This window comes from Canis lupus, chromosome X (assembly GCF_048164855.1).
Source record: "Canis lupus baileyi chromosome X, mCanLup2.hap1, whole genome shotgun sequence".
NCBI lineage: Eukaryota > Metazoa > Chordata > Mammalia > Carnivora > Canidae > Canis > Canis lupus.
The window spans coordinates 83,232,493-83,370,957 of NC_132876.1; the positions used below are offsets into that span (position 1 = coordinate 83,232,493).

Consider the following 138,465-nt stretch of genomic DNA (forward strand, 5'->3'; position numbering starts at 1 on the left):
GATCCGCACCTGGAGGCGGACGCCCGGGGCCTGGAAGGTTTGTGAGGCCCCGACCTCCGGGCGAGGTGGCCAGGGAGGCTTTCTTTCCTCCAAGCCTTTAGCTTCCAGCCCTCCTTGGCAACACCACTACCTTGCGGGCGATCCTAGGTGGAGCCTACCAAGGCGGGCTTCCAGAGCCTAGGACGAGCAGAAATGGAATCCTAGAAATGATGTGTGATGAGTTTGCCATTTAGACCTCCGACTGATTTCAGCGTCAAAGAAGAAAGGCAAGCCCCGCAGCTGCCTGCAGGTTTCCGGCAAATCAGGCAGCAGGTAGCCTCCTCTCCCGAGGTTTTCAGGATCCTTGGCTTTTTTTTTTTTTTTTCAGACCCAAGGGCGGGAGCAGAGACCCCGTGGAGATGGGGGTGGGGTGAGGGATGGCGGGCTTCCCGGCATTTGTGGAGCAACACTGTCACCAAGAGGAAACTGACAAAGCCTCAAGCCGCGTGGGCAAGCCGGATGAGCCAGCAACACCAGAAAGAAAGGAATGCTTTGTTAGAGCAGAAAATTCGCCGGTTCTGAGAAGGATCTCACTGACTGTAGATGGACAATTGGAGCGTCCACGGGGATTAGGATTGCGATGGTTGAAACACCTTAAATACAAACGTGTTTAAAATTCACAAGCTAGGGCAGCCCCGGTGGCGCAGCGGTTTAGCGCCGCCTGCAGCTCAGGGTGTGATCCTGGAGGCTGGGGATCGAGTCCCACATCAGGCTCCCTGCGTGGAGCCTGTTTCTCCCTCTGCCTGTGTCTCTGTCTCTCTGTATCTCTCTGTGTGTGTGTGTTTCTCATGAATAAATAAATAAATAAATCTTAAAAAAAAAAAAAAAAGAAATTCACAAGCTAGGGGCGCCTTTGCTGGCTCCGCCCCAGAGAGCTGCAGTTGTCGTTAAGTTCGAGCCTGACGTTTGGGTGTAGAGATGATTAAAAATAAACTCCAAAGAAAAATAAATAAAGTAAAATTCACAAGTTAGACTTAAAAATAAAAAAAGATTGGGCAGCCCAGGTGGCTCAGCGGTTTAGCACCGCCTTCAGCCCAGGGTGTGATCCTGGAGACCTGGGATCGAGTCCCACGACGGGCTCCTTCTCCCTCTGCCTGTGTTTCTGCCTCTCTCTCTCTCTGCGTGTCTCTCATGAATAAATGAAATCTTTAAAAAATGATTTATTTATTCATGAGAGACATAGAGAGGCAGAGACACAGGCAGAGGGAGAAGCAGGCTCCTCACAAGGACCCTGATGTGGGACTCAATCCCTAAACTGGGATCACACCCTGAGTGGAAGACAGACGCTCAACCACTGAGCCACCCAGGCGTCCCACAAGTTAGACTCTTAATTAACTATGGAGAACAAACAAATAGCTACAAAAGGGGACGTGGGTGGAGGGGTGAGTGAAATAGGTGAAGGAGATTAAAAGAAATATATAGAATTATTAAATCACTATATTGTACACCTGAAACTAATATAACACTGTAGATTAACTATACTGGAATTAAAATTAAAAAGTTAATATGGAATCCACAAGTTTACGAATTAGTAATAGCTCATTAAGTAAAAACAGCTCACTGTTTATCTTGAGAGGATGCTCAGGGAAACAACTCTGGATATTGAAAACTGGTAAATATCAGGCAAGAATCAGCAACTATCCTGTTTTTCTTATATATGCCAGAGTTGGCCAGGGGAAGTTCTCCTTTATAGATATATTTGGGCTAATAAATGAAGAAGGAAGGAGGGAATCAGAACATTCCCTTTTGTCACCCCTTGTGAATAAATGATACAGGCACTGCTCATCAGTGATTGACAATATCACAGAAAAACAATAACCAACAGTTACATGCCTAATTATGGAGGTACACAGCATCCTTATGAAGCCTTCCTTAATATATATACAAAATTAGGGGAATGTGAAAGCTGGGTATTTGATGATATTTATAAATCATTTTTTAAGATTTTATTTATTTGAGAGAGCAAGGGAGTGAGAGAGAGAGAGCACAAGCAGGAGAGGGACAAAGGGAGAAGCAGACTCCATGCTGAGCAGGGAGTCAAAGTGGGGGGGGAATGGATCCCAGAACCCATTAGATCATGACTTGAGCCAAAGTTAGACCCTTAACTAACTAAGCCACCCACGTGCCCCAAATTATTATTAATTTTTTACTTGTTTTTTTAAGTTTCTTTTTTTAACATTTTATTTATTAATTTAACAGAAAAAGAGAGCACAAGCAAGGGGAGCAGCCAGGCAAAGGAGAGGGGGAAGCAGGCTCCCCACTGAGTAGGACCCCGGGATCTTGACCTGAGCTGAAGGCATACACTTAACTGACTGTGCCACCCAGGTGCCCCTATTATTAATTTTTTAGATGAGAAAATGATACTGAGGTTAGATTTTCTAAAGAGTCCTTATCTTTCAAAAACACTGACATTCTAGATGAAATAATATGATGTCTGGAATTTGCTTCAAAATAATCTGAGGGGTGGGGATTCCTGGATGGTTCAGCGGTTTAGCGCCTTTATCTTTATTTTTTTTTCTTTATTTTTTAAATATTTTATTTATTTATTCATGAGAGACACACAGAGAGAGGCAGAGACATGGGCAGAGGGAGAAGCAGGCTCCCTGCAAGGAGCCCAATGTGGGACTCGATCCCAGGACCCCGGGATCACGCCCTGAGCCGTAGGCAGATGCTCAAGCTGAGCCACCCAGGCGTCCCCAAATAAAATCTTTAAAAAAAATAATAAAGATTCCTTATTTAAAAAATGTCTGGAATTTGCTTCAAATAATCTGAGGGGTGCATAGTAGGTGAGATATAGATGACATAAGATTGGCCATGAGTACAGAAGGGTCCAAGTTGTGTGATGAGTATAGAATGTCCATTTTTGCTGTTCTCTAGACTTGTAGAATGTTTCTTTTTCTTCTTTTTTTTTCTTTTTAAAGTTATTTATTTAAGTAATCTCTGCACCCAATCTGGGGCTTGAACTCATGACCTCGAAATCAAGAGTCACCTGTTCCACTGACAGCCAGCCAGGCACCCCTGGAATCATGCCATTTATTTATTTAACTTTTTAAAGATTTTATTTATTTATTCATGAGAGAGAGAGAGGCAGAGACACAGGCAGAGGGAGAAGCAGGCTCTATGCAGGGAGCCTGATGTGGGACTCGATCCTGGGACTCCAGGATCACACCCTGAACTGAAGGCAGACACTCAACTGCTGAGCCAGCCTGGCACCCCTGGAATTATTCCTTTTAGAAGCACAGTGTCCTTCATCAGAGCTAGCTTTGAACACATTCTTAGAGCATACTTTAGTTATATAATCAATATACATACTGCTTGCACCAAATGTGACTTAATGAAGTTTTACATGTCCCAGTTTCATAGGATCCTGAGTCATGTCACCCCTTATGAGTCATTTCCCAAGTCCCTGGCACCTCCTTCCTGTTAAGGAAATAGCAACTCGGCCCACGTCTAGCTCTCTTTTTTCTAGCAGAGACAGACTAGGATTTGTGCAGTACTGCATTTTGTATGTTATGTGGAATTATTAGGGTTCTAATAAACACAGTTGCAGGTTCTCAATTTGCCCTGAAGCATTTGGCAGTTGTTAATTGCACATATAGGAAATTCATGTTTCAACCACTTGTGAAACATGAAGGTTCTTTTTTTTAGAAAAAGATTTTATTTATTTATTCATGACAGACACACAGAGAGAGGCAGAGACCTAAGCAGAGGGAGAACCAGGCTCCTCATGCAGAAGCCTGATGCAGGACTCGATCCCAGGACCCCAGGATCATGACCTGAACCAAAGGCAGACATTCAACCACCAAGCCCCCCAGGTGCCCCAAGACATGAAGCTTCTGTCCTCAAGTCCCAGTGTTAGCTGGGAGTGTAGCATTGAAGGGTTTTAACCTTTAATGACTGCTGCCAAATAAAAGCCACACTCCTTCCCTTAGCCTACAATCCTATCCACTTCTCCTGCCTAATCCATTGTTATGTCTTCCTTGTAGGATACACCCCAACAACAACTACAATCACAATAACCAACACTTAGCAAGTGCCTACTATGTGCCAGGCACTCATTGCTGTAAATACTTTGCCCATGTTAATTCATTAATCCTCACAACAACCCATGAAGTAGGTATTATTATTCTCATCTTACAGATGAAGAAACTGAAGCACCAAGAGGTTGAGTAACTTGCTCAGAGCCACACAGTAAGTGGCAAAATCAAGATTTGAACCCAGGCTATCTGGCTTCAGAAACTCCTTTCAGTTCTTCGAGAAATGACATAGAATTATAGGTCACCATGCTGGGGTCTCTGGGTGGCTCAGTCGGTTGAAAGTGTCCAACACTTGATTTTGGCTCACGTCGTGATTTCAGGGCTGTGAGATTGAGCCCCACATCAGGCTCCATGTGCAGCACATAGTTTGCTTGTCCCTCTCCCTCTGCTCCTCCTTCTCTCTCAAATAAACAAATAGATAAATAAATAAATAAATAAATAAAATTTTAAAAGAAAAGGATTCTAGGTCACCATGCATTTGCTCACACTCCACCTTTCACTAGGAACTGTAGGCAAAAACTTACTCATTTTTTCAAGATTTTATTTATTTGACAGAGAGAGAGAGAGAGCACAAGCAGGGGGAATGGCAGATAGACACAGAGGGAGAAGCAGGCTACCTGCTGAGTAAGGAGCCTGATGCGAGACTCGAATTCAGGGTCCTGGAATCATGACCTGAGCCAAAGGCAGACACTTAATTTACTGAGCCACCCAAATGCCCCCTTAGTCATTTTTTTTTGAAAGATATTACTTAAATGTCCCCTTCTCTCTGTAGCAGTCCTGGTTCTGTCCCTAGGCAGACAAAAACTTCATGACTTTCCTCTCTTTCTTGTTTTTTATAACAAAACAAAACAAATGATTTAAGACATCATAGTTAGCTATGTGGGCCCAAGTCAGGCTCTCAATATAGGTGTAGACCACTGATTACACCTTTGTTTCCTTATAGAATTATATTTACTTTGAAACAAACCCAGATATCATTTCATCTTATCCATAGATATTTCAAGATGTTGCTATAAGTGATAACTCTTTTGGACAAGTTAGCTGTACATTATTGTCCTATCTCAACAATTAAACAATAATAATTCTTCAATATCATCAATTACCTAGTCAGATACTTTCTCTCTGTGTCTTTATTTATCAGTTTTCACAATACTGCAGTGGTTCACTAGCATCTTCCAAAGGTGGCCAATGACAATTAGCACCATTATGATCTCGTGGCCAGTTCATGTATTTAAATTCATTGCAGTTACTTTTCTTCTTGGTGTTCAGATTGACCCATCTTTGGCCAGTGGGAGCCTTTTATTACTTCTATTTTTTAAAAGATTTTAATTATTTATTCATGAGAGACAGACAGACAGAGAGAGAGAGAGAGAGAGAGTGGCAGAGCCACAGGCAGAGGGAGAAGTAGGCTCCCCACAAGGAGCCTGATGCAGGACTCAATCTCGGATCCCGGGATCAGGAACTGAGCCAAAGGCAGATGCTCAACCACTGAGCTATCCAGGCGTCCCATACTTCTATTTTTTAAAAAAGATTTTTATTTATTTATTTGAGAGAGAGAGAGAGAGAGAAAGAGAGAGAGTTAGCTAGGGGAGGGGCAGAGGAAGAGGGAGGGAGAGAATCTCAAACAGACTCTGTGTGGAGCCTAAGGCAAACCCATGACCCTATGATCATGCCCCTGAGATCATGATCTGAGCTGAAATCAAGAGATGGAGGCTTAATGGACTGAGCCACCCAGGCACCCCTAGTGGGGAACCTTTTAAACTTGGTTGATATGACCGCAGAAGTCTTTGATAACTTCCTCACTTTGGAGTATGATAAATCTTTTTTTTTTCCATTTTTTAAAAAAGATTTTATTTATTTATTAATGAGAGACACAGAGAGAGAGGCAGAGACATAGGCAGAGGGAGAAGCAGGGTCCCCGTGGGGAGCCTGATGTGGGACTCCATCCCAGAACCCTGGGATCAGGCTCTGAGCCGAAGGCAGACACTCAACCACTGAGCTGCCCAGCTGCCCCAAGGGAAATGTTTTTAAAGGCAGAAAGGGAACGGAGAAAAATAAATTATTAGCAAAGAATCTACTGTTTTAGGAAAGGTCACCCTCCTTAGGGGAATGGAAGAGGTCTATCAGTAAATTTCCTATCACTGACCAAGAAATTCCCATATTGACTGGTTAAAAGTGTAATTTCTGGAGAGGGGTGGTTGAAACTGCAGTTGATTAGATATGAAGTCTTGGTTTACTGGTGGCGCCTTAACATAAGTGACACCATTTTGGGCCTGTGGTTTTCTTTTCAACAATACATATGGAATGCTTCATGGATTCGTGTGTCTTCATTGCACAGGGGCCATGCTGATTTCTGTATCATTCCAATTTTAGTATGTGTGCTGCCGTAGTGAGCACTCTATTGAATTTTTTAAAAAACAGCTATTTATATATTTTTGGTTAACCCTATTAAAAATATAGAGACAGCTACTTTTTAAAAAGTAAGTTTAAAAAGTAATTCCTGGGGCACCTGAGTGGTTTAGTGGTTTAAGTATCTGCCTTCTGCTCAGGTCTTGATCCCAGGGTCCTGGGATTAAGCCTGCCTGGAGCTCCCTGCTCAGCGGGGAGTCTGCTTCTTCCTCTCCCTCTGCCCCTTCTCCCAGTTTGTGCTTTCTCTCTCTCTCTCTCTCTCTCTGTCAAATAAAGAAAAAAATTAAAAATAAAAATAAAAAGTAACTTTCTAGCAATGGAATTCTTGGATCATAATGTACACAAATTGAAAACTTTGATAAATATTGCCAAACTTCCTCCAAAACACTTGTTCAAGTCTATACTTCTGCCTACTATGCTTGTCACATTTCCTCATACCCTTGTCCATGCTGAATATTATGAAACATATATATTTTTATCAATCTGATACATGAAAACAACATGGTTGGCGTTTCTTCACTTACGAATGAAATTGAGCATATTTTCACATGTTTTTGGTTATTCCTTTTTATTTTTTTTGTGAACTTTCCATTTATGGGATCCCTGGGTGGCGCAGCGGTTTGGCGCCTGCCTTTGGCCCAGGGCGCGATCCTGGAGGCCCGGGATCGAATCCCACATCGGGCTCCCGGTGCATGGAGCCTGCTTCTCCCTCTGCCTGTGTCTCTGCCTCTCTCTCTCTCTCTGTGAGACTATCATAAATAAATAAAAATTTAAAAAAAACTTTCCATTCATATCTTTTGTCCATTTTTATTCACGTTTTGTCTTCTCTTATTGATTTATAAATTAACAAAGGCAGTTCATTCTTTTGGGTGCTGCTGGACCCAAATCCACTGTAGGAAGAAGGGTGTTTCACACACCCAACAGGCAATTCTCCGGAAACCAGCTGAGTGTCCCACAATTTCTCTCTCTCTTTTTTTTTAAGATTCTATTTATTCATGAGAGACACACAGAGAGAGGCAGAGACATAGGCAGAGGGAGAAGCAGGCTCCATGCAGGGAGCCCAATGCGAGACTCCATCCAAGGACCCTTGGGACCACGACCAGAGCCAAAGGCAGACACTCAACCACTGAGCCACCCAGGTGCCCCGTCCCACAATTTCAACTCAATTTTGACACTACCCAGAGATAGCATCAGATTCCACAGGTTCAGGCCTCAGTGCCAGGAGACCACACCCCACCCCCAACTTCAATACCAGTCAGAAGTCCAGAATCACCTGTGCTTCGACCAACTGGCTACAAATTGGACGTTCCCACCACTTCCTCCTTGGGTTCCGTTACTTTGCTAGAGTGGCTCACAGAACTCAGAAACATTTTACTCACTAGATCACTGGTTTATTACAGAAGCATATAATTTGGGAATAGCTAGATGGAGGACATATATAGGGCGAGGTATGAAGCAAAGGCTCACAGCTTCCTAAGCCTTCTCTGAGCATGCCACTCTCCCCAAATTCCTACATATTCACCAACCCAGAAGCTCTCTAAACCCCGTTCTTTTAAGTTTTTATGGAGGTTTCATCACATAGGTAGGATGGATTAAATATCTGATATCTGGTGTTGGGGCAGGAAATCTCCAGCCCCTCCCCACCCCGGAAGCTGTGGGGAGAGGGGAAAGAGGCTGAAATTTCCAACCCTCAAAATACAGGTTTAGTTCCCCTGGCAACCACCCCCCATCCTAAGGTGTTTTCCAAAGTCCCCCCATTAACGTAACAAAAGACATCTTGATCACTTCCTCCCCTTAGGAAATTCCAAGGCTCTGGGGAGCTGTGAGCCAGGGACCATGGACAAAGACCAAATGCATGTGAGAAATGAATGACCAAGGGACGCCTGTGTGGCTCAGCGGTTTAGCGCCCACCTTTGGCCCAGGGCGTGATCCTGGAGTCCCGGGATGGAGTCCCACATCGGGCTCCCTGCAAGGAGCATACTTCCCCACTCTGACTGTGTCTCTGCTTCTGCCTCTCTCTCTGTTTCTCATGAATAAATAAATAAAATATTAAAAAAAAGAAATGAATGACCAAATCCCTTATAAATCACAATATCACACCCTTTGTCATCTTTCCTGTACTGCAAGGGTTTCTCCCAGCTTATCACTTGTCAATTGACTTGGAGTTTGGTATATTTAGTGTTTTAGGAACCTTTCAACAATATCTGATATAGTATATCTTAATCTGCGAATTTTGCTCTGAGATCACATTTAGCTATACCCTGTACATTTTGATATGTAATTTTCTCATTTCAGAGACATTTAAATTTTTATTATTCTAAATTTCTTGCAAATTTTGATTTATTGATACATTGGTGCAAGAGTTAATATATATACATATATATATACATATATATGTATACATACATATGTATATATATATATTTTTAAAGATTTCATTCTTTAAAATCCCAGGACCCTGAGATCATGACCCAAGCCAAAAGCAGACCCTTAACTGACTGAGCCACCCAGCGGCCCCAAGAGAGATATTTTTTAAAGCTTTTCCCAAGCTACTAAAAAAGAATCAAGTCCCATGTTGGGCTCCCTGCATGGAGCCTGCTTCTCCCTCTGCCTGTATCTGTGCCTCTCTCTCTCTCTCTCTCTCTGTGTGTCTCTCATGAATAAATAAATAAAATCTTAAAATAAATAAATAAAAAAGAATCGAAGTCGATTGCATTATGATCAGAGAATGTGGTGTGTATCCATTCCATTTTTTGGAATTTACCGAAATTTTCTTTGTGGCCTAATAAGAGAGTCAATAATTATTAATGTTTCACGGTCACTGACCAAAAGACATAATTATAAGAGAATAAACTTGATATAGCTTTATTAATTATATATATATAGCAATCTCTACCTCCAACGTGGGGCTCAAACTCACAACCCTGAGATCAAGAGTCGCACATTCTTCCAACTGAGCCAGCCAACTGTCCCTGATTATACTATTTTTGCTCTGTCTACTACATTTATCCTAGGTTGATAAATATAAAGTCTTCTGCTGCTGTTGTGGTTCTATCATTTATTTCTTGCATTTCCTGGAAGTTATAAATTTTATACATCTTTCCATCCTGCTATTTATACATACAGATTTGTGACAGAGAATTATTGTGAACTATCCCATTTAGTATTGTAAGTGCTTCTGGAGTCACTCTGCTTTCCAGTGCTAAATTCTGAATTATGTCATTTTTTTGCTTTCTGGCCATTCGATATGTTGTCAGTTAGTATTTATTTGTGCACTCCTTAAAAAAAAAATTATTGGGATACCTGGGTGGCTCAGGGTTTAAGCGTCTGCCTTCAGCCCAGGGCGTGATCCTGGAGACCTGGGATCAAGTCCCATTGAGCCACCCAGGTGCCCCTATGCGCTCCTTTTCTTTGGGCTTCCAAGAATCCAACTACTACAAATCTAAACATGTGGTTAGTGCTGGAGATTTTTTACAAGGATTCATGAGAACATATGGTAAGGTCGGGAACATTCTTACTGTCTCATCACCACCCTTCCATCACCTCCAAACCAATGGCTTAGTGCACTCCAGAACAGCTCAGCATCATTGGGAAATCACCAGCATTCATCTGACCCATGGTTCATGGTTCTTTGTCCCCTGATTATATTTAATACTAGTTGTCTTTTTTTTCAAAACTTACTCTGAGTCAGGAATCAGAAGTGCTTTTAATCCTTGAACGTACTGAACAGTTTTGTAAGAATATTATCATCATAAGTTTTACAGATGATGAAACTGAGACTTGACAAATTAACTTCACCAAGGATAAACATTCATTTAAAGCATTCTTCAGGGGGATCCCCGGGTGGGTGGCTCAGCGGTTTAGCGCCTGCTTTTGGCCCAGGGCGCGATCCCAGAGTCCCGGGATCGAGTCCTGCGTCAGGCTTCCGGTAAGGAGCCTGCTTCTTCCTCCTCCTGTGTCTCTGCCTCTCTCTCTCTCTCTCTCTCTCTCTCTCTCTCTATGTCTATCATGAATAAATAAATAAAAATCTTTAAAAAAATAAAGCATTCTTCAAATATTGGGTGTAGGGGTTACTTAAAAATAAAATATTAGGGATGCCTGGGTGGCTCTGCGGTTGAGCGTCTGCCTTTGGCTCAGGTCCCGAGATGGAGTCCTACATTGGGCTCCCTGGGGGGAACCTACTTCTCCCTCTGTCTGTGTCTCTGCCTCTCTCTGTCTCCCATGAATAAATAAATAAAATCTTTAAAAATAAAATAACATAACATATACACATTTATTTATTTTTTTTTTTTATGATAGTCATACACAGAGAGAGAGAGGCAGAGACACAGGCAGAGGGAGAAGCAGGCTCCATGCATCGGGAGCCCGACGTGGGATTCGATCCCGGGTCTCCAGGATCGCGCCCTGGGCCAAAGGCAGGCGCCAAACTGCTGCGCCACCCAGGGATCCCCACATTTATTTTTTTAACGTAACATATTTTTTAAAATAAAGCTTTCTGGGGCACCTGGGTGGCTCAGTCGGTTAAGCATCTGCCTTTGGCTCAGGTCATAATCTCAGAGTCCCAAGATCAAGCCCCACATGGCATCTGGGTCCCTGTGGAGCCGGGAGTCTGCTTCTCCCTCTGCCTGCCACTCCCCCTGCTTGTGCTCTATCAAACTAAATAAATAAAATCTTAAAGCATATATAAATCTTTCTTCAAATACTTGTTAAATAGCAGCATGGGTCATGTCAAAAGAGCCAGAAGTCCAATCCAGCTTGAACTTCACTGTCTTACTCCAAAGTTCACGTCACCAACTGCTGTCTACCATGCCTTCCTCTCCTGTCACTTCTCCAAGGGAGGTTTTGATCACTGCCACCTCAATACGCACGTCCCTATTGGGGTGAATTGTTAGGTTGTGTCCATGTAGGGCTGCCTTCTGCTCACACATCCAGGCCACATGTGGCCAAGATGGCAGAAAGGTTCCCAACATACAGGGAAAGAGCTGTTATAATGTAGATTACAAGCACCAGGATGCCTAGCTGGCTCAGTTGGTGGAGCATGAGACTCTTGATCTTGGGGTTGTGAGTTTGGGCCCCACATGGGATGTAGAGATTACTTTAAAAGACATCTTTAAAAAAAAAAAAAGACATCTTTATTGGGTGCCTGGATGGCTCAGTCAGTTAAGCATCTGCCTTTGGCTCAGATCTTAATGTCTGGGTCCTGGGATCAAACCCCACATCAGGATTCTTGCTCAGTGAGGTGTCTGCTTCCCTCTCTCTCTGCTCCTCCCCTGCTCATTCTCTCTCTCAAATAAATAAATAACAAATCTTTTAAAAAAATCTTGAGGTTGGGATGCCTGGGTGGCTCAGTGGTTGAGCAACTGCCTTTGGCTCAGGGTGTGATCCTAGGATCCAGGATCAAGTCACACATCGGGCTCCCTGTGGGGATCCAGCTTCTCACTCTGCCTGTGTCTCTGCCTCTGTGTGTGTGTGTCTCTCTCTCATGAATAAATAATAAATTAAAAAAAATCTTAGGGCACTTGGGTGGCTCAGTAGTTGAGTGTCTGCCTTTGGCTCAGGTCATGATCCCAGGGTCCTGGGATCGAGTCCTGCACCAGGCTCCCTGCAGAGAGCCTGCTTCTCCCTCTTCCTGTGTCTCTGCCTCTCTCTGTGTCTCTCATGAATAAATGAATAACATCTTTTTAAAAAAACTTTTATTTTTTGTTAAAAAAAACTTTTTAAAAGATCTCTCCCAGAGATCTCTCTCTTCCATACACACACAGAAGAAAGATCACATGAGAACATAGCAAGAAGATGGTTGTTTATAAGCCAAGAAGAGAGTCTGCCCCAGAAACCAACTTTGATGACACCTTGGTCTTGGACTTCTAGCCTCCAGAACTGTGATGAAATAAATTTCTGTTGGGGCACCTGGGTGGCTCAGTCAGTTAAGTGTTCGCCTTCGTGTCAGGTCGTGATCCCTGGGCCCTGGGATTGAGTCCCTCATGGAGCTCCCTACTCTTTGGGGAATCTGCTTTTCCCTCTCTCTCTGCCCCTCACCTCTGCTCGTTCTCTCTCTCTCTCTCAAATAAATAAAATCTTAAAAAAATATTCTGTTGCTTAAGTTATTTCCAGTCCCTGTATTGCAGTGTGAGCTAACACAGGTGGCATCTGGGAACTCAGATTTCAGGAGGGTTCCCATCATTGTCGAAATGATGAGTGGCTCCCCATGCCTAAACTATACAAACACTGTGGTTTATGCTGAACACCTGCTTTCCTTCTTGGGACCTGGGATTTTTGTACATGCTAGCCGAGGGTGCCTACCTAACTGGCTCCTTTTTTTTTAATTTTTTAAAAATTTATTTATGATAGTTACAGAGAGAGAGAGAGAGAGAGAGAGAGGCAGAGACATAGGCAGAGGGAGAGGGAGAAGCAGGCTCCATGCACCGGGAGCCCGATGTGGGATTCGATCCCGGGTCTCCAGGATCGTGCCCTGGGCCAAAGGCAAGTGCTAAACCGCTGCGCCACCCAGGGATCCCCCTAACTGGCTCCTGATAAAAATCTTGGACTATTAGGCTCAGGTGAGTTTCCCTACAAACAATATATCAGATTTGTTGTCACAATTCATTGCTGGAAGAATTTTTTTTTTTTTTATTTGACACAGAGTGAGTATGAGCAGGGGGAGCAGCAGGGAGGGAGCCTGACATGGGGCTCGGTCCCAGGACCCTGGGATCATGATGTGAGCTGAAGGCAGATGCTTAACCGACTGAGTCCCCCAGGCGCCCCCATTGCTGGAAGAATTAAGCATGTCTCGTGTGACTCCAATGGGAGAGGGATCTTAGAAGCTGTTCCTGGCTCCCTCTAGACCAGGCCCCATGCGCCCTTTCTTTGCTGATTGTGCTTTGTGTCCTTTTGCTGTAGCCATGAGTACAAATACATGGAGTCGCTCAGAGTGAATCATCGGACCTGGGGGTGGTCTTGGGGTCCCTGGACACAAAGCATCTTCTACATAGTACCACACCATCATTCTCAAAACCCCTCCCTTTATTGCTTTGCTGCCTGTATTGCTGTCAGCTCCTCAGGGGCAGTGTCCTTACCCTAGTTTACCATCTTATTTCCAGTGCCTGGCACAGAGAAGGCTCCCAGTAAATGTCTGCTGAGTCTTTTTTTTTCTTCAAAAGACAGAAATGTATTATTTAATGGTTCTGAAAGTTAGAAGTCTGAAATCAAGGTGTTGGAAAGGCGAAGCTCTCTCTGAATGCTCTAAGAGGGGATTCTTTCTTGCCTCTTCCAGCTTCTGGTAACTCCCAGCAATCTTTGGTGCTTCCTAGCAGTGCTGATTTCTGCCTCCATCATCATGTGACACTCTTTCCATGTATGTCTCCATGTCTCTCTCTCTTTTTTTTTAAGATTTTATTTATTCATTCATGAAAGACACAGAGAGAGAGGCAGAGGGAGAAGCAGGCTCCATGCAGGGAGCCCAATGTGAGACTCGATCCCAGGTCTCCAGGATCAGGCCCTGGGCCGAAGGCAGACGCTCAACCACTGTGCCACCCAGGCAGCCCTTAAAAAATAATTTTATTTTTATTTTTGAAAAGATTTTATTTATCTATTCATAAGACACACACAAGAGAGGCAGAGACACAGACAGAGGGAGAAGCAGGCTCCCCGTAGGGAGCCTGATGGGGGACTCGATCCTAGGACCCCAGCATCACAACCTGAGCCAAAGGCAGACACTCAACCACTGAGTCACTCAAGTGCCCCCCTAAAATGAGGATTCTTTTTTTTTTAAATTTTTTTTTATTTATTTGTGATAGTCACAGAGAGAGAGAGAGAGAGAGGCAGAGACACAGAGACACAGGCAGAGGGAGAAGCAGGCTCCATGCACCGGGAGCCCGATGTGGGACTCGATCCTGGGTCTCCAGGATCGCGCCCTGGGCCAAAGGCAGGCGCCAAACCGCTGCGCCACCCAGGGATCCTAAAATGAGGATTCTTAATGGGGAAGTGGCTCTCCTCCAATCCTTGACTCAGGGATCCTAGCTCCTGACATCTCATAGCTCTGCCTTATCCACCAAGCTGCGTGGTAACTCTGCTACATCATTAAGTGTGTCTATGGAAAGCAACCTCGGGCAGCCCCAGTGGCTCAGTGGTTTAGCGCCGCCTTTAGCCCAGGGCATGATCCTGTCTCGAATCGGGCTCCCTGCATGGAGCCTGCTTCTCCCTCTGCCTGTGTCTCTGCCTCTCTCTCTGTGTGTCTATGAATAAATAAATAAAATCTTAAAAAAAAATAAAAGCTCTGGGTTTTGGGATGCCTAGGTGACTCAGTGGTTGAATGTCTGCCTTCAGCTCAGGGCGTAATCCTCGAATTCCGGGATTGAGTCCCACATCAGGCTCCTAGCAGGGAGCCTAAATTTCCCCTCTGCCTATGTTTCTGGCTTCTCTCTGTGTCTCTCATGAATAAATAAAATCTTTAAAAAAAAAAACCTCTGGGTTTTGGTTGATTGAGAGGCCTTTCATGTTGGATTAGTTAAGAGACACCCATGTGAGAATTTATTTTATTTTATTTTCCATGTGAGAATTTAGATCAAATGTGGTCTTGGGGCACCTGTCTGGCTCAGTCAGTAGAGCAAGCAACTCTTGATCTCGGGGTTGTTAAGTTTGAGCCCCATGATGGATGTAAAGATTACTTTATTTTAAAAGATTTTATTCACTCATGAGAGACACACAGAAAGAGGCAGAGACACAGGCAGAGGGAGAAGCAGGCTCCCCGTGGGGAGCCCGATGCCGGACTTGGGAATTTCAGGATCACACCCTGAGCTGGAGGTAGACACTCAACCACTGAGCCACCCAGGTGCCCCATAAAGATTACTTTAAATAAATAAAATCTTAGTCTGCTTCTCCTTCTGTGTCTCTGCCTCTCTCTGTGTGTCTGTCGTGAATAAATAAATAAAAATCTTTAAAAAACAGAAATAAAATCTTTAAAAAAGATGGAGGTCTTGATGGAGTAAAAGCTAAGAGTCTGGATTTGAAGTCAGATCGGAGATGCCTTGATGGTTCTAGAGTTCAAAAAGGCCCAGTCATGAGACGCCTGGATGGCTCAGCAGTTAAGTGTCTGCCTTCAGCTCAGGGCATGATCCTGGAGTCCTGGCATCAAGTCTCACATTGGGCTCCCTGCATGGAACCTGTTTCTCCTCCCTCTGACTATGTCTCTGCCTCTCTGTGTGTCTCTTATGAATAAATAAATAAAAATATTTTTTTAAAAAAAGGCCCAGTCAGAGCAAAAAACCAGCAACAGTGGGTATTAATCAGAGGCCCAGACTCAGTTGGACCAAAGAATATTCAGCAGAATTTCAATTCCAAATAGGATTGGAGGGGTACTGATAGTGGAATAGTTTGCGGCAGCTCAGGTTCAAAATGAGATTAGAAGAGGAATGATAATGGAATAGTTCGCAGGCACACAGGTTCTGAGGTCTGTGTACTACAAGTCTTACCAGTGTCCTAAGTTCAAGGTCAGATCAAAGAAGCAATCATAGAAAAATAGTAAATAGAGGCTACGGTTTGAAGTGAGATCATAGCAGTAGAGAATGGAATAGTTTCTTGGGGTCAAGCCAGAGGAGCACTGAGTGTGGAAAAGTTTGCAGACACTCAGGTTTCAGGCCCAAGGTGCATTGGTAATGAGTTACCTGAAGCTTGGATTCAAGGGCAAAGACTTCTTGATGGTGGAATTATAAATAGAGTCTCAGGCTGGAGTTTAAACTGCTACAGCCCTGATGGTGGAAGAGTTAAAAAGACTCGAGTTCAAAGGAAAACCAGGGGTCTTGATGGTGCAAACATTAACAGAAGCCCAGGTCTGAGGGTACACCAGGAGGATGCCAATGGTGGTAAAGTTAAAAGTAGCCAGGTATGGGTCACACCAGTGAGGCACTGGTGGAGGAAACGTTAAGAGATGCCCAGACTTGAGGTCAGATCAGAGACAGTGACGGTAGAATAGTTAGTTAGCCGAGGCCTGGATGGAAGTTTGGGCCACACAGGGATTCATGGTGCAATAACTAACAGAGGCCCAGACTCAAGGTCAGGACCAAGGGTCCTCAAAGGTTGGTCGGAATTCTTGCTGAAGCAAAGGGGCACTGATCACAAATTAACAGAATCCGGGATCCCTGGGTGGCGCAGCAGTTTGGCGCCTGCCTTTGGCCCAGGGCGCGATCCTGGAGACCCGGAGATCGGGTCCCACATCGGGCTCCCGGTGCATGGAGCCTGCTTCTCCCTCTGCCTGTGTCTCTGCCTCTCTCTCTCTCACTGTGTGCCTATCATGGATAAAAACAAAAAAAAACAAAAAAAAAAACAAAAAACAAAAAAACAAATTAACAGAATCCCAAATTCAAGGTCAGATCAGGAGACAACAGCTGGTGGAACATTATACAGGAACCCTGGTTTGATAGTGAACCGGTGGTACACTGATGAGGTAATAACTAACAAAGGCTCCGCTTCAAGCTCAGACTGGAGAGGCTCTCGGAGCAAACACAGGGGTTCAAAGTTAAACCCCACTAACAGAATAGTTAGTGGAGGCCTGGATTTGAGGCAAGGCTAGTGCGGCACTGATGGCAGAATGGTAAGAGTTCCAGTAGATGTCAAACTGGAGGCACAGTGATGATGGACAAGTTAACAGAGGCCCAAATCTGACCAATAGGATTATCTTTTCATTGTTTGCTCATTACTTATTTCCTCGTAGTTATAAGTCAAGAAAAGGTATCATGAAAATGAATTTAAAGCAGAATGCTGGAGTGCCTGGCTGGCTCAGTCACATGTGACTCTTGATCTGGGAGTCCTGAGTTCAAGCCCGACACTGGGCACAGAGTTACTTCAAAAAAATAAAGCAAAGCAGAATGTCAACTCTGCCACCTCAAAATCTCCTGAGAAGGAAACCCCCAGATGACATGACATCCACAATTAGCCCTCGTGAATCCAGATTCAATAAACAACATGAAGAATGTGAAGAAATGAAGGTGCTAGAGAAAAACGAGGTTCCTCCAAGCGATCTTGCCCATCCGCTGACCTTGGTTGAAACCGAGCACCTTTTCGGTATTGCATTGTGCACAGAAAGAGTTAACCCAGCAGGCCTGAACTTCTCTCCTTGGAAAGGCCTGCTTCAAGGATGGTCCTTGGCTGGCATCTGGACACTTAAGAGTTCATGAGGGTTCTCACCATCCTCTAAATCAGGAGTGTCTCACTGCGCCTCAGCAGTTCACACAAGCACTCTGGTTTATGCTGAACATCTGTTCTCCTTCCTGGACAGTCTGGAAGCTGAGTATGCACCAGGTTGGGGGTGGGGGGCTATGTGACCACCCCCTAGTGAAAACCCTAGGCATTTAACCTCTGATAATGAGCTACTCTGGGCTGTCAGGAGCCATGATGGGGGAATTAAGCATGTCCTGTGACTTCACTGGGAGAGAATCCTTAGAAGCTTGTACCTGGTCTCCCCGGGACTTTGCCCCGGGTACCATATCCCTTTGCCGATTGTGTTCTGTATCTTTTTGCTGGAAAAAATCATAACTACGTATACAACTGTATGTTGAGACCAAGAGTCCTCCCAGCAAATCATGGAGTTTGGGTGGTCTGTGAAACCTCTGAAGCATGAACTGCATCATGAACGTCCAGCTCTCTGGTATTTACATTAAGGTCAGATGGAAGTATAGTTTAGAAATGCTTCTGTCTGTAAGTAACCACACTGTCAAAATAACAGTGGCTTGAACAAACCAGTTATTTTTCCTCCTCCAACAAGACTGCTAGTGTTCGTTTGGTAGCTCAATAATACTGGGCCAGGGTGCAATGCCTGTGGCTCTGTGGACTGACCTCGAGGTCTCAAACTGGTAGCCACAGTTCCCACTAATGCATCTGGATATGGCAGCCTATGCAGCTGGAGGGGAGAGAGGGAGGAGCTGGAGGGGAAGGAGGAGCAAGAGCATCCTTGCCATTTCTGGCAACTTTGACGCTTCCTAGTGACTCAGGTCATCGACAAGGGATTTTGGTTCTCTAGCTCCCTGGCTATATCCCATGCTTTCTCTCCTCACTTGGGGCTCCCCTCAAATTTGAACATCACTTTACAGACTCTGAGCTATTCCAGGCCTTGAATTTGGGCCCTAAGGGGATATGGAAGGAGCTAGGGGTGGTCTGGGGTTTCCCTTGGGATGGAGAATCTATCTTCCTTCCCCACCCCCACCAGCAGGAGCTGCTAGCTCAACCTTGGGGTCCATGGTTGTTGGGGTCCATGGTTGTTTCTGCATGGGCTTCATACTCCACGTCCTCAACATGTCTGCACCCTGTTTGTGGGGAAGAGCCTTGGAGCGTGGGGTTGGGGGGAGCTGGGACCTCAGCCTTCCTGAGGAAGCCAGCAGAGCACTGCAGACTAGCAGCATGAAACCCCTGTGGTAGAAGCCAACATTCCCCTTCAACTCTCCGACTGCCACTACCCTGGCACAAGTCCGCATCACTGCTCACTTTGACTACTGCAGGGCCTCCTGATGGCCCCACCCCCAAGTCTGTTCTCTTCACAGCACCCAGAGGGGTCCTCTTACAACCAAACTGGATTGTGTCTTTCCTCCTTTGCTCAATTAGGCAACTCACAGCTCACTCAGAAAAGTCCAAGTCCTCGCTGTGGCCACGAATCCCTCCAGGATCAGGCCTCTCCAACCTCCCACCACACTCTGGTCCAGCCACACTGGCCTCTTCAACACTTTTGGCACACTCCAGCCTCAGTGCCTTTGCACTGCCTTTCCTCTCTACCTAGAACGTTCTCTCCCATACACCACGACTCCCTCTCACTTCATTCAGGTCTTTGTTTAAATTTCACCATGAGGAATGTCTTCCCTGATTGTAGTACCAAAAAGTGTGCAACTGCCCACTCTTGCACCTCTACCTCCTGTCCTCGCCTTATTTTTCCTCACAACGCTGATCTCTGGCTGACCTAAGATATGTTTTTGTCTGCTGTCTACCTGCATAGAATGCAAGCCCTAGGAAGGCAGGCTCTTCTGTCAGTGCCTAGAACAGTTCTTGGCACACAGTGGGCACTCAATCACATTTGTCCAATGCATGAATGAGTAAAACACCTATAGGGGGCCTACGATGCGGTAAACACTCAACCAATGATTGCTAAGTGAAGCGATCAATGGCTGTATGCATCAATGAGGAAGTGAACCCCATTCCAACTCGGATCCTAGAGCTGCCCTCTCCCTGATCCCACCCCCAGCAGACCTGGGAGCCAGCCACGGGCACAACCACAGGAACTTTATTTACAAACACAAGGCTGGAGCAGGAGGTGGGTGGGAAGATGGACACGGCAGGACCTACTTCTGCTCCCGCCTCCAGACGATGACCATGCCGCTGGCGTCACTGGAAGCCAGCAGGCTCTCATCACAGTTGAAGCTGACATCCAGCACAGGCGCACTGTGGCCCTGCAGCTTGTTGACGGCAGCCTTGGCTGCTCGCTCCACATCGAAGAAATGCACGCACATGTCCTCGCTGCCGGTCACTGCCCGGATGACAGAGACAGAGAGAGAAAGAGAGAGGCCCTTGGGAGGTGTTGCCAGAGGAAGCCAGGGGCCCTGGCTGTGAAGTCCTGGCATGGTTTGGGGAGGTCTTAGGGGGTGGTGGTCCCTAGGCATTTTAAGGCTCACCTTAGCTATTTTAGCCCTGTGTCCCGGGTGTGAGGCCTCTGAACTGTCTGGGGGGTGGGGTTGTGTCTCACATTGTGAGGTTTCTGGACTCTTCGGGGCCTTTGTTCAAAGTGGGAGGCTGTTGGAACGTGGGAGTTCTCGAGGCCCTTAAAGTCTGGGCATCATGGGGTCGTGGTGTCTGGGCTGGATCAGCACCCGCCCTGGGCCCTGCCCCTCTCGAGCCACCCAGACACCCCAACTCTGTGGGACTCACCCACACAGGCCCCTTGGCGGAAGGACATGAGGGGGCAGAAGATGCTGCGCACAGGGTGTGAGCTCTGCTCAATGGGGAAGCTTCTCTTCAGCTGCAGGGTCCCCTCGTTGTCCACCACCCTGAGGGGAGGATGAAAGTGGGTCAGGGCGGCGCCTCAGCTCCAGACGATGATGGACGGGGGGTGGCTCTGTGTCCTGACCCTTGCACCTAGGTTCATTTGAAGGTTCACAGAATCCAGTTTTGAGACAGCTGCATATTCCTATAAAGCATAGGCTGACACGTGAGTTCGTGACAGTCTGGAAACTGCCCACTGGTGGAAATTGGAAGGCTCGGCAGTGGGATTCACTAGTTTCTCTTTCTAGGGCTCTTCAAGAGATCTTGGTGTGAAGACAGGGCACAAGGAGAGGAAAGGGATGACCAAACTGGACTCCTCTGTGCTGTGGAATATGATAAGTCCACTCAAAAGAAAAAACAGAGTGGGGGCCCTGAGTGGCTCAGTTGGTTGGGCATCTGCCTTAGGCTCAGGTCCTGATCCCAGGGTTATGGGATTGAGTCCTGCATCCTGGCTCCCTACTCAGCAGAGTCTGCTTCTCCATCTCCCTCTCCCCCTCCCCCTGCTCGCGCATGCACTTTTTCTCATGCTCTCTTTCTCTCAAATAAATAAATAAAATCTAAATAAAACCCCACAAAAGAACCAATGAACCAATAGCACTGCAGGGGACTTGGGGGCACTTCCGCGGGCATCATCTGGTAAAGAAAGCGAGATGTGAAGGATGTAGAAGGAGCCCACCTCTGTAAAACAATGATCCTCCCTCCAAAAGGGGAGGGGTGGGTATTCACGCTTAGGGTTACAGGGTAGAGAACAAGATACAGGAAGGTAGTACAGAGTAGTTAACAGGTTTTACTGCGGCAGGGGGGCGGCCAAGGTGGTAGGAAGAGGAAGGTGGGGAAGGGGGAGGATGGGGAAATGAGTCCCAAATGTGGGGCTACATCTAAATTTAGAATTACAGATACATGTATGTGTGTACATGATTTTCTTTTTTTTAAAGAGTCAAAAAACAAAATAGTAAAACAGAAATCATCCTGCCAGGCAGTGGTTTTCAGGCCCAGCTAGACAGTGCTTAAGGGAACCTTTCAATAGACCAGTGCGCCCAGTCCTGCCGCAGAGCTTCCAAAATCACTGGCTTACAGTGGGGCCTGGTCATGATTCTGCGAAGCCCTTCAGGTCATTCCGGCATGCAGCCCAGGCTGAGAACTGCACTTGGGTAACATGTCATATGTGAGCAAGGACAGTAAACTCTCCCGCTCCAAAAAAAAAAAAAAAAAAAAAACGAAAACGAAAGGAAGGAAGGAAGGAAGGGGTACAGACCACTGCTCTCAGGGGACCCTAGTATATTTTCTGGCTCAGGTTGCTCATCTGTAAAATGGGCATGGTAAGAGCACCCTCCTCACAGGGCTGTCTCGAGGAGAAAATGGAGTGCTATGTATGAGGCACCTCAACAGGGCCTGGGGCCGGCAACTGCTATGCTAGCACTAGCACTTCTGCTACTCCTCTTCCCACTGCTACTGTCATTATCATATGAAGACTCAACTTCCTCGTTCACTCCAACTAACCCGATGCCTGTTTTCCTCTGCCGAGCAGACAGTGCTCCCATCCCAGTCTGATGGAGGTGGCCTGGACAGGGAAGACCCACCTGTAGAGCAGCAGCTTGTTGAGGCAAGCATTGATGAGCAGCGAGGGGTCCCGGGCCTCGCGGCTGACCCAGGAGCGGGCAGAGATGCTGGTCACAGGGCTACCCTCATGCACCACCAGACGCTTGGCTTTAGTCAGTTTTCCTGCAACAATGGAGGGAGAGGAGGCAAAAGTCAAGGCGGGGGGACACAGCTGTGTGCTGGGATGGTGGCAATGTGAACACCCAGATGCAGGCCTCAGGCCTGCCTACCTGTGGCCATGTCGAAGAGGAAGGAGAAAACACTGCCACGGTCATCGCCTGCCCAGAGCAGCCGGCCAGGGGCGTCAAAGGACAGAGCAAGGACCCGGCCTGTCAGCTTGCTGGAGCCACCCTTCACTTTCTTGCCTGTGGAGATGTTCATGACATGCACGTTCTGCTTGGCATTCCCCACCTGTGGAGGAGACCCGCACATACCATTATCCTGCTCTCAGCCAGTCTCTCCTTGAGTCTGACCATAATGGAGCTGCTGTCGAAGGAACTGGCTGGTTCCTACAGGAGTCTAATCCCAGTAGGCCTGTGGCAGGTAGACTGGGAGGTGACCAGGGCCTGCAATCCTTCAGAGCCAGCCCCTTGCAATCTAACCAGGACAGCCAGCCCACTGCTCCTTAGCCAGCATTCCCACCACCACCACCGCGACAGGCAAACTACAGGGCCATAGTGACCTGCTTCCAGATTGGCCCTTGCTGGAAACCTGACTACACTGGGGCTGGTGCTGCAGCTGAAGGGATCCCAGTGCACAGGCTCACTCAGCCGGTCCCCTCTCTGCCCCTCGAGGCCAGGCCAAATTTTCACTTCCTTCCCCTGCCCTCTCATTCTCAATCCTGGGTTTGGATCATAGTGGAGCTGTGCCACTAGGAGGAAACAAGCCTTCTGACTAGTAAGCCTGCCCCACAGCCAGCAGCCCTGGTGGTTGTAAAGTGGCTGCACTGCTGTTGATAAGACTGAAGGGGTACCAGGGCTGGGACTCTGCCTCCTGACCGGTACCCCCTTGGAGTCTGTCACAGCAAGGTTACCCCACACCAACACCTGTGTCATTTTTCTGCCCAGACCTGTCCCTCTGAGTCTGACCACAGGAGGACTGTGGTGATGGACTAGAGGGGACACCCCCTTGCCACCCACACTGACTCCCGAGGACAGCTCTCCTGGCCCAGCAGCCCCACCCTTGGCGAGCGGGCACCCTGAAGCCTGACCACAGTGAGGTTGTTGTTGACTGGCTGGAAGGTGCAGCAGAGCAATTCGGCACTGTCTGGGTCAGGAATCTCCCGGATGCAGCGGCCATCCTCAGAGGCCCAGATGCGCATGGTAGCATCAAGCGAGGTGGACACGAGGATGTCATTGGAGAGGGACCAGGCGAAGTCGGAGACACCGCGGGTATGGCCCCGCAGGACACGGAGAACGGTGGGCGGGGCAGGCACCAGCTGGCACAGAGAGATGCTGCCGTCGAGTGAGCAGCAGGCCAGGCGGTGCCGGTCATCATTGGCGAAGCGCACCCTTGGGACTGCAATGCCAAGAAGCTATTTGTGGGACTCGGCACACTCCCCAGGTGCTTTCGTTTATAAAAGGTTCTGACACAGGGCTGGGGGCTGGGACCCACTGCACCAAGCACAATGGCTTCAGCAAAGGGCTTTGCTTGGCTGAGAAAGGGAGCTGGAACCCTAGAAGGCCCTCTGCCAAAAGTTTCCACCAAAGGCTTTGAACTCTTCCAAGCAACTCATAACCTCAGAGGCCTTCTGCAAAGTCCTCTTTTAAGTTACTGAGCCCTTTTAAAACAGACAAAGTGCTTGAGATTTTGCAGACCACTTTACTTTGCAGAAGGCTTGTAGGTTTGTGGAAAGGTTTATGGATGGTAACTTCTTCAGAGGTGGGCCAGAGACTCTGTGTTCCAGAGAAAGATATGCTGAGTAGTGGTCACAGTTTAGGCAAATGAGTGGTGATGGGACCCGCTACCTGTTGGCTTACCTGCCTCATCCACGTGCTGGTCGAAAACATGGTACATGCCTGCAAAGGCATAGTTCTCGCTCAGCGATGTGTCCCCAGCCATGGCTCGACTTGCTTCTGCTACTGATGTGGGTACCACGCTGCCAGGTGGCCTGGGCCCCAACAAGAGCAGGGGATAACAGGAGGTAGGTGCTAGCATTCAGTCTGCTATTGCCCAATGGTCCCTCTTCCCCTCACAAACCCCCAGCTTGCAGCTGCCCCCGCTGCATACCTGTCCTCGTAGACAGCACGGTTCATCTGTGCCTGTAGTTGGTAGGAGCCTCGGCTGACAGAACGGCGGTGCCCACGGGCCCCCAGGGCCCGAGGATCATCCTCAAAGTCCTGCAAACAGAGAGCCAGGATGGGCACATCTTGAAACCAGCCTTCAAGAATCTATGAAGTCTGGAGTCTTAGAAATATACCCAGAACCAGATCCCTTCTCACCCTACCCACCGCAGCTGCCACCAAGGCCTGGGCTACTGCGGTTGCCTCTGCACTAGCTCCCCTGCTTGTTCCCTTGCCCCACTTAGTGGATAATCAGTAAATGTTCTGTGAAGAAAGAATGGACACTTTCCCCCAGAAAACCACTCAGCAGAGTCTCTTGCTTCATTCAAGTTTCAGCTCAACTGTCACCTCCTCCAAGAGACCTTTCTTGATCGTCCCCATTAGAAAGAGCATCCCTCTGTCCCCCATCTGAGTCTCACTTTATCCCCCAAGTCAGCTTTACTTTTCCATCTTAGCCATCCTCACTATAAGCCATGTTAACTATTGACTTGTCTGTCTGGTTTCGTATGTCTACTTACCTATTTTGTTTATTGCCTGTTTACATGCGTTTATCTTGCTTGTTGTCCATTTATTGACTTATCATGTGTTATCTCTTTTTACCCTCTGATCATCCTAAGAGCCTGGATCAGTACCTTGCACACAGCAGGTGCCTGACAAGTCTGCTAAGGGAATGCATATGGAGGCAGGTGGTGTGCATGGCAGGCAATGTGGGGAGGAGCTCACCTCCATGCGGTCTAGGGTAGTGCGGCTGCTGCGAACGATGCTGTTGCTATAGGCGCGGGCACTGCCTGGTTCGGAGAGGGGCCCGTATCGCTGGCCCAAAAGCTGCCCACGCAGCCTCAGGTACTGCCGCCGCAGTGCTGGGGGGTGCCCAGCCTTGGCATTCTCCCGTAGTAGCTGGCTGCGCCGACGGATATACTGTGTCCGAAACTGTGGAAACGTTGGCGTGCGGTACGCGTTGTACCTATGATGGCAGGAGGCAGGGCAGGCAGCAGGCACAGGATAGAGGGAATCAATCAGCTCAGGGGACAGGGAAAGAGAATGAGGGGTGTGGCTGTGAGGGGTCAGGATGGCAAGTGATCAGCAGTGATGATGGGGGTCCCTCTGACGCTGTGATGAGGGTGGGTCTACAGTAATAAAGGGCATGGCGGATGAGGTCACTGTGGGGACAATGGAGGCCGTCTGCAGCTTTGCTGGAGTTGGTATAGGGTGACTAAATCAGTGTTGACAACAATAAGTCAGCGTGACATGGTGATGGGGGTTAGTGTGGGGCAATGCTGGAAGTCAGTACGGGATGGTGATGGGGTCAGATTGGGGAAGTGATGATGGTTAAGAGAAGTCTGCGGGATGGGGTGGGGGCAATGGTGGGGAATAGGAAGTCACCAGCCTGAGCTCCATCACCCCTTCCCAAAGGCTCTGGCAGCACAGCCTCTTTACGCATGCCCAAACCTGACTGCATTTTCCAAGCATGCTCTTTCTGACCATCTGGCCAGCCCTTCTCTGCGGGTAAGCCACCACACCCTGCTACAGCGCATGCTCACTTCCAGTATGCTCACGCAGCCGCATAAGGCAAGTTCTCCGCCCAGTCTCACTTAACGCCATTGCGCATGCACCGCAGTAACCCGCTCCCAAGGGCTTCGACCCCATTCCTCACCTCGCGTCTACTGCTAAGACCTGCTGCCACACCGCGGCCATTCCCCGACCTCCTCTTCTGGCGTGTCCGCCCGCGGGAGCCTGCAGGATAAGGGCCTGGAATGTCAGCGTTTCAAGTGAAGGGATTTAGTTCCGCCCCTTCCGCCAGATGATCGTTGCCGTAGACACCGAGTCCCTCGACGCCCGGATGTCGCGAAATACCCAGCAGTTAGCATGGTCATCACCCCAGCCCTGCCCTTCCCGGGCAGCTCCCGGAAGACTGACAACAGCGATTCAGATCTCATCCCACCCCACCCCCCGGTCACCATAGCGACGCCCCTCCTCCCGCCTAGCAATCTTTCTAGGCATTTCCCATCCATCTTCTTTCCCCCCGCCCCCCGCCTTCCCTTCTCCGGTTCAAGAGCAGGGCCCGGGATCAGAGACCACCTCCGGGGCTGCCTCCGGCTCTTGAGGCCCCCGGGGCGGCCCTGAGACCAGTGTCGCCCTTTCCTTCTGCCTGTCTTCCTCTCTCAGGCTCCAGGCAAGATGGCCGCCTGCTGTCAGGAAGAGTTGCCAAGCGCAGAGCGAATGGATAGGAATCCTTCCCAGGGCGTGGGAAAACCACGCAAGCGCTCTAAGGGACAGTAGCTTCCGGCACAGGATGGAGGCTCCACCCCTTAAATTCTACTCACTCCAGTCCCTAATGGCACTTTATGTATACACAAGAATAACGTACAAGGCCCAGAGAGACAGGGGCGACTATGTGAATCACTCACTAAAAATTAGGAATACTTTCTTTTAAAAGCGTGGAATAGGGCAGCCCGGGTGGTTCAGCGGCTTAGCGCCGCCTTCAGCCCAGGGCGTGATCCCGGAGACCCATGATTGAGTCCCACGTTGGGCCTCTCTCTCTCTCTCTTTCATGAATAAATAAATAAAATCTTAAAAAAAAAGATAAAAGCGTGGAATAAGCTGATTTTTTAAAAAGATCTTATTTATTCGTGAGAGACAGACACAGGCAGAGGGAGCAGGCTCCACGCAGGGAGCCTGACTCGGGACTCGACCCCGGGTCTCCAGGACCACACCCTGGGCTGAAGGCGGCGCTAAACCGCTGAGCCACCTGGGCTGCCCAATAGAAAAAATCTTTTTAAAAAACCCAACAAATTCTACTCAAACAGGATCTGGGGCTATTTTACTGTCAGATTGATGGTTAAGGTCCTAGCCAAATGAACAGATTGGAACGGAAAAAACAGTAAGCCAGAACTGTTTGAAGATAACACCATGTCAAACAGCAACTCCAGTGGTAGAAACAGGGGCGATGTCTTTTCTGGACTCCTCTCCCCTTCATGTACCTCCTGCCCAGTAGGTCCCCACCTAGTTTAAAAATACAAAGGCAAGGGATGCCTGCGTGGCTCAGTGGTTGAGTGTCTGCCTTTGGCTCAGGGCGTGATCCCAGGGTTCTGGGATCGAGTCCCTCATCGGGCTCCCCACAGGGAACCTGCTTCTCCCTCTACCTACGTCTCTGCCTCTGTGTGTGTCTCATGAATAAATAAGATCTTTTTTTAAAAAAAGCAAAGGCGGGGGATCCCTGGGTGGCGCAGCGGTTTGGCGCCTGCCTTTGGCCCAGGGCGTGATCCTGGAGACCCGGGATCGAATCCCACATCAGGTTCCCGGTGCATGGAGCCTGCTTCTCCCTCTGCCTGTGTCTCTGCCTCTCTCTCTCTGTGACTATCATAAATAAAAAATTAAAAAAAAAATTAAAAAAAGCAAAGGCAAGCAATGGACACACTGGCTGTGCCCACTTTTCATTACTAAGATAGGCTAACACAAAACCTGAAGTTGTCCTCATCCTCAGGAACAAAAAGCAGCGTAATTTGAGGGAAAGCCTGAGTGGCTTGGGGTGACAAGGGTATGCTGAGAATCAAGACCAAAGAGCAAAATGAGAGATGTGGAGCTGAGGTGTAACCGGAGTTCTTATTCACATATTTGTAGATGCTGAGTTCTTATTCACTTATTTTATCCCTGAAGTTTCTTCCTAAATGAGACAAGTGAGGATTCGGACATGAGGTCATAACTTAAATTTTACCGTTTCCTGTTGGGAAAATATTTGGCTCTGAAGCCAAAGTTCTCCTAATCTCCAAAGTCTTAATGGTAATAATTCTCCATGGTCTGAGTCAGAAACAAGATTCCTGCAGCTGGGAGAAGACTCACAGACCACTTGAGCAGCGCCCAGAAAACTGAAACAGAGAGCCAGCCTTTCAACCAGCATTCGTCAAGCCCCTACTAGGTGCCAGGCACTGGGAAAATAGTAGTTATTGAGACAAACAGCTCCTGCTTTCATGGAGCTGCCATTGTAATGGGAAAGATAAACAGTAAAAAACTGGTACTTACAATCATTAAAACAGAAGTTGGGTTAGTGTTGCTGAGCTGTGAGAAGGCAGGAGGGAGAAACAAATTTAAGGCGGAACCTGAATGAAAAGGAGCCAGCTACACACAGCTCTGGACACTAAATGTGTGACTAAGCCAGTGAAGCTGATCAGTGCCTGAGTCAGAGAAAGGGAGAAATCCCTTTACAGCACTAGAACTGGGGTAGCTCTGCTCTTAAGATCTCAATTCCATTTGCTTGGTGAACAATTAGGGCCAGATTGTGGGCCTGGGAAAGACTGGACCCTGGGTTTGGTACCTCAGACCCTAGCAATTTAGATAAATGGGCACAGTCCTTGATCCTTCCCAATTTTTTCTGCCAATACACTGGACTGTATCTCACTGCTTTTCAAATGTTAAGGCACCAATCCTTTCCTGAGATCAGCCTCGCCTGCTTTCGGTGACAACCTGAATTTACCAAGCTCTCACTACATCCATCTTCTGTGAATGGTCACAAACCACCCTAATGAGGTAGGTGTCACACGTAGCCCTGCTGTGAAGATGAGGAAACTGAGCCCTGGAGGGGTTTACCGCCTATGGTCACAGAAGTAGAAGACCTAAGAACTAGCATTTGGACTCAGAGAAGGAATTGGACTAGACTCATTTTATCATCCTAGACGCCAGAAACCACCAACTCCTGGTATCCAGCCAGCAGTGTTGACAACAGTGCTCCATCTCTCTTCTCTGTACATCGCCAGCATCAAATGTCAAATCAATTCCACTTCTCTTTGGCCTCTAGCACTGGCAGGTCCACCCAGAAATCCAAAATGGCTCCCAGCTACTGTGAGGAGAAGCTCTCTGGCCTCCTCTCCAATTTTGCCCCTTGTTGCTCTTACTCAATCAGGTTAGGTTCCAGCCATGCTGGCTTTCTCACACATCCTTCAAAACTGCACAAACTATTTTTGGGCTCGAATGTTCTCTCCTGTGCGCTCTCAGCAAATACTTCTATTCATTCAATGGTGATATTAATAAGTGCTCTGTGCCAGGTACTGTCCTAAGCACTTTACAGACCTAGAAAACCTTTAATGCTCACAGCAACCCTGTGAAATTGGTACTGTTATGCCATGTTAGAGATGGGGAAATGGGAAAGAGCTGAAGTGACCTGCCCAAAGTCAGTCAATAAGTGCTGGGGCTGGGTTTGCACCAAGGCCACGCGGCTCTGGGAATCCTTGCTCTTAACCACTACATTGTTTAACACTGACTCCCAAATTACCTTGTGTAAGTTCCTCCAGTGTATATTCATAACTTCATTAGTACTTTCATCCCACAACTCGTTTGACCTGTCAGCAAATTCCGTTAGTTCCACCTTCAGAATTTATCCAAAATGCAACCTCTCCTGTTCCTGTCCACTGCTACCACCACCATTGCTGGCTTCAACTCCTGCAGTGGCCTTCTCACAGCTTCTGCCCCCAGGCCTCCCTGTCTGCTCTCATAGCAGCCAGAGGATCCTGTCACAACCCAAGTCAACTCTCAGAACTCCTCTGCTCACAACCCTGTCCAGCCTCCATCTCTCAGAGAAAAGGCCAAAGTCCTCCCTGTGGCCAGTGAGGCCTTCTAGGACCAGGCCCCTGTGACTTCTCCAACCTTGCCTCCTGCCACTGGCACCCTTGCTCACCCTGCTCCTGCCACACTGACCTTCTTGCCATTCCTCACACACACACACCAAACAAGCTCCCACCTCGGGGCCTTTGCACTTGCTTGCTTTTCCTTCTGCCTATAATTCTCTCCCAGATATCAAGGCAAGGCTATACTGACAGATATGGCCAGTAAGGAAACAAGCCCTCATTTGATTGAGAGGTTACGTATAGACAGCAAAAGCAGGACTAGCCACAGATGCTAGCCCATGTCCCACATGCTGGGTAACACCAAAACAAAAAGGACCAGACCACTGCAGCACAGATGGTAGGACACCCTGTAGCCAAGGAACTAATGCCATGCTAGGCAGTTCTATAGCCATAAGTCAGGGGAGGAAAGGGACAGAAAGCCTCATACCTGACCAGATCCATTGGTGATGCAAAACCGCCTCATGATGGCCTCCTTGGTAGACAAGGAATGAGGAATGGCCTCACAAGCCTCTTGTGCTCTGAGGATCACAGGGCGTTCTGCCAATACTTAGGTCAGCCTGTCTACATGGCCTATGTAGAGCCGTGCAAGGCCGTTGGAGTGCTATGGCGGAACCATTCTTCCGCATCAAGTCTTCCTTGCTAGCTCTCCCCCGCTATCTTCGTCTTTGTTAAGAGGCCACCTCCCAAGTAGCCTTCCCTGACTACCTTGAAGTAGCAAATCCCATCTCTCTCCACATCCCCAGCTTTAATTCTCGCCACTCCCTAACACTACATTACACACTGATTTATTACTATACTGTCTTTAAATCCCACCATGATGTGATTCCTGAGGGAAAGAAATGTTGTATCCATTGCTGTATCCCTACAATTATCTGTCACATGTAACAAATGCTAAATTTTGGGCGCTTGGGTGGCTTAGTTCGTTGAGCATCTGACCTTGGCTCAAGTCATGGTCTCAGGGTCCTGGGACAGGAGGCATTTGGCTCCTTGCTCAGTGAAGAGTCTACTTCTCCTTCTCCCTCTGCCCCTTCCTCCTGCCCCCCTCCCCACTTGTGCTGAGTCTTTCTTCTTTAAAAAAACAAATGCCAAAAAAAAAATGCCAACATTTATTGACCACATGTAACTACCACTGATCTAGCTGCTTCCTAGGTCTCAGCTCATATAATGGGCTACCTTTATTATCTCTCTTTTCTAAGCCAAGAGAAAGGTTTTAAGAGGTTGTGGCTATGGAGGTTGGAAGGCAGGACCTCCGGTACTGGGCAAAGGAAGAGCCCTTTTGTCTGGAAAAGCCAGAAGGATCCTGAGATCCGTGACTGGAGAGGGGAAGCAGGATGGGGTTTCAGGGCCAGTATCTGGAAAACAACATCAGACACCAACAAAGAGAGGTTAGTATTTATAGAATGGAATTTTTTGAGGCTTTTGAGTTGAAACACCTGTAACTACGGAGAAGTCTTTAGGGAACAGGCCAGGCCAGCAGAAAAGAGCTGACAGCTACCCAACCTCCCGTGCCAACACTGAGGTCTAACAAGCCACACCCATAACAGCTGAGTTTTTGTTATGGAAAATTTCAAGCTTACAGCAGTGTTGATATAATGAACTTTCACGTATCTATCACAGAGATTCAAAAATTACAGACACAGCGTTTTTTTTGTTTGTTTTTTTTAAGCTGCGGGCTTCACAAGCATTGGAGTGGTTTGGGCCAGCTGTTAAGACACAACGAAGTGGGAAACACCAGGGCACTTGGCACATTTCTTTCATTAAGCCTTTCTTCCCTTATGGAGACAAGTGGGTAGACTGGACTCCAATGAATAAAAACATACCTGTTACTATGGATTACAATCATAAGGGTTAAAACCCAGACCACAAATCATGTGTCCAGATAATTACTAAAAACTAGAAAAAACAAAGGAAAATTCCAAAGAAGAGTTTCACTTAGGCTTAAAATTGAGTCCAAAAATTTGACTCAACGTTGTACTAGGAATGTTTATACAGAATGCCATGGACGGTTTTGGACAATTTATAAGGCTGAACTTCCTTGGTACATTCACTGTTAAGACTGCTCAACAGGCTCCGGGGCAGCGCTCTATAACCGAACATTTTCTGTAGTATGTTATATGCATATTCATACTAAGAGGAAAAAAAAGAGATTATGAAAAGCTTTGGGGTGTTTGGCTCGAAGAGCATAGGACTCCATCTTGGGGTTGAGTTTGAGCCCATTAGGTGTAGATGACTTAAAAACAAGCAAAAAATTATGAAAAGCTCCGTGTCAGGTCTCGTATCAAATTTGAAAAAAAAACCCACTTCTAGTTTCTCAGGTCTTTGTGCACTCTGAATTAGAAAAATGATCATGGCCTCTATCTCAGTCTGAGGAAAGGTGGGGGAGGTGGAAGAATGCAGCTGGAGGACAGATTTCATCCTGAGAAGCAAAGTGGTAGAACACTGGCTACTGATCATTACCCAATATGCCTTCTTCCAATACCTTAAATATTTTTTTAAAGATCTTATTTGTTCATGAGACACAGAGAGGCAGACATAGGCAGAGGCAGATGCAAGTAGGGAGCCTGATGTGGAACTCGACCCCGGTACTCCAGGATCATGCTCTGAGCTGAAGGCAGGTGCGCCTAACTGCTGAGCTACCCAAGTGTCCCAATACCTTAAATATTCACAGCAACTTATTTTGAAAAGCCTTTTGAAAGTTTCATATAACCCCAAATCCAGGAGTGCATGGGACAAGGGTGTGGGTGCACTATCAGTAATTTGCCATGTCCTAAGATGCCCATCTTGAGGGCACTGTTATTTACATCTTACACTTGTTGAACCTGAGGCAGAGGAATTAGGCTGTGAAGCAGCCCACATGAGGTGGGAAGGGCAGGGCCTTGGATTTATTCTTGAAATGGACAGAGGTAAGGGGTCTAAAAAAGGTTTGCATCAAAGTTTTTGGTCTAGGAAAGATACAGGGCTTGAAAATACAAGTATTTGCAGACCAAGGACCTGGTCTATTTTTTTAAAAAATATTTTATTTATTCATGAGATCCCAAGACCGAGACCGAGAGAGAGGCAGAGATACAGGCAGAGGGAGAAGCAGGCTCCATGCAGGGAGCCTGATGTGGGACATGATCTCTGGTCTCCAGAATCACGCTCCGGTCCAGAGGTGGCGCTAAACAGCTGAGCCACCCAGGCTGCCCCAAGGGTCTTCACAGGCCTTGGGACAGAGGTTTTCAAGGAACCTCTGCACAGGAGTTTCTGATCTCCGTGGGTTCTTGAGGAACATGCACACTAATGAAATTCTGGTCAAATGGAAGCAGAAAACTAATAAGCATTTTAAGGGAGTTTTAAAAGTCCTGTATCTGGGGCAGCCTGGGTGGCTCAGTGGTTTAGCACCTGCCTTCAGTCCAGGGTGTGATCCTGGAGACCTGGGATCTAGTCCCACGTCAGGCTCCCTGCAGGGAGCCTGCTTCCCCCTCTGTCTCTCATGAATAAATAAATTTTAAAAATGTCCTAGATCTGGAAATTTTATTGATCAGCAATCACACTGAGAAAACCGAATCCTCTAAGCCCTTTTCCTTAGAGAAAATAAACAGCAAGAGACTGAGCCTTCCTGGGCTGGATAACATGGGGCTTGAACACACAACCCTAAGAATCAAGGATCACATACTCTGCCAACTGAGCCAGCCAGGCGCCCCTACAGGAAACTTTTTAAAGATTTTTTTATTCATTTATTCATGAGAGACAGAGAGAGGCAGAGACACAGGCAGAGGGGGAAGCAGGCTCCATGCAGGGAGCCCGATGTGGGACTCGATCCGGGGATCCCAGGATCACACTCTGAGCCAGTCAGATGCTCAACTGCTGAGCCACCCAGGTGTCCCTACAAGAAACTTTCTACATCAGGAGAGCAGAACAGGTGTAAGAGGCTGTAGTCTTTGTTGATGTCACTTAGGAATCACTTTGTTGCAGGAATTTCACAGTTGATTATGCAATCTTGCCTAAAGCCAGGATGACATTTCACTTCCTGACAGGCAGGCAGCAGATGCCCCCTCACTGTGGCCTACCTGCAAGGCAGGAATGGCGTTCTTCCTGCCAGCTCCCACTGCCTTGGGTCCCCAAAGGCTCAGAATGCTTCCTCATACCAAGTACCCAACATCAACCAGTGGTGGCAGCCACAAGGCCTATTTTCCTGGTTCAGTGAGCCAATCAAGAGGTGTGAGAAGTTCCCTAGCCTCCATCCACTTGCCAAAGTAGATTCATGACTGGTTGGGTAGAAGGGTCTATGGGGCCTTTCCAACTAACTGGAGCCAGGGAGGCAGACCTCCAATACTGGAACTCTTCCAACAGACCTATAATCTCAGTTCAGGGAACTAAAAATACCAGAGTGGGCAGCTTATCAACTTCTCAGTTCTGGAGCCTGGAAGTCCATCAAGGTGCCAGCAGGGCTGAGCTCTAGGGAGATCCCTTTTCCAAACTACCAATTTCTTGTATCCTCATGTGGCTGAGAACAGAGGAAAGCCTTCTTGGGACTTGTGAGGGCACTACCCACTCTTCATCACCTTATCTAATGAAAATCACCCAAGACCATCATATTGGGGAAAGGAGGGTTTCCATAGGACTTTTGAGGGAACACACTGAATTCATTCACTCCATGAATGAGGAAATGAGGCGTTAACGATGTCCTGGAACTGGTGATCAAGTGGTACCGACTTTGCATCAACTAGGTGGAAGCCATGGACACAACTGATTTAGAAATTCCAAAGGAAGGGATAAAAGCCAACAGGACTCCCAATGTAGCCACTCAAACCAGGACTGAAGGGACTGGCAGTAGGACTGAGGAACTAAGATTAGCTCTAAGTGCAAAACCATTGCCACCACCTCACCACCAGACTCATACCACCGAAGACTGAATCCCTATGACAAAGAGCTGTCTCAAGGACTGTACATGCCTATTAAACGTACTTAACCCTCATGAAGAAATGTGACATGCTCATGAGGTTGAGGCCCACAGGTTAAGTGTCCTACCCAAGGTCAAATAGCTGGAAGGCAGCAGACACTGCATTTGTGTCCTGGAATCTGAGTCCAGTCTGAGCCCTTAGAAACTGGTTTTCAAATCAGGATTTTTCCACGTTCCTCAGACAAGGTTGAGTTTAATAGATTTCTTCCACCTCCCAACATTTCAAAGAAAATGGAAATGCTTTTTATAACATGGTTTAACTCCCACCAGGTGCTTACATTCTCAGAACAATCCTGTGAGGACACCCACTGATGCTCAGAGAAGCTAAGGAGACTCAAATCCTAGCAGTCTGATTCTCAAGCTGACAAAAAAAAAAAAAAAAAAAAAGACCAAGAGGCCATCTCAGAAAACCTAATTCCAACAAGAATATTTCCTCTGTAACTCCCACCACCCCCACACTTGTACTCAAACTCAACTTTAAACTGGAGAGTTCTACTCTTTTGCCTACCCACTCCCCTCCAACTAAATTCTTTCCTAAAACCCTCCCTTCCTGATCTTCCATTTTTAGTTTGAAAACTGGGTTCAAGGGATCTCTGGGTGGCTCAGTGGTCTAGCGCCTGCCTTTGGCCCAGGGCGTGACCCTGGGGTCCCGGAATCGAGTTCCACATCAGGCTCCCTGCATGGAACCTACTTCTCCCTCTGCCTGTGTCTTTGCTTTGCTTCTGTCTCTCTCATGAATAAATGAATCAAATCTTTAATAAGAAAAACTGGGTTAACGAGGAAAACAACACGTATCAGTTTTTCATGTTTCAACTTTTTAATCAGCTCCGTGAAGAACATCCTAAAATGCTAAATGAGACAACAGAATATTTTTTCTTCCAGTACTAAAAAATACATTCACAAATATTTTTAATAAACTGCTGTATACTCAGGGTGGTAACCTTGAATAATAATAAAAAAAAAACCCCACCTCTAATCATATCAATGATTTCTTGTATTTGCATTTGGAAATTGCTTCCTAATCTTGATAAACATTGCAGATAGGCTTTTAAATGTCCCTAAATGCACAGTTTTTAAAGCAGTCTAAACACTTTTTTGCCACAATCAGTAATCCTGAGAGCCCAAACTGAAAAACTGGAAAATACCCAGCATCTGCAATGTCCCAGGATTAGTATTTAAATGGGAGAAAATTTTGGAAATCACATGGAGCTTTCTCTAAAAGGTCTCTGTAACAAACTACCTCTGGAGCTCAGTTAAAAAATAGAACTTGATGTACTAGAACAGATGTGTCAGTGCAGCTCCAAAAATCTTTATAAATACAGCCATTTGGAAGGATGATCCTGGATCAGAAGTTTTATTCCTTGTGTATCTGAGAACGGTAAGAAGGGGGAGAATTATAATGTTGGGAAGGCACAGGCACACATGCTCACCTCCCTGGGTTGATAAAGATTGCTGAAGGCTGGATGACAGCAATGCCGCTTCATCTCCTCCATGCCCAGCAAGAGATTACAAGGGAGACAGACTTTTAGATACCGCCCCCCCCACCCCACAGCAGACTAGTCCTGACAGGCACCTGGAGAACGAAGGAGGGGTCATGTGGACCTGGTGAATTAAGTGTAGGCAGGAGGAAAAGTTGAGTCAAACATGACAGGGCTGGTGGACAGAGGTCCACTCAGTGGCAACATATAAACCTCACCTACTTTAGGTGCACATGCCTCATCTCAGTTGTCATAATTGTCTCTGTAATTTCCTCCTGAGTAGCGGTCATAACCACCCTGGCTTCTGAGAAAAAACATACATGGCAGTTAATGAGAATGTATCATATGCATACCTTGGTATTAAAAACCACACATATTTACACATCCTGTTTTACATATACCATCATATGCAATTTAGAATGCAAATCAAACATATACTGTACAGAAATCATATTATGTGACATGTAACTTGCACACAGCATAATAAACATTAACAATATAAACTTACAACTAACGTGACATGATAAACGTGTTAACACCATCTATCATATTACATCATAATTAGTGCATCATGTAGAACTCAAAAACATGTTAAGTACCATACTTACAGTTTCACTATAATTTGTAAAAGCAAACACTAGTAACACCAAAATGAAGTTATGTATGAACCCTCAGGCAGCTGAGCTCTTAAGATGTAGGCAACCCCACCAGAGTACTCCAATCCCTTGGCTACCCACCTGCCACCATAGTCTCTGGACCTTCCATATCCATATCCATATCCATATCCATATCCATATCCTCCAGGTCGACTGTCATATCTGCCACTCCCATAGCCCTGGTCCCCACCACCTACAGCAGATCAAGAAAAAGTCAGGTAGCCATCCAGACGTAGGTCACTTAAGCAGCTCTCCCCCATATTCAAACTTACCTCTAGAGTAGCTGCGACCACGCCCATGGGCCCCAAAGGCACCCCCTCTAGTTCCCCTGGCCGACTTGCCCGCGTGATCCACACGGATCTGGCGACCATCCAGAGACTAGGTGTGGGGAGACATAAGGAGGATGGGTTGGTGGTCAAATAGGGCAGTGGTGAGGAAAAATGGGTAGGGCAGGTGGGCAAAAGTGCCCAGAAACTCTTGGTGGGCACCAGGTTCTGGGTGCCATGTTCCAGAACAAGCTCCTTTAACCAGAATGGCTTTTATCAGGAGCCGTAGAATCCCACAAAATGACCTGAATCCACCGTGTTCCCCCTGCTACTACTTACATCTTGACTGAACTCAGGCTGAGTTCTCCTCCCCACTCCTATAAGCTGCCCCACTATTAGGGGCTAGATAGACACCTCTCTTGGTTTGAGACTTCAGAGTCCATCCCAGAAGACTCACGAGGTCCTCTCCGGGCCAGGCCCGCAGGTCTGCAGACTCTACTACCTAAGCCCAGGGCAGGTCAACCATCCACAGGTGGCTTCTCGGCCTCATGCAGGACCAGTCGTCGCCTCCCAGGCAGCCCGGCTCTGTCTGCCGCTGCCCTCCACCCCCTAGAACAGAAGGCAGTCACGCTCCTGTGAGTGGGCACGGCGGGGTTTGTTGGCCGCGCTGCCCCTAGCAGACACAGAGGGAAAAACAGAAAGAATGGTGGAAGTGGCAGATGGGGGCAGGGCCCCTATGCAGGTAGGAGACCTCACCTCTCCATTCATGGCTCTCATGGCATCTGAGGCATGCTCTGGATCGGTGAAGGTGATGAAACCAAAACCCCGGGATCGCTGAGTCTCCCGGTCCTTGACAACAACCACTGGGGATAAAAGAGAATGCATGTAAGAAGAAACATAAGCAACAAAAGGTGTCAGGTAGAGGATGGACCCCTCCTACCAATCATCAATTGGAAGTTATGGGGTTCTCATAAGACTATGCCTTAGGCCTAAAAAAAGAGAAAGGAGTATGTGTAAGCCTAGGTTCCTAATTTCTCTAGTTATGTTTTTTTTTAAATACAGGTTAAAAAAACTTTTGACAAAGAAAATACAAGGGATTTTCTTGTATTTTACTGGGATCAAGTCCTGAGCCGAAGGCAGAAGCTTATTAGCCAAGTAAGCCAACCAGGTGTCCCTCTCCTTATCTTTCTTGAAACGCAAGGGCCCCGGACTTTCACAAACACTCCGCTCATCATTCATCTGGCCCATGTCTCACCCTCAGAGATAGGACCGAAGCTTCTGAAGTGGTCTTCCAGAGCCTGCTCATCGGTGTTGAAGTTCAGCCCTCCCACGAAAAGCTTCCCTTCTTCAGAAGACATGGCAGTGAACTCGAGTACTACGGAGAGAGTATGAAAAAGGGTGGGAGAAACCATGGAGATGAGAAAGGAAAAAAGATTAAAAAAGGACGAAAAAAGAGAAACCACAGAAAACGAAAAGGCGACTAAAGACAGACCAGAAACAAAAGCCGAAAAGGCTGGATTCGGCGGTGCTCCATCAGGGAGACAGCCACTTGGGGGCGGCCTTCACGCATGCCCGTATCGTCCTCCACCAACCACCACGCCCGTCATTTTGTGGCGCTGCACAGGTCCAGTACACGCTCCCGTTCTCTCCGCGCCCGCAGAACAAGATGGCGGCGGTCACGTGGGGGCGCGGGGTGGGGGAAGGGCGCCCGCACAACTCGGCTGTCGCGCTGTCACTGCCGCCACCGACGTCGCCAGTCCCTCCCAGCATTCCTCGCACTTAGATAGAACGCGCCAGCCTCCCACCAACCGAAAAGTTTCACCTCTGAGCACGGGGCCCGCCCACTTGAGAAAAGCCCAAGCGTACGTGTCAGGAGCCGCTGCTCTCCCCACTCGCGCACCTAGCTCCAGGCTGGCGCAGCGCACATCAGTGAAGCGAGGAGCAGCCGGCCCACAAAACCTGTGCTGCTTACCTGCAAATCAAACAAAAAGCTCAATGCAACAGCAACCGCCGAGAAGCAGAGAGACTGGGAAGATTACAGCGCGGGAAGTCGCTTGATAAAGCTTACGCAGCGTGTACGTCACGGAGCGTCCCTCGCATGTGCCAGCGTTCATGTTCATTGGCTGAAGCCCGCAAGGGCGTGGTAGGAAGGGACGGTACTGCAAACGGACCTATAAGCTCAGCACGCTTCCGGAAATGGAGGCGAGTTTAGTGCGATTAGCGTACCCTGGGGTCTGTATCCGTTCACTGGTCCTACGGTCTTTATTTTTTTTTTTAAGATTTTATTTATTTATTCATGAGAGACACATAGAGAAAGAGGCAGAAACACAGGCAGAGGGAGAAGCAGGCTCCATGCAGGGAGCCCGATGTGGGACTCGATCCCGGGTCTCCAGGATCACGCCCTGGGCTGAAGCTGGTGCTAAACCGCTGAGCCACCTGGGCTGCCCTGTTAATCTTAAATCTGATGGTAATATTGTTAATATTATTCTGAGACTGCTGTCTATAGAGGTTTGAACCAATTGAGGTAATCACGTTGGTATCATTGATAATCAAGACTTCATGGTTGGAAATGGTTTAGAAATACAGATGATATACTATTATTGTGGAATACTTTTATTTATTTATTTTGTTTTTAATTTTTATTTATTTATGATAGTCACACAGAGAGAGAGAGAGGCAGAGACACAGGCAGAGGGAGAAGCAGGCTCCATGCACCGGGAGCCCGACGTGGGATTCGATCCTGGGTCTCCAGGATCGCGCCCTGGGCCAAAGGCAGGCACTAAACCGCAGCGCCACCCAGGGATCCCTGTGGAATACTTTTAAATTCAGTTTTGCTTTATGATTATATAAAATACTTGGTTCCAAAGTCGAGTCTAGAAAACAAGGTGTATTTGAAGCAGTTCAGCTTCTTTCCCTTCGTTTCATTCTTTTCCTTCCTTCTGTAGGTAATCATTCATTAAAATTGAAAGGTATATTCTTCCATTGTTTCCATGATGAGTGTATATAAACATATATTTCTTTCCTTAGAAAAATGGTAGCCTGCTATGTACAGTTTTTTAAAAGATTTTATGTATTTGTTTTTAAGGATTTATTTATTTATTCATGAGAGACACAGGCAGAGGGAGAAGCAGGCTCCATGCAGGGAGCCCAACGTGGGACTCGATCCTGGGTCTCCAGGATCATGCCCTGGGCTGAAGGCAGCGCCAAACCGCTGAGCCATCCGGGCTGCCCGGCCCTATGGTCTTCATCACTTATGCACATGAAACTTCGTTCTCACACCCCTTTCTGTCCCTGACATCACCCTCGCCGTCCTTGACGTCTATCCCCCATTGGTTTTGACGTCTTCTTCACCATCTCAGTTGTCTTCCATGGGTCTCAGACGTAATTACTGTAACCTCCTTCACCTCCCGGTCCTCTCATATCCCTCAAGGGCCCGATGTTTTATTCCCCACTTTCCCTGTTATCCTAACCCTTCGCAATCCATAATGTCAGATTCTGCGTTTTCTCCGTGTCTGATGCTGATCCCTACGTTTTTGTTTTTGTTTTTGTTTTTCCGTGCTCAACACCTAGCCGCCTGTCATGGGATCCTTTTTTCCTGGTGTCATTCCTCTCATTTCTGACTTCAGCCCTCCTCCTTATCTACAGCCTCCTAAAGTGTCTCTTGATTTTCCTGCCAGTAGACTGCCTGAGGTGCTTTCTACAAAAACAGGATGCTCCAATTTTTAGACGGAGTATATCCCGATCCATAGAACAATTTTTGTTGTCACTCAGAGTTCCTGAGCCTTTGATCCACAGAAAGTACTTTCACAGCACACAATGTGGACTTATCCAGAGCAAGGAGTGGCTGAACTCACTGCCCACGATTTGGTCTTGTCCAGCTTTCAGGGTGTCTGTGTTTCCGGTCAAGGAAGACTGGGTTAGTCTGATCTCAAAAACTCTACATTTCTTATCCATAGAATGGACCTGTCTAGCCTTTTTCTGAGGGTCAGCCCTCCAAATAGATACTAGATTTGTTAATTTTCAGAGTACAGAATGATATGCATCCACAAAATGGACTTGTCTGGCTTTTGCCATATCCAGACCTCCTATGCCCAGGATGGACATGAATAGATTTCACATTGTGCATATACATAATGGTCTTAGGTAGCCCTCAAATAATCAGCCCCCATGCAAAAAAGTACCCGTTTGCCTTTCAAGGTGTCTGAGCTCTGATCATATTCTACAGTTCATGACACATCTTCATTGTTCCATGAAAAGCTCCTCATTTTATTCTCTTTTAATCCTGCACCCAACTATTGTTCTCTTCCTCCCACAGTTAACCACTGTTTTTGGATTTAAAGTGTATCTTTTCAATCTTTTTTTCCTGATAAATGTATTTAAGGCTATAGGTTTCTTATATTAGCTGATTTGGCTGTGTCCTACAAATGTTGCATGTAGTGTTTTTATATTTAGTTGTAAATATTTTTTTAGCATTTTATTTTTTAAAGATTTTTATTGGGGCAGCCCAGGTAGCTCAGCGGTTTAGTGCCGCCTTCCGCCCAGGGTGTAATCCCGGAGACAAGTCCCATGTCTGTCTCCCTGCGTGGAGCCTGCTTCTCCCTCTGCCTCTCTCTCTCTCTCTCTGTGTATGTCTCATAAGTGAATAAATAAAATCTTAAAAAAAGATATTTATTTATTTATTTGAGGGAGAAAGCGTGGGGAGGGGAGGGGCAGAGGAAAAGGGAGAGAGAGAATTCCAAGGAGAGTCCCCACTGAGCATGGAGCCTAATGCGGGACTAGATCCTGGACCTTGAGATCATGACCAGAGTTGAAATCTGTTCAGATGCTTAACTGACTGAGCCACCCAGGCGACTCACTCTCTCCCTCTCTCTCTCTGTGTGTGGTGTGTGTATGTATATATATATATATATATATATATATATATATATATATATATATATACCACCCAGCTAAGTGGCTCCCGAATTCCTGACACTCAGAAACAGAGAAAAAAAATATATATATGATTTTATTTATTTATTCATGATAGAGAGGCAGAGACACAGGCAGAGGGAGAAGCAGGCCCCATGCCGGGAGCCCAATGCGGGACTGGATCCTGGCACTCCAGGATCAGGCCCTGGGCCGAAGGCAGGCACTAAACCTCTGAGCCACCCAGGGATCCCCTATATATTTTTAAGTAAGCTCTATGCCCAACGTGGGGCTTGAACTCTTGACTGCAAAATCAAGACTCACATGCTCTACCAAATGAGCCAGCCAGGTGCTCCTAGTTATAAATATTTCTAAAGTTCCTTTATGATTTCTTCTTTCATCTAAGGGTTATTTAGTAATGTTAGTTTCCTTTTTTTTTACAAGATTTTATTTATTTATTCATGGGAGACACAGAGAGAGAGAGGCAGAGACATAGGCAGAGAGAGAAGCAGGCTCCATGCAGGGAGGGAGCCTGATGTGGAACTCGATCCCGGGACTCCAGGATCACGCTCTGAGCTGAAGGCAGACACTTAACTGCTGAGCCACCCAGGTGTCCCTAGTAATATTAGTTTCCAAAAATGGGGTGTTTTTTTAGCTTTTTTGCTGTTGCTAAATTTATTGTATTATGGTCAGAGATAATGCTTAATAGTGATACTTTTGAATTCATCGAGGCTTTGTGCCCTAATGTGGTCTATTTTTGTAATTGTTAAATGTAAGCAAAAAAGGAGCCTTCTTCATTTTATATGTATATATGTGTATAAACACACACACACATATCAAGCTTAAAAATGTATTGTTCAGGGGTGCCTGGGTGGCTGTTGGTTAAGTGTCTGCCTTGGGCTCAAGTCATGATCCCAGGGTCCTGGGATTGAGCCCACGTCAGGCTCAGTGCTCAGCAGGGAGTCTGCTTCTCCCTCTCTCTGCCCCACCCCCTTGTGGCACACTGATAAAATCTTTAAAAAAATGTATTGTTCAGCGCTCCTTTGGTGTATATGTGTTTATGGTAGATATAACTTGTCTTTTGTGATCTTAAATTTTATTAACAACTATTGGGATGGCTATCCCAGCTTTCTTTGGACTTTGATTAGTGTGCTATATATCCTCTCTTCATCCTTCATTTCCAATATTTCTCAATGTGTGTGTGTGTATTGTTGGACCTTTTTTTTAATCCAATGAAGGTCTGTGTTTTAGATATTTTTGTGACTGCTATTATAGTAAAATCTCTGACATCCCATTTCCTGTTCTCTATTTATAGTACTTTTCTATTCCTTTTTTTCTATCATCCTCACACCTACTATTTTCTTTGGGTTCTTTTACATCACTTGTTCTGGTTTTATATTCTACTTTTATCTCTTATTTATTGCAGTTACTTAAAATTCTTCATGCCTGTCCCAATACTTCTTTTTTTAAGATTTTATTTATTCATGAAAGACACAGAGAGAGAGGCAGACACAGGCAGAGGGAGAAGCAGGCTCCATGCAGGGAGCCTGATGTAGGACTCGATCCTGGGACTCCAGGATCACGCCCTGGGTTGAAGGCAGGTGCTAAACCGCTGAGCCACCTGGGGATCCCGTCTCAATACTTCTGCTTTGGATATTTATGTCATGCAGTATGGTAGCCAGCCTTCAATATAGCCCTTAATAATCCCTGCCTGCTGGTATTTACATCCTGTGTAGTTCCCTCCTATGCTGCACTAGGGTTGGTCTGTGTGACCAAGAAAATATAGCAGAAGTGATGATATGTCATTTCTGAGGTTAAGTGATAATAGATACTCCAGTTCTGTCTTGCTCATGGTTTCTCACCTGCTTGTTGGGACCACGTGTTGCAAGGAGCTCTGTGGAGAGGCTCGGATGGTGAAAAACTGAAGCCTCCTCCCAACGGCCTCATGAGTGGGCCGTGTTGGAAGTGGGTCATTCATCTAAGTCATAGCTTCGGTCCTGACAACTTGACTGAAACCTCAGATGAGACCGAGTCAAAACCACCCAGCTAAGTGGCTCCCGGATTCCTGACACTCAGAAACAGAGAAAATCAACGTTTGTTGTTTTAAGCTGCTAAGTTTGGGGGTAATTTATTATACAGCAATAGATTACTAATACTTCCACCTTTTTTTTTTTTTTTTTTTGGTCTGGAGGCAGTTATGGGGCCCCAGTGTCTAGTTGTTTTGGTGGTGAGCTCATGTTCCCCTGATGGGAGCAGCTGTTCTGGCATATACAATGTATTGCGGGAAGGCTGAAGGCCAGATATGACTCTGCTTAATCACCCGGAGTTCAAAGGGTAAAAAGACATGTGGGGAGATGAGCCAGAGGGCGGGCAGCCCCAGGCACAAGAGTAGAGCTATCACGCCCTCTGCTAGCACACCACATGACAATTCCTCTGATAGAGGTTTCATCTTTAAACCATAGAGGAGGCCATCTCCCTAGGTGTCACCACCAGCTCTGGTGTCTGGAGGGGGATGGGTGGAGGAAATGATTGCCTCTGGCTGCTCATTTCCTCCCCTCAACAGGGTTCTTGATGCCCTGATACTATCAGCCCCCTCCCCCAACAACTTCAAGTGGTTTGGATGATGTCTGCATTGAGGGGCAGACAAGAACCTTCCCAAAACAACACAGGGGAGAGGTAAGAGCTAGAATTTAAACCTATCCTGTATTTGCTGCCTTCAGCCATTGCTACTCAAAACATAGGCCTTCCTTTTTGCCATAGGTCTTCATAGCTGTGCCGCAGTTTCTGGAATTCACATTTCCCTCTGTAGTTTCTCCAGGGTTGCTTTTGGGCAAGTCAGTGACTCGTGCTGTTTTCCACTGTGGCAGGAACCAGAAACCCCAAGTATCCTCAGGGACTAATAGAGGTTTCTGCCCTTCAGTGGATCCGAGCTTCCTATTCACAGAAAGGACTGAGGTCCAAAGCTGACATACCCAGAATTGACTTGTTTGGCTCCTCAAATATCTGAGCTTGTTAATCACAGAATGTACCCAGAGGGTGTCAGCCGGTGGCTGATGAGGGGGACATTTTGGGTCCTCAGAGGGCCAGATACCCTCATATCTTGTATGGCCCTTAGACGGGATGTGTGTGTCTTATCTGCACGTGTTAGACCCGTTGTCTTGGGAGTACCCTAGACACAGAATGGCCTTGTCCCGCTCTTATAAAGCGAGCTCTCACTGGAGGAATGGTCAGCTTCCCCTCTGGTACTGGGGCATGATGGGAACGTTTTAAGGGTTATCTCCAGCTTCATATGGCATTCTTGGGGGAGACGGATGAGAGGATGGCTGCCCCAATGCTTCTCATCTCTGTGCCTAGTGCAGCAGCAACTTCTGGCCAGAATTTGGCATAGCCAGGCCATAACCCGAAGGAACCCAGTTACCTAACCCATTATCTGCCATGTCCTTTGTGGAGGACAGCACCTGGCCCACGAAAGAGTCTACCTTCTGAGAAGGTAAGTGGGAAAAGGGCCTTCTTTTGACCATTATCTTCCAAATAAGTAAGTGACTTATTTTAGGGCCTGCGTTTTATCAGTGCTTGGTTTGTGTGTCTACATAAGTGGGCTGGAGAACAGAAACCACTTATGGTGGTTTCTGTTGCTAACATGGTTTAAGACAGGCCAATCATGAGCGGCAAACCCAATTTAGGGCTTAGAGCCCTAGGCAGGGCAGATCCAGTCTCTCAATCTGGTCCCACAACAAGTGACAAGAATTAGAAGCCTCAGACCCCCGCCCAGGACTGCCAGAATTAGTGCATAAGACTCACAGGGGAGGGTCTGGATCCTAGAAATGGTGACATGTGGAATGGGAGAAGTGGCTGGCCCAACATAAGTAGCCTGTACTGTCTAGTCTGTGTAATGAGACTTGTCCTTTTGGACTCAGGAACTCCCTCTCTTATCCCTCATTTGGGGGCCTATCCTGAAAATGTACATTCACCGCTATGATCTAGACTTTTACCGGCAGACAGATGTACCACAAAACAGCCTTAGGCCTTCCTTAAGCAGCCCTCGACCTGGGCTCACTTCCTAGAACCAATTCTTAGCACCTACTCTCCTGCCACTGGGGAAGCAGGGGCCACCCTCCACCAAGTGAAGTGTTTCAGCTCCATCAGGTTAGGAGCTCCTGGGGATGCCATCTATAACAAAAACCAGAGAAAGCACAGAGAAATACACAGACCAAATGACCTTCATGTGTGCAAAGTACAGTTGTTAAAAACAAAACAACATAAATTGAGAAAGGAGGCCATGGCCTCCATGGGGCAGTGCCAAAGCAGAGCCCCATACTCTCAGACCTGGGGAGAAAGGGTCCTGCCCTCCCAACGGGTCTAGGGCTGGCAGGCAGGGAGCTGGGGTCTCATGTATAGGCTCTCATGGCAAAGAACAGAGATCTGGTGGGGCTGATGGTGGGCTGGAAGGAGCCTGATCAAGATGGGGCTGTGGCCTCAGCCCCCTCCTCTGAGTCCCACACCTCTGACTGCAGGTAATCAGCAAAGAGAGCCTTGGCCCGGCGAAGGACGCGCCCCAGGTGGTGTTTTCGCACAAGGCGGTCAAAGTGCATGGCCAGCTCATTGTAATCTAGCCCATTGCGCATGATGTGGTCGCGGTGCTCCAGCAGGATGGCAAGGCAGAGGAAGAGCATAAATGGGTTCCCCCGGCCAAATTCCTGGGGTGGGGGCAGGCCCAGTGGGGGCGGGGGTGGCAGGGACTTCCCAGGTTCTTGTGGGGAGCCCAGCTCTGGCATCAAGGGGGATCCTGCAGCCACATCACCAGCGGGAGAGGCCTCCTGGGTGGATGGTGGAGATGAGGAGGATGGGGAGTCAGGGCGGGAAGAGGAGGAGAATAGTGGGTCTGAGGAGTTCAATAAAGGCTCGGAGAGGGACTTGGAGCTGATGAGGGCAGCTGGTGGGGGCAGCTGAACCAGAGGGTCCCTCTTGGAGCCTGTGTTATCCCTGAGTTGCTGGAGGTCATTCAGACTGGCTTGTCTCAGGAGACGCCCCCCGCCACCAGGCCCCTGGCTGGTCGTGACCAAGTGGTCAACAGCATCTTCAAAAGCACTGCCTCCTCCACCAGCAGGCCTCAGCATGTGCCTCTGTCGTACGGGCCGCCCCCTGTGGCCACTGAAGCCAGCGTCTGCCACTTGGCTGGGGGGTCCGACGAGCTCTACCTCATGTTCTGGAGGATCAGGGGGCAGCGAACTCCAGGTGACCTCAAGCATGCGGAGGGCATCATCAAAGGCAAACTCACGCTTGAGTTCAAGCAGCAGCCAGCGGTAACAGAAGAATAAGTCGTCGGCACCAGCTTCCTGTAAGTACTGGTAAAAGTCAGGATCGGCATGCCGCAGCAGCAACTTGAGATGGGCAAACTTGGTGGCCATGGCGCGGCCGTCAGGATGGAAGTTTGCGGCCAGGCGTTTCATGATGCCACAGAAGCAGACGAAGGCATGGCCTTCATGGTCCATGACAGCGAGGATGGGTGAGGCAAGGTCACTCATGCCCTGACAGTAGGACACCTGTGGGTGGGTAACAGCATAGGTGGTAAGCAAGTCGTGCAGTGCCCGCAGGTGTGGGCCATCCTCAGGCCCCGCATAGTAGGGGTGGGCCCGGTCTGTACGCAGTACATCCTTGAGGACTGTGCTGCGGATGAATTCCAAGTCTTCAGGGCTTGCTCGTTGTGCCCACTCACTCTTGAGCTGTTCATACTCGCGACTCTTGCGTTTCATGTAGTCCATCCGCTCACGGCCTGTCAGCCCATCGGGGTATACGTTCAATAGGTACCGCCATACCACCTGGCCAGGGGCAAAAGAGATAAGGCTGAGGTTCTACAAATGAGCCACCACATCTCAGTGTATATCTGCTACCACCCACCCTGCTGCCTTGGGGCTTTTGTCTTCCTTCAGAAAAGTCTGCCTTCCCACCTTGGCCTCCTAGCCCCTCCTGAAGGAGAGCTTGCTGCCCTGGAACATCTCCAAGCCATCCCATGACAGTGTGGTCCACCGCATGCATCTCATGAGCTATGCATGACTGCAGGAGTGATGGATCCAATGAGTGACCAAGGAGGCTCACCTTTCGTAGAGAGGGCTCAACACCACCATGATAGATCCGCAGGCGCAACTCCTCAGGGCGGGAGAGCTGGCCCTCATGGTTCAGGTATGTGTGAAACTCAGCATCGCTCAGGGGTGGCTTGAAGGGCTTGACATCTTCTCCATATGACCAGCTCAGCACCTGTTGGACCTTAGACAAGGTGCGGCCCACCTGTGACAGAAGGAGGGAGAAACACCACCAATCAGCTGGGCAGGCTAGAGGAAGGTGCCAACCACCTAGATTGGTCAGAATCTGGGGTGCTGGGTAGGCCTGCCCTCCCCCTACAGCTGGCCACAGGGGTCCCTGAAATCACCTGAGAGAGGATAGACTGCGTGAAGGGCAAGGCAGCTGTTGTCAGCGATGACCTTTTCTCAGCCAGTAGCACGTCAGAACCAATGACATCCTTGGGGCTGATTATGTCCCAGTCTTCCAGGAGAGGGCCTAGGTACACAGAATGACGCAATACAAGAATGGGCGTTAGAGTCCCACACGTCAGGGCTGGGTTCCTCTCCTACCAAAGCCAGGCCACCCATCGGGCAATGAATGACTCCCACCCTCTCTTCCCATGTCATCTAAATCAGGAAAAACATAAAACCATGAATAATAATTCTTTGGTGGTTAACTGTCCCACAGAATGGCTCAGCAGACTCTAAGCAGTATTTTAATGGTATAAATTAATAGTTTTGGGGCACTTGCTATGTGCCAACCATTATGAAAAGGGCTCCACTTTATGCCAAGAAGTGTTCTGAGCCTTTTTACAAATATTGATTCATTTAATATTCATATCCTTCCCATGAGTTAGGTGCTGTTATTTTTTTTTAATTTTTATTTATTTATGATAGTCACACACACACACACACAGAGAGGCAGAGACATAGGCAGAGGGAGAAGCAGGCTCCAGGCACCGGGAGCCCGATGTGGGATTCGATCCCGGGTCTCCAGGATCGCGCCCTGGGCCAAAGGCAGGCGCCAAACCGCTGCGCCACCCAGGGATCCCGGTGCTTTTATTTTTTATTTATTTTTTTATTTTTTTTTAAAAACATTTTTTATTTTTTTTTCTTTTTCTTTTTTCTTTTTATTTATTTATGATAGACAGAGAGAGAGAGAGAGAGGCAGAGACACAGGCAGAGGGAGAAGCAGGCTCCATGCACTGGGAGCCCGACGTGGGATTCGATCCGGGGTCTCCAGGATCGCGCCCTGGGCCAAAGGCAGGCGCCAAACCGCTGCGCCACCCAGGGATCCCCGCTTTTATTTTTTTAAAAAGGTTTTATTTGTTTGTGAGAGAGAGAGAGAGAGAGAAAGAGAGAATATGCATGAGCAGGGGGGAGGGGAGGGGCAGAGGGAGAGGGAGAAGCAGACTCCCCACCCAGCAGGTAGCCTGATGCAGGGCTCAATCACAGGATCCTGAGATCATGACCTGAGCTGGAGGCAGCCACTTAACCGACTAAGCCACCTAAGCACTCGGCACTATTATTATTATTGTTTCAAATATTTTAAAAAGATTTTTATCTCTAAGTAACAGCTATACCCAACATGGGGCTCAATCCCAGGACCCCAAGATCAAGAGTTGCAGGCTCTACTGACTGAGCCAGCCAGGCACCCCCAGTTAGGCTATTATTAACACCATTCTTTCTATGATGAAACAGGCACAGTCTTTATAAGATAGTTGCCCAAGACCTCACAGCTAGTGAGTGAAAGAACTAAATTTGAAGCCCAGACCCAAAGCTTGAGAGCCCAAACTCTTAATCTTATATTCACACTAGTCTCCATCCCACAATTGCTATAGATTACCATGATCATTCTCATTTAGTAGATGATGACAAAAAAGGCTGGAACGATTAACAACTGGCCAAAATTCTCCAGCCAGGAAATGGTAGGGCTGAATATGAACCTTGTTCCAGAGCCTAGACAGACTTTAGAAGTATTTGTGGAACAGGAATGTCATAGATAATACACAGAGGAAATAGTGTTATACTGGCTCTACCCAGTTCTGGCCCTTGAAACACCAGTCCCTCTCCTTTCCTTGCCCTTGCATCTTTTCTTCCCACCTCAAATGTGATGTGATGGCTGAAGTAGCAGTGGCCATGTGAAGGGAAATTTGAGACGCTGGAAAGATGTCAGCCCTGGTGCCACAGAGCTGCTAATCTGACCACAGCAGTGTCCAACAGGTTTCTTTTTTTAAAGATTTGATTTATTTGACAGAGAGAAAGAGAGCGCAGAAACAGGCAGAGAGGCAGGCAGAGGGACAGGGAGAAGCAGGCTCCCCACTGAGCAGACAGCCCACTGGGTGGGCTCCATCCTAGGACTCTGTTTCATGACCTGAGCCAAAGGAAGGTGCTTAACTGACTAAGCCACCTAGGTACCCCTGTCCAATGGACTTCAAACTCTACGAAACAAGTCAACTTTGATTTAAGCCATTGTCATTTGCAGGCAAATGCTATTCCTAAGCAGCCTGTCGATGGAGTCCACTATACCTTCTCCCACAGAGCTGAAGGAGAAGCAAACCCTAGGCCATATTTGGATGTTATTGCCTCTCTCTGGATGTCTCACAGAGCACAGAAAATGCAAGGGGTCCAAAAGGAGAGCCCAGGGCACCTGGGTGGCTTAGTGGCTGAGCGTCTGTCTTCAGCTCAGGTTGTGATCCCAGGGTCCTGGGATTGAATCCTGCATCAGGCTTCCTGCAGGATCATGCTTCACCCTCTGCCTGTGTCTCTGCCTCTCTCTCTCTCTCATGAAAAAAATAAAAATAAAATCTTTAAAACAAAACAACAAGAACAAAAGGAGAGCCCAAGATCCACTCTGGACACAGCCTCCTCCTCTGCTCCTCATGGGAGTAAACAGTGTCTCTATCTGTTCATCTGCTTGAGCCCGAAACCTGAGAGACATCCTTACTGCCTCCCACTCTCTCAACTCTCAGGGCCAAACTGTCACTAAGCCCTGTGGCTTCTGCATGCAGAACATACTTCAATTCTACCTCTTCTCTCATCTCTACCTTGTCACCTGTCTGAGCCACCACATCTTTCACTTGAGACTGCCTCTTTGCTCCTCTCCACTCCCTCCCAACAGCTGCCAGAGTGGTCTTTCCAAAGTATGAAAACACTTTTTAAAAAAATGTTTTATTTATTTATCTGACAGAAAGAGAGAGCAAGCATGAGCAGGGGTGTGGAATGGGGAGAGGGAGAACCAGGCTCCCCACTGAGTAGGGGGCTTGACGCAGGGCTCGACCCCAGGACCCTGAGATCATGACCTAAGCCGAAGGCAGACACTTAACCGACTGGGCCACCCAAGCGCCCCCAAAACATGAAAACACTTAACAGATAAAATGAAGAAGGTCAAACTAATGGTCTGAAAGACCAAATAGAAGAACCCCTTCAAGGTGCAGAGCTACAGCTTGATGATTTGAGTGAAAACGAGGAGAGGACAAGTCCAGGAGATGCAAGATGCAAGTAGTTCTGCTCCTCGACTCTGAAAGCAAGAAGACAGTGGTTTGCAGCACCCACGGAGCGCTGAGAAGAAAGCCTTGAGATGCAAGGGCTCCACCCACCCAGCCAAGACAGTACATATCTATCTTGGCCAGAGAAAGACGTTTTTCGTCACTGGAGTACATCCAACCCTTGCACCTTATTGGAGAACAAGAAGTTCTTTAAGCCAATGACTCCCGAATCACAATGCAGGCTCCAAGTGGGGGAAGGCAAAAGGGAAGGTAAATGGCGACAGGCTACAAGTTTTTAATATGTGTAGTTAAACATGAAATGACAAAGGTACTGTTATTGGGAGTTTATAGTATTAAGCATTACATTAGGATTACTGAAACATAAGTGATCTACTATAAAGAAAATACAATGATAGCCTGGAATTGAAAAAGAAATCATTACAAAAAATACACACACACACACACACACACGTGTGTATATGTATGTATGTATATATGTATATATAGAAATTACTATCTAAACCAAACCCAGAAGTTAAAGGTTAGGGATCAGAGTAAAAGTAAGAATTAAAAGTGTTTCATGGGATGCCTGGGTGGCTCAGTGGTTGAGAGTCGGCCTTTGGCTCGGGTCATGATCCCAGGGTCCTGGGATTGAGTCCTGCTTCGGGCTCCCCATGGGAGCTTGCTTCTCCCTCTGCCTATGTCTCTGCCTCCCTCTGTGTGTCTCCCATGAATAAATAAATAAAAACTTAAAAAAAATAAAAAAAACAAAAGTGTTCCAAAGCTTCCATTTCAAGGCCTGGGAGGGTGGGAGAGACTGGAGGGAAAAGAGTTTAACTGTCAATTGAGTAAAAAAAGCATAAATCCTGGTATGGGGTTTTTGTGAGAGACATACCTAAAATTATGTGACAAAGAATGGTTGAAAACTGAAGAAACCCAAGGTATTCTTGGCAAACACCAACAGAGGCAAGCACAGCCATGTGAATGTCAGAAAAAGCACTGCTCAAGGGCAAAAGTATTACAGGAAAAGAGAGACATTCTATATTGCTTAAGAAAAGAAAGAAGCCATTAATAGAATGGGCAAAGGATTTCTATAAGCACAATCTCATCCAGTGGCAAAGCCTGATCTGAACTATATATAGTCTTTATATAACCTACTAAGTGTGAATGTGTACATATTTCCCTGAAGAATCATCCAAATGTTTCACTATGGAGTGCTGTCCCAGGCCCTACTTGTGGTATTACATGATATATGCTATACATACTACATTTTCCTATAAAATTGTCAAACTTCCCAAACGCTAAATTAATATATAAATTCTGTGTAATGCCAATCAGAAATCTAATTGGGTTTTTCCTGGAACTGGATAAAAATTACTTTAAGGATCATATGGAAGAATTCACATTTAAGAATAGTTAAGGGCAGCGCTGGTGGTGCAGCGGTTTAGCGCTGCCTGCAGCCCGGGGTGTGATCCTGGAGACCCTGGATCGAGTCCCACATCGGGCTTCCTGCATGGAGCCTGCTTCTCCCTCTGCCTGTGTCTCTGCCTCTCTCGCTCTCTCTGAATGAATAAATAAATAAATCTTAAAAAAATAAGAATAGTTAAGAAAAAGAAGAGCCAAGAAAAAGAACAGTGGGAGGATGGCAATGCTTGCCTTATTAAAATTAACCACAAAACCAGTGTGATAAAAATATGATGTCAGCACAGAAATAGACAAACGGAGCCAATGGGTGGAATGTAATAGAGAGCCCAGAAATAAATCCAAGTACATATGGCAACTCAGTGTATAATAAAAGTGTCATTCCAAATCAGTGTAAACAAGGTGATTCTTTAATAAATGATGCTGGCATAACTTTTTCTGGAATTTTTTGAAAACAACTAGGTGTACTTATCACAATGTTCACAGAGTAGAGATTTACATGTAAAAAAATAAAATAATAAGCATATTAGAAGAAAACATAGGAGAATATCTGTATAAACTTGTGGATGGAAAGATGTTCCAAAGTAAGGGGAGATACTCAGAAGTCATAAAGGAAGAGATAGATATTATGTATAAGACTGCATGCAGGGACGCCTGGATGGCTCAGCAGTTTAGAGCCTGCCTTCGGCCCAGGGCCTGATCCTGGAGTCCCAAGATCAAGTCCCACATCAGGCTTCCTGCATGGAGCCTGCTTCTCCCTCTGCCTGTGTCTCTGCCTCTCTCTCTGTGTCTCTCATGAATAAATAAATAAAATCTTAAAAAAAGACTGCATGTAAATTTCAGTTTTCAATAGGACAAAAGAAAAAGACACTATAAGCAAAGCCATAAAACAAAAGATAAGCTGGGAAAAAATATTGGCAGTACATATGACAATATGACAAAGAGGATTTGGATCACAATAGCACAAATTGGTTGAAGATCTAGGCTTGGTAATCTTCTGTTTGTAGAGGTGACAGAAACTGACTTCTTCCCAGAAAGAGGACTGGCCATCCAAGGTGTCACAACATGCCTGGTGCTTTCATAGTCATGAACATGATCACAGGAACATCATTAATAATATTTATAATAACAGCCCTATCTATTGGATACTTATATAGTTTGAGACCATTTATGTTAAACATATACCATTTGTGGTTATATACAAATATGATATGAATATATTTATGTTTATATGTAGATAAACATGTGTATGTGTATGAGTAAGGAGCTGCAATATTACTCATCAAGCTAATCATAGTGGTTCCTGTAGGGCAAAAGGGTAGGGTAATCAAGATTTGGCACAGTGGTTCCAGGAGACTTCAGCATTATTTGAAATGTTTTCATTTTTCATAAGGAAAATGTATTTACTGGGGAATTAAAATTAATTAATTAAAAATTAATTTTTAATTTCTTTCTTTTTAAAAAGATTTTATTTATTCATTCATGAGAGGCACAGACAGAGAGGCAGAGACATAGGCAGAGGGAGAAGCCCTCCTCGCAGGGAGCCCGATGTGGGACTCAATCCGGAATCATGTCCTGAGCCAAAGGCAAATGCTTAACCACTGAGCCACCCAGGCATCCCTAAAAATTAATTCCTTTAAAAAAATGCAACTTCAATCAAATTCCCATTAGAATTTTAATGGACTGATAAGCTAATTCTATTAAATGAGAAGAACAGTAAGTGCACAAGAATATTTAAGAAACATTTTTAAAAAGGAAAACTTTAAAACATGTCATAAAGCTTTGTGATTAAAACAACATGGAACTGGTTTGGATTTAACAAAGAGATCAATATAAGACGACCAGGAGTTCAGAAACAGGTTTGTTTCCCAAATGCAGGCAGGAATCTGGTAGATGAGACAATGGTAGGAAAAGAATGGACTCATCAATAACTGGAAAGTTGATTCTCAAGGTGCCTGGGTGGCTCAGTCAGTTAAGTGTCTGCCTTTGGCTCAGGTCATGATCCCGGGGTACTGGGGTCAAGCCCCATATGGGGCTCCCTGCTCAGTGGGGAGCCTGCTTCTCCCTCTGCCTTTGCCCCTTCCCTCTGCTCGTACTCTAATAAATTAAAAAAAAATCTCAAAAAAAGAAAGTCAGGGGCATCTGGGTGGCTGAGTGTCTAAGCGTCTGTCTTTGGCTCACGTTGTGATCCCAGAGTCCTGGAATCGAGTCCTGCATCAGGCTGCCTGCAGGGAGCCTGCTTCTCCCTCTGCCTATGTCTCTGCCTCTCATGAATAAATGAATAAAATCTTTAAAAAAAATAAAGTCAATCCTCTAAAAAGAATATTTAAATGTCTTTTTGTCAAATTGATAAGTGTCTGTCTCTCTGCTTTATTTGCATTCCTCTCAGTTCTTATACAGTTGGGGTTTTCTTCATGTTATTAGCTGTACAGATTTGATTTCTTTACCAAAGGAGTGTCACTGTGTCTATTTTATAGGTGAGGAAACCAAAGCTTGGGGAATTAGTTAAGTGAGTAATCCAAGCACACGGGGCTACTCTGGCAGAAGTTCCTGTCTCCAGCTACCTGTCTTTTTCAGTTTGTCTCTGCCCATCTTTGTCACTATCTTTCTCTCTGACTCCAGTTTTTTCCTCTCTTTCCACCTCTCTCTCTTTTTCTCTAGGCTGCTAATCTTAATAAGCCCACAATTTCATAGAATCAAATGGTTAAGAGCAAAGACTCTGGACTAGTTCAGCCACCACTTGAGTTCAAATCCTGCTCTTCCACTGACTGTGTGACATGCACAAGTTCTGTTCCCCTCTCTGAACCTGTTTCCTCATCTATAATGTAGGGATGACCATCATGCCTACCCTGTAGGATTGTTTTGACAATCTAATGAATAAATATTATGTGTGTAGAATGGTCCTGAGTGTTCAACACATGTTAGCTATTTATATGTTACCTCTCATCCCAAATGGGCATGTAAATTCCCTGAGGCTGGGAACCATGACTTTCACTCTCCAACTTTTTAATTTAATTATTATTTTTAAAGATTTTAGGGCAGCCCAGGTGGCTCAGCGGTTTAGCGCTGCCTTCAGCCCAGGGTGTGGTCCTGGGGACCCAGGATCCAGTCCCATAGCAGGCTCCCTGCATGGAATGGAGCCTGCTTTTCTGTCTGCCTGTGTTCTCTGCCTTTCTCTCTCTGTGTGTGTCTCTCATGAATAAATAAAATCTTATAAATAAAAAGATTTTATTTATTTATTCACGAGACACACAGAGAGAGATGCAGAGACAAAGACAGAGGGAGAAGCAGGATCCTTGCAGGGAGCCCAATGTGGGAGTTGATCTCTGGACTGGGATCATGCCCTAAGCTGAAGGCAGATGCTCAACCACTGAGCCACCCAGGTGTCCCTTTAAAGATTTATTTATTATTTATTATTTTTTTATTTTTATTTTTTTAAAAGATTTTATTCATTCATGAGAGAGACAGAGAGAGAGAGAGGTAGAGACACAGGCAAAGGGAGAAGCAGGCTCCACACAGGGAGCCTGACATGGGACTCGATCCCGGGTCTCCAGGATCAGCCCCTGGGCTGAAGGTGGTGCTAAACCGCTGAGCCACCTGCGCTGCCCTATTTATTATTTTTAAAAAAGATTTATTTATTCATTTTAAAGAGAGAGAGAGAGAGAGAGACAGAGACAGAGTGGAGGGAGGGTCAGTGGGAGAAAAATCTTCCAGCAGACTCCCTGCTGAGCGTGGAGACGGATGTGGGGCCCGATCCCGTGACCCATGAGACCATTACCCAAGGCAAAACCAAGAGTTGGAAAATCAACTGACTGAGCCACCTAGGAGCCCCAATAGTTTATTTATTTGCTTGAAAGAGAGAGAGAGAGAGAGCAAGCAAGCACGAGTGGGGGAAGGTGCAGAGGGAGAGAGAGAGAAAAGCAGACTCCTTGCTGAACACAGAGCCCAAGGCAGGGCTCGATGCCAGGACCCCAAGATCACAAACTGAGTCAAAGTCAGACAGATGCTTAACTGACTGAGCCATCGAGGCACCAAGTTTTTATTTTAAAAAATTTCAAATCTACAATAAAGTTAAACCCATACATCCTTCATCTAGTTCCCCTAACTGTTCATTTTTTGCCACATTTGCTTCTTCTTGTTTTCTCCATATAGATACATATTGTTTATTATTCTTTTATCTTTTTTAAAAATATTTTTATTTATTTATTCATGAGAGACACACAGAGTGAAAGGCAGAGACATAGGCAGAGGGAGAATGCAGGGAGCCCGATGTAGGACTTGATCCTGGGACTCCAAGATCATGCCCTGAGCCAAAGGCAGACATCCAACCACTGAGCCACCCAGGTGTCCCTCTTTTATCTTAATTTTTAAAAGATTTTATTTATTTGAGAGAGAGCAATAGAGAGAGAGCATGTGAGCAATAGCAGCGGGGAGGGGCCAGGGAGACGGAGAATCAGACTTCCTGATGAGCAGGCTGCCCGATGATGTGGGGCAGGTAAGCCACCCAGACACCTCTACATAGTGGTTTTCTTTTAAAGATTTATTTATTTATTTTTAATTTTATTTATTTATGATAGTCACAGAGAGAGACAGAGAGAGAGAGGCAGAGACACAGGCAGAGGGAGAAGCATGCTCCATGCAGGGAGCCCGACGTGGGATTCGATCCCGGGTCTCCAGGATCGCGCCCTGGGCCAAAGGCAGGCGCTAAACCGCTGCGCCACCCAGGGATCCCCTAAAGATTTATTTATTAAAAAAAAAAAAGATTTACTTATTTCAGAGAGAGAAATGAGAGAGAATGCGCGGAGGGGAGGGGCAGAGGGAGAGAGAATGCTTGAGTAGACTCCATACCAGTGCAGAGCCAAACAGGAGGCTCAATCCCAGGACTGTGAGATCATGACCTGAACTGAAATCAAGAGTTAGCCCCTTAACCGACTGAACCACCCAGGCACCCCAATACATATATTTTTTTTTCCAATACATATTATTTTTTGCTGAATTATTTGCAGACATCATGACACTTTACCCCTTAATGCTTAACTGTGTTTTTCCTGAGAACAAGGACATTTTCCTTGAATAACCATAATGCTATTACCATACCCAGGACATTTAACATTGATACAATATTATCATCTAATATATGGTTCATAATCAAATTTTTTGGGCCCATGTCTTAATTTATCTGTGCATTCCCAGGGACCAACACATGTAAGAGTCAGGGAACGAATATGAGAAGAGAGGAAGTGGCTGAGAGATCAAAGGAACAATGAATGGGTGAACATGAGTGCAGGATGAATGAATGGATAAATACAATCATCATTATCATAATCAGCATTGTTATAATTATGTGTTATTATTATTTTTAAATATTTATTTATTTATTCATGAGATACACAGACTGATAGAGAGGCAGAGACACAGGCAGAGGGAGAAGCAGGCTCCATGCAGGGAGCCCGATGTAGGACTCGATCCTGGATTTCAGAATAATGACCTGAACCAAAGGCAGGTGCCCAACCGCTGAGCCACCCAGGCGTCCCTAATTATGTGTTATTATAACAGAAACATACAATATTACATCTCTATTGTTATGCTGCATTATATAATTATTACCTATATTACTAGATTATATGTTATAATAGGAAACATAATAGGATACTTATTGTTAGAACTAATATATATATATATATATATAAGATTTTATTTACTTGAGAGAGAGAGAGAGCGTGCACGCATGCACGCATACAGGAGTAGTGAGGAGGGGCAGTGGGAGATGGAAAAGCAGACTCTGCTGAACAGGAAGCCAGATGCAGGGCTTGATCTCAGAGCCCTGGGATCATGATCTGAGCCAAAGGGAGACGCTTAACTGAGCCACCCAGGCACCCCTGAAGCTAATATTTTATTTTTATTTTTTATTTTTTAAAGATTTATTTATTTATTCATGAGAGAGAGAGAGAGAGAAAGAGAGGCAAAGACATAAGCAGAGGGAGAAGCAGGCTCCTTGCAGGGAACCCGACGCGGGACTCAATCCCAGAAATCCAGGATCATGCCCTGAGCCGAAGGCAGACGTTCAATCACTCAGCCATCCAGGCGTCCCATGGAGCTAATATTTTAAAAATACTTTTATTTATTTTATTTCAGAGAGGGGGGAGGGAAAGGGGGGGAATTTCAAGCAGACTCCACAGTGAGTGCAGAACCTGACACAGGCTCCATCTCATGACCCTGAGATCATGACCTGAGCTGAAACCAAGAGTTGGATGCTCAACCAACTGGGCCACCTAGAACTAATATTTTTTGAGCACTCTCCTTGTTGCCATGCATTGTTCCAGGCATTTTACGTGAGTTTCCCTGTTTAATCCTCATGATGGCCCTAAGATATCATTATTTCTACTTTACAGGTGAGGCAACTGAGGCCCAGTGGCCAAGCCAGGATATGGACTTAGGATACCTTTTTCTCAAGCTCATTGTGAGGGAGTGTATTGGAAGGAGTGGAGTCATCCTATGGGGAAAGGGTGGGTCCCAGAGCAGTGGCCCCAGGGGGCCAGGTACTCACTGTCCTCGGTGGGCCGAATATCCACCCGAAGCTGCAGATAAGGTTTGGAGGCTGTGGCGAAGGCTGTGCTGAGGTCCCAGTCAGACAGGAGTGAGAGGTAAGTTTCCTGCCCTAGCCGATCCCGACCCAGGTAGCTGATGCCAAAGTTCTTCTTCCTGGACAGAGGAGGTGTGGCAGCTCTCAAGTGCCCCCTGTGCCCTGGAGGCCTGAGGGCCAGTTTCCACAAAAAGCCAGGGAAGGCAGAGATGAAGTCAAACAACTCCCTACTATGTATTGGGTACTGTGCCAAGGATGGTGGGAAGTCTGAGGTCAGACAATTTATCTCCACTTTGTTATACAAACACAGATAACAGATACACACCTGCTTGTATCTACAGGGTACACTGAAAACTTAAAATGTTGGTCCCTTCTAGGGAGGGTAACAGGGTAGTTAAGGGATAGAAGTGGGAAGAAAACAGCCTTCCTATTGCATAAAAAATAAAGCAATCTGTCTGTTACCTTTGACAACAAAAAAATGTTTAAGAAGAAAGATAAAAAAACAACTAAGTACTTGTTCTTCAGATACACTTGTGCAACTATGCAATGAAGTATGTTGGTAACTACTGTAACCATGGAAACATCCTAAGTACACATCACTTTTGTACTCCTTGAATTTGTTACCACGTACATGTACTTCTCCAAAATAACAACCACAACAAAATAACCATCATACCTGTCCCCAAGAGACACCACTTTTCATCTATCAGGTCGGCAAATTTTCCAGTGTTTTCTAATAAGCAATGTTTCCAAGGGAAACAGGCATTTTATATGCTGCTGGTGAGATTATAAATTGGCAAAAACCTGTCCAGGATGCATTTTGGAAACACTCTGAAAATTTTAAAAAGCATACACCCTTAGCCCAGTAATATGACTGTTAGGAATTTATCCTATGACTAGATTTCCTCAAATATTCCAGGATATGCAAACAAAAAAACCCTACCAAACAACAACAAAAAAAACGCCAAACAACCACTGTTGAGGTGGGTGGCCCCATGGTCGGTCCCCCAGTAACCCATAACTCACCCATTCAAATCAAAGGCTCGGATGAGGATGTGCTGCAATACATCGAGTGAGGTGATCTGGGGGTCGACGGCAAAAGAGCGGAACTCCGGTGGCAAGAAGCTGTCACACTTCTGGGGAGAGAAGACACAGGGTGGGCCACCAGGGGCCACGCATCACCAGGTTGAAGTGGAGGGATAGGAGGCAAGGTCAGACAAGTGGTGGGCGGGGGTCAGATGGAGGCAGGGGTTCCGGGCCTTGGTGAGGGCTTTGGTTGTTGCTTTGAATAAGGGGGAAGACTTGGAGGGTTCTGTGCAGAGGAGGGATGTGATCTGACTTAGGATTTTTAACAGGATCCTTCTGACTGCTCTTAGAAGAACAGATTGTGGGGGGCAAGGGAGAAAGCAGCAGTCCAGTGAGGAGGAGGCCACTGCAATAGTCTAAGCACCCAATCCTTCTTTGTCCCCTGCAACGATGGCTGTCAGGATCACCATGTCCAGTCTGGCCCCCATTAAATCAATACTCCATGCTGCACCAATTTAGCTCATCTATCTACAATACATACTACCCTGCTTAAATCTCATCAAAGGCAACCCCAGGGTTCCCAAAAGGTAAGCCTATAGGACTCTGGCCAGCCTGTCTTCAGTCAGCTCTTTTGAACTCCACAATCTGGTACTACCAAACTGCTTGGAAGTTATTTTGAACACATCCTGGCTTCAAGACTTTGCTTGTGTGGATCCTCCTGTCTGGAAAGTCCTTCCCACTTTCTTCCAACCAGCTAGACACAGCTCAGGCATCATCTCTTTTCTGAATTCCCAAACCTCTACATTAGAGCCTCCTGTATTACCCTGAGGTGATCCATTTACTTCTTTCCAGAATCTACTTTCTTTTCATCAACACCAGTCCCACCACCCTAGTCCTAGCCACCGTTTTCATTTCCTGCAGCTATGGCAACAGCTTTATTACTTAGAATACATGTCAAAGGCCCTTCACAATCTGCCTCCCTTATACCTCTTCGTTTTACTCCCTACCTGTTCCAGCAATATGGGAACCTAAGGGAACATGCCAAGCTCATCCCCACTTCCCAGCCGTTGCCCTTGCTGGTCTCTCTGCTTCCACTCATCCTCCTATAGGCACATGGACGATTCCTTTTAAGGGGGGTGTCTCTGCTCTTTCAGAACCTCTCTAGGGACTTCCCGCTACAACTGTGGCCAAAGTAACTCCCTAGTTCAGAAGCTTTTTAGTTACTTCCTCACGACATTCACCACTGTCCAAAGCATCTCACTTATTTAGCGGTCTTCCCGAGAAGCATTAGTAAGCTCATCCAGGGTGAGATTGTAAATTGGCACAAAAGTGCAGTCTCAACATACATGTTAATTCACTTCAGCACCTCCTTTTCAGACACCAACAGCCCCCCTCGCGCCTCGACTACTAAGGCCCCTCCTCCAGTCCTATGGTCCCTCCTCTCTACCCATTATCTCCACCTATCTCCTTAGGCCCCTATCCCTCCATTTTCAATCCCTACGTTCTCAGGCCCTGCCCAACATTTCCAGGTCCAGCCTCCCCCCTCGCCCGTCCCCATCACCATCACTCTGCCCTCAAGCCTCGCCCCTCAGGTTAACACCCCAAATCTCGGGCCCCGCCTTCCAACCTAGGAGAGTCACCGCCTTCCCCTCCCCTGGGCACCCCAGGCAGGCAGGCCGACCAGCTGTCAGCCTCACCTTGACTCGGACCCGTACCACCTCTCGCTCCTCCTCCTCAGCCGCCGCCGCCTGGGCTCCCCCACCAGGTGGGGGCGCTCCAGAGCCGGCCAAGTCCGAGGATCCAGAGGCCGACGCCATCTCGCCGCCAGCCGCCTCAGGGCGACGGTTGACCGTTGCCCCCCACCACTGTGCGCACTCCGGAGTCCCGGCGCCGGCGGCCCCACCTTGCGCCCTGGCGCAGGCGCAGAGGCCGCCGTGCGATCCTGCCCCCCCACTGCCCCTCCCACCAAGCACAGGGTGGAGATGGCCTCTACGCATGCGCTTCAGATGCTGTTGCCAAGTGTCCCGCCTCCAAAACCTGAGCATTGTGCCTCATTTTCAGCCGTGCGCAGGCGCCTTCTGAGGTCCCACCTCCCCCCGCCTACGGTTCGGTTTTTTGGGCAGTTCACTTCCGGATTCGCTCGCATGTAACAGAGACAATCTATTCTGGCGAGAGAAGTGGGCGGGGAAAAGAAGCTGCTGTGCGGTGACGTCAGTCTCCACGCCCCGCCCCACTCGCCTCGCGCATCTGCTTAGCAGGTGATGTCATGTATTTCAAACCGCCTGTAGGCCTCGCTTCAAGTCCGCTGAATGGAAAAATAATCCTTTTTCCAGAATCTTTTTAAAATAGTTTACACCATGTGAAAATTCATGGAGCTGTTCATTTGTGACTTCTGCAGTTTTTATCTGCATATTTCAATAAATAACTTACCAAAAAAGCTGTTTTTACACTCTCTGGAGGTCCTAGCTTTTTAAGTTTGCCTTCATTTTATTTAATCCTCGCAACACGTTGAAGTCAGTCCTGTTATTAAACAGTGTGTGTCCACTAATATCTGCTGAATGAACATATTTTAGACTCCTCAAATCAAAATACATGAAGGCATTCTTTTCACTTCATTGCACATCCATCTGGTTTGGACAAAATACAGACTGCCCTTACCAGTGTAATTTCTAACAAAGAAGTCCTGTAAGATGCCTGGACTTGTTATTGTTGCAGTGTTGTATGAATGCTACTCTTAACTTTTTAGAAAAGTCTGCAATTCTATTGTGGTATCTTTTTAAAAAAAGATTTTATTTATTTATTTGAGAGAGAGAGAGAGAGAGAGAAAACGAAGGGAGTGGAGGGGCAGAGGGAGAGGGAGAAGCAGACTCTCCAGTGAGCAAGGAGCCCCATGTGGGGCTTGATTCCAGGACGCAGGGATTAGGACCTGAGCTGAAGGTAGACACTTAACCCACTGAACCACCCAGGCGCCCCTATTTTGGTATCTTCTTTTTTTTTCCTAAAGACTTTGTTCATGAGAGGAACAGAGAGTGGCAGAGACACAGGCAGAGGGAGAAGCAGGCTCCATGCAGGGAGCCTGATGTGGGATTCGATCCCAGGACCCCAGGATCACGCCCTGAGCCAAAGGCAGATGCTCAACTGCTGAGCCACCCAGCCGTCCCTATTTTGCTATCTTCTTAAATAGTTTCCTTGGTTTTAATATTAGATAGTTGTCAATTTCCTAGAAGGTATAAATAATGGAGTTTTTTTTTTTTTTTGAAAACCAAAGAAAGGTTTTTGGCACATATCTTTTGACCCATGCGCTTGAGTAAAAATCTTTACTTCTTATGGCTCTGCTGGATTTTCTGAAATAAGGAATTTGAGAATGTGCTTCTCATTAAAATTATCATAGGGTGGGATGAGTAAAACAGTAGTCTGGATTCTGGAGTTCAATCCTGATGGCATTGGAGCAGAGGTTTTGTTTATTTTTTAAAAATATTTTATTTATTCGTGAGAGATACACAGAGAGGCAGAGACACAGGCAGAGGGAGAAGCAGGCTCCCCGAAAGGAACCCAATACGGGACTTAATCCCAGACCCCAGAATCACACCCTGAGCCGAAGGCAGATGCTCAACCGCTGAGCCACCCAGGCGTCCCAAGAGCACAGGTTATTTTATTTATTTTATTTTATTTTATTTATTTTATTTTATTTTATTTTATGAGCACAGGTTTTAAATGGGGGTATGATGTGGTCAGATGCCTGTCTTGGTTGTGGAGAGAGCCTTGGATGGAAAGATACTACTGGAAGCAAGGAGATAAAAAAAAGAGGTCCTTTTCATAGTCCTGGGAAAACTTTCTCTTTCATTTATTTATTCTTCCATTCAACAAATACAAAGTGTATGCCAGATAGTCTACATATATTAATTCATTGAATCTGCATAAAAACCCAATGAGGTAGGTACTATTATTAGAATTTTACAGATGAGGGATGCCTGGGTGGTTCAGCAGTTTAGTGCCTGCCTTCCGCCCAGGGTGTGATCCTGGGGCACAGGATCAAGTCCCACATCGGGCTCTCTGCATGGAGCCTGCTTCTCTCTCTGCCTGTGTCTCTGCCCCTCTGTCTCTGTGTCTCTCATGAATGAATAAATAAGATCTTAAAAAAAATAAAAGAAAAGAATTTTACAGAGGAGAGCACTGAAGGTCAGGGAGAAACATGCTTAAGGTCAAAGGGATAATAAGTGGCATGGAGAGTAAGTGTAATGGACAGAAGATGGGCTGTGCCTGGCTTTGGCTTGAACAGTGAAGCATTTCTCAAAAGCTATACTGCAGGCAGTCTACAGGTATCTACAGTGTTTTCATTCTTTGTCATCTCCTCAAAATTCCTCAAGTGCCCATTTGTCTTATGACTCAAGGTCTATGAGGTTAATGAGAGACAGACTTTGGGAAGAGTGATGGGGTGGGTCTATAGAGAGAGAGTTATCTATTGGGTAAATGATGGGAATCTGTGGCTACATGATAGGAGGTCAGTGGGATGACAGGATGTAGGTGAGCAATGGGAACAATGGAAGAGCTATGGGATAATTGGGGACCTGTGGGGTATGAGGTAATAAATTCTGCAAGGTGAGTTATGGGGGTCTATAGGTTAGGTAATGACAGCCTATGAGGTCAATGATGGGGGATTTGTGGGAAGAGTGGGAGGGTCTGTGTGATACATGATGTGGGGGTCTATGGGGTGAGTCAGGGGGTTGTAGGGTATGTGACTGGGGTATGTGAAGTGAGTGATCAGTCTTGTGTGAGTTTTGTGGGGTCTCTGAGGTGAGTGATGGTGGAGTTTTGGAATGAGTAATGGGGAAGTCTGAGGTGAGTGAGGAAAGATCTGTGGAGTTCTTGATGGGGTATCTGTGGGGTGCCTGATCAGGACACGAGAGGCTGAATAAATTGAAAAACTTAGATTTGGAAAGTTCTCAGCCTGCCCATATTGCAAAAAATGAAAGTGTGTTCTGGAGAGAACACCAAGTGGATCATCACTTCTTAAAAGAGATAATGGGTGTCTCATGGATCTAATTGGTCATCACGGGAATCTACGGGGTCAGTGATAGGGGGTTTGTGGTGTTATAGATTGGAGGTCTAAGTAATGGTAATGGGGGTGGTCTATGGCTGAGAGAATGGTGGTCTGTGAAATGAGTGAGGGAAGGGCTTGTGAGGTCAGTCATAGGGCATCTCTGGGGTTAGTAATTACAAATTTGTCAGTGTTAGGGTCAAGATCTTTTATTTCCTGATTTTAAAAACTGCCACCATCATGGCCCTCCTAGGTTCTTCTGCACCTTTGTCCCAGTGGCTCCTGGCAGTAGCTCCACACAACTCCTTTCTTGCCCCTGCCTTTGGTCCTTCTGGTCCTTACCCATTAGCTTGAGTTTGACAGATCAATTTGCTTTGTTCCTCCGACCTGTGGGAGTAAGGACTGGATTCTTCTTCCTGGTGGAGGGTTCCTCATCAGCCAATGTTCAAGCCCAGCTTACTACTGATTAGTTCTACTTGCTCTTGGCTTTTGTGCCTTTGGCATCCAGCACGCTCTGGGCATGAGCAAGCTGCTTTACAGAATCTAGCACGAGGATTCCAGGTAGCACCAGCCACAAGCCGTTCATGAAGACAAAGTAAAACCAGAAGTAGAGCGGGTGGCCCACCTCCCCATGCTGGAATCCGTCCCGGTGCTCTGTTAGGAAATAGAGCACATCCCCATAGATCTGACCTGTGGGAGGCAGAAGGGGAAGGAGAAACCCAGTGAGGAGGAAAAGCTATTCCAAGGCATTTTCTAAGTCATCATCATTGTTAAGGTCTCAGAGCTCAGGATTCTCAAATTTCAAGAGCTAAGAATTCTGAAATCACATAGCTGAAAATTTGAAGAATTAGAAAAGTGAGAATTCCAGAAATCAGAAGCCAAAAATTTCTGAACTCAGGAGAGGTCCTACCTCTAGAACTTAAGGAAACCCCAAATCCTTAATTCAAGACAGCTCAGGATTCCAGAACTAAAAGAAAGCTAGCAATTTAAGAACACAAAAGGACTGATTATCAGATTGAGCTCAGAATCCTAATCCTGGAGGATCCAGGGGCTCCCTGCCACCTCATATAACCTTCACAGGGAATGCTGTGATGAAGGAGGAGAAATGAACCCTTCCCACTTGAGAACACAGACTGAGATGGTCATGGCTTTCCAAAACCTTAGGAGGACATCTTTCAGCCTGACTCAGCCCCAGATAGGCACAATTGAGAGATGTACCCTGCAGGGATGCCCCTGTATATGTGGATTCCCTCATCAGGCCCTCCAGCACCCAGTGTGGGCCCTCTCCTCACCCACAGAGACCACAAGTTGTAAGATGAAGCGCAGGGGCTGCTGGCGGAGAAAGGCAATCACCACCCACAGGCTAAGTGGTCCCCAAAGGCAAGCTGTGATGGTCTCCATGCATATCGTAAAGTTGTCACTCCTGTGGGAGAAAGGATTGGGGGACACTGGCATCACTGTGCTCTACCCACAGGGCACCCCATTAGTGTTCCCTGACTCACAACCACCCTAAATCAGTGCAGGTCTTCCTTGATGGAGGCAAACACTTACAGGATGTATCGGCTGTCTCCCTTGGCATACTCTTTCCCTGAAAAAGATAAGAGACATACATGAGGAATAAAGGTAAGAAAAGGAACTCAGACTTGTGAGAGCTGAGGGCCCATGTAAGGTGGGCTTTATAACCTCTCCATGCCTCAGTGTCCTCATCTGTGAAATGGGGTAGCTGTCTGGATTCTAAGGTGGACAGATGTACTCAAGATAATGTGTACAAACCTCACAGAACAATAAGTAATGCTATGATTGTCTGGTGTTCAATAAATGTGGAATAAAAGAAGGGAAGTGTAGGTGATGGGGTGTGTGAAGTAGCCAATGAGTGAGTGAGTCAGTGAGTATAAGAGAGAGCACGCACAAGCAAGTGAGTGAGCAAGCACAAAGGTGAACAGATGAGTGAATGAAAGAATGAGCAGAGAATTAATAAAAAGACCACCCAATATAAAAATAGGCAAGAGACAAGAATGGGTTCTTCACAAAAAAGGATTCCCAAATGGTCAATAAACATGAAACATGCTCAAAACTTTGATTAGTCATTAAGAAAAAGCAAATTAAGGGGAGCCTGGGTGGCTCAGTTGGTTGAGTGTCTGCCTTCAGCTCAGGTCATGATTCCAGGGTCCCAGGATGAAGCCCTGCATTGGGCTCCCTGCTCAGCTGGAGTCTGTTTCTCCCTCTCCTCCTCCCCCGCTTATGCTTGCTCTCTCTCTCTCAAATAAATAAATAAAAATCTTAAAAAAAAGAAAAAGCAAAATGAAACCATAACGAGATATCACTCGCATCCACTAGGACTAAAACTGAGAAAACACCTGACCATACCAAGTGTCCGCAAGGATGTGAAGGAACTAGAACTCCCACATGCTGTTGTTGGGAGAATAACACGGTGCCGCCAATTTTAAAAATAGTTTGGCAGTTTTTCATAAAGTTAGACACACATCTACCATTATTCTCTTCCATATTTACCCAAGAGAAATGAAAGCAGGTCTCCACACAGACTTGTGTTAGATCAAGGTGTTATATAAGAATGGCAGTTTTACTCATGAGGCCAAAAGGGAATAAATTTGCAATAGCAAAAGACTGGTGGGAAATACTCATAAATACTGGACAAGTCAAATAATTCTGTAACATCTATGCTTTGAAAGCCTTTTGTGAGCTGATGAGGCATGACCTCATTTTAAAAAAGCAAAATTCAGAAGTGTATATACCATATTACCATATGTTTATACAGCAGGGGGAAAAACGATGATGAGGATGATGATAAACAGTTATTGCATCTACTGTCTGCCAACACTGTTCTGAAAGTCTTTCTTTTTAAGATTTATTTATTTATTTATTTATTTGAAGGAGAGAGAAAGAGAGCAAGCACGTTGTGCATCAGGAATCTCAAGCGGACTCTGTGTTGAGCTCAGAGCCTGATGCAGGGCTTGATCTCCTGTGACCCCAAGATCTCGACCTGAGCCGAAACCAAGAGTCAGACACTTAACCAACTGTGCCACCCAGACACCCCTGCCAACACTGTTCTAAGTGACTTACATATATTTGGGTATTACTGTTATCCCTCTTTTACAATAGCAAACTGAGGCTTATCTGTATAATTTTTGTGTAAATAAACCCTGGAAGAAAACATACACAATTATTAACATTGATTAATAACTACAGAAACTTGGTGGACAGAAGGTAGATTTTCACTGCACATCTCTTTAAATGGTTTGTTTTTTTGACCCATGTGAATATACATCCAACAAAAAAGTTAAATAAATTTGTAAAATAAATTAATGTTAGAGTTGGTGGGTGGATGAATATCTAAGCCAATCCCTGTCCAGAAAAACCCCTCCCACAGCACATCAAAGAACTCAGGACTCACAGAGTTGGGACAAGAAAGCTTGGTCTCCAAGAAGATCTTCGTGATAAAGGCTGAACCAGCCCTCAATCACCATGTGAATGAACCCACACACTGCAAACCAGCACAGGGACAATCGCCGCCACGTCCCCAGGGGGATGACCGCAGCACGACCTGACAACAGCCATGTGGTCACAACCAAGACCCCAGAGACAGAGAAGAGGCCGGCCAGGAGATGCCACGTGGGGCAGTCGTTAGGCACAAAGTTGTCCAGCCTCAAGTGCCGAGGCCAATATGGGTGCAAGGGGCTGGCATTGGTGGTCATGTCTTTGTAGGCTGATGGCTGTGTGTGGATAAGCAGAAAGGAGAAAAAAAAAATAGAGAACTTGAACAAATATAGAAAGCACACAATGAGATCATAAAATCAAATCCAAATAGTTTATTATCGCAATAAATGTAAATGGACTAAAATTATCAGTGAATACACTGTATTAAAAATAGTCCAATTATATGCAGTTTTAAAATCATCACCATAAGGCTGTTTCAGTCCTCTAGGAGTCCTGTGATATGGAAGACACAGGAACCAGGCCACATTCTAGCCCTCGGGGGTCATAGTTTGCTGGAGAATATAAAGGTACCAGGCCTGGTCCCTGCCCTCATTGGTCATACCCTGATAGAGGGGACAAAGGAGCCTGGCGTGGTCCCCGCCCTCCGGGGTCACAGTCGGCTGGGGGAGACACAGAGATCAGGCTGGGCTACACTGCAGGGGTCAGGGTTTAGCATCTTTCAACAGAAATCTATCCCCTCCCCATAGTCCTGGAAACTGCAGGACAGAAGAGAGAAAACTAATCAGAATTACAACCCCCGAGTTCAGTGTATGGAGAGCCAGACCCTTCCTGAAATCGCCCGTAAGGCCACCAACCTGCGAGGAAGAGGGAAGCGGAAGGCAGGGGTCCCGTGCATAGGTCTAAACAGGAAAACGAGGGTCAAACACAGAGACCACCAATTAGGACTAGAAGCCTCTAGGCTAGCTGTCCAATGAGAAGGCAGATCTTCTGTCGTCTGGGCAACCGCGCGGTTGGCGGGGGTGGAGGGGTGTCTCACGCAGGCGCGTTCGGTGGGCGGTGGGAGACTGGGAGTGTGGGAGTGTGTGGGGCGCGCCCGCGTTTGGGGGGCGGCGGGAAGGGTCTCGCACAGGCGCCGAGGGCCGGCTGTTTAGCAGTAGCGAGCTAGGGGACGGAGTGGTAGGCTGAGCGGAGGACACTCACCCGGCGGCGCGGTCGCGGCAGCCTCTCTCACACACTCCCGGATCTAAGTTAGCTTGCTGGCTGCGTAAAATCCCTCGTCCCGACTCACCCCCTCACAGGTTCCTCACCTTACGGAGCTGGCCAATGGAGGGGCTGAGAAGGCGGCCAGTGCCGTTCCTAACCAATAGGAGCTCCCTGTGTGCCGCCGGCCCCACCCCCGTGCGTGGTGCCATTTTCGCTGTTGGTTGAAGCCCAGTCAGGAGCTGCAGGAAGGGTGGGACCCGCCGAGGTTGGTGGGCGTTTTCGGGCTGAGCCGGGTCTGCTGCGAGTCGTGGCTTTGATTTCCCCTATCCCATTGTCAGTCTTATCGGAAACCGGGTGTTTATCCTCCTCATCTACTGTTGAGTCAGCATTGCTTTGGGTTCGCTCACCTTTGCCCTCGTTTTTTAGGCAGAGCAATCAATGAGTTCCTGGACCGGTCTTCAATCCTAATGCCCGAACCAGCAAAAAAAAACTTAATACGACAGGCAGAGCACATCTTGTACACTGCCTCTCTCCTCTCCCTCGGCGCTCAGAGCTTCTCAGCGGCCATCTCCACCTCTCCCGACTTATAAAGTCAGAAGAACTTGTCAAAACCCAGGCTCCTCAGCCTTGCTGGCCATTTGTCATTGAGACCCCCCGGTCTGCCTTTGCCAACTCTGAAGAGGCAATCCCGACTCCCTAACTCTTAAGCCAGCAGGCACCCCAGGCCGGGCAATCAATCAGAACCCAGACCTATCCTAACAAACAGGAACCCACAAGCTTCAGTCCTAAGGACCAATAAGCATGAACTCTTCATCTGTCTTGCTTTCTCCCTCCCCGTCCTAGTCAGAATAACCAATCAGTTTTTCAGCCAGTAACTATCAGCTTCCCAGCGCCCCATCCAATTATCTAGTCTGTCCTAGCTCCACTGAAATCAAGCTGTGCAGTCCTCAGGCTCATCATCCAAAACTGAGCAATAACAAATTAACCAGGAAGTGATCACAACCTGCTCCCTCTTAATGATTTCCAATTTCTAAACCTTTATCCATACTGTGCCCATTCCTCAGTCGATCCTATTCCCCACTGAGCAGTGAAGAAAGAGCCTTTTGTATCTTTCCTACTTTTATTTGACAATAACAAACTGTATATAAAAAGGGAGAAGGAAGGCGGGGAGGCCCTGGATCTACCCCTCTCTGCTTCCCCAAGCATCCTCCATCTCTAGGCCCCAGCAGGGACCACCCCCTTCCCGCCTTGTGGTGTAGTGGGGATCGACAGGCATGGAAATTGTGTGTGTGTGTGTGTGTGTGTGTGTGTAGGGGTGTCAGGGGGATCAAGGATGGAGAGGGGTCAAGACTTAGAGATAGGGCCTTCCCTCATCTCCCATCAGGGCTGGCACCCTGAGGAGGAATCTTGAGGAAGCTATGTGGGTCCACAGGGGTGCCTCAGCCTATGAGACGATAGAAGATCCAACATCCAAAAGTGACCCAGTGACTGGCCCAGCTGAGCTCTGACCACTTGTGGACAGTGTATGCCATGCCGTAGCCCTGTGGGAGAGAAAGAGGTGACAGTCCCACTTGGCAAGAACAAAAAAAGGCCTCAGGAAAACCCATCCTTTGCTCAAGGACAGTTCTGTGACTCCATGGTCACCCTAGGTGAGGCTCCAGAGAAGAGACTGGGTACGTATGAAAGATAAGCAGATTTAGGTGGGGTTTTTTTTCTTTCATGTTTTCTTTTTCTTTCAAAATTATTTTAAAAACAAAACAAGGCAATTCCACTCTCTGACCAGTATTCTCCCTAATACAGAAGGAGCTTCTAGGAATTGATTTTTCAAAAAGAATAAAAAAAACTGGCAAAGGAGGGGAGTATGCCATTTTCACTGAGTATAAAACCCCAGTGGCTCTTAAACATATGAAAAGATACTTAGCCTCATTCCTAATTTTCTTCCTCTCAACCCGGCAAACATATCCAGGAAATCTGAGAGGCACTCTGTCGGTAGGGCGACAGGTATGGTCACACATTGCTGGAGGGAGGCAAAAAGGTAACTTCTCCATTGTAACTATCAAGGATAGATCCTATAGTTTTGACTGCACCTGTGTGAATCCACAATGGGTACAAGGGTATTGTTACTTGCTGCAGCACCACTTGCAATAGGAAAGGGCTGGAAATCATCTGGGTGTTCAGTGACAAGGGACAAACTACACTGTGTGATGTTGTCATATCCTCGCAATGGAAACAAATGAATGAGGACATGCCACATACTTATGTGGAAGATTTTCAAGAATTATTATGTGAAAAAAGTGACATGCAGAACAGTACCATTCATGAGTCACCTTAGGATAAAAACTGGGGTGGGGAAGGGAATTAAAATATATATTTATATTTGTTTATTGAGCTTACACTTTAAAAGGATATTTTAATAAGATGAATAAAAGTAGTTACCTGTAAGAGGGCAGGAAGTAGACAGTAGGAGCAAGACTTTTCCCTGAAAATCTTGGATACTGTTTTGTTTTTGAACTTTGTGATATGTGCATTAACTATTTTTAAATGTCTTAATAAAAATAAAACCCAGATTTTGCACACTCAACCTGAGTGAAGATTAAAAATTGTTTTTAATGACAAACTATGAAATAAAAGTTTTATTTTCAATTAAAAATAAAAAATTCAACTAAAAGAGAAGCAAAACCTGGATCCTGCAGGAGCCAGAGGAAGAAACAGTATTTTTAAAATTGTCTTTCCTTTAGAAAGGAGGAAAATCTAGAATATGCATACTCCACATGAATAAAAATAGTATATAGATTTTAATGTACATTTTTAAAGCAGAATCCAGAGTTTGCACACTTGACCTGAGTAAAAATACTTCTTTAATTAAAGGAGAAAGAAACTTTGTGAATTCTACCTAAATAAATATATGGTGAAAGAATTAATTTTTTTTTAAAGTAAAACCTGGGGCCCTTTGGGTGGCTCAATCGGTTAAGAGGCTGCCTTCACCTCAGGTCATGATTCTGGGGTCCTGGGATGGAGCCCCAAGTGGAGCCCAGAGTGGAGTCGGGTTCCTTGCTTGGCAGGGAGCCGGCTTCTCCCTCACCCACTGCCCCTCCCCCTACTCATGTTCTCTCTCTCTCTCTCTCTCAAATAAATAAAATATTTTGAAAAGTTAAAACCTGGATTTTTCACTCCATCTCTATAACATAAATTTTATAAGTAAAAATAAAAACCATAGTTTGCACATTTCACTCTAATAAAAGCCCTAACAGGACAAATCAACCAGAAGGGCCATGGGAAAGAAGGACCAAGGAACACTAGCTTCACAAGCTAGACACGTGACACGAGATCCTCAATGCCTCGGCCTCTTCACCTTTGTTCTCATGGTTCCCATGAGCAGGAAGCACATCCCTAAGTAACCTCCAGCCCAGGGTCCCACCTCACCTGCTCCTCTGTGGTGTCATCCACATCGACATCAAACAGGGAGCCCAGGTAGGCCAGGTGGAAGATGGCCAGGGCCCCAAAGAGCAGGTTTAAGACTCGTACCCCCAGGCCCTGTGGGGGACAGATGGATATGCTTGGCAGCTGGATCTGCTCACTGTACCCCAGCCCCACCTGGGCAGGGGAGCCCAGGTAAATGCACAAGGCACAGTGGGTCCCAGGAATCAGGACATCCAGGGCACAGGGCACCCCCTGTGGTAGGAAAAATGGTTTGGATCTTCCCATGGGTGCTCAAGAGGTATTCAAGGATGAGGGTACTATTAGCGTGAGGGCATCTGCATCTGGGGTAGGGAGATGTGAATGTTCAGGCAGAGGAGGAAGAATGGAGTGGCTTGCATTGGGGGTTTATGGTGATAAACATCAGTTGCTGGGTGGGAGAGATTATCTGAGGTGGCCCAGGATTTCTCATTGCAGACAATGAAAAGAACAAATCCCCACCATGACCCAGAGAACCCACCACTCTCCCCTTCTTGCTTGGCTGTTAAAGCCATGCTGGTCTCCTTGTTCGACAAATATTCCAGGCTCTCTCCCATCTCAGAGCGTTTACACCGCTTGTTCTCTCCTTGCCTGGAACGCTTCTCTTCCCCATCTCCTTCAGTTAAAGAACTCAAAAGTCAATCTCCCTATTCAAAATTGAAACCACTCACCCCCCTCCATACTTCCTGCCCTTTCCCTTATGTCTTTTCTCCTTGGCATTAATCACAATCCAAAAAAACTATTATACTTTACTGACTCTTTACACATGTACGGTCTCATCTGTTAAAATGTTTGTCCCATAGGGACAAACTGTTTTGTTTACCACTGTGTCTCTGAGGCCTAGAGCAGTGCCTGATGCCAGCAGGTGCTCAATAAATGTTCACGGGGGGTGGGGTGGGGAACAAATGCCAGGTGTGTATACAGCAGGTGCTTGATAAATGTGAAAGAAATGGGTGCCAGTGAATAGAAGTGAGGTTCCGGGGATGGCTCAGGCACCAGAAGAGGAAGCTGGGCACCCCAAAGTAACATTTTTGAGGGGGAGTATTGGGCATAAGGTTGACCGGGCTGAACCCTCACCAAGCGATGCTGGTGCGAACAGTTCGGTGGGCATCGTTTCGACAAGACGCAGGCACTGAGGATCCGAGCCAGGCGCTTCCGGAGGACTAGGGCAGGGGCCAGGAGGTAAGGGGGTGGTCAGGTTAGCCTCAGGCGATAGTGGTTCTAGCCCTGCCCCTACCTTCCATCCCATCTGCTGGGTTGCGTTCTGCACTCACCATGTTCCACATAAGTGATAAATGCCAGGGACAGCAGCACCGCAGCCAAATGGAAGCTGAAGCCCTGGAAGGCCCAGGGGGCAAGGAGGTGAATAAGGAGGAGGCCCTGCCAACCCTGTCCAGCTCTCCCAACCCCACGTCCCGCTCTGCCCAGCTCACGTGCAGGAGGGCACTGGCTGCGTAGGTGACCAGCACGGCTGAGAAGGTCCCCAGGCGTAGAGCATTCTTGAAAACATCTGGAAGGGGGAGATGCAGGTCAAGAGTCTCTTGGCATCCCCTCTGCCCTTCCTGGGGGGCTATAGGGCAAAGCAAGGAACCCACAACCTGTTGGAGCCCCCCAGAACAAAAATCTTTATAATGGCCTCAAACTACACATGTCCAAAACTTACCTCCTGATCTTCCCACCCAACCTGCTCCTCCTATAGTGTCCTCAAGTTCAGCCAATGTCAACTCTACTCTTACAGTTCCTCAGGGACAAAATCTAGAATCACCCTTGCGCTGCCCTCCCTCCATCCCCACAAGCAAACTCTCGGCAAAGCCTGTCAGTTCCACCTTCAGAATTTATCCAGAATCTGACCTCTCTTCTCCACATCCACTGCCACCACTGCCATTGCTTGCTTGGACTACTGCAGGGGCCTCCTCACTGCTTCCACCACCCTTGTCTGCTTCCCATCTGCTCTCATAGCAGCCAGAAAGTCCTGTTACAACCCAAGCCAGGCCTTAGTCTTCCTGTGCTTAGATCCCTGCTATGGCTCCATTTCTCAGAGAAAAAGCCAAAATCCTCCCCATGGCCAGTGAAGCCTTATAGGAACAGGACCTTGTCAGCTCTCTGACCTCACCTCCTGCCACTGATCCCCTTGCTCACTCTGCTCCCACTGCACTGGTCTCCTCCCTATTCCTCAAATGTGCCAGGTGTGCTGCCTCAGGGCCTTTGTACTGGCTGTTCCCACCATCTGTTACACTCCTCCCCCACACATTGGCACTGCTTAATATTTCATCTTGTTCAGGTCTTTGTTCAAATGTCACCTCCTCTCTGGGACTTTCTCTGGTTAATTTATTTAAAATTGCAACACTCCCCCTGCCCTGGACTCCTGCCAACACTCCCAGATCATCTTTATCGGCTTCATTTTTTTTTTTAACCATAGCACCTGACACCACTTGAACTTTGTATTTTCTTTTCTCTTACTGTCTGCTCTCCCTACAAAAATGCCAGTTCCCCAGAGGCAGGCACTTCGGTTTTTGTTTTTGTTTTTTTCTGGTCACTGCAGTATCTCCAGTGCCTAGTACACAATAGGTTCTCAGTAAATGTTTGTTATATGAACGGGAAAGGGCCTGGATTGAAGACTCCCAACTCTCTTGGAATGATGGCTTGGGGACTCACAGTTATTTAGCCAATAAGACATGGGTAGGTTCCAGCTTGTGACAACTTCCACCATGGACCGGGGCAGCTCCACGTTCAGTGGCTTGGATACCGTCAGGTCCCTGTAGGCAAAAGAGACATGCAAATTCATTCGGGGTCTCACCCATCCATTGAACCTCCATACTTTTGTCTTGGCTGTTCCCTCCCCTGGGACTCCCTCCCCCCTCCCTGAAGCTCCTCTAGGCAGCACCCTGTGGGAGAGGGGGCCCCCCAGCCCTCCCCACCATTCCAGGTGATCCTTCTCCTCGGTGAAGCCAGCCCCTGCCAACGTGGCCGTGGCCTCGGACAGAAAGCCCACAAAATAGTTGCTGAAGTGGAAGGAGACAGCACTCTCGTAGGCTCGCAGCCACCTGGGGAGAAAGTAGTAGGGGAGAGAGGGATCATTTCTAGGCCACAGCATGACACCCACCTCATGTCAGCATCCCCAGCCCCACTCTGCAGACTCACCTTACCATGGTGCCCCTAGGGCCCCCGGGGGTCAGAAAGGCAGCAGAGGAGAAAGGAAAGAGAGTCAGAGAGGACCTGGAGGCCTGCCGGAGTTGTTTGTAGACAAGACAAGACAAGACAAGACAAACATGGCAGCAAAAGAGGTGTACTATGATAGTCACATGCATACATACACCGTCTGTTAGTTTCACATGCCTCAAACAGATGTGTGAGCTGCCTTGCAATGTGACACAGTCCTGGGGCACCTGGGTTGGCTCAGTCGGTTAAGCATCTGCCTTCGATTCAGGTCACAATCCCAGGGGTCTTGGGATCGAGTGCCCACATCAGCGGGGCTCCCTGCTCAGCAGGGAGACTGCTTCTCCTTCTCCCTCTACCCTCATCCTTCTTGTGCACGTGCACTGCCTCTCTCTCTCTCTCTCAAATAAATAAATAAAATCCTTTTTAAAAAAATGACATGGTCCTATAGCCTCACGTGGCCAGACATCCAGACCCAGCAGCCACACTGTCAGAGGCCTGAACTCAACGTGCTACACACTGACACAGCCTCGTGGCCAGACACAAACACCATCAGACTCCCAGCCTCATAGCTCTCCAGTCGGATTCAGTGACCATAAGACACACCAGAGTCCTTTATTTAGGCACAGATACCACCAAACCAAGTACCCTGCTACCCTCGAGACAGTCATCCTCTCAGTTGCACAATCAGACATGATGAAAAACAGCCAGCATCCAGGAAAATGTGTAAGTTCTGGAATCAGGCCTGGGAGTAATGCCTGGCTGTGGAGCTGGGTGACACTGGGCAAGCCATTCCACCCTTTGGGAGCCTCATTCAGCATCAGACATGATCAGTGGCCAGCAAGTGGGGCACTGGGTCATGAACTCAAACAGCTTGGATGAAATCCTAGTCATGCTAGAGGTGGATGGTCAGTCCCACTGACAGGCACAGACACCCATTTAGTCATGGCCCCTCAGCTAGACAACACCAGGCAGCCAGAGAAGGCGGACTCACAGGCGGAATTCATCATAGATAGGCACACAACAGACTATAGTTCGGACCCATTCCCAGGCAGTCTCAGATGACCCCACTTTATCTGATCCAGTGACAGGTACACATCCCATCACTGACAGTGGCACAGCTGGACAGCCAGAATACCAGTCCCACAAGAGAGTGAGTGGCTGACAGGCAAACAACCCATAGACACCCCTTGCCAGAGTCACAGTCAGGTCGGCATCACCCACCGATACATACTCGTCCCTCCCCACGGTAGTCACGTGACTTCCCCCCCAACAATGGAATGGGTGGATAGCCAGACTCAGTTTTGTGTTGGAGAGTCAGTCACACAGTCACAGAGCCGATCTTGGTCAAACGGTTTCTGTCTAGTCACGGGATAGAAGGTCAGACAGTCTCGGACTCCCAGAACAAACCGGCCACAGACTGCGCCCCCAGCCCCCAGTCAGCCCCACTTGCCCTTAGCACCTGCCCTCATTTACCTGGCTTTGCGTTTCTTGCTGTAGTAACAGAAGACAGATAGAAGAATTAAGAGACCGGCTCAGAGCTGGGGTGACCCCAGGTCCCTACCCAACCCCCGCACCGTTGGGTAAAGGCCTTGAAGGCTGTGCTCACTTGCGAAGGAGGCGGTCACCGTCGAGGGGGATGAAGTATGGGAAGAGGTAGGGGCCCACACAGGTGGACAGCACAAGGCACAGCAGGGCCAGCGCCAGGCTCCGGGCCACCTTCTGCAGCCAGCGGCGGCTCTGTGGGGATCAAGGCTCCATGAACACTGCCCCGTGGTGGCTCCCGCAGTCCCTGCCCACCTGTCCACCCAGGACCTCACCAGTGGGCGGCCTTGGACAGCCTGCAGGTAGCTGTGGAAGGATATCCAGGGCCCAAAGACGATGGTGCCCACGAAGTAGAGGTAGCCCATGAACTCCATGGGCGAGGGCACCGCACCCACCTCGCCCCGGTCCAGGTCGAAGCCCAGAGACACCGCCTTCATGGCCACGATCATCTGGGCCCCTATGTGTGGGGCCCACAGTCAAGTGGACAGGCGAAGAGCAGGTCCGCGTGGGGGGGGGGTGGGGCGCACCAGGGGAGAGCAGGGAGGAAAAGAGGAGTACAAGGGTGGATGGGTGGGCCCAGTGTCAGACAGGCAGGTGAGCAGGTGGGCCCGGGACAAGCAGATGCCTTTACTCAAGTGCCAGGAGAAAGGACAGACAGACGGGAGGGGGAAGGCATGGGAGAGAGAGACATGGATATAAGGGGAATCGGAGGCCTGCACATCCACCAGGGTGGGCAGATGTGGGAGAAAAGTGGGGAAGGAAAGACAGGGTTGGGGCATTAGGAGCTGTGGAGCAGGACAGGAGGACTGGGGCAGGTGAGAGGGCCAGGGCTGCCTACCTCTCATCTTGTGCCATGTCACGGTATCCACCATGTGCATCTCACTAAGGAAAAAAAAAAAGGTGGTCTTGGCTTCATGACTCCCATGGTCTCAGGACCACGGAGCAGGGAAACCAAGGTGCGGAGATGGTTCTATCCCCCTCCCTAACCTTTCCTGCACAATCTCCTGGAGGAATAATTCTCCAGGACTCCCTCCTCCAGGGGGAGCCCAAGCCCAGCCTGTCCCGCGCAGCCTCCAGAAAGAACAAGTCTCCCAGACTCCTGCCCCCCTCCACCTCCAGGAATACCCTATGCCCTCCCTGTCCTGGACAGCCTCGCCAGCTGTAGCCTGGGGTCCCGCTGGCCCTTTTGCTGAGGGCGCGGGGATGACGACTCACACCCATACCCCATGAGCAGGTAGATGAGGATGGTGACGGAGAGGAAGACGCCTCGATGGGAGGAATGTCGGCAGAGGAACAGCACGAGGTAGCACAGGAGGCTGAGCAGCACGACCCAAACCATGTGCAGCTGGAAGAAGTGGTAGAGGCTAAAGAATCCACCTGCCACGGTGCTCGCATGCTTCAGGTAGGACGGCAACCCTTCCGGTGACAGAGAGAGAGAGAGAGAGAGAGAACAAGAAAGGGAAGTTGGGTGGGCTGGTAGGGAGCAAGGGCATCTCTGCAGAGGGCACAACATGGACAAAGGCCTAGAGGCTGGAATGTGGTGAGACTGCAGGGGGCCCGAAGTGGGGCTTGGGGAGCCGGAGGGGTGGCAGGGCCCGGGTTTAAGAAGAAAGGTCTATAAAGGACATTTTGGGAACCGTGGGGGAAATCTGAATATCTACTTATGTTAGATAATTATTCCTGGACCCAGAGTAAATTTCTTGAGGGGTGATGGTTGAGGGTGTGCTTGTTGGGGGGGGATGTCCTTGTTCTTTGGGGGCACACACTGAAAGATTTGGGGTGAAGTGTCAACACATTCTTCACACGATTCAGGAAGATGATAGGTAGATAGAAAGATAGAGCTAACATGTCATGATGTTGACAGTTGGAGAATCTGGTAGTGCATATATGGGTGCTCGTAACATGATTCAGCTTAACTTTTCAGTAACTTTGAAATATTTCAAAATGATGAACCTGGGGGGAAAAAAACCATCCACTTAAAATAAAAGAAAATAGGGAGGGGGGTGCCTAGCTGGCTCTGTGGGTGGAGCATGCAACTCGTGATCTCGGGTCATGAGTTCGAACTCCATATTGCGTGTACAGATGACAAAAAAAATTAACTTTAAAAAAGAGAAAAGAAAAGAAAGTAGAGAACCTTTGAATCCCAGATTTCCAAAATTCTCAGCCTCCTATGGGAACCTTTGGAACTTGGAATCTTGTCATTTGGATATAGGCTTGCCACGATTGTGGAAACATTCCAGAGTCCTACAATCCAGAAATCTCATTATGCCCTGCTTCTGGAAATCCATAATGCCAGCTTTTTGGAAGCCTAGAATGTGTGGATTTCAATTTGTCAGAATGCCCAAGCCCTGTAACATGGTACTTTGGGATTCCATAGCCCTGGGACATTAGCATCCCCAAATCTTGTAACCTTGGGATGTAGACATTTTAGGATCCCAAGATCCAAGAACCTCAGCTTTCTAGAATCTCAGAACCCAGGCATACTGAAAGATGTGGCTTGCCATGGCAGGCTGTATCTTGATGTGGTGTGGGGCATGGGGTGGCTGGGCATAGTAGAATGTGGTATAGTGGAATGGCACTGGGGCTGCTGGGATGTGGTGGGCTAGATATGTTGGAGTCTGGCTTGGCATGGCAAGATGCAGCAGGATAAAATGTTGGCTTAGGATGGATGAATGTGGTACGTATGATATGGCCTGGTGTGGGGGCATACAGTGTGGCAAGCACTTACCAAGCCTCCAGAGGAGGCGGCATGCGAGGCAGATGGCAAGGAGCAGCCAGATCTGGTCAAGGCCCTGCTGGGCAGTAGGCAGGAGACAGCCCTGTAGCAGTTGCTGGAAGAATTCCTGGCGGCTGAAGGTGGCCATTGCGGACCCCCACGGATGGATGGACAGATGGATAGACCTGTCAAAGTGGGGACACAGAGGGAGCCAGGAAGTCCATGGGGCAGAACCAGCTCAAAGGATGGACTTGAACACTCATCTTTCAGTTTGGGGCTGTCCCTGTGGAGATACGGTACTAGGGGACTGAAGGAGGGTGTGAATGTCAGGTACATCAGACTGAGCCACGAACTGTGTGTATGGATGGGTGTCCTGGGTGCACACACACAGCCCATGACCTGTGGTGGTGAAGGAAGGACCTGTGTCTCTTGTATGCTGTGAACAGTCCGGGTCCGATGTAATTGAATGGTGTACATTCTAGGCCCACATATCAAATGGGGGGGGGCGCTCCGTGGTTTCCAAGGTAGAGTCACTCTGTGTGGAAGGCAAAGAGGGAGATCCTGTGACACTCGGGGGCCGTGTGCATCTCTTCTTCTACAGATGTGGGGGGTGTCCTGTATCCCCTGAGCGCCCCATCTCACCCCCACCTGGCCTCTTGCGGGCGCCAACAAAGCTCTGCCCAGGCCCGGGAGCTGCAGGAAGGTGAAGTTGGCAGTAGGGGATGAAGCAATTGGAGCAGTGGGAAAGGTGATGGAGAGGGGGCCCCAGGACACGCGCTGCAGACCCGCGCGGGGAGGCCGGCTCGGGATGGGAGCGGGGCAGCCGCACGCGCACTGCCGGCGACTTACCTGGCAGGAAGGAAGCCGCGGTCCTGGGGGCCGGGGACGCACTGCCGCCGCCACCGTCGCCGCCTCCTCCGGGCAGCCTCCCCCGCAGGCCGCAAGGCCGGGACCAGCTGCGGCTCCCTGGGCGGCGCGGAGAGCGGGCCCTTTAAATCCCGGGGAGGCCCGGCCGGCCAGCTCGGCCAATGAGAGGGCAGGAGAGGGGCGGGGACGGAGGAGGAGGGGAGCCAGAGGATAGAGGGAAGGAGGAGCGGGAGGTTGAGAGCAGCCGGGCGCGGGAGGACGTCGGCGCGCGGAACGTTTGCGCCGGCACCTATCCGGCCTCTTGGGGCTGTCGCAGCCCCTTGAGGGTTCGCGCCGCGAGGTCTCCTGGCCGTCCGGGAAGAAACTTTCAAATCGTCAAATTCATAATCCGTGGAAGCTGAGATGGGAAAGATGGGGAGAGAGAAGGAAAGCCCACTCCCGGCCAAACTGCCCACCCGCGCAGGTCTTCTGGCCACTTTTGTCACCCCCCCCCCCCCCCCCCGCTTGGTTTCACAGATGGGAAAATAAATCGAGATCTCTCCTTCCCCATCCGGTGAGGGAATTAAAGGAATCTCCAAGGCTGCCCACCCCCCAGAGACGGGCCAGAAGCATAATTACTGTGTCACCTAGGAGTGGGAATTAGGTGCCTGGGCTTCCCCTAGGGATTCCTCGTGAGCACTTGGCTTGTCGTTGAGAACTGATATGCTTGCATTACTCCCTACTGGACTCACTCCTGGCCTGAGGGTGACCCCAGCAAAGAGTGTTTCCTGTGAACTGGGAGGCTAGTACAGGGTATAGATCGGGAGAGGGCATGTTTATTTTTTTTAATTTTTTTTTATTTATTTATGATAGGCACACAGTGAGAGAGAGAGAGGCAGAGACACAGGCAGAGGGAGAAGCAGGCTCCATGCACCGGGAGCCCGATGTGGGATTCGATTCCGGGTCTCCAGGATCGCGCCCTGGGCCAAAGGCAGGCGCCAAACCGCTGAGCCACCCAGGGATCCCGAGAGCATGTTTAAAAGGCACTTCCAGTGCCCCCAACAATGATTTCTCCTGGGTTCTATCTGCACCAACACTGAGGATTTATGCAACACCTGCTGTCTACCTTCCTTACCCTGCAGTGCCTGGACACTCCCCTCTGTCCCTAGGCTGATAAAGGTTTATTATTACAAAGGGGCATTTATTGGGCACATACTGCATGTTTAGCATGAGTAGCAAGAGAGAAGGAAGCCCATGTCAAGCTGGACCCCACCGTGACCTGAGGAGCTAAGGAAAACAGGATCTAATCAGATTAATACCTGCCAGTATGAAGCTGGGCAAGCCACTCCCTGGGCTTCAGTGTGCCTTTCTGTTAAACAGAAGAGGGGGATTATCACTTCTTTGCTTGGAAATACCAGTAGCAGTTGAAGAGAAATGGATGCTTTATCTCTTTAAAAGATGTTAACATAAAGTTAAATAGACATTTAACTCATAAAATTAATATTCATGTATTACAAGTGAAAAATGTTTAACACAGCAAGAACATATATATATATATATATATGATGAATAATTATAGTCCAGATGCACAAACACTAATTCTTCTCCCTTAATACAGACCATGCATTTTTGAATTATCATTGTAATTTCTTCCTCAGTTTTTTGTAAGATTGATTGATTGATTTATGAGAGACACACAGAGAGAAAAAGACTTAGGCAGAGGGAGAAACAGGCTCTCTACAGGGAACCTGATGTGGGACTCTACGGCAGGACGGGGGAATCACAACCTGAGCCAAAGGCAGAGGCTCAACCACTGAGCCACCCAGATGCCCTTCTTCCTTAGTTTTCAAACATACTCGAGTAGAGTCAAGAATGACCCACAGCATAGGCCAGAAATATTTCCGTTAGTTGTAAGACCTAGCATTTAAACTGGAAGATCCTCACTACAGGTGACCCTGAGCTTCACAGACTTGATTGTTTCCATCTAGTCTTTTGATGTGTGTGACAAAGAACTAGCATATAGACTCTAGGACATCTAAAGGATACCTACAAATCAATAAGAAAAAGTCAAACAACACGCTAGAAAAATGGATAGTGGACACAAATAGGTAATGCACAGCAGAGGACACTTGAAGTGACCAAAATGTATAATATATGAAAAGATAACCTGATCTCTTTAGTTGTCAGTGAAATGCAAAATTAAAACGACAGATACCATTTCACCTCTACTAGATGTGGTGTTTCATATTTTTATCACTAGAGCTTTATAGAGGGTGGGCATATCTGTTAAATCTTTTAGCCTTTGTGGTCATTCCAGATTATGGATTCTGGGGCATTTTAAATGGTCTCCCCATAATTAAAGAGATGCAAATTAAGACAATGAGATCCCATTTTTCACTTATTAGATGGGAAAAAATACCAAGTCTCATAATAATAACACATTTATCTCTGTTTCTTTCTGTCTCTGCTTCTATATATCTATCATCTATATCTATCTATCTATCTATCTATCTAAGATTTATTTATTTACTAGAGAGCAAGAGAGGGAGAGCACAGAGGGAGAGGGAGAAGCAGACTCCGTGCTGAGCAGTGAGCCTGATGTGGGACTCCATCCCAAGACCCTGAGATCATGATCTGAGCTGAAGGCAGATGCTTAACCAACTGAGCTACCCAGGTGCCCCTATATCTATCTGTATTTTTTTCTGAACTATTTGGGAGTAGTTGAGGGTATGAAACACTTTCAACTGAATACTTTAATATGAATTTCCTAAGAACAAGTTCATTTTCTTCCGTTCCTACCAGCAAAGTATGAATGTTCCAATTTATCCGCATCTTTACCAGCAGTCACTGTTATTTGACTTTTCGATTATAGCCATCCTAGTGAATGTGTCAATAATGTCCTTTACAAAAAAGCATAGTTGATATACAATGTTATGGTTAATTTCAGGTGTACACACAGTGATCTGACTATTCTATAAGTGTAGTTATCATCTGTCACCATGCAATGTTATTACAATACTATTGACTCTATTCCCTATGCTGTACCTTTCATTCCTGTAACTTATTTATTTTATAACTGGAAGTTTGTACCTCTTACTCCCCTTCACCTATTTCACTCATGTCCTTTTATAGTTAAAGGAAATCCTAGGTCACAAGATACATTCTGTTATCAGGTCTTTTTAATCTCTTTCAATCTGGAACAATGTCTTGGTCTTCTCTTAACTTGCATGATCTTAATGTTTGTGAAGAGCACAGGGCAGTTTGGAAGAATGTCCTTCAATTTGGGTTTATCTGATGTTTCCTCAGAATTTGATTTGGATTATGCATTTTTGGCAGGAATTCCACAGCAGTGACTGCGTTCTTCTCAGCATATCTGAAAGCTCAAAGTATTGGTTAATTGCAAAATTGTTGTTAGCTTTGATCATTTGATTAAGGTGGTGTCTTCCAGGTTTCTCAATTGTAAAGGTACTATTTCCCCTTTGTTTTTTTTTCCCTTTGTAATTAAATGAGTATCTTGTATAGACCTAAATGTGAGACAGGAATCTATCAAAATCCTAGAGGAGAACAGAGGCAGCAACCTCTGTGACCTCAGCCACAGCAACTTCCAGTTAGACATGTCTCCAAAGGCAAGAGAAACAAAGGCAAAAGTGAACTCCTGGGACTTCATCAAGATAAAAAGCTTCTGCACAGCAAAGGAAATAGTAAAAAAAAAAAAAAAAAAAGACGACAGACAGAATGGGAGAAGATATTTGCAAATGTCTTATCAGATAAAGGACTAGTATCCAAAATCTATAAAGAACTTAACAAACTCAACATCCAAAGAACAAATAATCCAATCAAGAAATGGGCAGAAGATATGAACAGACATTTCTCCAAAGAAGACTTAGAAATGGCCAACAGGGCACACCTGGGTGACTCAGTGGTTGAGGATCTGCTTTGGCTCAGGTTGTGATCCAAGGGTCCTTTGATAGAGTCCCACATTGGGCTCCTTGTAGAGAGCCTGCTTCTCCCTCTGCCTATGTCTCTGCCTCTCTCTCTGTGTCTCTCATGAATAAATAAAATCTTAAAAAAACCAAAAAGACCCCAAATGGCCAACAGATACATGAAAAAATGCTCAACATCACTTGGCATCAGGGAAATACAAATCAAAACCTCAAAGAGGGATGCTTGGGTGGTTCAGTTGGTTAAGTGTCTGCCTTTGGCCCTGGGCTCGAGCCCCATATAGGCTCCTTGCTCAGCAGGGAGCCTGCTTCTCCTGTTCCCCCTGCTTGTTCTCTCTCTCTCTGTCAAATAAGTAAATAAAATCTTTTTAAAAAACCACAATGAGATACCACCTCACACCTCTCAGAACAGCTAAAATTAACAAGTCAGAAAACAACAGATGTTGGTGAGGATGCAGAGAAACCTTACCCTGTTGGTGGGAATGCAAGCTGGTATAGCCACTCTGGAAAACAATATGGAGGTTCCTCAAAAAGTTTAAAATAGAGCTATCCCATGACCTATCAATTGCACTACTAGATATTTATTCCAAAGATACAAATGTAGTAATTGAAAGGGGCACCTGCACCCCAATATTTATCACAGCAATGTCTATAATAACCAAACTATGGAAAGAGTCCAGATGTTCATCAACAAATGAATGGATAAAGAAGATGTGTGTGTGTGTGTGTGTGTGTGTGTGTAATGGAATATTATTCAACCATCAAAAAAGAAATCTTGCCATTTACAATGACATTGATGGAACTAGAGGGTATTATGGTAAGTGAAATAAGTCAATCAGAGAAAGGCAATTATATGATTTCACTCATATGTGAAATTTAAGAAACAAAATAGAGGAGCATAGGCAAAGGCAGGAAAAAAATAAAACAAGATGAAATCAGAGAGGGAGATAAACCATAAGAGACTCTTAATTATAGGAAACAAACTGAAGGTTGCTGGAGGGGAGGGCGTGGGGGGGATGGGGTAACTGGGTGACAGGCATTAAGGAAGGCACGTGATGTGAGGAGCACTCAGTGTTATATGCAACTGATGAATCACTGAACTCTACCTCTGAAACTAATAATATGCTATGCGAATTTTAAAAATAAGAAAGAAAGAATATTTAAAAAATAAATGAGTACCTTGTAAGGACATACTTTGAGATTATGTAACTCTCCTACTGTTCCTCAAATTTCTACTTAATAATTTAGCATCCAGGGGCAGCCTGAGTGGCTCAGTGGTTTAGTGCCGCCTTCAGCCCAGGGCCTGATCCTGGAGACCCGGGATTGAGTCCCACGTCAGGTTCCCTGCATGGAGCCTGCTCCTCCCTCTGCCTGTGTCTCTGCTCTCTCTCTCTCTCTCTCTGTGTGTGTCTCTCATGAATAAATAAATAAAATATTAAAAAAATAATGTAGCATCCATTGGTAATTCTTACCCAAAGCAATTACTACTATGATGGTGGCCAAGTGATGGTTTTCTTTTACATGTATAGCTGGGATTTTATGGTAAGGAAGAGTTTTCCCTTCCTTCCCATGTCTTTATTTATTAATTTGTTTATTTGTATTAGTATGGGACTCATGGGATGCCTTCGGCTCAGGGTGTGATCTCGACATACTGGGATTGAGTCCCATATTGGGCTCCTTGCAGGGAGCCTGCTTCTCCCTCTGCCTATGTCTCTGCCTCTCTCTGTGGCTCTCAGGAATAAATAAATAAAATCTTAAAAAAAAGTATGAGACTCATGAGTTCTTTTAATTTAAAGATTAACGTCAGTTCCTATCTTTATGAAAGTAGCTTAATTGAGATATAATTTAAGTACTATAAAACTCACCTGTGTTAGTTGTACAATGCAATGGTAGATAGATTTATAGACTGGTGTAAAGATCACCACAATCTATTTTTAGGACATTTCAATCACCCCAAAAAGAAACCTTGTGCCCATTAGCAGTCACTCCTCATCTGCCCTTGGCAGCCCTAGACAATGTCATTGACCTCTTCATGTCTCTATAGATTTGCTTATTCTGGACATTTCATATAAATGAAATCATATGATACATCATCTTTTGTGTCTTGTTTCTCTCACCGAGCATAGTTTTTAAAATTGTGATATAACACACATAAAGTTTACTATCTTTTAACGTTTTATTTATTTTTTTAAGATTTTATTTATTTATTCATGAGAGACACAGAGAGAGAGAGAGAGAGGCAGAGAGAGACACAGGCAGAGGGAGAAGCAGGCTCAATGCAGGGAGCCCGATGTGGGACTTGATCCGGGGACTCCAGGATCATGCCCTGGGCCGAAGGCAGGTGCTCAAATGCTGAGCCACCCAGGGATCCCCTCTTTTAACGTTTTAAAAACATTTTAAGTAACCCCTCACCCAACGTGGGGCTTGAACCCACAACCCCGAGATCAAGAGTCACATGCTCCACTGACTGAGACAGCCAGGTGCCCCAATAGAGTTTACCGTCTTAGCCATTTTTAAGTGTACAGTTTGGTAATATTAAGTATATTTACATTCTTGTACAACCGACGCTACCATTCATCTGCAGAACATTTTTCATCCTCCCAAACTTAAACTCTCTATGCATTAAATACCAGGATTTCCTCCTCCAGCCCCTGGCAACTGCCATTCTACTTTATGTTTCTAAAAATTTAACTCTTTTAAGTACTTCATATAAATGAGATCATATAGTATTTGCCCTTTCGTGACTGGCTTATTTCACTTAGCCTAATGTTCTCCAGGTTCAGGCATGTGTCAGAATTTCCTTCCTTTTAAAGACTGAATAATATTCCATTGTATGTATATGTCACATTTTGTTTACTCATTCGTCCATCCATAAACGCTTGGGTTGCTTCCACTTTTTGGCTATTGTGAATAATGCTACTATGAACATGGGTATACAAATACCTCTGAATCCCTATTTTTTTATTTTTTTATTTTTATTTTTATTTTTTTTTGTTTGTTTGTTTGTTTTTATGATAGTCACAGAGAGAGAGAGAGAGTCAGAGACACAGGCAGAGGGAGAAGCAGGCTCCACGCACCGGGAGCCCGACGTGGGATTCGATCCCAGTCTCCAGGATCGCGCCCTGGGCTAAAGGCAGGCGCCAAACCGCTGCGCCACCCAGGGATCCCTGAATCCCTATTTTTTTAAAAGGATTTTTTAATTTATTCATTTGAGAGAGACAGAGAGACAGAGAGAGCACAAGCAGAGGGAGAGGCAGAGGGAGAGGTGGAGGGAGAAGCAGACTCCCCACTGGGCTGGGAGCCTGAAGTGGGGCTCGATCCCAGGGCTCTAAGATTATTGAACCGAAAGTAGATGCTCAACCATCTGAGTCGCCCAGGCTCCCCTTTGAGTCCTTCCTTTCAATTCTTTTGGGTATATATCCAGAAATGGAATTGCTGGATCCTATAGTAATTCCATATTTCACTTTCTGAGGAACTACCATACTGTTTTACACAGTGGCTGTACCATTTTACATTCCTACATTCCATTCACAGGGGTTCCAACAAAGGTATCCTCTCCAACACTTGTTTTTTGTTACTCATAGTAGCCATTCTAATGGGTGTGAGGTGGTATCTCACTATGGTTTTGACTGGTATTTCCCTAATAATGAGTGATGTTTAGCATCTTTTCATGTGGTTATTGGCTCCATTTATATATATTCTTTGGAGAAATGTCCTTTGCTCATTTTAAAATGGAGTTGTTTGTTTTTTGTTGTTGTCGAGTTGCAGAAGTTCTTTATATATTCTGCACATTAGCTTCTTATCAGATATATATTTTGTAAATATTGTCTTCCATTCCATGGGTTGCCTTTTCTCTCTGTTGATTGTATCCTTTCATGCACAGAAATTTTTAAGTTTTTAAAAGATTGTATTTATTTATTTTAGAGAGAGAGAGAGCACAAGAGGGAGGGGCAGAGGAAGAGGGAAAGAGAGAATCCCAAGCACAGAGCCTGAGGTAGGGCTTGATTCCACAATCCTGAGATCACGACCTGAGCCAAAACCAAGAATTGAATGCTCAGCTGACTGTGCCACCCAGGCACCTCAGAGGTTTTTGGGTTTTTTTAAAGATTTTATTTATTTATTTATGAGAGATACACACACAGGGAGGCAGAAACATAGGTAGAGAGAGAAGCAGGCTCCATGCAGGGAGCCTGATGTTGCCCTCGATCCTGAGACTCTAGGATCACGCCCTGAGCTGAAGGCAGACGCCCAACCACTGAGCAACCCAGGCATCCCATCCCCAGAAGGTTTTATTTATTTATTTATTTTTAATTTTTTAAAATTTATTTATGATAGTCACAGAGAGAGAGAGAGAGAGAGAGAGGCAGAGACACAGGCAGAGGGAGAAGCAGGCTCCATGCACCGATGCACTGATGTGGGATTCGATCCCGGGTCTCCAGGATCGCGCCCTGGGCCAAAGGCAGGCGCCAAACCGCTGTGCCACCCAGGGATCCCCCCAGAAGGTTTTAATTTTGATATAGCCAACTTACCAATTCTTTCTTTTGTTGCCTGTGCTTTTGGTACCATATCCAAGAAATCATCACCAAACTCAATGTCATGAAGCTTTCTTCTAAGAAGGCCTTTATATTTAGATGTTTGGTCTATTTTGAGTTAATTTTTGTATATGATGTGATGTAAGAGTCCAAATCCATTCTTTTGCATGTAGATATCTAGTTTGCCCAGCACCATTTGTTGAACAGAACTCTATTTATTTTAATGCTCAAATTGTTCTAGATTTGGCTATGGGAGTCTCCTCCAGTTGGTTCCTGTGTCCTTTTGACGTATCTCCATCATTTTTTTGAGTACATCTTTCCTTTAGAGCACATTGAAATGTTTCAGGCTTATCTTGTACTTTCCCAGTCATGGCCCTGGGGTCAGCCATTTTTTGTTTCTCCTTTTAGCGGAGAATGGCATTTAGGAAACCAAGATCTAGGTACTAGAAGTGCTCATTGCTTCTATGGTGTTGCTAATGCTAGGCCCTCTCAGAGGACAGAGGTAGAGTGTAAATATAGATGCATATACATAGTGAATCCATACACACATGTATGTAATTCCATACATACATCTATCTTTTTGCTTATATATTAAAATCTACGAGTTCCCACTGCATCTACAATAACAATCCAACACCAGAATGTTCATCCTAGCCTTTTCCTTGTCTGTATTTTTAACTCCCTTCTCCAGCAGTGAGAATCCTGATTCTCTTTATCCACAAGAATTTACTTATCTCAATCCTAAGATACACATTTAGTAGTTTCAGATTCACTAGCTAATACTACTGAGGAAGACAAGTCTACCAACTAAAGGTCAATATTTGTCACAGTCTTTTTTGTCTTTAGCCTAATGGATACCATATTCAAAAGTTACTTGGGTTAGTTCTTCTTCCTGCTCTCCTTAAGTGAGGCTGTGTTTGAAATACAGTAAAGGTGGGGTGCCTGGGTGGTTCAGCCAGTTGAGCATCTGCCTTTGGCTCGGGTCGTGATCCCAGAGTCCTGGGATTGGTCCTGGAATCAAACCCTGAGCCCCGAGTCAGGCTCCCTGCTCAGGAAGGAGCCTGCTTCTTCTTCTTCCTCTGCCTGCCACCTCCCCTGCTTGCATGCATGCTCTCTCTTTGTCAAATAAATAAATAAAATCTTTTAAAAAATGAAATACAGTGGAGGTTAATTTGTCCTTTTTAGTATCCTCTCCATCCTTGTTAATTTTATTTATTTTAATTTTTAAGAAGAGTTATTTATTTATTTTAGAGGGGAAGGGCAGAGGGCAAGAGAATATCAAGCAGACTCTGTGCTGATCATGGAGCTGGACATAAGGCTCAGTCTCATGATCCTGAGATCACAACCTGAGCCAAAACCAAGAGTCAGACTCCTAATTGACTGCATCACCCAGGTGCCCCAATTTTATTTATTTTTTAAGTGTGTAAAACATTAGCATGGTTTCGAAAGTCAGAAATATACCAACCAGTATACTCAAGGAAGTATCACTTCTCCATTCTATTCTTTCTAGCCTGCTCCCTCCCAGCATCTCTAGGCAACCAAATTTAATAGTTGTTGGTTTATCCTTCCTATGTTTCTTTTTGTAAAGATATGCAAATACATGTGTTTCCTTAAATCCTCTCATTTCTTACATGAAGGGTCGCATACTGTAGATACTTTTCTCTTTTTTTAAAAAAATTATTTATTTATTTTTTAAGTAAGCTCTATGCCCAGTGTGGGACTTTGAACTCACAACCCCAAGATTAAGTCTCATGTTATACCGACTGAGCCAGGCACAGGCCCCACTTTTCTCTTTTTGTAACTGAAGTGTAGTTGACATGCAATGTTATATTAGTTTCAGGTATACAACACAGCAATTTGACAATTCTATACATTATACAATGCTCACCATGATGAGTGTACATACCATGTGTCACCATACAATATTATTGACTATGTTCCCTATGCTATACTTTTCATCTCTGTGACTTATTTATTTTATAACTGGAAGCTTGTACTTTTTAATTCCCTTCACCTATTTCACGCATCCCCCATCCCTGTCCCCTCTGGCAACCACCAGTTTGTTCTTCGTATTTATGAGTCTATTTCTGTGTTTGTTTATTTTGTTTTTTAGATTCCACATGTAAAGTGACATCATATAGCATTTCTCTTTTTCTGTGGGACTTATTTCACTCAGCATAATACCCTTTAGGGCCAGATACTTCTGTGCACTTTCCTTTTTTCACTTAACATATGTCCTGGAATCTCTCCTCATCATTTCATAGCATTGATCTTTCTACGGCTTTGTAGGACTCCATTGAACGAATGTACCACAGTTTATTCAACCACTGCCTATGTATAGGAACTGATATTTTTGCCAATATTTTGCAATTATTAACCATATTTCAATGCCTATACAGTTTCACACTGTTGGAGGTATATCTTCAGGGGCAAATTGCTGGAAATGGGATTGCTGGGGCAAAAGAGAAACATGTATGCATTTTGTTAGATACCAAATCCCCCTCCATTTGGGTTGTAAAAAGGACATTTTAAAAAGCACATAGAAGAGAGGTGCCTGGGTGGCTTAGTTGGTTAAGCGTCCAACTCTTGGTTTTGGCTCAGGTCATGACCTGATGATGTCTGGGTTGTGGGATGGAGCCCCGTGTCAGGCTCTGTTCTCCATGCAGAGTCTGCTTCCAATTCGATTTTCATTCCCTCCTCTTCTCTTCCCCCCTCTACTAGCTCATGCGTGCTCTCTCTCAAATAAATAAATAAGATCTTTTTAAAGAAAGTACAGAGGAAAAAAGCTACTATTCACAAGAGAAACCACACAGTCTTTCTTGCTGCCATTCAATAGTCCATGTTGGGTTTAAGATTGAGGGATTTAATTTCACCAGCATTGTTGAAGCCTCTGTGGGTAGCTCCGCCCTTCCCCACACAACCTGATGCTGTTATAGGAGCCACCTATTTCATAGAGGCAGCCACTGAGGTCATGTGTGATAAGCTATGTGAGGGCCCATCTATGAATAAGGTATCTGTGATTCAAAGCCTGTCTGGGCTATAGGTGATTTTTAGAGATTAAGCATTTGTTTCTTTGTGAGATTTCAGAAAATCTGATCAAAGGAACACACTGAGAAAGAGGGAAAAAAGCCCACATCCAGGAGTTGGCCTCTCACTCAGAGCCATCCCCTGGTGTCCTCCTGTTGAATGTGAACAATTTCCTAGAACATCAGCCTTAGACAAGGCCATTCTACAGCTACAATTGATCAGGACAAAAACAAGGCCGCTCCGTAATAATATCTGAACACAGATGGAACATGAGCCTTGTCCAAGCCACAAAAGTGACCAAATAGTCTCCTAATAGGTTGTTTCTTTACCAATTTCTTTTTTTAAAGATTTATTTATTTATTTGAGAGGGAGAGAGAGGAAGCACACTGGTAGGGGAGGAGGGGCAGAGGGAGAGGGAAAGAGAGGAACTCAAGCAGACTCTGAGCTGAGCATGGAGCTTGCCATAGGGCTAAGTTTCATGACCCTGAGATCACGACATGAGCTGAAACCGACAGCTTAACTGACTGAGCCACCCAGGTGCCCCTTTACCATTTCAACTTTAGCCTCACTCTAGTCTTCCCTCTTTCTAGATAGGATTTATTAAGATACCCAATCATAGAATGCTCTTCTTCCAATCCAGAGTAAAGCCCTGCCTCCTTAGAGCTGCCACCAACTCACCTAACACCAGCCCAAATCCTAGACGAAGTCTTCTTTAACACCTGAGACAAGACACCCCATGCTTCCCCACGGTGTGCTCTTTCTCTTATTGCAACAAGCAAGCAATCCAACTATCCAACTTGTTGAACCACAGGCATATTCCTGGGGGGCTTTGGTTGGAGGGCTTTGGTGGCACCTATGGAGTTTGCTACATGTTCAAGGCCTCTTTGGAACCTCTAGTCCACAGACTCCTAATTTTTTTAAAAAGATTTTATTTATTTATTCATGAGAGACACAGAGAGAGAGAGGCAGAGGGAGAAGTAGGTTCCCTGCAGGAGCCTGATGCGGAACTCAATCCCAGGACCCCGGGATCACACCCTGAGCCGAAGGCAGACACTCAACCACTGAGCCATGCAGGCATCCTTCTTTTGTTTCTTTGAATTGTGGATTTGCAGGTGTCTCATCGAAGCCTGGAGCAATAATAATGGCCTGGCCACTTCCAGGTCTTTGGCCACACCCTCTTGTGTGATGGCTCTTTTGCTCAGATGCCACCCCTGGCTTCCTGGGGCCAGGAATTAGAGGTCCCTGGTCAGTTTTCCAATTTCAACTTCTGCCTCCGCCCTCCATCCACCCTGTTTCAAACACTCTCATCTCTCTTACACCTCCCAGAATTCACCCATGCTGTTCCCACTTCCAGGAATGCCTTTCCTCCTCCTCTCTCTTGGCAAACACTAACGGATCTATCAACATTCCACTAAAATGTCGTCGTTATGACTAAATGCTCCTTGGGATTTCCACAGCATCGGTCAGAGAATCAGGAAGTGAGATATGCCTGAGGATGCCTCTCCAGCTACACTGGGAGGCCTAAAAGGCAGGGGGTGGACATGACTCATCTCTGTGTTCCCAATGCATGGCTCAAGATAGATCCACAGCAGCCACTGGTTATTATGTGGGTGGATGGATGGGCAGACAGTTGGGTAGGTGTATGGGTGGGTAGATGAATGAAAAGATGAATGGGTAGGTGGGTCACTGATTGGTGGATGAAATGGTGCAAGGCTAGGTGAAGGGCTGGGCAATGGGGTGAGTGTGTGGCTGGATGGAAGAATAGATGATGACTATTTTAATGTTCTAACCTATCCTATCTGCTTCCTGGAGCTTCCCGTCTGACCCTCCCATACAGAATTTACCTGTAATCATCCAGGACAGACCTTCTCCCTCTTTAGGGAGAAGGATCCTTCATCCATGTTAGAAACTGATGCTTGATGAATACACACTCAATCTAACAGCTTTAGAGCAGAGCTGATATGACAGGCTGATAGCTGGACAGACAGATCCCTCAGAGGAAGGGAGCAGAAGAGCCTGGACCTCTGACATACATGAGAGGACCATCCGTCTTGCATGGTAGCCTAAGATGGGAAGGAAGTTTCTCTTTCTTCCCAGGCCACCTTCATGTTGATGGATCCATTGCCTCCTTGGAAGTCTTCCCAGATGTCTCCCCTGCCCTTTGACCACACTGCCCTAAATCACACCATTAGATGGAATCCTTTCCTGTGATTTAGACAGCCTCTGCCACAAAACACTGTGGAAGGTGCTGACATTTTATTTTATTTTTAATATTTTATTTATTTATTTGACAGAGTGAGCACAAGCAGGGGGAGTGGAAGAGGAAGAAGCAGGCTTCCCGCTGAGCAGGGAGCCCAATGCCGGGCTTGATCCCAGGACCCCAGGACCCCAGGACCATGACTGGAGCCAAAGGCAGTTGCCCAACCAACCAAGCCATCCAGGCGCCCCAAGGCGCTGAGATTTTAATAGAAACTACCCTTTCAGGGCACCTGGATGGCTCAGTCAGTTAGACTTCTGCCTTCAGCTTGGGTCATGATCTCTGGGTCCTGGGATCGAGTTCTGCATCGGGGTCCCAGCTCGGTGGGGAGTCTGCTTCTCCCTCTCTCTCTGCCTCTCCCCTTGCTTCTGCTCTCTCTCTATCTCAAATAAATACATTTTAAAAATATGTTAAAAAAGAAACAATCGGGATGCCTGGGTGGCTCAGCGGTTGAGCATCTGCCTTCTGCCCAGGGTATGATCCTGGGAGTGCCGGGATCGAGTCCCATATTGGGCTCCCTACATGGAGCCTGCTTCTCCCTCTGCCTGTGTCTCTGCCTCTCTCTTTCTCTCTCTGTGTGTGTGTGTCTCTCATGAATAAATAAATAAAATTAAAAAATAAAAAGAAACAACTTTTTCATTTGTCACAGGGGGTAGAATTTCTGGTGGCTGAGAGAGACAAGGTGAGTTTATTGCATAAACCTGAGGATCTCCAAATAATAGGCAGAGAGGGACTGAGGCTGCCAGTGGTCTCATTTAAGATTTCAGTGCCAGCCTGTGGCTCCCTAATTAATGGGGCTAATTCCCCCCTGGCCCTGCCCTGCCCAAAGCTCTAGGAGTAGACCCATGCTAGCCTGGTCCACCAGAGCAACCTGCCCTCCTGACCCCAGAGTTGGGAAGGGGCAGGTACCCCAAGCCAGACCACGTGACCTAAAGCTGGGACTTCAAGGAATGAAGTCTCTGGGTCCCTTAGAGCTCGCAGCCGTTCAGGTGGAGGCAAGGTGACCACCACATGAGGGGAGTCCACTGAGGATGAAGCTATCAAAACACAGAGCCCGGGGCTGCCTGGGTGGCTCAGTCAGTGAAGCGTCTGCCCTGGGCTCGGGTCATGATCCCAAGGTCCGGGGATCAAGCCCTGAATAGGGCTCCCTGCTCAGCGGGGAGTCTGCTTTTCCCTTTCCTTCTACTCCTACTTGTGTTCTCTCTGTCTTTGTCAAATAGATAAATAAATAAATCTTTAAAAGAAAACACAAGCCCACTCCCAGTGAGAGGCGGGGTACATGCCCTGCTCCCCCTCTGCCCAAGTCTCTTCAGTTTGGCTGATTTGGGTTGTTTCTGACACCCAAATGTATTCACTGAAGGATACATCCACCTTGGACCCCCTCAGGCCACTGAGTCCATCCCCTGGCCTCTGTAATTTCCCCTGGCAGGCCTGAAGAGTGACCTGAACCACATTTTCCTCCTCACTAGCCAAGAAACTTGGCCACCTGGGCTCTCAGCCAGCTCTGCCACTCAACCTGCTGGGCAACTTCCTGTGGTGTGTGTGGGAGTGCCTTTCCCTTTCTTGTGTGCTGTGCTTTGTCACCCAAAGCAAGTTCTGGCCCGGGAAAGCTTTAGCTTCTAGCTGTTCTGCCCTTGGAGACCATCTGTTTCTCCCTAAATGGTGGTTGCGAAGGTCCTCAGCAGTTCCAGGCTCCCTGGTGCCCATCATACAGATGGGGAAACCAAGGCCCTAACAGGGGACTTGCCCCAGGGCACCCCATAATTACCTGGCAGATAGCCACCTTTTCTTGTGCTCTTCCCCCTTAGGTCCTCTGGGTCCCAGGATCTCCTGGGTGGCGGCATGGGGGCGCCAGTGAGAGCAAGCCAGGGCATGTCCATGCTGGCCCAGGCTCTGACTCATTCATCTACCACCAAGGAGCATTTACTGGGGATCGTAGCTAAGGATGGGGGAACTAAGTCCTGCTAGGCCAGAGTCTGGAAGGCGTTTCAGGGATCTTTTTTTTTTTTTTAAGATTTTTTTATTTTTGACACACACATGCAGAGAGAGAGAGAGAGAGAGAGAGAGAGAGAGAGGCAGAGACACAGGCAGAGGGAGAAGCAGGCTCCATGCAGGGAGCCTGATGGGGGACTTGATCCTAGGTCTCCAGGATCAGGCCTTGGGCCGAAGGGGGTGCTAAACTGCTGAGCCACCCGGGCTGCCCCCAGGCATCTTTTACAAAATGTCTACCACTGGAAGTTGTGCAAGGCAAACAGACCTAATGCCTGACAGCTGGTATTAATTGAGCGCTGACTCTGCACAGGACTATCTGGAGAGCTTCGCATCTGCTATCTCACTTCATCTCCACAGGGCTGTAAGGCAGGAACCATAATTACCTGCATTTTATTGATAAGGAAGCTGAAGCCCAGCAGTTAATATAACCCACCCAAGCATAAAGCATTTCCCCCAGGTGTCACCAGCACAACAGCCCAGAATGGCAAGGGGGCATTTCAGCACCTGTGTGTCCTGAATGAACCCACCCCAACTGCCGCTGGCCAGGATGGCCTGGGGTCAGGGAGCTGTCTTAGATCTGCATCGGCCCGACATAGAGGATGGGAGCCAACAGGGGGAGACCTCACCCTAGAGGGTCATTCTACATCCCCACAGTCGGAGATGTCACAGTCCCCATTCCATACCCTGTGTAAAGCATGCTCCTCCACCCGCACTCAGGGAGCAGGGCAGAGCTGAGAATGGCCCGGATTCAGCTCTGTCTCCAGCCCCAGCCCCTGAGGGTCACTTCAGGCAAGTTCCTCCCCTTCCCCCTGGGTGACCTCATCTGTGCTATGAGCTGGTAGATGCAATTAAAGGGTAATTTCCCAAATGGTAAGATCATGACACATACAAATATAAAGTGAACATGTGTCAAAGATTTTAGTTAGGTCTTTTATGAAGGAGAGAACTGGTGAGAAGTTACAATCCACTCAAAAGAGAATCTGCAGAATAGACATATATCGGCTACCAGGGATACTGAAACGAATTTGCCGTCCCTATGCCTCCCCTGATGTGTTCAGGGTGGGGTGGTGGGAAACGGGGTAGTGGTTTCCCAAATCCTAGTAGGTAGCATTTGCCAGTAGATGTACTAGAATCTATCATTATATTTGGACTCATCTTTTCATCAGGGAGGCAGTCAGTCGTAATTCGACAGGACAAAATCCATGTGCACGTTTGCGAACAGAAATCATCAGTCCTGCACGTGTTAACTCCTGTCTTTCTAGAATTTCGAAATGGCCCAGCCAGAGACAAGGTTGCTGCCCTCTGTAGATCAGATAAGCTCTAAAGGTCTGCTAGATGACACCAGCGGTCTATTGAAAGGACACTCCGGAATAGTTCTGTCCATTGAAAAGCCTTTCGAGGTTTTTCCTGACAATGTAAGGGGCTGGACCAAGCAACAGCTGAGATGTTTTCCAGCTCAGAGGCATCCCCAGGCGTTAAGGCATTTCCAGCTCTGGGAGAGGTGTCCACATTCAGACTCATCTCCCGACTTTGCCTTTAAAGACCTGGACACTGAGGGGCGCCACTAGCTCGCAGAGTGACTTTGTGAACTTCAGGGAAGGACACTCCTTCCTCTGGGTGGACACAGCCCCAAGCCAGGACCCAGGGATGCAAGAGGAGCCCAGGCTGCATTTCTGTCCTCACTTTCCTCCTTGGCCAGGTGTCTTTTGCTAGCAAACAGCCTGCATAACTTTGCACAGTGGCCCTGCCACTGCCTGACATTCCACAGTCAGTAGCGGTGACCCTCTGGAGGGTCTAGAAGAAAGCCAGTGGCTTGGGGTTGAGATGGGGGCACAAGAAGGTCCTGACACCACACCTGAGGGGTTTTTTGTAGGGGAAGCTGGCAGGGTTGGGTGGGGAGGGGCTGAGATTAGAAGGGGAGACCCTGCTCTACATCTGGACTAGAGTTGGAATTCAGGAGCAGCGGTCCCTCATCCAACCACAGCTAAGAGTGTTGGGGTCCCAATGCCTCCCCTGACATGTTTGAGTGGGAGGGTGGTGTAGATGCATACTCCTTCCTAGCCCAGAGATGCCGCACTGTCAGGCCTGGTCTCCCTGCTGCTTCCGCAGCCAATCTCCAAGCCTTGACCCTGAGGGCAGAGTGTAAGGACTCAGAGATGGCAGAGGAGCAGGCAGGTACCCCAATCCTGGGGAGCACCTGCCTGCTCTCTACCCATGGGCTACTCTTTGAGGCTAAATTCTTCCCTGGGCCTGGGCTGCAGACGGGCAAGCTATTTGACAGTGAAAGATACTGAGGCTCAGAAAGGGGAGCTGGCTTACTCTAGGCCCCAGGGGTCCATGGAACCCTAACTTGCTTCCTAAGAGTAAGCTGCCTGTTCCAGAGACAGATAGATAGCTCCCCAACCCACCAATCTTCCTTCATCCCTGGGTGCCTCCTAGGCCTGGGCACTTGGTTTCCAAGTGACCAGAGAGCCAGAAGCAGCTTCCTGACCAAGCAAATACTGCCATTCTATTTTTTAAAGAAATATTTATTTACTTGAGAGAGAAAGAGTGCACATGTGCATGTGCACGCACACACTCATGCACACACGCATGAATGCATGCAAGAGTGCAGGTGGGGGGCAGAAGCAGAGGGAGAAGCAGGCTCCCTGTGGGGAGCCTGATATGGGACTTGATTCCAGGACCCTGCAATCATGACCTGAGCCAAAGGCAGACACTTAACCAACTGAGCCACCCAGCCATCCCCAAATATTGCCATTCTACGCCCAGATCTTTCTTAGCCTTCTGAGTTTTCCTGACCTTGACATCTCTCTACTCCCATCCCTGCACGTCCAGGCCCTCCCCCATTGCCTGGGCCCCCCTTTCCTGTACCTTCCTTCCCCACCCTCTAGGAATCCTTACCTGAGTCTCTTCTCCCTGCCCTGAGTGGCTTCTTGGTGCTTCTGCTTCATACACGGGGCTTATAAGCATTGCTCATCTTTCCTGGAGTCTGGCCACATTGTCTCTGGGTTGCCACAGAGCCCAGCATGGTGCCTGACTTGGAGCCTGGGGCTGAATGAAGGAAGGGGTGTTTTCCAAGCTCTAGCTTTGTCCCAAGTGACAAGGTTTAAGAAAAGCAAAATGGCCCTCAATTTCACTCCCCTGACTGTCAAAACCTGGATTCCTACAGAAAGCACATTCCTTGGTTTCCCTTACCCTCCCCTGCCAGGTGTAAGTGGAAGTGAAGCTGCATACCCATCCAGCCCACGTGGCCATAATATATGCAAGCACAAATGGCATACATGGGCCCCCAAGGAGATTCACACATAGACACCATGCTCCAAGCCATAGGCACATCTGAACATGTGAGCATACCCAGGCATGGGCTCCTAGGGATACACATACACACATGTCCTGACTCAAACCTCTGGCCACACCTGAAACCTTGCACACACCCAGGCATGGGCCCCCAGAGTTACACATGCACAGATACTACTGCCTGGGTTCCTGGGCACACCTGCACCCATCCATCCACACATGCACATTTATACAGGGTCCATATGCACACACCCCCAGGCCCAGACCCATGGACACATGTGCACCCATGCACATACATGTTTATGGGCACCCAGAGTACATGTACATAGATGCCTGTGCCTGAGCCCATGGACACACTTGCACTTGTTGATCTAGACCTGGGCCAACAAAAATACATGCAGCTATACCACACACATGCCCATGCACAGGCTCCCAGGGGTATATGTATGCCAAGACCCACTCCCATCACCATGTGTGCACCTGTTCACTCACACTTGCACATGCTTGGGCACTCAGGGGTATATGTGCTCAGATCCTCAACACATAAGCCTGGGCCAACGGGCTCCCTTGCCCCTGTGCACTTAGACACAGCAATGCACGTGCACCCTGGGGTACATGTGTACACACCCAGACACAAACACTCAGGATTGCATCTGTGGCCATAGGGGTTTGAACTGGAATCTCATGCACAAGCATACCTTCATACATATGCACGATTACTTTTCACAAACACCCTTGCCAGGGTACGGGTCCCTTTGTATCTGCTGGGCTCATCTGCCCCCAAGCATCTCTGGGAGAATGCACTCTTACACTTGTGTATCACACATACACACCTGCATCCAAACTAGCAAAGCCTGAATGCATACACGTACCACATATGCATGCACGTAGGAATGCATTGTAAATATGCACACACAGGCAGAAGCACAGCATGCACAGAGGCACATAATTTCACACATGCTGATATGCACACGCATGCACACACACGCCCATGCAGGCACACATACACCCAATTACCCTTTGAGCCTCTCATTCACCAACCCTGCCTGGCTGGTAATTACTCCCAGATCCTGCATCTGGCAGAAGTTTCACAAGACATGTGGCCTGTGACCCATGATTCACTCCAGCTTTCCCCAGCCCCTGTCATCTAGAGAGACTCAGACATTTGTTCCTTCCCTTTGGGCTGCCACTGGGCCTGAGATACATTACAGCTACTCTCCTGAAGCAAGGCATCTTGACGGCTTGAAAACTGCATACGTGTTCATGGGAGAACAGTCTGGCATGAACCAGGCTTGGGTGGGGCTTGGGGGCAGTTCTGAACTCTCCCAAACCATTCTTACTCATATTGCAGTGTGGGACAGGATGTTGTGTGGACACAGCTCCGGGAAGCTGCCCCCAGGGAGTGCTGCGGATTTCATCCTCGGGTTTCCCTGGGCTGTGGGTCCCTTCTCTGAGCTGCAGTGCCCCCTTCACCTGGACTAGGAGGATGCGCCAAAATTTTCTTCTTTCACTTGCACCCTGCTGCCCTCACACGTGGCCAAGATGAGCCTCCTGAAGTCAGATCTGAAGCTGACAAACCATGCATTGGTTTGCTTGGGCTGCTATAACAAAATGTCCCGGACTGGGGGGCTTAAACAATAGACACTTATAACCTCACAATCTGGAGGCTGGAAGTCCAAGATCAAGGAGCCACAGGGGTTGGTTTCTGGTGAAGCTTCTCTTCCTGGCTTCATCTTCCTTAAAGATGTTATTTATTGGGCAGCCTGGGTGGCTCAGCAGTTTAGCACCGCCTTCAGCCCAGAGCGTGATCCTGGAGGCCCGAGATCGAGTCCCACATCGGGCTCCCTATATTCAAGAGGAGCCTGCCTCTCCCTCTGCCTGTTTCTCTGCCCCTCTCTCTGTGTGTCTCTCATGAATAAATAAATAAAATCTTAAAAAAGAAAGATGTTATTTATTTGACAGAGCAAGAGAGGGAGGGAGACAGCACAAGTAGTGGGAGCCACAGAGGGAGAGGGAGAAGCCGACTTCTTGCCGAGCAGGAAGCAGGGAGCCAGATGCAGGGTTTGATCTCAGGACCCTGAGATCATGACCCGAGCAGAAATCAAGAGTCCCACGCTTAACTGACTGAGCCACTCAGGCGCCCCCCTCCCAAAGTTTTTATTTTGATTCCAGTTAGTTAACATACAGCATTATATCAGTTTCAGGTGTACAATATACAGATTCTGCACCTATGTACAACACCCAGGGCTCATCACAAGTGCCCTTTTTATAGACACAGAATTATTGCTTGCAAAATATTGCACGTAAGAACTTATGTTTATTGAGGTATATTTTACATACAGTAAAATTTCCCCTCTGTAGCATACAGGTCTCTGAGGCTTGACAAACAGAAGTCATCAGTTGACTGGCACCACAAGTAGGACACAGAGCCATTCTCTCACTTCAGAGTAGTTCCTCAAGGGATCACTTTGAGGTCAGCCCCTCCTTCCACCCTGAAACCCTGGCGACCCCTGATCTGTTTCCTATCCCTGTAGTCCTACCTTCGCCAGCATACCATGCAAGTGGAATCATATAGTATTTAACATTATTCAGGCCTCCCTCACTTAGCATAGTGCATCTGAGATGCCTCTGTGTTGTATGCTTCAGTAGTTTGTTCTTTATGGCTGAGTACATATTTATTTATTCATGAGAAGCACAGAGACAGAGGCAGAGACCTAGGCGGAGGGAGAAGCAGGCTCCCAGGGGGAGCCTGGTGTGGAACTCGATTCCAAGACCCCAGGATCCCAGGATCACGCCCTGAGCTGAAGGCAGACGCTCAACCACTGAGCCACCCAGGCATCCCTCTCACTGTGGTTTTACTTTGCATTTTCCTAATGGCTAATGATGTAGGATGTCTTTTCACATGTTAATGCCATCCATATTTTCTCTTTGGTGCAGTGTCTGATCAAATCTTTTGATAATTAAAAAATTTTTAATTGGATTGTTGGTTTTTGTATTTTTAAGGTTTTATTTATTCATGAGAGACAGAGAGAGAGAGAGAGGCAGAGACACAGGCAGAGGGAGAAGCAGGCTCCATGCAGGGAGCCCGACGTGGGACTCGATCCCGGGTCTCCAGGATCGTGCCCTGGGTGGAAGGTGGCACTAAATCGCTGAGCCACCCGGGCTTCCCCGGGTTGTTGGTTTTCTTATTGAATTGTGGGAATTCTTTTTTTTTTTTATTATTGATTTTTTATATTGAGGTATAGTTGACACACAATGAGACATTAATTTCAGGGGTACAACATAGTGATAGTGTTGTGCTGTGCTTGCCACCAGTGTAGGTGCCATCTGTCATCATACAACATTATTGTAATACCATTGACTGTATTCCCTATGCTGTGCCTCTCATCCCCATAACTTTTTCATTTCATAACTAGAAGACTATACCTCCCGTTACCCTTCACCCATTTTGTCCATCCTCCCACCTCTACCCCTCTGGCAACCAACCGGTTTGTTATCTGCTTCTGCCTTTCGTTTGTTCGTTCATTTGTTTTATTTTGTTTTAAGATTCCACATATAAGTGAAAGTATGTGATATTTTTCTTTCTCTGACTTATTTCACTTAGCTTAATACCCATCCGTTTTGGCAAGACCTCATTCTTTTTTTTAAGATTTTATTTATTTATTTATTCATGAGAGACCCACAGAGAGAGAGAGAGAAGCAGAGACACAGGATGAGGGAGAAGCAGGCTCCACGCAGGGAGCCCGATGTGGGACTCGACCCGGGACTCCAGGACTGCGTCCTGGGCCGAAGGCAGGTGCCAAAGCAGACACTCAACCACTGAACCACCCAGGTGTCCCAAGATCTCATTCTTTAACATGGCTGCATAATATTCCATTGTGTATATATACCACATCTTCTTTATCCATTTATCTATAGATGGACATTTGAGCTGCTTCCCTCTCTTGGCTATTGTAAATAATGCTGTGGTAAACATAGGGGTGCATATATATTTTTTTGAATTTATGTTTTCATTTTCTTTGGGTAAATAGCTGGTAGTGGAATTACTAGAATGTATGGCATTTCTATTTTTAATTTTTTGAGGAAACTCCATACAGTTTTCCACTGTGGCTGCAACCCATTTATAAAATTGTGGGAATTATTTATTCTGGATACTGGTGCTTTGTCAAATAATGCATTTTGAAAATATTTTCTCTATGTCTATGATTTATCCTTTCACTTTTTAAAAATATTTATTTGAGAGAGAGAGAGAGAGAAAGAGAAAAGAAGAGAGAGTAAGCACAGGGGAAGGGGCAGAGGGAAAGAAGCAGACTCCCGTGGAGTCTGACATGGGGCTCGATCTCACAACCCTGAGACCATGATGCTTATTTCAAGAGTCAGATGCTTAACTGACTGAGCCACCCAGGTACCCCATCCTTTCACTTTTGCATTATACTTTTATATCTATTATTTTGTGTCATTTATCCTTTCTTTTTTTTTAATTATTTATTTATTTATGATAGTCACACACAGAGAGAGAGAGAGAGAGGCAGAGACACAGGCAGAGGGAGAAGCAGGCTCCATGCACCGGGAGCCCGACGTGGGATTCGATCCCGGGTCTCCAGGATCGCGCCCTGGGCCAAAGGCAGGCGCCAAACCGCTGCGCCACCCAGGGATCCCTCATTTATCCTTTCAATAAATATTTACTAAGAACCTACTATGTCGGGCACCTGGGTGGTTCAGTGGTTGAGAATCTGCCTTTGGCTCAGGTCCTGATCCCGGGGTCCTGGGATCAAGTCCCCCATCAGGCTCCCTGCAGGAAACCTGCTTCTCCTCTGCCTATGTCTCTGCCCCTCTCTCTGTGTCTCTCATGAATAAATAAAAAAAAATCTTTTTTTTAAGATCTCTTCAAATTCCACCTGCATGTGCCTTGTGTACTCTGTCTTCCCAGTGGCCCCACTCTGCGCCCAACAAGTAGATATGTATTATTAGGAAATGTTAAGGGCTATGAAGAAAACAAGGCGGGATGCAGGTGTAGAGAGGGAGGGGGTGCTGTTTTGGATAGTTAGGGAAGGCTTCCTGAGATGACCTTTAGGCAGAGAAAAGAAGAAAATGAAGAGGGCAGCCATGTAACCCTTGAACTACGTATCTATCTTGGGAAGGGTGTCCAGGTGGAAGGGTGTCCAGGGTGCAAAGGCCCTGGAGTGAAATAATGCTTGGTGTATTTGAGGAACATCAAGGAGGCTGGTGCACTTGGAGAGACACTGGAGAGAGTGGCAGGGAGGGATTATACTCATCTGCCAAAGGTGGGGAACCAGGACCCGGGGAAAGTTAGAGTTGGCCAAAGGTCCCACACTGAGGGCATCTTCGCTCAATCGCCTGGCTTCCTCCTAACATGTGCTGCATTTCTGGAGGACAGGAGGAGGCTGGAACCCTACCATATACCCCTGAGAGAATGCACGGCCTCCTAGGGAAACCTGTCAAGTGGTTACAGTGTTGGGCCCTGGGGCCACTGTCCCGCACTGATCAGCCTCTCTGATCTGATTCAGGTGCTTCGGTCTGTCCTTAAGGCAGCAGCCAGAGGGTTCTGTTACAACCCAAGTCGGCCCTCAGTCCTCCTCTGTTCAGACCTCTGGTGTGGTTCCATCTCACAGAGAAAAAGCCAAAGTCCTTTCTGTGGCCTGCAAGGCCCTACAGAACCAGGCCCTTGTCACCTCTCTGGCTTCACCACCTGCCACTGGCCCCTCGCTCACTCTGCTCCCACCACACTGGTCTCCTCACTGTTCCACCTCAGGGGCTTTGCACTGGCTTTTCCCTTTGTCTGGATCATTCTTCCTCCAGACATAACTCCTTCTGGGGTCACACTGATTTGTGTATGGATCCTCCCAGGGTCATACAGTCTGAGGTGTGGCCCCTCCTGGGATCAAACAGTTGAGGGTGTAGACACTCATGAAGTCACTAGATTTCGGTATAAGCAATCCAGGGAACATATTGATTGAGGGATGGACTGCCCAGGATCACATAGATTGCTTTGGAACACTTCTGGGGTAGAGGATGTAGGATGTAGAGGCTTTAGGGGTCACACAGACTGGGATGTGGACATGGTTGAGGTCACATGGAATGAGGTGTGGCCACTCTTGAAGTATCACAGATGTGTTTTCTTAGAGCCTTATGGATTGGTATGTGGGGACTTTTGGTGTCACACAGACTGGCATGTAGACAACATTGGGGTCACACAGACCGGAGTTTGGACACCTCTTGGATCATCTTGTTTGGGGCATGAACACCTTGGGCCACACGGACTATGATCTGGTATCTTCTGGTTTTACATAGGCTCAATTTTGGGACACTCTCAGTCACAAATTCTGGGGTCTGGACATGCCTAGGATCACATAGTAGGACAAGGACATCACTGAAGGTGCATAAACTGGGAGGTAGATGCTACTGTGGTCATGTGGCTGTGGCACAGATATTCCTGGGTTATCATAGGCTTGGCCACGGACACCCTTGTGATCACACATGGCTTGTGGTGTCGACTCTGCTGGAATCGCACCAACTGGAACAAAGATGCCTCTCGAGACACACAGATGGGGAATGGGCACCCTTGTGGTCACACAGAATTTGGCGTGGGTACTCTTCTTTTCACATGGAATGGGAAACTGTCTACCCTGGAGTCACAGATACGGGGGTGTGGAGACTTATTTGGTCACACAGATGTGGGAATGTCCTCCCTGGGTTACCCAGACTGGAGTATGGACCTACCAGGCCTCCCAGGCACAGGAGTTTCCTACTACTGTGGTCTTACTGATGGGACTACACCCTTGAGAGGCCATACAGGCTGGGGTATAGACAACACGGTGGGGTTTGGACAACGGAGTTGGAATTGGACATTGCTTCTGTCACAAAGATGGAGGTGTGGACACTCACAGGTTATGGAGACTGGGGAATGGACACTCCTGAAGTGGCTGGACTGGTGTAAACCACTCCCAGAACATCACAGACTGAGCCGTGGACATGTGTGGAGTCCCGTAGACTGGAGTATGGACACCTCTGTGACCACAGTTTGCCACACATGAGCTCATGGTGCCCCCGACTGTGATATGGAAACTCCTGTGGTCACAATGACTGGGCTGATGCCACTTCTGGACTCACATTGATCGTGGGACACATCCTCATGGGCTGGGCTCTGGACGTTTCTGTAGTCAGACACTGGGATGTGGACACAGCCAGGACTCATCTGTGGTCCCAGAGACAAGGAAGAGAAGGAAGAGAAAGTGTTTGTACTGAAGTGCAGACACTCCCCTGCTCACAGTCTTTGGGATATAGACACTCTTGGGATCATACAGACAAGAGTTTGGCTGCTCTTAGGGTCACCCAGACTGGGAAGTGGAAACTCCCATGGCCACGCAGGCAATGTAGTGAATGGACTTGGGGCCACAGAGATTGAGGTGTGGAAAGCCCTTTAGAGTTGCGACTAGGGAGTGACTCCCTGGTGGTCAGAGCTTGGGGCATGGAGACTTATTTGATCACATAGCCTAAGGTGTAAAAACCCCAGGAATCAGGGTGGCTAAGGGTATGCCACCCTGAGGACACAAAGACCGGGTTGTGGCTTCTCCCATGGTCACGTAGAAAGTTGATCATCCTGGGTTTACACAGACAAGCTATTGTGTGGAGACTTCTGGAGAAACAGGCTGGCTGTGGGCCCTCCTGGGATTACACAGACTTGGTGTGGACACTTCTGGCATTTCAAAGTCTGAAGAAGGATCACTCCCAGGGGACAACGACTGGGCCTATGGTGATGGACTAGGGTGTGAACAATTCTGTGGTAACACAGATGAGGGGTGTGCTCCTAAGGACACACAAGGGGTCACTCAGACTATGGTAAATGCTCAACTGGGGACACATGGTATGGGATACACATGCCTCTGTAGACAAATTGACTTGGGTGTGGAAAATTCAGGGGTCACATGGAGGGATGTGGAGTTGCAAGGGTATGGTATCCAAACTCAGAGCCAGACAGGGTGCTCCCAAAGTTGGGAGACTGAAACTGAGTTAGGCTGGCCCTTCCTGGGCCACACATTCAGGGCTTGGGACACTGCTGGGTCACACAGTCTGGGGATTGGAAATTATTCCCATCACAGGGACTTGTGTGTATATGCCAGATATCATACAGATGGGGTTGGATGCGATTATGGACACAAAACCTGATATGTGGGTATTTGCTGGGTCTCAAGGGCTGGTGTGTTTATACTCCTGGAGATTTAGTTGGCTACTCCTGGGGCCTCAGCCTCTAGTGTGGACACTTTGAATTTACATGGTAATAGGTACAGATATGCCATGGCCATGTAGGCTTTTGCGCAGATACTTCTGTTATACATTTCCAGAATCACACTGCTTGGGTGAGAAGACTCCTGGTTTGACATTGTGTAGTGTGCCCCATCCCCAACATCCAGCGTTATAGACTCAGTATGGACATGCCCAGGTTCACACCGTCAAGGACAGAGACATCTAGGGTCACCAACTGGGATGTGGGTGGTCCTGAGGTCACCAAATTGAGGTGTACACAGAGAATGTGTTTCTAACCAAAAAAAAAAAAAAAAAAAAAGAGAATGTGTTTCTAGACACAGGTGTAAGCTACAGAAACTAGTTCTGCCTGTGTAGCTGGTGAGCTTGGCAGCTCCTGTTGGCTAACTTGTAGAAATTCAGCACTGCAGTCAAGGCAGACTTTCTGACATCGCTTATAGGGGTTCTTGTTGCAGAGATATGAGAAAAAACTACTTGTCTGTCGACAGATGAATGGATAAAGTGTGGTATATGTATTTATATATACAATAGAAGATTACTTGGCCATGGAAAGGAAATCCTGCCATTTGTGAGACAGATGGACCTCAAGTCCATTGTGCTAAGTGCAATAAGTTAGAGAAAGACAAATACTATGAAGTGAAGATCTTGTATGTGTAATCTAAAAAAGCCCAAACTCCTAGAAACAGACAATAAATCGATGGTTGCCAGAGGCAGGGGTCAAATGGGTGAAGGTGGTCAAAAGGTACAAACTTCAAGTTATAAGTTTAGGGCTGTAAGGTACTGGATAGTGACTATGATTATCCAGATCATATATTTGAAAGGTTCTAAGAGAGTAGATCTTGGGGATGCCTGAGTATCTCAGTCAGATGGGCTTGTCTTTGGCTTGGGTTGTGGTCTTGGCGTGGTCCCGGGATCGAGCACTGTGTCGGGATCGAGCACTGTGTCGGGCTCCCTGCTCAGCAGGGAGCCTGCTCTTATCTCTCTCCCCCTCCTCACCCCTGCACTCTTTCTCTCTCAAATGGCTAAATAAAATATTTAGAAAAGAGAGAGATCTTGGGACACTTGGGTGGCTCAGCATTTGAGTGTCTGCCTTCAGCTCAGAGCATGATCCTGGAGTCCCCGGATCAAGTCCCGCATCAGGTTCCCTACAAGGGGGCCTGCTTCTCCCTCTGACTATGTCTCTGCCTCTCTCTCTGTGTCTCCCATGAATAAATAAAATAAAATCTTAAAAAAAGAGAGAAGAGAGAGAGATCTTAAAAGTTCCTATCACAGGAAAAAATTTCTGTGAGGTGATGCATATTAACTTACTGTAATCATTCTGCAATAAGTATACATTGAATTAGGTTGTATACTTTAAATTTATGTCTTATGTTAATGAGAACAAATATTACTATATATATTAAAATGAAACAACACTGGCATACAGTAATATATGGACTTTTTTATTAGTACATCAAATTATAAGATCTTCTATAAGTCAAAGTAGTGCCAAACGTGAACAGCATCTTAAGATGCCTGCAAAAACTGTAATGGAACATAAAAAGTAACTAATTTGTATTGGTGGGAAGGTAAAAGGTAACAGGCACTGCTTTTACTATTGTGATTTGTTGCCAGTATTCCTATTGGGGAGTAAAGCTAAATTTTAGTTATATTAGTGAAATTTCAGTTATATTAGTGAAAATAAAGATGTAAGATTTTCCTCCATCAGGTTCACAGATACCCCTGATTTCTATACGGTGAAGAACCCCTACTTTGGGGGTAAACTCTAGAAATAATCAGGACACCTCTGGAAAGATTTAGAAAGGAGGCAAGGCCTCGCTCAAAAATCCCCTCTGTGGTGTAGACAGGCATACTGTGCTGTTGCTTTCCTTGCTGGGCTCCTGCTAGTTGTTGTGGGTTACCATTCAGGGCTTGAATGTTCAGGACCCGTTGATGAGATATTTGAAAATGAGTTCATCAATGTAAGTTCTTTCGTTTTCCTGTCGCCAAACAGCTTCTGGGTTGTAGTAGACTGCCAGCTACCTAAAATCAGGGACAGAGAAAATTTTAAACATACATTCTCCCATAATTATTTTTCACTCAACTACTAACATTTCTTTTTAAAGATTTTATTTATTTATTCATGAGAAACACACACACACACACAGGCAGAGACAATGGCAGAGGGAGCAGGTTCCCCACAGGGAACCTGATGTAGGATTCAATTCCCAGACCTGGGATCATGCCCTAAGCTGAAGACAGGCATCCCAATAAATAAAATCTTTAAAGAAATGTCAGTACTTGGGACCCCTGGGTGGCTCAGCAGTTGAGTGTCTGCCTTCGGCCCAGGGCGTGATCCTGGAGTCCCAGGATTGAGTCCCATATCAGGCTTCTTTCATGGAACCTGCTTCTTCTCTCTCTGCCTGCGTCTCTGCCTCTCTTTCTGTGTCTCTCATGAATAAATAAAAAATTTTTAAAAACTTAAAAAAATTTTATTTATTTATTTGACAGGCAGAGAGAGAGCACAAGCAGAGGGAGAGGCAAAGTGAGAAGCAGCCTCCGCCTTGAGCAGGAAGCCTGATTGTGGGGCTTGATTCTAGGACCCCGGGATCATCCTGAGCCCAAGGCAGATGCCCAACTGACAGAGCCACCCAGGTGCCCCAGTACTAACATTTTTTTGACCTTCCCCCCTACCACTTCTATTGTGAACTGTAACATACAGAAAAATACACACTTACATGTTTTATATAGGTTCAGTTTAAGGACTGACAAGGTGTTTTCATAATTGTAGTATGTTCATTCTCATTGCTGTGTAATTCCCCACTGTGAATATACCATGATTTAATGATCCACTCTGCAGTTAATAGATGTTTGGGCTATATCTAGCCTGAGGGTACAAATAGTGCCAGTGAAGAATTCTGGTACTTATTTCTTAGGAGCAGAACTGGCCCCTCGCTACTCCCTTACACACCAGCCATAGTTCTACCTCAGGATCTTTGCATTTGCTACTCTCTCTCCGTGGAACATTCTTCCCCTAGATGAACACATGCATTCCCTCCCTCACCTCCTTTAGGTCTTGGCTCAAACATTACCTCAGTAAGCCCTTCCATGATAACCCATTTAAAAACTGAAAAACTGCCACCCCTGAAATTCCTGATTCTGTTTACCTTACTTTATTAAAAATAATTCTTGGGATGCCTGGGTGGCTCAGCAATTAAGCATCTGCCTTCAGCTCAGGGTGTGATCCTGGAGACCCGGGATCAAGTCCCACATCAGGCTCCCCGCATGGAGCCTGCCTCTCTGTGTGTCTCTCATGAATAAATAAATAAAATCTTTAAAAAAATTTTTATATCCCTTATTACCTTTACATATATATATGATATATATATAAATATACCTTTATATCTACAGTATAATTTAAGCTATATATACTGAAATGAAAGCTAGAAATGTGTATGTGTACAAGTATGCATATATAATGTATCTATGTGTATGCCGTGTGTAGAAACTCCTGCATTCATAAGCTGTTTTTATTACCCCTTTCCCAATCTGGAAGCTCCACCAGCACCAGAATATTTGCCTGTTCTGTTCCCTGCTTTATCTCCCAAACTAGAACAATGCCTGGCACACAGCGTGTGGTTAAGAAACAGTTTGCTGGGATCCCTGGGTGGCGCAGCGGTTTGGCGCCTGCCTTTGGTGCAGGGCGCAATCCTGGAGACCCGGGATCGAATCCCACATCGGGCTCCCGGTGCATGGAGCCTGCTTCTCCCTCTGCCTATGTCTCTGCCTCTCTCTCTCTCTCTCTCTGTGTGTGTGACTATCATAAATAAATAAATTAATTAATTAAAAAAAAAAAGAAACAGTTTGCTGAATGCCTCCATACCTAAAACACTGAAAGCAGTTCTTGGCATGTGACATCAGGTACTTAGTAAAGGTGGGCTGACTGAAATCTTATCAGTTGATATAAACATTTCAAAGGTGAAATTTTCCTGAGTTTTTTTCTTAAAGGTGCTCTTCACTCAAACTATTAGCTAAAAAGGCAAATTTACCTGAGTGTATTAAGGCGAACAATTCATTTCACTGTCTTCCACCTACCCAAGAAAAAGAAAAATGACTCAGGTACTTGCCAAGCTTTTCCATTCATTACACTTGGTTTTACCCATCAACTTTTTATAGTTGCTGGGAGGCAGGGATGAGCATTCTACCCTGCCCCAGAACCACGCCATTTGGGGACAGAGAGAGGTACACTAAGAGGGGCTCACTGTGGGCTCAGAGAAAGGGCACAGAGGGCCCTGGGCCACAGGTTTCCGGACCTCAGGGGCCAGCAGGGTGTGGCGCTGTGGGGCCGCCAGGGGCTGGGACAGCGTGTCCACTGTGCTGATGGGGCAGTCCTGGGGGCGGAGCTCCTTGGCCAGCCGCCCCTTCTTCTTCAACGTGCAGGCCTCCTGGTACGGTGGCGAGATGGGGGGCTGCGTGGGTGGAGTGTACTTATATTCTGAGCCGTCCTCTAGCTGCAGGGACACATTGGGGGAAGATGGTGAGGATATGAGAACCCAGGAGAGCCCCTCTACCCCGCCATCCCCTGCCTACTATTGGTTGGGCACTCACGTCCAGTGGGTAACTGCGGTCTGAATCATAGGAGCTCAGGTCTCCACAGGTCACAAATGGCACAATGATGCGAGTGGGACCATCTAATTGGTTGAAATCTGGATCTGACAAGCAGGGAGAAATAAGACAGGACAGGACTGGGATGCCTGGGACCAGTTGGGACTCCTTCTACAGCAAGGGTACAGAATCCTTCCTATGTACCTACCAGCTACTCTCACACTCCTCCACCAGAAATCCTTCATTTTGTTCAGATCACCTCCTCAGGGAGCCCCTCCAAGATCACCTGTTCTAGAGCATCCCCCTCTCCTGCTCTTCTCACACTGCGCCTTATGTTCACCTGCCATTCTACCATAAGCTGCCTGAACCCTGTCTCACTCAAGTGTGTTCACCTTAAGAGCAGGCTCTGTGCCTTTTCCCTCTAGGGACCAGGCTAAAGACTCTCTCGAGGCCAAATTCCCATGCAGGGGTGGAGTATCCACCTGGGTGCGTGACCCAGTCTTCTTAGGCTAGAAACTTAGGTGGGCGTAATCTCCACTGGGGCAGGACTTGGGACCCAAGAGTAACCATGAGAAGACTGGGATGAAGATCCTCCTGGGACAAAACATCCATACAGGGGTGGGGCTGAGGGCCCTCCTAAGACATACATTCCATAAGGGGGTAGAGTCTCCCCAGGGAGGGGGCCCAGAACTCTGGCTCTCACCGTACGAATGGTCCAGCAGGGGTTTGGTCAGGTCTGGAAGGAAGCCTTCAGGGGGGTCATAACCCTGACAGACAGCGAAGGCCTCTGTGGGTGGAAGGTAGAGCGAGGGGTGACTGCTACCTCCACCCCACACAAGATGCATCCCCAAGATTCGTGTCTGCCTGCCTGTCCGTTGCACCCCACTGACCTATGCTGGAGTTGCGGCTGCTCCTGGGCTTAGCACAGAGCACATTAGAGAAGAAGACTCGCAGCTGGCTGTAGATCAGGGTCACATCCCGGCCTCGGAAGATCTGTAGGGCGAGGAGACAGGGGATGAAGGCACAAGGGCGGCCCTGGAGGACCCTTATTTTGCCCTCACCAGGTCCTCCAATGCTCACCTTGGCTACAAAGCATCCCCCTGGCTTCAAGACATGTGTAGCAATATTCAGAGCCTGTGGGCAGGACAAATGGCTAAGGCTGAGGTGGAGACAGGCATGAGGGGTCCAAACTGAGGCAGGGGTGGCCAAGGTTACTCACGGCTAGGAGGAGCTGGGCCTGCATATATTCATCAACATCATGGAGGCCAGTTACTGCAGCAAGAAGAACAGTGTTAGGAGGGCCAGCCGGTTCTGGCTATCTCCTCATCCCAGACAGGTCAGGATGCTACAACCATTTCCCAGGCTCTCCTCCTACTGAGGTTCTGCACGCAAATTACCACCTGCCAACTGGATGCGTGTTCTGGGCTCTGAACCCTTAGGAACTCATTCTAATTTTCCAAACCACCTTATATACAAGTATCATTATTATTATTTCTTACCTCCAACCCAGACTGCTCCTCTGAGCACCTGACTCACAGATCAGACTGGACATCTCAGACTCAGCATGTCCAAGACCAGACTCCTGACCTTTCTGCTCAAACCTCTCTCCTTACCCCACTTTTCCCATTCCATCTGATCTTTCCAGCTGTTCTAGGCCAAAAACCTCAGTAACCTTGACATACTCTGTTCTCTCCTCACATCCATGTTGAAGCGTTAGCAAGTCCTGTTGGCTGTACTTGCAGAAGATCTGCTGGATTGATCCTCTCATCTCTGCCACCACCACTCTGGGCTACACTGTCCACCTGGGCTACTGCAGTCGCCTCCTACTCCCACCCTTGCCCCCTCACACTGCTCAGAGCAGCCAGAGGGGTCCGGTCATAAGCTGAGCCAGGCATGGCCCTCCTCTGCTCACAACCGTCTCATGTTTTTTTTCTGAGTTCTCATCTCAAGGAAAAAGCCACAATGCTCACTGGGGCCCACGAGGACCCCACACAAGGACCTTCCCCCACCCTGTCTCTCTGACCTCCCCTGCTACCACTTTCCCCCTCACTCCCTCTAATCTAACAATTCTGATCCTTTTTTTAAAAAAATATTTATTTATTAATGAGAGACAGAGAGAGATGCAGAGACACAGGAAGAGAGAGGAGAAGCAGGCTCCATGCAGGGAGCCTGATGTGGGACTCTATCCCAGGACTCTGGGATCATGCCCTGAGCCGAAAGCAGATGCTCAACCGCTGAGCCACCCAGGCGTCCCTAACCACTATGATCCTCACAGGCCCTCGCATATGCCAAACATCCTCCACCTTGGGGCCTTTGCACTGGCTGGTCCCTCTACTTGGACTGTTCTTTCTCCATATATGCCCCTGGACTACTCCCCTCACCTCTGTTAGGTCTTTGTGTTAAAGTCCTGGGGGCCTTTCCGTCCACTTTACTTAAAATTCCAACAGGTACTCCCTGTCCCCTCCTTTCCATTGACTTTCCTCATGGTACCTATTATCTCTTCACATACTATGTGACTCCATCATTTGTTTCTTTTCCCTCTGCTCCCACTAGAATATTAGGTCTATGAGGTCACATAAGAATTTTATTCACAGGGACGCCTGGGTGGCTCAGTGGTTGAGCATCTGCCTTTGGCTCAGGGCGTGATCCTGGAGTCCCAGGATCAAGTCCCACATCGGGCTCCCTGCATGGAGCCTGCTTCTCCCTCTGCCTATGTCTCTGCCTCTCTCTCTGTGTCTCTCATGAATAAATAAATAAAATCTTTTAAAAAAAAGAATTTTATACACAAATGTCTTCCCCACATGTAGCACAGTGCCCGACATATAATAAATGCTCAATAAATGTGCACTGAATGAACAGCTGACTGAAAAACAGGAATGATCAGCACAATAGAAACAGTTGCATATGAGAGATGGGCAAAGGGAAGGGTGGATTGCAGCCAAAACCAAAACAATAGGGTGTAGAGATGGAGGAGACAGAAGCAGAGATTGAGGAAGCAGGGGTAGGGAGAAATTGCTAGATGTGGGGGGACAGCTGAAAGCAGAGGGAAGGCAGGGAGTAGCTGAAGTGGTGAAAGAAGCCAACAGAGGGTGCTTGGGAGGCTCAGTTGGTTCAGTGTCCGACTCTCAATTTCAGCTCAGGTCATGATCTCAAGGTTGTGAGACTGAGCCCCATGTCCTACACTGGGCATGGAGCCTGCTTATGATTCTCCCTTTCCCTCTGCCCCCACCTCTCTAAAAAAAGAGAGAGAAAGAAAGAAGCCAACAGATGTGGGAGCCACAGAGAAGGACACACACAGGGCCCCGCCTGGTCTCCCAACCCCTGCTGTTTACCATCAGGAGCCCCGTCACACACCACTAGGTCCGCTGGGCAGCCCTCAAAGTGCTGGATGATCTCCTTGGCAGTGGACAGCTATGGAAGAGAGGGAAGAAAAGTGGTCCCAGGCCCCCCTGTCTGCAGCCCTCTAACACCACCTGCCCATGGTCCTAGCCAGCAACCTTGGGTCAGCCAAACCTCAGGCTTTGCTGGTCTAAGACTGGGCTCCATCTCTGAGGACCCAGTCCCATCATTTTTAGCTGTCTCTGCGATGATGACCTGCTGGCTCTGTTTCTCCACTGTTACACTCTCTCAGGTTCTCTTGGTTACTCTCTCTTTCTCTTCCACTTTGCGTAGCTGCCAGGTTAGAGGGGCTCTGGCCCAGGATACACTCCAATACCCCCAGCAATACTCTTACCTGGGTGATGTCCCCTTGGATCTGTAACACACCTGGTAACGGAGCCATAGCCTGAAGGTCCACAGCCACCACATGGCCGGAACCCTGGCCCCTGTGGACAACATGACCCATGTCAGCCCAGTTTTTACTCTTGGCTCATCCCTGACCTGGCCTACCCTCCTGGCTGCCCCATCTGGGACTCCACACTCACCCAATTTTCTGACTCAGCACCTGGCTCCAGCTGCCTGGGGCTGCGCACAGGTCAACTGCCCGTGTCACGCCTGAGCACACACAGGAAGGTGTAATGGTCAGTTGCAGCCACCTCTCCAACCCCGAGCCCTGCAAAGTTCACCCCTCTCCACCCACATCTATCCATGCCCAACTCCTTTCAAGTACCTGCCCCTCTTCCTGCCTGGCCCCTGCCCCATAGACCCTCCCAGTCAGCCCACCTACCATAGGAAGCTCTGCAGGCATGGCCCACTTTTCTATTTCCTTTGCCCACCCCATTCCCCAGTAACTCGCCCACCAGGTGGGGACCTTGGAAGAGATGGAATTCCTCGTCAAGTTGTAGCAGCTTGAAGGCACTGCGGGCACGCCAGCCATTCTCCTTGGCCAGGCGGTAGTAGACATCCCGCTTGTCCTTCGATGTCCGTCCCATCTCACACGCTGTTTGCCCAGGGACCTGCCAACAGTAAGCTCATGCTGCACTGTATCAGTAACTGGGTGAGTGGGCTACCATCTATGTCTTCAGGGCAATAAGAACCACACAACCGCCCCCATGAACCCCATGACAGCTCACTCAGAAGATGAGAAAAGTAGAGCCCAGTCCCTAACCCCACTGACCTCACAAGGCCCGAGGGACTCCATCACTGAACTCTAAGGATTCACTGCTCACCCCCACAGAACCCACCCTGCTCACTCCACAGACTCCTCCACTCACCTCACAGATCCCCAAACCCAATACTAATAGATGACCCATTACCGACCCCGTTGACCTCCCACTGCTGCCCCCCATACTCCACACATCAAGCCCTGTAACACTGACTTTGAATGCATCTCCACTCACCTCATCCCCATTAACATCTCACTGACCATCTATCTCCCCAGCTGTCTTCATGGCCTCTAAATTCATACACCTCTATCAGCCCACTATAAATCCCTTGCTTTTATTCCCATTATCCTAATACTACTTTATTGTACTCCTCACTCCCTTAATCTCTCCCTACCCCATTCCCCATTAATAAATGATTAGGCCCCCAGTAACTCCTTTATTACTTCATCCTTATCAATCTCCATGAATATGTAGAAAATCCTGGCCTATTTAAGCTTCCTATTATGCTCTTAATCAGCCCTCCAACTGATCCTTCATAGATCTCACCATTAGCCCTTGTAATCCTTTAATTATCACACATGTTAACCCCTATGATCAAACATCAGTTCCCCATTCTCCCTCAATGTCCACCTTGCCCCCTCAATAATCACTTGATCACACCCCAGCAGCTTACTATTACCCTCTCTTTGTTCACCCTGTTCCCATCAATTCCTCAATTATCATGCTACATCACCCAAACCTTTTGACTACAACACACCTTCTCCCTCCCATTCACTTTTCTGTGATCACTGCCCCCATTGGCTCCTTGATCACGACTCCCACTGGCCTCTATTATTCCCTCCATAGCTTCACCATTATTGTTTGGCTTACTACTGTCCCATCGCTCTTTATTTATTAACTTGTTTAACATACCTCAGCAGTCCCTCAGGGATCATACCCCCATCCACCTCCTGTTATCTTCTTTCTACCTGCCCACTCTACCACCCCTTCTTTCATCAATGAACACACCCCTGGCCCCCATGAACATGTTGACTAAAGCACTCCTATTAGCCCCCATCGATTCCACGCTAACAATGCCCATCAGACCCCCAGTACTTTCCTGCGACTCACCTACCTGCCCCACTAACAGTCCTCTGGCCACGCTCTCGGTCTCGCATCATTGCCTCAAAGCCCACGTCCCCATTGGGACCACCAGACCCCATTCAAGGAAGTTCCTCCAATACCTGGACCCCTGCGCCCTCCAGCCTCCCAGTCCACCCCGCACAGCGGTTATCTTCTACAGACAAACCTTGGCGCCTGCAGCCCAATCGGCACCAGCCACCCAGACTATGCGGCTGCAGCACGGAAGGCGAACTTCCCTCCTTCCCTCGCCAGCGGGACAGCGCAGGCGTGCCACAGCCATCTCGGCCTGGACCCACGTCCTCCGCTCCCCCAGGGCCTACCTTAGCTTTCAGAGTGGGGAGAAGGGGGACGAGGAGACTGGTCCGTGAATAGCCCGAGACTCGGCGAGAGCGCGGACTCGCCAGAAATCCTAAGGCTTCAGTTTGTGTTCTTAGTCCAAATGCCTGTCGCGCATGCCTACGGACTCCCGCAGCGTGGCGAGCCTGTCATCTTGGAACGCGAAGGCTCCGCTAGGCGCGAACCCGACCTGAACGTACAACGTGAGCCCCGTCATCTTGTGTCGACGTAGTTGGTCTCATGGACTGCTGTTCCCAGCATGCAACGGGGCCGAGCCGAGTGGCTGAAGTCGCGCACTGTGCGGCTGAAATACCGCGAGGCGCAAGAACCGACCCTTCCTTTGTTCCAAGGCTAAGATCGTTTCACTCCCCGCCCCTCCTATTTCGGACCAGCGTGTTCACCGGGGACTACATTTCCCAAGATGCAACGCGCACGACGGAATCCGTTCGTTTTAGCCGTGTTGCGAAGTGAAATTAGAGCTAGAGTCCTAGAACCTGTTAGGAAAGTACTTTTGGGGACACCTGGGTGGCTCAGCGGTTTAGCGCCGCCTTCGGCCCAGGTCGTGGCCCTGGAAACCCGGGATCGAGTCCCACGTCGGGCTACCTGCATGGAGACTGCTTCTTCCTCTGCCTCTCTCTCTCTCCCCCTCTCTGTGTCTCTCATGAATAAATAAACAGAAAAATCTTAAAAAAAGGAAAGTGCGTTAATTAAGTGCGCTAGAGCGCGGAAGCCGGTCTGTGGCCAAATTCGAACCCACTTGAGTTGTACCTTTCAGAACTTCAGTTTCTCCCTCTGTGAAATAGGGCTAATGAGTCATATAGCTTCACAGAGTTATCGGGAGGATTTAAATAGGCGTAGTTCAGCACAGTGTCCTTTTGTGATTCTGTGTTCCTCAAACGTTTTTAACTTCAACCCACTAAAAACTGCATCGCGACCCGGTGCACAAGCAAATATAGTAATGGAAGCATTAAAGCATTTACCATATGTCAAGCATCTATTCCAAGTGCTCTCAGTGGTGTGCTGGTAAATGACTAAAGAGCTCTTTGGGCTGGGGGCGGGGAGGGAGAAAGCCCCGATTTCTCACATTTGCCAGTTTTCCATACTATTATCTTGTCAGATTTTAAATTACTGACGTGTAGTCACGGAACAAAATTCGGAAGAGATGCATTAGTGTAATATTTCTACCATACAGTTCAAATAGACCTCCAAAGCATAGAGAATAGTGAAATGTAGTAAAATAGTCAGGAAGTGACGAGTTTTGAGTATCACTTTCTAAATAATAAATAATCTCATTTATTTAATTGTAAGTTTATATTATTTCATTTTAAATAATAACTGCTTAACAACTCTGTCGCGATATTCCTGAAAATTGAAAAAGCTGTCTGCAAACTTGGCTCCAGTGCACTGCTGGATTCTTTCCTGGAACTCATTTTAATCCAAATGACAACTATATGAAGTAGTTACTGTAATCATCCCCAGTTTATAGATATATAGGGAGGCTGTATACTACATTAGGTGTATAAACATATATGCTGCTTAATATGTATGTGATTGTAAAGAAATATAGTGATGTATAATATTCACTCACTAGTGTATAGGTTATATATTTGTAAGAAATAAATATAAATATACTATTACATGTAAATATAAGAAACTGTATAATTTATGTATTTATGTATTTTGTATAGTATATATATAAAATACACATATCATCTTATGCATATATTTAAATGTATATGCTGATATATATAAATATATTGGTATCCATATACATTTACTTACTCTAGTCATTGTACTAAATTAAACATCTTATAGGGGTAAATATACAATGTGATGTCAGGTGGTGATAAAAAGGAATGAAGAATAACAAAGTAGGGTGAAAGGGATGGAGAGTAACAGAGGGGTTGAGTTGCTCTTTTAGACAGCATAGTCACGGAAGACTTCTCTGAGGAGGTGGCATTTGAGCTGAGACCTAAAGGGAAATGCATCTGAGGAATATTTAGAGGAAGAGCATTCCAGGCACCAGCAGCCAGCCGCAAGTGCAAAGACCCTGAAGTGATAACAAGTTTGGTGAGTATTCAAAGAAGTCAACAATTGATTCATCATTCCCTAGAAATATGAGCTTCGCTAGGCAGGAATTTTGTTCTATCTTGTTTGCTGCTGCCTCCCAGCCCTAGAACAGGGCCAGGCACACAGATGGTGTTCAATAGATGTTTGTTGAACCCACCCTTTTGTTGCTTTGTTCCTTTATTCTTTCCTCAGTGGTGTGTTCTGCATTCATGTGGAGTGGGGGGCACCCTGGGAGGTGTAGACAGATGAGCAGAGACAAGGACGAGAAGCCCTTCCCGGAGGAGTTCCCAAGAGCCAGGGAGGAAGCAAGAGCTGGTCAGCAGCGCTCCAGGGCCTTGTGGGGGCGGTGGGAACACGGCTCCCCTGTGGAGGTGAGCAAGTGTGAGAAAGCAAGGGTTCAAGCCACCTGGCCACTGCTCCACAGAGAGGAGGGGGTGCCAAGCATTGGGGGCCCATGTTCACCCTGTGGGATGCTTCCCACGTCCTGTTTTCTTGCCTCTCACAAAGAGGATGTTTAATTTTTTGCAAAGCAACTTGCTTCCTCCAGCAGGGCTGGGGGAATTGGGGGACAGGATCCAGGCTCTGAACTCCCCAGGCTTTTCCCGAAGTAGGGTGTCGGCCTGCAGCTCCCACCCGGCACCCCACTGAGTGTAAAAGTGTCCTCCCCTCAGCCTCCTGAAGAGGTCAAGGAGCGGGGAGCTGCCAGGCCAGCTCTGTACCGTGGAGGGCATCTTACCGGAGGAGGGAAAGACGGGGGGTGGGGTGGGGGGGTGTCCAGGTGCAGGGGACCAGACACTGACTCTAAAAGCCTTGCTGCCCAGGGGCTGCTTTGAGGGACGGAAGAGTGTCTCTGTGGGGAGCCTGCCTGAAAGGAGAGATTAGAATCCTAAATGCAGCCCAGTGGGGGGTTGCTTTCACAGGCAGAGAAGAATTCATTAATTCCTTTCACAAATATGTTATTGAGCAATTACTGTGTGTCAGGCATTGTTCTAAGTGCTTTACCTGTATTAATTCATTCAGTCTTCCCAGGGGCCCTAAGACTTCGATGCTATTATGCTGGGGGTGGGGTGCGGCTGAGACCCCGAGGCTTCAGAACTTACTCCAGGCCACACAGCTAGTAAGTGGCAGAGCTGGGAAAGCTCATGCTGTTAACTGCTTTGCTCCGTGGCTCCCTCCCCTGAAGGCTGCTGAGTAGTGACCTGTTTTAATGAAAAGCAGGGATCTGCTTATAAGAACCGACAGGAACCCAAATCGACTTTTAATAGACTCTATCGGAATCCCAAATGTCGCAAAAGGGTCTGCTTTAACTGAACCAACAAAAGCCTTAAATGACCCCAAGAGATGACCTTACTTCAATGAACTAACAAAGCATTCTTATCCCTGGCACAGACTCAAGGCCTCGGTCAAGCTTTAAAGACATCTGTTCCTTCTAAAGCAAGCTGCCCTCCCTCCGCAGCCAGATTTTACTTTCCCTTTGTTTTTCCTCCTACCAGCATATGTTGAACACTTGCCATTTGCCCTGAAACTTAGCTAAGCTATGAGGCGCGGGGCTGGATGCAGGCCCATCCCTCTTCTAGAAGAAGTCGCTTGGCAGAAATAAAAGTAAAAATGATGATAATATGACACTTGATAAGCGGCATTTATCTAGCACCTGCTGTGTGCCTGGTGGCCCTGCACTGGGCAATGTTGGAGGGCTGGGGAAGGCCCTGGGAGGGCAGGGGGATGATCAGGGCAGGAAGTTGCTGCTGGGATGTGGTGGGTGGGGGCATCTGTTTTTTTGTCCAAGGTACACTAGTTCTTTGGCCAGATGCTTCGACTTTTCTTGAAATCTAGACACGTCCCTAGACACCTCTCCCCTGCCTCCTCCCAACACACATACCATGGCCATGTAGGCCAAGGCCTCTGCCGACAGGTGTCTCTTTCCCTGGCCAGCCTGTAGCACAGATGTGTATGGCTCTGGGGGTGGGGGAGGAGGAATATGAGAGGAGAGAGACACTAGAATAGGCTGGGATAGACGAGGGGAGTGTGTGTGTGTGTGTGTGTGTGTGTGTGTATTTGAATATCCTCTGCCTGTACATGTTCTCAGCCATAAACATACGTATGGGAGCTCCACCCACATCTTGCTATGTAACTTGCCTGGTTGTATCTTGTGTCTATGACTGCTTGTGGACTCACATGTTTCACTTGTGAAAACTACGTGTGCTTCACTACTTGTGCTTCACTGCTGTCTGCTTGTGCAAATCATCTATATGGGGTTGGGTGTATATGTTCCTTGGGTATTTGTGTGTCTCCTTTATACTGCTTATGGGTGCTAAGTGTGTTTATGTGTCTTGCCCATATACATGTGTCTCCTGTGTATGTGTGTCTTTCTTCTCTGATGCCACGTTTGTGTCTGGCTGTGGTGAGCTCCTTTGTGCGTGCCCTATGGGTGTTTCTCTTGGGGCCACTGTGTCCTATCTGGTTCCTTTGTTTCCTCCTCATGCAGTTTGAGATGTATTTTCTGGATTTCCTCTTTGTAATGATAATAAGTGTCCTCTCTGCACCCCAGCTTTTCCTGTCTGTGCACCTGTATATGCGCTCCCTGAACATTTCTTCTGACTTGATTTGTGAACAGCTTTGTGTGCACGTGGCTTTGTGCGGCCATCTGCTTGAATGAAATGGTGTGTGTGTCTGTGACCGCAGCTTCTCTGTACAGTTGTGTTTGCCTGTGAATTCCCCTCTGTGACAAGAGCCATATGTGGTCACATGGGGTCACAAGTTCACAGGTGAGTTAGTATTCATAGAGGTATCATTATAGAGCGTGAATCTGGACATGGGCCTTCAGGATTGTCGGAAGTGGGAATCATCTGTACAAGGGATGGGGGCCATGTATGATGTTGATGTTGTCAGCTGTAGGAAATCATATTTGTATGCTCTGGGTGCAGCTGCGAGTCTGTGTGTGATTTGCCTGTTGGGCTCTCCAGGATCTGGCTGTTGAGTCCATGGGCGATGATGTCCATGAGTCTGGAGTGGCTGGAAATCAGTGCGGGCCTCTCCCATGTCAGTCTGTGTTCTCTGGTTGCAATGCTGAGGCCCTGAGTGATGATACCTGTTGTGGGAAGTCATTTGATGCAGTCGTGAGCATGTGACAGTACCATGGCCTGGGCTCTCCCAGGTGTAGTCTCTGTGTGTTCATATGTTAGCCTGTATTCTGTGTGTGTGGCTGTGAATCTGTGTGCGAGTTTATACTCCTGCGGGTGGTGGTGAGTCGGCCTCCGGTTTCTGAGCACTGGATGGGGTTGTGATCCCTGAGCAAGCAGGAGGCTCTCTCCTGCTGTGGGGAAGTAAACGCCCCATCCCTTGTCCCTTACCCTCCTCCGACTGCGGGTAGGGTGGGGGCATCTAGGCTTGCTTTGAAGCCCCAGCCAGCCCCTGGCCTTTCCGGGAATTCTATGCTCGCTGTGGGGGGTGGGCAGGAGGGCGAAGAGGCCCTGACAGAGGCCTCTTGTCCACCTGGACCTTGAGCAGTCTGGTTGAAGTTGAGCCTGGACCCCGAGTCCAATCTGCCTGACTCTGTGCAGGAGACACATGCCTTGCCTGGGACAGATATGCCTGTCACATGCTTGGATGGGAGTGAATAGACAGACCCACATATAAGGCAGACACACAGACAGCGGGGCTCCTCAGTTAGGGCGTGGACAGGCCCCACCCAATGCCCGGGCTGGGGTCCAGGACTTTAGGGTGTGCCTTGTTTGCAGACACTGTGCATCCACACTCCTCACCCAACCACAATTGCCCCCCTGCCTCCTTCTAAGGACCCCCAAGATCGAGGGTATGTTTTTGGCTAGGCTAGGCTATCTATCTATACGAGGTCAGTCTATAGTGGCTGGGCTGTGTCTATCTCTATACCTGTCTTTTACTGCTGCTCCCAGATCTATCCATCCACCCTGTCTGCCCCTTTGCCTGAATTCTGCTCCTCTAGGGGTCTTCCTGCCTCAACCACTCCCTCTGTCCACTTGTCTCTCTGGGCTGGTGTGTCTGTTCCCAGCCTCTGGGGATGTGTCTGGCTGTGTCCACCTGTCTATTTGCCAGTTGTGCCTCCTGCTTATTACCGGGCCTGACTGCCTGTTGCCTTTCCTCAGATGCTTCCATGGGCCTACCCCCTGTCTCTGAGTCTGTCGGTACCTCTCTCTCTCCCTATGACTGCCCCTCTGCCTGTCTGTCACTCCTCCGCGGCACGGCTCTCTCTCTGTCCTCCTGTTGTTTCTCCTGCCTGCCTAGCTCCGGTCTCTCCTCTCTGCATCTTTTCCCTCCATCCGTCCCCCTCGCTGTGTGTCCGATCTCCGCGTCAGTTGCCTCTGTCCGCCTGTCCCCCTCTCTATCCTCTCTCAGTCTTTCTTTCCACCTCCCCCCCAAGCCACCCCCTCCACACTTCCGTCTCTCTCCACGTGGGTCCAGGTGAAGAAGAGCGCCCTCCTCCCCCACCCCGTTTCCTCCACCCAGAGCCAGATGGAGGGAAACTGAATTAAAATTAAAAGTTCTTCCCAGAAAAAAAAATAATCCGCGGGCCAGATGCGGCTCGGGCTGCGCTGATTAGCCACCTCGCCAGCGCGGCGGAGCTGATTGGCTACAGGGCGGGGCGGGGGCAGGGTCCGCAGAGGGGGAGCCGTGCCGGCCGTGGGGTCCCAGAGCCCTAGTGAGTTACTGCCGCTTCAGGAGCTGAGAGGAGCTGGAAGGTGAGGAGGGGGCGCTGACCGGGGTGGGGCTCTGGGGACCCTTGAGGCACGAGTCGGAGATCCCGGGAGAGGTTCCCTGGGGGAACCTCCAGGGGAGGGAGGGAATTCCCTGGAGACCTTTTTTAGCGCTAGCGGGGGGAGTGAGTGGGAGGTGGAGCCCTTTTGGTGCCTTGCTCCCGGGAAGCGAATTCACAAGTGGGTGAGAGTCTCCAGAGAGTGCTCAAGACTGAGGATGGGGCTCCTTGACAGGGGGTCCCCTTCCCAGGGAGGGTTTTCGGGGCTTGGGGAAGGGGCTGCCTGGAGGCACTTTTGGCAATGATGGGGACCCTGAGTGGGGGTTTCTGACATACTGCACTTCCAGGAAGTCAGCTCTGGGTAGGAGGTTTCTTCAGAGACACCCCATCCAGAAGACAGGGGGCTCCAGGCTCACAGGGGGATTGTGGAGCACCCCCACCCCGAGAAACACATCAGGCGGTTGGGAGGGGGCTTTTGATGCAGACCGCAGAGATAGCTCATCCTCAGGAAGGGAAATTAGGGCTCGGGCAGGTTCCTGAGACACCCCAAGACCAGGAAGGATCTTAAGCCTGGAAGTGTGTCTAAAGTTGTTTCTGCCAGGAGACCAAGTGTTTAAGACGACTCTCAAGTCTTAACTGGGGTCCCAGAAAAATACTAAAAGGAGGTTTAAATGGGAGTCCCGAGGTAACTTGTATCCCTGGAAGGAGGCTCAGTTTGGGGAATTGTCTTTGGCCTCTAGTGAGGATATTCAGAATTGTGGCAGAGAGCAGTTTGCAGCCTGGAGGGGGGCGGGTAGGGTCTCCAAGCCTGCCCCCCCCCCACCTCCAGCTCCTTCAACAGGTTGCATCAGCTCTGGGCTCAGGCTCGGGGCCCAGGCTGGGAGGAGGGGGGGCAGGGGGCGTTAGGAGGGGTGGGGCAGCCGGGCCGACACGTGTCCCTGTAAGGAGTGAGAGGCCTGGCCAAGCGGTGAGGGTGGAGGGAAGGGGGGTGCGGGGTGCTGGCAAGGAAAGAGGCAGCAAGCGAGACTGAGTGAGTGTGGGGTCTGGGAGGACTGGCTATCCCAGCTCCAGATGGCCATCTCGCCTGCTGTGGGGTCTCCGTTTCTCTCTCTTTCTTTCTTTCTCTCTCAATCTCTCTCCCCCCTCCCCCTCTATTTGTCTCTCGCTGCCCTCTTTTTCTGCTTGTCTGAGTAACTGTTGGCATCTCTTCCCCTCCCGATTCCCTTCTCTGCCTCCCATCTCTTCCTCCATCGCCCTCTCACTGTTGTCTTTGAGTCTCTCCATTTATCTCCCCGTCTCTCCTGTTCCTCTGCTTCTGTTCCCCTTGCCTCACCTCCGTTTCTCTGGTCCTCCATCTGTCTCTGTCTGACCCCCTGCCCTATTTATATCTTTATATAGATTTATATCTAGCTCTCTCCACTGTGTAGCTCCCCCCCCCCCCCCCGCTCCATCTCGGATCCCCCACCCTCCATTTCTCTGCCCACAGCATGGAACTGCAAGATCCAAAGATAAATGGAGCCCTCCCTGCGGATGCTCTGGGGTGAGTTGGGGGCCCAGGGGGACAAGGTCAGGGGTCAGGATTACCCTCTCACCGGCCCCTATGTCTCTGCCTTCTCCAGCTACAGGCAGGAACGCGAGGGCTTCCTGCCCAGTCATCCTCCTGCTCCGGGGCGGAAGCCGATTGAGTTCATGGATGTGAGTGACCTCCCAGGATCTGTCCCAGCTGCACCTTGCCCAACTCATCTCTTCCCCTACTGTTCCCTCTTCCCGGGGCTTCCCTGCCTAGCTATTTCCTGCCCCAGCCACTCCCGGTCCCCAGCTGCTCCCTCCCTTGCTGTTTTGCCTCTGGTGGCTGCTCCACCCTCCCCTGTTCCACTCCTCTTCTAGCTGTTCCCCTCCAAAGTTTCTCCTAGCTCTTGCTAGCTCCTGTTTTCCCAGCTTCCCCGTGGCTTCACCTCCTTTTGCTTCTTAGCCTCCATTTCGTGGCCCTTTCTGGGTGTCTCCTGGCCCCAGTCACTTCTCCCCTAGTCTTTCCTGGGCCCCAGCCCTGATATCCTTACCTGGTCTCCCTCCCCATGTGTGCCCGTGCCTTGCCCCTTACCTGCAGTTCGAGGGGAAGACATCGTTTGGAATGTCAGTGTTCAATCTTAGCAACGCCATCATGGGTAGTGGCATCCTGGGACTGGCCTATGCCATGGCCCATACGGGGATCCTCTTCTTCTTGTGAGTCTTGGGCAGCCTGCGGGGGTGGGGGAGGGGGCCTGGGCGCCTTGTGGGGCCTGCAGGAGGCCTGGGGGCCAAGTCTGAGCTGCACCATCTGCCACAGGGCCCTGCTGCTGTGCATTGCACTTCTGTCTTCGTACTCCATCCATCTCCTGCTGACCTGTGCTGGTGTTGTAGGTAAGGCCCCGAGCTCAACCCAGATCTTGGATCCCAGACTCCCCGACCCACCGCTCTGACCTGGGACCCTAGACCTCAACCCAAACCCTAGATTCTGAGCATACCACACTGACCCCAGATCCTGGACTCAGGACCTCAGACCCCATACTCAACTCCATGGACTCCAGGCCTCAGACTGTGCATTGCCCTCAGAATGTATCTGGGCTCCCAGATCCTCACCCCTCAGTCTGGTATCAGACCTTATTTCTCAGACCCTCCCCACACCCAGATTACTACATTCCACTTCTAATCCCCTGCTTCTTAATCTCCAGCTCTCCCCTAATTGTGGAAGCCAGCCCCACAACCCCAAGATACTCACTACCCACATCCAACCCCCAACCGTACCTCCCAGGCTCCATCTCAAGCCCACCTCTAACTGCTTAACCCTCACCTCCAGCTTCCATCAATCAGACCCAAGTACCCCAAGCCCCAACTCCTCAGCTCCCTGACCCTCGCTGCCCCCCCCATTTCTCCCCTGCCGGCCTGGCCTCTTGGACCCACAAACCATTCCTTGTCTCCCTACTCCAGGCATCCGAGCATATGAGCAGCTGGGACAGAGGGCGCTGGGGCCTGTGGGGAAGGTAGTGGTGGCTGCCGTGATCTGTCTGCACAATGTTGGGGGTGAGGACTCTGGGAGGTAGGGGATCAGCTTGGGGGAAGAGGGTGGGGTGGGGTGGGCCTCCTCAGGATGGGCTGGGGGGATGAGGGGAATCCTTCTGCTTATACCTCCCCCCACCTGCACCAGCCATGTCCAGTTACCTGTTCATCATCAAATCCGAACTCCCCCTGGTTATCGGCACCTTCTTGGACATGGACCCCGAGGGGTGAGTGAGCAACACCCCTTGGCTCTGGCCTGTAGGCCATTGACATTACCTGTGCGGTCTGGCTGCTGTCTGGAACTCTGTGCTCAGCTGACTCCCAGGTGCTCTGAGACTGTTGGGCAAGCCAGTTTGGTCAGACTGTGATTCTTGTGTATTGTGATGCCAACAGAATGTGTGACTGTTGCTCTATCTGGTAGACCATGTGTTGATTTTTGTGACTGTTATTCTGGCTGATTCTTTTTGGTAGCTGACTCCATCTGTCCAGTGTACTCTGATGCTGACCACGTGACTGTACATATCAAGTAGACCTAAGCTCTGTGGATTTGGTTTTGGACTGTTGTATTGGCAGATTCTCTGGCCAGCTGTACGACAGCTGACTACAGCTGTGTCCTGTATGCTGTGATTCCAACCATGTGCGTCTGACATTTGCTTACTCTGACTTTTCCCTGTCCAGCGGATTCTGTTTGATTCAGGGTCCATCAGGCTTGCTAAATCTCTCTAGCTGTAAGTGTAAATGTGCAGTGTACTGTGGTGCCAGCTATCTATATGTGATTTGCTCCAACTCTATGTGCCAGTAGGCTCCCATCGGTGTTTAATTTGGCAACCATTTTTCTGGCAAGTTCCCTCTTGCTGTGTGTGTGTGTGTGTGTGTGTGTGTGTGTGTGTGTGTGATCCTCAACTATGATGATATGTCCTCTTGCTGTGGTCCCAGCCATGTGTTGAATGACCATTGTTCTGAGTATACATCTGATTGACTGTATGTTTGATTTTCAATCCAACAGCTGACTGACTCTGTTCAGCTGTTTGTGTGTGATGGCTGACTCTGTGTATCCTGTTAGATCTTTGGTTCGATTCTGAAACCATTTAGGTAGCTGACAACTTACATGACTAGGTGTATCTAATTATTATAGTTAGCTCCCAGTAGATATATGGCCAATGGTGCTTTGTTGCTTTATTTCTGTGTAACTGTGCGTATGAAATAGTGTGTGATTGCCTGGAACATAATAGGCAGGTGATAAAATTCTTTTGAACAAGTGAGCAATTTTTCAGCCAGTTCTATATTAAGTGTCTTGCCTGGGCACCTCTGCCAATATCTGTAGAGATCTCGCTCTTTCTTTGAGCTTGGTTCCAACAAGAGCTGGCCGATTTTTGTCTCTATTTCAGGCTTTGGCTGTGTAGCCAAATTGGTCCAGCTACTTTTAGGTGTTCAACACACCTTGAGCTGTTCAAACAACCACATGTGTGTGTTCCTGTCTCCTTGTTTGACTTTGCATCATTGCCCGACTACCAGATCATCAGACTGTTGTTCTACCTGTCAGGGGCACCAGGGTCATGACTTACTCTGGGTCTGGTACCTTATGTTGGACTGTGAGAGTCTTACTGATTTGGGGTCCTGTCTGCCCATTTGGTTGTGTGTCTGCTTGCGAGTCTGACAGCACAGTTTTGTCCGGCTGTGTGTGTGTTCTTAGCTGAGTCCCTTTACCAGGGTTCGTCTAACAGTCTGATGATCAGTCTGGCTGTTTTTGTTGATCTTGTTGTGCCATTTGTCACTGTGACCGCCTGAATGACTTCTCACAGCTGAGTTGTCAGCTCATCTTTCCTGACTGTGGGCAGAAATCCATCTGTTCGGCTGTCTTCTATGAGTGTCTGCCTGATGGTTTTCTTTGGCAGGCAGCTAGTCACTGTGTTTGCCTATCTCCCCAGGGGCTGGTTCTTGAAGGGAAACCTCCTCATCATCATTGTCAGTGTGTTAATCATCCTGCCACTGGCCCTCATGAGACACTTGGGTAAGAGACTTCCTGTGTTGGTCATTGGATAGTGGAGTTAGAGAAGGGGAGCCAGACTGAGAAAATCCCCATTGTTAAGGGTTGTGAAATCCCATGGGAGAGCTAGTGTGATGTGGGTTTTAACAGATGAATAGGAGTTTGCTATGGAGGTGGAGGCTTGCCCAGGTTGAAGTAAAAGCTTGTGTAAATATCTGTGGCCTAATTGGGGTGAGGTAGCCCTAAAGGCCAAACTAGGGTTTGATATTTGCTGTTGGAGGGTTCCTTGATTTCTGAGGCTCTGTATTTTACCCTTTGCAGGCTACCTGGGGTATACCAGTGGTCTCTCTTTGACCTGTATGCTGTTTTTCCTTATTTCGGTGAGTCTGAGGGAGAAGGACATGAAAAAATTAAAGAAAGCATTGGAACATTGGGACATAGCCTTCCCTGTGACCTCGCTTCCCCACCCTCCCCCAGGTCATCTATAAAAAGTTCCAGCTTGGCTGTGCTGTAAGTTTCAACGAAACCGCAGTGGACAGCAAGAACCCCTCAGGTCTTCCCATCCAGGGACTCAACAGAAGCTGTGAGGCCCAGATGTTCACAGTTGACTCACAGGTGGGTGTGTAGGCACGTGTATAGAGCTTGCACCACACTTAGGCCCTCTGTTCCTGTCCTATAGTGCACTCTGCTCAGAGTGGAGCTGGGCACCAGACATCAGGGGCTTCCATGTGTCTGATGTAGAGGGTAGTGGTGGGGCCAAGGGGATGAGGAGTAGGGGATAGACCCCTGTAGGTTCTAATCCTGTGTATGTGGGCCATTCCCCTAGATGTTCTACACAGTGCCCATTATGGCTTTTGCCTTCGTCTGCCACCCTGAGGTGCTGCCCATCTACACAGAGCTCTGCCGGTGAGTGGGCAGGCAAGTGGGCATGGGTGTTGTGATAGTCATCATGTCTGACAATCCCTCATGTCATCCTGGTACTGTAGCTTCATCCTGGCTAGAGTGTGCCAGGGGAAGGATTTGAGGTGGCCTTGGGGGGACTCAGAGTGGTGACTTTTTACTGATTAGGGCTTAAATGTTCAACTTTCAGCATCCGGTACAAGTGTGAATGGATAGAGTGGGGAGACAGAAATGATCAGATGGAGGGTGTGGCCTGCACGGATGGGGATGCGGAGGTGGGGATGGTCAGATAGAGTGGGGAATGGGTGGACCAAACTGGGGTGGGCAGGGCGGATACAATGGAGAGATATGCGGATGATCAGATGGGGCACGGCATGGAGGTCAGATGCGAGGGAGAGGCATAGATGGTCAGACAGAGGAGAAAGACAAAGATGGTCATGTGGACCAAGATGGATGGACAGGGGGAGGCTTGGCTAGTCACACAGGGGAGGTAGAGATAGGCATCCCAGTGTGTACCACTTCCTGTGCACGTCAGCTTAGGAAGAAGGTGACTCTGGAGAAGGTGGGTGAATTTTGAGGGGCCTACACTAAGTCCAAGGGTCTGAGCATGACAGTTCCATAACCTTTGTGACTTAGGCCCTCCAAGCACAGAATGCAGGCCGTGGCCAACGTGTCCATTGGGGCCATGTTCTGCATGTATGGGCTCACGGCGACCTTTGGATACCTTACCTTCTACAGTGAGTGGGGCCGGGGCCAGGGTTGGGTGGGAGCTGGAGTGGGGGCTAGGCAGACTGCTGGGGCAGGAGCCTGAACACTTTGCCTCCATGCCCTGGACCCATCAGTTTCCAGAGAGGGTGCACATCACACATGTGGATTTGGTTGGTGTGTGTGTGTGTGTGTGTGTGTGTGTGTGTGTGTGTGTGTGTGTGATGTGTGTTTCTGGGACACTGGTTTTGGTGCTCCCAGCACATCCTGCATCCCATGTCCCACATCCCATGGCCCAGATAGCGTGGAGGCGGAGATGCTGCACATGTACAGCCAACAGGACCTGCTCATCCTCTGCGTGCGCTTGGCTGTGCTGCTTGCGGTGACTCTTACTGTGCCAGTCGTGCTGTTTCCTGTACGTGGGGTCGAGGGGTGGGCCCATGGAGCAGATGGACATGGATGGATGGATGGATGGGTGGAGGGTGTAGGCATGGATGTTTGGCTGTAGGGTGGAGCTAGGAGTGGATGGATGGATGGAGGAGGCAGGGATGGGCAGATAGGGAAGGCAAAGTTGTCAGATGGACAGAGAAGACAAAAATAGATGATCAGATAGAAAGGAGACATAGGTGGCAGTCCAGAGAGAATGAAGGGGAGAGGGATGGTCAGTTGGAGGGAGGAGGCACAGACATCTGGCTAGACAGAAGAGGGAGGTGGGAATGGTCAGACAGGGTAGAGGCAGAGACAGATGGACAGTCACAATGAAGAAATAGGGATGGACAGGAAAAGGGTGAAGGCAGAAGGAGTGAGGTATAGGAGGGGCCAGGCTCTCAGATTTGGAGGTGGGATGACCAGACAGAGGAGGGAGGTAGAGGTAGTCAGATGGAGAGAGAGGCAGGATCTCAGACAGAATAGAAGGACGAGAGGGTGTTCATCCAGGGAGGCAGAGACTTCGGATAGCAGGTAGAGGCATGGGGGGGAGGGGGGCGGTGAGCAGAGGGAAGGAGGAGGTGTGGATTGTCAGAAGGGCAACAGGATGCTCATTAGGAAGGTGGAGGTTCAGATAGATGGATGGTCAGATGAGGTGGACATGTAGATAGTCAGATGGAGGGAGGATGAGGGATCTCCCACAGGGGCAGGCACAGATGGATGCTCAGAGGGTAGAGTTCAAGTCATATGACCACATGGAGCAGGGGAGGCAGTACCTGGGCCCTGACTAGTGTCCTACGCTACTCTGACCACAGATCCGCCGGGCCCTGCAGCAGCTGCTCTTCCCAAGCAGGGACTTCAGCTGGCCACGGCATGTGGCCATAGCCCTGATCCTGCTTGTCTTGGTCAACGTTCTTGTCATTTGCGTGCCAACCATCCGGGATATCTTTGGGGTTATTGGTCAGTACCCCCACTCCAGTCCCAGACCCCACCTAATCTGAACCTTATACTCCAAGCCAACATTGACTTCTGTCCCCCCTGTTTGTCCCCTAGGGTCCACCTCAGCCCCCAGCCTCATCTTCATCCTTCCTAGCATCTTCTACCTCCGCATTGTCCCATCTGAGGTGGAGCCCCTCTACTCCTGGCCTAAGATCCAGGTAAGTATTCCAGGGGAGGGCTAGGGAAAGAGGGAGCATTCTGAGGACCACTCCAGGATGGCCAGAGATAAAAGGAACATTTTCAAGAGGGGGCTGGGGGCAGGGGGGCAGGGGGTCTGGAAGAATGAAGGTGATTGTCTGAGGAAGGGGCTGAGCAAACAGCAGCAGCAGGATCTGCAAAGACAGGGAGCATTCTACGGACAGATGGGAGGACCACTATTAGAAGAGGGTCAGGAGCACTTTCAAAGAGGATAAAGTAGAATACTCTATGAAGGGTTCTAGAAAGATGGAGAATTCTTTGGAAGGGGCTGGTGACAAGGAAGCGGAGAGAGCAGGAGGGTCAGGAAAGAATGGGGCACTCTGGAGGGGATAGAGGGCTTGAGGAACATTTTCAGGAGGAGCTCTGGTGTGGAGACCCCACCAGCCCCATCTTCTCTCTCTCTCATCCACAGGCTCTGTGTTTTGGTCTCCTGGGGGTCCTCTTCATGGCAATCAGTCTAGGCTTTATGTTTGCCAACTGGGCCACAGGCCAGAGCCAAGTGTCTGGACACTGACCTTGCCCTGCACTGCCCCGGGCCCCTGTGTACAAGCTCCTGTGCATATGGAGGAAGATGGGGCCGCTCTCCAGGGTCCCTCCTGCCTGGCATGTGGAGGTGGCTGGTTCCCATTAACAAGGCTGTTGGAGGTAGGGGGGCCACAGAGGTTGCAGAGTGGTCTGCTTCCCTCCTTCCCAGGGATGCTGAGCTTGGATCAAGGCCCTAAGCCCAACCCCACGTGAGGAGGAGACCAGGTCCTTGGGGAATCCCTGCCCAACCCAGTCCTTTCTGCCTCTCCTGGCAGAAGCTGTTTGTCAGGATGACTCTCGAGCTAAAGGGGAAGAATAAAGATGCTGAATTGCAATTCTGGCCTCAGCCTTCTTTTTTTTTTAAAAATTTGTTTGTTTGTTTGTTTATGAGAGGCACAGAGAGAGAGGCAGAGGCCTATGCAGAGGGAGAAGCAAACTCCCTGTGGGAAGCCTGATGCGGGACTCAATTCCAGGACCTGCCTGAGCCGAAGATAGACACTCAACCACTGAGTCACCCAGGTGTCCCTGGCCTCAGCCTTCTGATCTCTTTCTAAGTCTTCTTGGGGGAGCCTGCCTAGGTTCAGACAAGGGTAAAGTGAAGCCCTGAGAGTAGGAACAAACCTGCTTGCAAATGTCCATTTGCTTGTCCACTCCTTCGGTCACTTGCTACCCAACTCATTGTTCCATCCATTTCCTCACTCAAGAAACATCTTTTAAGAGCCTCCTGCATGCCAGGCACTGTTTTAGGTTCTAGGGTTTGAACAGTGAATCAAGCAGACAGTAATCCCTGTAGTTGGTGCTCTAGCACAGAAGTAGGCAAACTGTGACTCAGGCCAAATTCAGCAGCCCACTGGCCCTTTGTATGGCCACTGAGCCAAAAATAGTTGCACATTTCTAAGTGATTGGGAAAAAAACTCAAAAGAAGAACACTTTGTGACACTTAAAAATTATGAAATATAAATTTCAGTGCTGCAAATCTTTCATTGGAATGCAATAATGCTTGTTCATTTACATATTGTTTATGGTTCTTTGGTGCTACAGCAGCAGGGCTTTTGAGGAATTTTAACAGAGACCACATGGCCCACCAAGCCTCAGCTATTTATTATCTGGCCCTTTTCAGAAAAAGATTTGCTGATCCCTGATCTAGCAGAAAAGAAGAAAAGGCATCAATCATTTCTGATAGAGATGAACACTATGAGGAAAATAAATGATATAAATGTGGTGTCAGGGTGGGGGGTGAGGTGGGCAGCAGTGAGGGGGTAGTCAGGGAGGCCTCACTGACAGGCAGACTCGGAGCTGGGTCCTAGATTGGCCAGAAGGAGGGAGTCACATGGTTATTTATAGACAAAAGTGTTCCAGGTAAGAGGCAACAGCAAGTGCAAAGGCCCTGAGGTAGAAGCAAGCATGTCAGGTCCAACAGGAGTCAGCATGGCCATTTTGCTCTCCCACTGGCAGTGTATGTGAGTCCCAATTTTACAACAGCCTGAGTCATGAGACATGAAGCTTCGCCAACCTACTAGGTGAAAATGGTATTGCTGTTAAAATTCATATGTGTTTCTTTATGAAAAAAGTCTTCAGATGTTTAAGACTCGTTTATCTTCCTAGATAATTAGTGCATATGCAGACCACTACAGATAATAATCTTTCTCCTCTCCATATTTAGAAATAGGACAGTTGACTGTAGTTGATTCAGGCTGTATGCTCCTTATTTCACTCTTCTTCATTCTAACTCAGCTCAACACTAAACTTAAGCTCAATAAGCCTGTTTTTTTAAAAAAATAAATTTTATTTATTCATGAGAGACACACAGAGAGAGAGGCAGAGACACAGGCAGAGGGACAAACAGGCTCCATGCAGGGAGCCCGACATGGGACACGATCCCAGGTCTCCAGGATCATGCCCTGGGCCAAAGGCGGCGATAAACCGCTGAGCCACCGGAGCTGCCCCAAGCCCACTTTTTAAGAACAAAGCTAACTTGAAATTCCAGTACCTGGCCTTACAAGTGCAAGTGTTCATATTTAACACCCACAAGAGATCATCCTCTCAACAGGGTTTCTGACAGAGAAATCTAAGTTCATTTTTTAATTTATATATATATTTTAAATATTTTATTTATTTTTCACGAGAGACACACAAAGAGGCAGAGACATACATAGGTAGAGGGAGAAGCAGGCTCCCCATGGGGATCTTGATGTGTGACTCGATCCCAGGGCCCTGGGATCACAACCTGAACCAAAGGCAGATGCTCAACCACTGAGCCACCCACATGCCCTCTAATTTCATCTTTTCAAAAAATGGGTGATGTTTAAGAATTGTTTACCATCCCCAAGTTTTAAAGTTTTACATTTTCATTTAAGTCTATGATTTGTTTTTTTTTTCTGTGATTTGTTTGAGTTAATTTTTGTATGAGGTATGAAGTTTAGGTAGATGCTTTTATTCATTTGCCTATAGATACCAATTTCTCCAGCACCATTTCTGAAGAAGACAATTCTTCTACTGAATTACTTTTGTATTTTTTTCTTTTTCTTTTTTAAAGTAGCTCTATGCCTGATGTGGGGCTCAAACTTGCGAACCCGAGATCAAGAGTTGCATGGTCTACTGACTGAGCCAGCCAGGCACCCCTTGGCTTTTGTATTCTGCAAAAATTCAGTGTGGAACTATTTCTGGGTTTTCTATTTTGTTCCATTCATCTATGTGTCTATTTTCCCCCATATCACAATCTTGACTCCTGTTA

General features: G+C 47.7%; 7 protein-coding genes and 1 non-coding gene across 41 annotated transcripts; 1 reads left to right on the forward strand and 7 right to left on the reverse strand.

Moving 5' to 3' along the window:
* Positions 1-6,369: 6,369 nt before the first annotated feature.
* LOC140628889 (U6 spliceosomal RNA) lies at positions 6,370-6,473 on the reverse strand. Its single transcript, XR_012026819.1, has one exon. It is a non-coding gene; the product is annotated as a U6 spliceosomal RNA (small nuclear RNA).
* Positions 6,474-19,721: 13,248 nt separating this feature from the next.
* WDR13 (WD repeat domain 13) lies at positions 19,722-36,714 on the reverse strand. 6 transcript variants are annotated; one of them, XR_012026173.1, is made up of 10 exons: positions 26,459-26,593; positions 26,034-26,113; positions 25,103-25,343; positions 24,327-24,436; positions 24,077-24,207; positions 23,308-23,615; positions 22,328-22,508; positions 22,079-22,220; positions 20,385-20,591; positions 19,722-19,986 (listed from the first exon to the last, which is right to left on the reverse strand). XR_012026173.1 is itself a non-coding variant. In XM_072815671.1 (10 exons), exons 2-10 carry the CDS (start codon positions 26,072-26,074, stop codon positions 19,802-19,804), a joined length of 1,458 nt encoding a protein of 485 aa, XP_072671772.1. In that variant the 5' UTR covers positions 26,075-26,113; positions 36,636-36,714; the 3' UTR covers positions 19,722-19,801. The 6 variants fall into 6 exon arrangements, 5 of the variants coding, with proteins under 5 accessions (XP_072671772.1, XP_072671776.1, XP_072671777.1 ...); XM_072815671.1 differs by lacking the exon at positions 26,459-26,593 and adding an exon at positions 36,636-36,714 and having other exon boundaries at positions 20,385-20,503; XM_072815675.1 differs by lacking the exon at positions 26,459-26,593 and adding an exon at positions 36,636-36,659 and having other exon boundaries at positions 20,385-20,503; positions 25,103-25,309.
* On the reverse strand, positions 35,738-39,448 carry RBM3 (RNA binding motif protein 3). Of its 5 annotated transcripts, none has more exons than XM_072815682.1 (7): positions 39,312-39,448; positions 38,595-38,714; positions 38,096-38,202; positions 37,346-37,451; positions 37,155-37,266; positions 36,640-36,718; positions 35,738-36,308 (listed from the first exon to the last, which is right to left on the reverse strand). In XM_072815682.1, the coding sequence occupies exons 2-6, from the start codon at positions 38,695-38,697 to the stop codon at positions 36,661-36,663; spliced, it is 486 nt and encodes a 161-aa protein (XP_072671783.1). In that variant the 5' UTR covers positions 38,698-38,714; positions 39,312-39,448; the 3' UTR covers positions 35,738-36,308; positions 36,640-36,660. The 5 variants fall into 5 exon arrangements, with proteins under 5 accessions (XP_072671783.1, XP_072671781.1, XP_072671782.1 ...); XM_072815680.1 differs by having other exon boundaries at positions 36,640-36,721; XM_072815681.1 differs by having other exon boundaries at positions 36,130-36,308; positions 36,636-36,718.
* A 7,001-nt stretch (positions 39,449-46,449) lies between these two features.
* Positions 46,450-62,770, reverse strand: TBC1D25 (TBC1 domain family member 25). Of its 2 annotated transcripts, none has more exons than XM_072815670.1 (6): positions 62,523-62,770; positions 60,826-60,935; positions 59,764-59,918; positions 48,675-48,802; positions 48,344-48,532; positions 46,450-48,066 (listed from the first exon to the last, which is right to left on the reverse strand). In XM_072815670.1, the coding sequence occupies exons 1-6, from the start codon at positions 62,640-62,642 to the stop codon at positions 46,705-46,707; spliced, it is 2,064 nt and encodes a 687-aa protein (XP_072671771.1). In that variant the 5' UTR covers positions 62,643-62,770; the 3' UTR covers positions 46,450-46,704. The 2 variants fall into 2 exon arrangements, with proteins under 2 accessions (XP_072671771.1, XP_072671770.1); XM_072815669.1 differs by having other exon boundaries at positions 59,764-59,969; positions 62,523-62,766.
* A 3,286-nt stretch (positions 62,771-66,056) lies between these two features.
* Positions 66,057-70,678, reverse strand: EBP (EBP cholestenol delta-isomerase). 2 transcript variants are annotated; one of them, XM_072815690.1, is made up of 6 exons: positions 70,520-70,633; positions 70,174-70,218; positions 69,276-69,594; positions 67,415-67,451; positions 67,156-67,286; positions 66,057-66,553 (listed from the first exon to the last, which is right to left on the reverse strand). In XM_072815690.1, the coding sequence occupies exons 3-6, from the start codon at positions 69,574-69,576 to the stop codon at positions 66,336-66,338; spliced, it is 687 nt and encodes a 228-aa protein (XP_072671791.1). In that variant the 5' UTR covers positions 69,577-69,594; positions 70,174-70,218; positions 70,520-70,633; the 3' UTR covers positions 66,057-66,335. The 2 variants fall into 2 exon arrangements, with proteins under 2 accessions (XP_072671791.1, XP_072671790.1); XM_072815689.1 differs by lacking the exon at positions 70,174-70,218 and having other exon boundaries at positions 70,520-70,678.
* A 945-nt stretch (positions 70,679-71,623) lies between these two features.
* PORCN (porcupine O-acyltransferase) lies at positions 71,624-82,402 on the reverse strand. Of its 5 annotated transcripts, XM_072815684.1 has the most exons (16): positions 82,245-82,398; positions 81,816-81,930; positions 81,408-81,580; positions 79,903-80,095; positions 79,518-79,561; positions 78,955-79,136; positions 78,744-78,874; positions 78,611-78,628; positions 77,120-77,134; positions 76,897-77,022; positions 76,634-76,734; positions 75,412-75,488; positions 75,253-75,316; positions 75,056-75,141; positions 73,946-74,056; positions 71,624-72,063 (listed from the first exon to the last, which is right to left on the reverse strand). In XM_072815684.1, exons 3-16 carry the CDS (start codon positions 81,541-81,543, stop codon positions 71,962-71,964), a joined length of 1,386 nt encoding a protein of 461 aa, XP_072671785.1. In that variant the 5' UTR covers positions 81,544-81,580; positions 81,816-81,930; positions 82,245-82,398; the 3' UTR covers positions 71,624-71,961. The 5 variants fall into 5 exon arrangements, with proteins under 5 accessions (XP_072671785.1, XP_072671784.1, XP_072671786.1 ...); XM_072815683.1 differs by lacking the exon at positions 81,816-81,930 and having other exon boundaries at positions 82,245-82,402; XM_072815685.1 differs by lacking the exons at positions 77,120-77,134; positions 81,816-81,930 and having other exon boundaries at positions 82,245-82,402.
* A 28,589-nt stretch (positions 82,403-110,991) lies between these two features.
* On the reverse strand, positions 110,992-120,416 carry FTSJ1 (FtsJ RNA 2'-O-methyltransferase 1). Of its 17 annotated transcripts, none has more exons than XM_072818098.1 (13): positions 120,141-120,416; positions 118,404-118,548; positions 118,078-118,147; positions 117,888-117,978; positions 117,487-117,565; positions 115,374-115,426; positions 115,235-115,288; positions 115,045-115,147; positions 114,858-114,941; positions 114,158-114,261; positions 113,863-114,060; positions 113,599-113,640; positions 110,992-111,592 (listed from the first exon to the last, which is right to left on the reverse strand). In XM_072818098.1, the coding sequence occupies exons 2-12, from the start codon at positions 118,522-118,524 to the stop codon at positions 113,608-113,610; spliced, it is 990 nt and encodes a 329-aa protein (XP_072674199.1). In that variant the 5' UTR covers positions 118,525-118,548; positions 120,141-120,416; the 3' UTR covers positions 110,992-111,592; positions 113,599-113,607. The 17 variants fall into 17 exon arrangements, with proteins under 17 accessions (XP_072674199.1, XP_072674201.1, XP_072674197.1 ...); XM_072818100.1 differs by having other exon boundaries at positions 114,158-114,255; positions 120,141-120,403; XM_072818096.1 differs by having other exon boundaries at positions 113,812-114,060; positions 114,158-114,255; positions 120,141-120,403.
* A 6,392-nt stretch (positions 120,417-126,808) lies between these two features.
* On the forward strand, positions 126,809-136,066 carry SLC38A5 (solute carrier family 38 member 5). 3 transcript variants are annotated; one of them, XM_072815261.1, is made up of 16 exons: positions 126,809-126,941; positions 128,442-128,495; positions 128,575-128,650; positions 129,063-129,178; positions 129,282-129,355; positions 129,923-130,015; positions 130,140-130,218; positions 131,920-132,002; positions 132,300-132,358; positions 132,456-132,593; positions 132,805-132,884; positions 133,515-133,615; positions 133,883-133,998; positions 134,825-134,969; positions 135,063-135,166; positions 135,619-136,066. In XM_072815261.1, exons 2-16 carry the CDS (start codon positions 128,443-128,445, stop codon positions 135,718-135,720), a joined length of 1,419 nt encoding a protein of 472 aa, XP_072671362.1. In that variant the 5' UTR covers positions 126,809-126,941; position 128,442; the 3' UTR covers positions 135,721-136,066. The 3 variants fall into 3 exon arrangements, with proteins under 3 accessions (XP_072671362.1, XP_072671364.1, XP_072671363.1); XM_072815263.1 differs by lacking the exon at positions 126,809-126,941 and adding an exon at positions 127,090-127,136; XM_072815262.1 differs by lacking the exon at positions 126,809-126,941 and adding an exon at positions 127,894-127,985.
* Positions 136,067-138,465: the final 2,399 nt, after the last annotated feature.

Excerpts from the sequence above, each read along its gene's own strand:
- WDR13 (XM_072815671.1), bottom strand. The coding sequence starts at position 26,074 with ATGGCCGCGGTGTGGCAGCAGGTCTTAGCAGTAGACGCGAG. Across the intron at positions 25,344-26,033 it reads GTCTTAGCAGTAGACGCGAG|GTACAACGCGTACCGCACGC; the intron begins GTGAGGAATGGG and ends CTGCCATCATAG. Across the intron at positions 23,616-24,076 it reads CCAGCACGTGGATGAGGCAG|TCCCAAGGGTGCGCTTCGCC; the intron begins GTAAGCCAACAG and ends TTGGCATTGCAG.
- RBM3 (XM_072815680.1), bottom strand. The coding sequence starts at position 38,697 with ATGTCTTCTGAAGAAGGGAAGCTTTTCGTGGGAGGGCTGAACTTCAAC. Across the intron at positions 37,452-38,095 it reads TGAGAGCCATGAATGGAGAG|TCTCTGGATGGTCGCCAGAT; the intron begins GTGAGGTCTCCT and ends CCCCACACCTAG. Across the intron at positions 36,722-37,154 it reads TCCAGAGACTATGGTGGCAG|AAGCCAGGGTGGTTATGACC; the intron begins GTGGGTAGCCAA and ends GTTTTTTCTCAG.
- TBC1D25 (XM_072815669.1), bottom strand. The coding sequence starts at position 62,642 with ATGGCGTCGGCCTCTGGATCCTCGGACTTGGCCGGCTCTGGAGCGCCC. Across the intron at positions 60,936-62,522 it reads TGGTACGGGTCCGAGTCAAG|AAGTGTGACAGCTTCTTGCC; the intron begins GTGAGGCTGACA and ends TTCTCTCCCCAG. Across the intron at positions 48,067-48,343 it reads TTGAGCCCTCTCTACGAAAG|GTGGTATGGCGGTACCTATT; the intron begins GTGAGCCTCCTT and ends GCCCCTGGCCAG.
- EBP (XM_072815689.1), bottom strand. The coding sequence starts at position 69,576 with ATGACCACCAATGCCAGCCCCTTGCACCCATATTGGCCTCGGCACTTG. Across the intron at positions 67,452-69,275 it reads AGCTTTCTTGTCCCAACTCT|GGAAAGAGTATGCCAAGGGA; the intron begins GTGAGTCCTGAG and ends TATCTTTTTCAG. Across the intron at positions 66,554-67,155 it reads ACAACTTGTGGTCTCTGTGG|GTCAGATCTATGGGGATGTG; the intron begins GTGAGGAGAGGG and ends TGCCTCCCACAG.
- PORCN (XM_072815683.1), bottom strand. The coding sequence starts at position 81,543 with ATGGCCACCTTCAGCCGCCAGGAATTCTTCCAGCAACTGCTACAGGGC. Across the intron at positions 79,137-79,517 it reads GACATGGCACAAGATGAGAG|GGGCCCAGATGATCGTGGCC; the intron begins GTAGGCAGCCCT and ends CCCCACACATAG. Across the intron at positions 75,142-75,252 it reads TATCACTTATGTGGAACATG|TCCTCCGGAAGCGCCTGGCT; the intron begins GTGAGTGCAGAA and ends CCCCTGCCCTAG.
- FTSJ1 (XM_072818083.1), bottom strand. The coding sequence starts at position 120,100 with ATGGCTGTGGCACGCCTGCGCTGTCCCGCTGGCGAGGGAAGGAGGGAA. Across the intron at positions 118,148-118,403 it reads GGAATTCCATCTCTTCCAAG|GCGTGACACGGGCAGTTGAC; the intron begins GTCCCCACCTGG and ends GTGTGTGCTCAG. Across the intron at positions 115,289-115,373 it reads AGGCCCAGCTCCTCCTAGCC|GCTCTGAATATTGCTACACA; the intron begins GTGAGTAACCTT and ends TCCTGCCCACAG.
- SLC38A5 (XM_072815261.1), top strand. The coding sequence starts at position 128,443 with ATGGAACTGCAAGATCCAAAGATAAATGGAGCCCTCCCTGCGGATGCT. Across the intron at positions 130,219-131,919 it reads TTGGACATGGACCCCGAGGG|GGGCTGGTTCTTGAAGGGAA; the intron begins GTGAGTGAGCAA and ends CTATCTCCCCAG. Across the intron at positions 132,003-132,299 it reads GGCCCTCATGAGACACTTGG|GCTACCTGGGGTATACCAGT; the intron begins GTAAGAGACTTC and ends TACCCTTTGCAG.